Source organism: Lampetra fluviatilis, chromosome 25, assembly GCF_964198595.1.
Source record: "Lampetra fluviatilis chromosome 25, kcLamFluv1.1, whole genome shotgun sequence".
Classification (NCBI taxonomy): domain Eukaryota; kingdom Metazoa; phylum Chordata; class Hyperoartia; order Petromyzontiformes; family Petromyzontidae; genus Lampetra; species Lampetra fluviatilis.
The window spans coordinates 6,663,229-6,776,681 of NC_136299.1; the positions used below are offsets into that span (position 1 = coordinate 6,663,229).

General features: G+C 52.9%; 4 protein-coding genes and 1 long non-coding RNA gene across 11 annotated transcripts; all 5 read right to left on the minus strand.

Moving 5' to 3' along the window:
* Nucleotides 1-976: 976 nt before the first annotated feature.
* LOC144941722 (serine/threonine-protein kinase MARK1-like) lies at nucleotides 977-29,656 on the minus strand. 2 transcript variants are annotated; one of them, XM_078868114.1, is made up of 17 exons: nucleotides 28,794-29,656; nucleotides 19,529-19,726; nucleotides 19,002-19,055; nucleotides 17,560-17,608; nucleotides 16,956-17,021; nucleotides 14,474-14,544; nucleotides 13,760-13,816; nucleotides 13,122-13,358; nucleotides 12,090-12,209; nucleotides 9,679-9,778; nucleotides 9,098-9,210; nucleotides 8,160-8,319; nucleotides 7,401-7,684; nucleotides 6,976-7,079; nucleotides 6,047-6,199; nucleotides 5,474-5,785; nucleotides 977-4,111 (listed from the first exon to the last, which is right to left on the minus strand). In XM_078868114.1, the coding sequence occupies exons 1-17, from the start codon at nucleotides 28,842-28,844 to the stop codon at nucleotides 3,694-3,696; spliced, it is 2,547 nt and encodes an 848-aa protein (XP_078724240.1). In that variant the 5' UTR covers nucleotides 28,845-29,656; the 3' UTR covers nucleotides 977-3,693. The 2 variants fall into 2 exon arrangements, with proteins under 2 accessions (XP_078724240.1, XP_078724241.1); XM_078868115.1 differs by lacking the exon at nucleotides 977-4,111 and adding an exon at nucleotides 4,681-4,733.
* A 5,146-nt stretch (nucleotides 29,657-34,802) lies between these two features.
* LOC144941724 (fibulin-5-like) lies at nucleotides 34,803-47,736 on the minus strand. Its single transcript, XM_078868116.1, has 11 exons — nucleotides 47,343-47,736; nucleotides 46,799-46,920; nucleotides 44,324-44,369; nucleotides 43,029-43,427; nucleotides 41,805-41,927; nucleotides 40,992-41,108; nucleotides 40,348-40,467; nucleotides 39,277-39,399; nucleotides 38,321-38,447; nucleotides 37,230-37,425; nucleotides 34,803-36,967 (listed from the first exon to the last, which is right to left on the minus strand). Exons 2-11 carry the CDS (start codon nucleotides 46,895-46,897, stop codon nucleotides 36,806-36,808), a joined length of 1,512 nt encoding a protein of 503 aa, XP_078724242.1. The 5' UTR covers nucleotides 46,898-46,920; nucleotides 47,343-47,736; the 3' UTR covers nucleotides 34,803-36,805.
* Nucleotides 47,737-68,633: 20,897 nt separating this feature from the next.
* Nucleotides 68,634-73,322, minus strand: LOC144941885 (uncharacterized). Of its 3 annotated transcripts, none has more exons than XR_013639283.1 (4): nucleotides 73,130-73,322; nucleotides 70,448-70,635; nucleotides 70,130-70,252; nucleotides 68,634-69,773 (listed from the first exon to the last, which is right to left on the minus strand). It is a non-coding gene; the product is annotated as an uncharacterized LOC144941885 (long non-coding RNA). The 3 variants fall into 3 exon arrangements; XR_013639284.1 differs by having other exon boundaries at nucleotides 68,634-69,730; nucleotides 70,130-70,263; nucleotides 70,415-70,635; XR_013639282.1 differs by having other exon boundaries at nucleotides 70,130-70,263; nucleotides 70,415-70,635.
* A 2,254-nt stretch (nucleotides 73,323-75,576) lies between these two features.
* FIBP (FGF1 intracellular binding protein) lies at nucleotides 75,577-86,221 on the minus strand. 2 transcript variants are annotated; one of them, XM_078868117.1, is made up of 10 exons: nucleotides 85,823-86,221; nucleotides 82,873-83,074; nucleotides 81,515-81,641; nucleotides 80,522-80,622; nucleotides 79,877-80,010; nucleotides 79,170-79,278; nucleotides 78,596-78,659; nucleotides 77,299-77,385; nucleotides 76,429-76,526; nucleotides 75,577-76,321 (listed from the first exon to the last, which is right to left on the minus strand). In XM_078868117.1, the coding sequence occupies exons 1-10, from the start codon at nucleotides 85,905-85,907 to the stop codon at nucleotides 76,252-76,254; spliced, it is 1,077 nt and encodes a 358-aa protein (XP_078724243.1). In that variant the 5' UTR covers nucleotides 85,908-86,221; the 3' UTR covers nucleotides 75,577-76,251. The 2 variants fall into 2 exon arrangements, with proteins under 2 accessions (XP_078724243.1, XP_078724244.1); XM_078868118.1 differs by having other exon boundaries at nucleotides 85,746-85,843.
* Nucleotides 86,222-87,518: 1,297 nt separating this feature from the next.
* On the minus strand, nucleotides 87,519-99,583 carry CCNK (cyclin K). Of its 3 annotated transcripts, none has more exons than XM_078868120.1 (12): nucleotides 99,525-99,583; nucleotides 98,697-98,779; nucleotides 97,560-97,782; nucleotides 97,039-97,120; nucleotides 96,479-96,610; nucleotides 95,998-96,103; nucleotides 95,210-95,267; nucleotides 94,548-94,717; nucleotides 93,672-94,066; nucleotides 92,338-92,368; nucleotides 89,556-89,624; nucleotides 87,519-88,947 (listed from the first exon to the last, which is right to left on the minus strand). In XM_078868120.1, exons 3-12 carry the CDS (start codon nucleotides 97,718-97,720, stop codon nucleotides 88,112-88,114), a joined length of 2,040 nt encoding a protein of 679 aa, XP_078724246.1. In that variant the 5' UTR covers nucleotides 97,721-97,782; nucleotides 98,697-98,779; nucleotides 99,525-99,583; the 3' UTR covers nucleotides 87,519-88,111. The 3 variants fall into 3 exon arrangements, with proteins under 3 accessions (XP_078724246.1, XP_078724248.1, XP_078724247.1); XM_078868122.1 differs by having other exon boundaries at nucleotides 98,730-98,779; nucleotides 99,525-99,567; XM_078868121.1 differs by lacking the exon at nucleotides 98,697-98,779 and having other exon boundaries at nucleotides 99,525-99,567.
* Between the last annotated feature and the right edge of the window lie 13,870 nt (nucleotides 99,584-113,453).

Here is a 113,453-nt window from a genome sequence, read left to right on the forward strand (position 1 = left end):
TGGTAAAGCGTGGTTACTGCCTTTGTCCGACTGATACACAAATACCAAAAACTCAAGATCAGAGGTCGCAAACGGGTTTTGATTTCTTACCCGTACCCGGCCGCACCAGGGTCGCAAACGGGTACCCGTACCCGGCCGTACCCGTACCCTTACCCGGCTGGGTACAGGTAGGGTAGGGTATCGGGTACCTGATTGCGACCTCTGGGATGAAGCCATGTTGCAGGCGTGGGTGGGTTGATGCTAGGAACTTGAATTGTGAGAAGATACAAGACGTTGGGAAATGAGTGACAAACAGTTACTCACCAGTGACTCACGGCCTACCCGTAGCCGGGTATCGGGTAGGGTACTTGTATCGGGTACCCGGTTGCAACCTCTGCTCAAGATCCCCCACCGCTCCTGTGCCAGGCTAGGTGCACTTTGTGGTCACGCAGTGTCGAAAGGTCGCTGGCATCGGGTCACAGGACAGACCCAAGTTGTTGTACGTTACTTGACTGCGATACCTGGTAGATGTTCCGCCTGCCCTCCCCACTATTGACCACGAAGTGGTGGTGGTGGCGACATCACCAGGGCGCCTGTTCCAGAAATCGGAATTTGTATTTAGACTGGAGGAATCTGAGCTATGAAGCTTATTATCCGAGATGTCCAGTATAGGCGGGTTAGCAAGGTTAGCAAGTGCCATGCTGGGTGCCCTGAGGCCACGCGAAGTGTCGAAGGCTTGCTGGCAGGTCGAGAAACAGACCCAGGTGTCATAGGTTGACTGAGATGCCTGGCAAGATCTACCAACTTTCTGCATTTTAGCCGCCCCGTGCCTCTGCTCGTTGTGACCGCCGTTCCTCCGCCCTCCATTGTTGCTGGAGGGCGGCTGCCTCCAACTCCCCAAGCAGCATTCTTCATGAGCCACCTCCACAGGGGCCGATCTTGACACCGCTAGCACCGTGCAACAAGTACATCCTCGCGGCCACACGCGAGTCCTGTTCTCACTTTATTCAGCGCCACCACTCCACTTCACAAACAAACATTCGTACAAAAACAAGAGGCGTTGGACGCCTTGGGAGAGGGGGGGGGGCTCCACCGGTTGTGGGGGATGGGGTGGGGGATGGGGGGGGGGCACGGAGTGAGTGGTGTCCACCGCTGAGTTGTTGCACCGTGACATGGCAAAGTGGTGGGTGGCTGGGGATGTGCACATGGCTGAAGGTGGTGGTGGTTGTGGGAATGTTGGTGACACATGTGGTGGTGGATGATGGTGATAATGGTCAGGGTGGTGGGAGTGATGATTGCAGTGGTTGGTGGTGATATTTTTTATGGTGGATGACGATGGTAATGATGCTGGCCGCAGTGGTGATGAAGGTGGTTATGGTCACGATTAGTGGTGATGGCGGTTGTGTTGATGGTGACAGTCATCAGCACACTAACATAGATGCCCATTTAACAATCTGTACCCTTCCGCCCTCCAATTTTTAAACATTTACATCCACGGGCAGAGTCGTACAGGGCAAAGGATTTCCATTAATAGGCTGGGACTAGAAACCTAGAGACTTCAGGGCTACGCATGGACAGTTGCTACAGATTAACGCGCTGGGGCCACAGGACGAGAGGGGGTGGCCAGGGTCACGGGTTGGGCTCTGCGCCGGGGGTGGAGGATTTGGCTCCGATTAATGCAGCCAGGGCTAAATTTCAGTCGGGGTCTGACCCAGTAAACATTTCTGCACCCAGGACACCACATCCAGTATACCACTCTTGCTTTGGCTGTGGCTATTTAAGTCGCATGCCACTCACTCCAGTCAACCGGCGACCCGGAACGCACCGAGAAATTAAGCCCCGATCGCCAAAAATCGCCGCTATATTCTCTCTTTGCGCGTCACAGCTCCGACGGACCGCGCGAACGGAGGCACATTCCACGGTAACGCAGCGAGAGCAAACGTAAACAAAGCAGACGGGCATGGCACGTGCCGATCCGGTAATAGTTGTTTGGGGTGGTGGGTGCGGCGTAGTGCTCTCTTGTTCAGGGGAAGGGTGGCACGACGGAGCAGGGGACGGGGAGGGGGCCAGTGGAGATGCCTTGACCTATCGTACATTCACAAGAGGCGACGGGCAGACATGTCAGTTTCTCGACAAATAATAAAGATGGCCGTGGCTAAAGGATGGCAGTGATGGGCACACTAAAGAGGACGGATGGTGGGCACTGCCCCCAGCCTGGCACGAAAGTGGCGGTCCTTAAGCTCGCGTTTTTTGAGTGGCAGGGTCAAATGTGAGGCTGGGCTGCTGCAAAACACCAAATTCAGACCACGCAAGTACTCCCCCGCAGACTGCGCATGTCCCAGAACTTCAACTCCGGATTGCTGCGGGCCACGTCTGATGCTTTCTGAAGCCTCAGCCGCAGAAAGTGAGGGCACTGCGCCCGGGAGGAGGCGAGGACGACTTTGCAGGCTGACGGCCCAGGGTGACAGGAAGTGCCGTGAGGGACTTCAGGAAGCGGAGTGCAGGAGACGTGAACGGAGTGGAGCGCAGCAGCCACAGCCACGAGGTGTGGAGAGTGGCTGGGCTGGAGGGAATGAAGAGGAAGGAGGTGGTGCCCAGAGATGTATAGAAGTCGGCTAAGATAGGGTTTAGAAGGGCTGGGGGTGGTGACGTGGGGGGGGTGTGCCCAGTGATGGAGGCTGCGTGCAGACAGCTGGGCTAAAGTAACGCACACACAGGTTTATCCACACGAATGCTGCGGCGATGACGCCGTGTGGCATCGGAACTCTCCGTACACGCGTCCCCACGCGTTTATTGCATCCCGTGTGCGCGTATATATATACTTATTAATTTTCCAGATTTTTTTTGCTTGTATCCATTTTCCTTCATTTGAAAACTCCCAACGGCTTCGTTCATCGGCCACCACCACAAATACTTGAGAGCCCGAGGACGAATGTGCAAAGAGGGGGGGACTCTGGGGCCCCGTGTGTGCTACACAGCTGCTTGCTTGATTCTCGTGTTTCTTCACAAAAACTTAAAACGCGTAACAAATAAAACTTCCCAATTCGCCGCCAAGAAATAAAACTAGAACGATCGCGAAATCAAACGCGGCGCCAAGTGTTCCAACTTCGGCGTCGAGTCTCGAGTTTACGGCGACCGCGCGCCACCAGAGACTCTAACAGCGCCAGCAGAATAGCAGCAGGAGCAGCAGCAGCAGCAGCACCGAGTGGCGGCAGGCAGGCAGGCAGGCAGGCAGACGAGCACGGTGGTTGAGTGGGCGGCTGTTGAAGGACGACGGCGCAGCGCTCCCTGTACTGGAAGTTGGCAGAGCTGGGGCATTCTGAAGCTTGGTGGCCACCAGGCGGAGGGGCTGGTACCGAAGGGGGCTGGGACGGCCCCACCGTCGCGAGAGAAGCCGGAGGAGGAGGCGAGGCCGCCACTGGCAGAGGGAGTTTGGATGCGCAAGGGATGGCCGCTTCTGGGAGGCGGTGCGGGGAATCCCCAATGTGCTTTGAGTCGACGCGAGACGGCACCGCCCCCCAGGACCCCCGCGACGACGGAGCCGCAGGGTGGCTCTTCCCAAGCCGACGACGATTAAGGCGGCCGGCGAGACTGCGGGAGGGCGAGACGGCGGGCTCACGCCAGGGCTGGCTGGTGAGCGGACGGACGAGCGGACGGGCGAGCGGGCGGGCGAGCGAGCTGGGAGCGGTGCTAACGAGGCGGCCGGCCGGACCATCACAGCTTGAGCTGGTTGGCAATGCGCGAGGCGGCATTCTTGAAGGCAATGGAGGTGCCCGAGATCCTCTTGAAGCGCACGCCGTTGAGCGAGAGGCGCGGGAGCTTGCACACCTCCATCTCCCACTGCACCAGGTCGTCGCCGTGCCCGTCGCCGTGCACGCAGTAGAGCAGGAAGGGCTCGCGCTGTTCGTAGTCGCAGCCGTTGGCGTCCAACACCTTGCGGATCTCACGCATCATCTCGTCGGGCTCCATGGAGCTCGTGGTCTTCATGCTCCACGTGAAGCGCAGCGAACGCGGCTTCACCTCCTTGCCGTCGTCGCGAGCCTCGGATGGCCCCCCGGCCCCCACGATCCCCCCGGAAGTGGCGGACATCGACAGCGTGCCTCCACCTCCGATCGCCGTCGAGTGTCGGGTGCTGCGCACGCCGGTTCCGCGGCACGGCAGAGGGAAGGAGTGTGGGTGAGTTGGGTATGTGGACCGGTGTGGGTGTGCTTGTGTGGGTGAGTGTAAGGGTGAATGTATGCATGAGTTTGTGTTTGGGCGAGTTTAAAAGTGAGCATTCACGATTTGAAAAAGCTTTATGGGTGTCAATTGTGGGTATGATTTTATAGATGTGAGGCGAGTTAGTGCACGTGAGTTTGTTTTTAACAAGGGAGAGCATGCGTGTGTGCGTGTGCGTAAGGGAGAACACCACGTGATTAAACTTGGCGCACAAACCAGCCGCCGCTCGACCCGACGGCGCCCATGCAAACCCTCGCGACTTACAAACGAAGAACAGTGGCCGCGCGTGGGCGAAGTGACAAGCCGTTAGTGAGCGTGCGCGTAAGTGAGCGTACGTGCGCGGGAAGGTTAGGTGGCGAGCCAAAGTGCACGTGCAAATCACACGGTGGAGTATTCACACGGAGCCATGTCACCGTGCCTCCCCCCCCCCTGTACCCCCCCCACCACTTTCGGTTTAAACGATGGTCCCACCCCACTGGACAGCAGAGAGATGTGCGAGGCACTCCTACCTTTTGGAAAAAATTAACGACACATTTCTACAGAATGGGAAATAAAACAAAAACAGGCAAATGAAGAAAAAAAAATCAAAATTAATTACAGGTTTTAAACGACAACCAGCTCAGTTTTCACAGATGGACAACGAATGGATACAGTATCGGGAGGCAACATTGAATCCAGGCCCATCTGGCCAATGGGCCGTGTTGGGTTTTGCTTAGTTTAGAGTGACCAATTGTAACTGGCAAATTCCATGCCTGGCCTGGGTAGCTTGCAAGACCTACCTTGGCCTCTCAGACAGCTGGATACGGACTAGATATTAATACTTCTGGTCTTGGCAATACGAGCCACGGGTGTAAACTTCAGTTTCAATAGCAGCAGTAAGAACAATGGCAGTGGAGGGATGGTACACAGGTTAGAATAATCCGCTATCAACTCTGCAACCTGAGTTTGATTCCAGCTCAAGGGTAACATTGGCGGCACGTAATATCAAAACCGATCCTGCCTTCACCAACCCGCATTGACCAGCGTGCTTATGAATCAAAAAAAAAATCCCTAATCAACAATTACATTTATTTGCATTCTAATAACAAACGTCAGCGTCTTCACACACGCACAGGACACAACCCTTGCTCATCGCCCCTGGTGATCCAGAACCAGTACCACAAATGCCACATTCATATGGCATGGAGCCAGTCGTACGCACGCCAGAACTACCCCGCAGTCCAGACCACATCAGCAACACGCGAGCATTCATCGAACAGCGCCTGCACCAACCGACCTGCGGCTGAACTTGGAGGTGAGTTTGGAGAAGAGGTTCGGGGTGGTGGGCCCACCGCCGGGTCCTCCCAGGCCGCCGGGGCCCCCGCCGGCCGCGGCGGTTGACCTGCGCGCGTCGTGCGAGAGGCTGGGCGAGGCAGGGGGCCCGTTGTGGGCGGCGTGCCGGCGTTCGCGCAGCTGCACGCCGTGGAACGTGCTGCGGCTGGTGCTGCCGCGGGGAAAGCGCGTGCGCTCCGGGGTGCTGCCCCCGATGGTGTGTGCCGAGGGGGACGAGGCGGGGGCTGCGGCTCGCTGCGGCCCGCCGGGTGGGGTCCTGCGCATAAGGTCGGGGACAGAGATTCGCCGTGCGGCCTTAAGTGGGCTGTTGGGGCGCGCACGGATCTTACGCAGCCTGACAAACTGCACAACAGGGTGGGAAACCGTGCATGCCAGCCTGCCTTCGCACGGGATTCTCCTCCAGTGCTGCAAGTGGATGGTCTCAGCTCGGTCACCGACGACCGCACACGCAAAACCGTCGCGGTGTGGACGCTGCTGATGAAGCAAGCGCCGAGTGTCATGGCAGGCGGTGACTCACACAGGCCGCCCGGGTCCCTCGCTGTCCTCGATGGGGGGCAGGCCCCCCTTGCCCGGATGTCCCGACGCCGACATGGACTTCTGGTGTCGGGGCCGTACAGAGCCCGCCGACAGGGCCCCGCCCACGCCGGTGCCCCCAGACACCTCTGTCAGGCTGCGTGCGACGCAGCAGAACCGGCAGCACCAGAAACAAAGGACGGTTAGGAAGGATCGAAGCAGTGTGGCTCAGGTCTCAGGGCACAGAGCTGGCCCTGCTATCATCTTGGGTTCCAATACGAGTCTCAGCAGGCGAGTTGACGATGGTCTCAGCCTGGTCTCCCGTGACTGCACAACAGACCCATTATGTTGAGTTTGGCATATAATACGAAAGGTAGAGGAGCAGCGGACAGTGCACTACTATGAACCCCCCTAACAATGTCTAACAGTGGAAAATAGTTGGACCTCCACTCGGTCAACTCGGACATAAATGGGTACCTCGGTGTATAAAACATTAGCACTGGGCATCTCACACCCTCACGCACAGTACCAACTTTCATAAGGTGCTTGATAATGGCACTTTCCCCAAGAGCCTATGCAGCCTACATGGGGAACTGTCTTTGTGCGATGGTTGTCAATGTGTGGATGTATTATTCTGTTATAACTACACTCGTTCATGCAGGAAAGCCTGTCGGAGCTTCAAGTTTTCACAATAGAGGGTGACGTTACTGCAGTGTGTGTGAACCCAATTTAGTAATTTACAGATAATTACTTGCCATTGGGCTGGCCCAATACCAGTTCCACTGTGTGTGTGGGTTAGGCTATGGGAGTAAAGCGGTGAACCCTGTCGAAACTCGCTCAGAACAGGGGCAGAACATAAACTGAAGCAGGGAGATGCCCGAGACAGGAGTCGAAGCCGGGATGGAGAGTGTGGGTGCGGCGAGGGGGCGGCACCTGCTGTCCTTGCCGTTCTGTACGGCCGCCTGCCGGTCCCCTCCAGCCTTCTCCCCGTACACGTACGTGTTCCTCCGGCTGATGCCGCCCGGCAGCAGCATGCCCTGCGCGTGGTAACATGGACGCGCGACGCTTCACAGTCGGGTCGACTCCCGCACACGCCACACCGCGTCCAGCAAGCCCCCTCTAGCCACGGCCTGCAGCCACTGCCAGTCGCGGCGTGCCACCTACTCTCCAGTCTACCGGAGAATGTGCGGCGAGGATTTAAATCGTGGATGCACCAACCGGCAACGCGTGTTACAGAAAGACGCAATGGCTGCTGCACGGACGCGTCAACGTGTACGGTGGCGACGGGGCGGCGCTATACTGGCACACCGAACTGACTTTTCACGAACTAACATTTCGACGCCGGACATCACGCTCACCCCAGGAGGGCCGGCCTTCTTGCGGCCCATCACGTCCAACTTGTGCACGTTGGCGGCGGGGCTGGCGGGCACCAGGTCGGGCCTCCCCGGTATGCCCACCGGCCCCATGCTGCCACCACCCGGCAGCACCGTGACCCCGGCACCACCGCCCCCAGATCCGGCCTTGCGGATCCCGTGCACGGCCATCTCGTGGCCTCCCATGCCGCCACCCTCCCCGCCGGCCACCGGTGACATGCCGCCCCCCCGCTTGCCGTACACGGCCGACGGCACCATCAGCGGCCCAACTGCAACACAAAGCGGTGAAGGTGGAGCCCTGCGATTGCTCGCTCATGCCGCCATGGTGAGCACTAGAGAAAGCCCACCTGGCCTACTTTTCCACGTTGGCGAGGCGTCTTCGAAAAAGGGGAGCATAATGACGCTCTACGGCCACCACAAGCGGCCTGAAAAATCAACGATCCAAGTTTGACCCAAGTTATATAATTCTATACACAGCTACTGCTGAGCAAAGGTCCCACGATCCAAAATGTCAAGCGCCCAGCAACAAACGGCACCGTTTATACCGCTGGGTGCGCTCGGTCGAGGGCGTGGAGCGGGATTTCTAAAACAATTGTTGCAACTGGCATACCAGGAGTTTCAACTGGCAACCTTTAGATTTTTCCAGCACACAATATTTTTATATTATAACGGAAAGAGGGCATTGTTTTTTGGGGGGTTCTGAGAGTTGGGAAGGGTGGGGGTAGGGGGTAGCGGGCAGCGTACCGTGGTCGCTGTAGCGCCGCTGCTTCTGGTTGGCCGACACGCTGCGTTGGACCTTGCCGTGCGAGGGCGACGGCACGGAGCTGTTGTTAAGATCGCTGCTGGGGCGCGCTGGCCGAGCTAGCGACAGGCTGCTTGCCGAGCGCGAGTCGCCGCCCTCCAGCTGCAGCGCACAGACACGCGCGCCACCCGTAAGCATGTCTGCCTGCGTGCTGCGAATTGCTCTTTCTCTTTTGCTTTCTGACAATTTTATTCCGACTGCGCTATCGGCGGCGGACTATATGGCAGATTGTTACGTCGCAGGACAGCAAGGGATGGCTACAGCTTGTTGGGGAAGCATTCGTCCAGCAGTGAATTAATCGTCGCCGACGATGATGATCTTGATGATGATCGTGATGATGATGGAGTGCCATCAGCGATATGTCTCGTGTGTGCGGGAATGGCCCGTGGAAACAGATTTGTTGCAGGACTTCCTGCAAGTGGCATTTTTCGCAATGACCATAGCAAAAGTTTAAGATTAAAACAAGCCGGGCTATATCGTCCCAGGACTAGTCCCAAAAGCTCAGTTTCTGGTGGCCTGTTCATCTTGTATGCCACAGGGGCACACTGTGTCTCTCGCACTGGCGCTGAGATTGAATTTCGCGTGGGGTAAAGCCGATTAATTTTTAATCCACCAGGTGGAATTTGGCCAAATTGAGTGCGTACCCAGATTTAACGTGATCGTGTGTGTGCACTCATTGGGGCAGAGACCATTAACTCCTTAAACTTGAGAATACGTTATGTTTGAGTTTTGTTTTTTTACACAGTTGGTGAGCAGAGGCCCAACATAAAATGCTGAGCATCCAGCAACAAACAACACACGATCAAGGTCATAGTAGACAAGAGTGAGCTCGCCCATCGCGTTGAGCAGGGGGCGGCTGACCGCTCGCGAACTCACTCACCTCAGAGGGCTTGCACCCCAGCAGCAGATAGGTGGCCGTGATCTCGTTGTACTTGGTGTTGGTCAGCGAGTCGTTGATCTCCTCCCGAGTGTAGCCCATGCCAACCATCACCTCTGTGGGGGGACGCGCAAAGACAAAGATCCCTCCGTATAGCCTCAGAACTTTTTTGGGGCAAGTGCTGCGAGCGAGAATCTTCTATTAAAGACGGCACGGCTGGGTGTGGCCAGCACTGCGCCCTGCTGCCTTCGTCTCCCCAGTGCTGATGTTTACTATACGCCCCACAAGGTACTCGTTTGAGGTTGAGTCGACCTAGGGGAAGCCCAGCACTGGTTCAGATATTCGTCGTCGATGTTGGCCGTGATCTAGAACTCGGAGTCACTCGAGGTTCTAAGTGAACCACAAGGGCAGCAACACGTGACTGGTGAATCTCATTGTGGGGCAGCGGGGTGGAGGCAAGAGTTAAACCTCAGGGTCCCATCATCATCATCATCGCTTCAAATGCTGTCGCGGCTCAGTCCTGTACTCAAAATTCATACTGGTCCCCGCCATACGAATGTGAAATTTCCGCCGTGGGTTCGTACCGATCCTCTTGAGGTCGGTGATGTCGGGCTCGGGCTGCACGTACGGCTTCAGCTCATCCGCCTCATAGCCCACGTTCATCCAGCGCTCGCGCATTATTTGCTGCATACGCAAAGAGACAAAGATATCCCTTGTAGCCCACACAGGCTGTTGGAGCAAGTGCCTGTTGGCCAGCCCGACGCACGAGAGGGGTGGTGGCGTGGCCACACTGCAGAGGCTGAGACGACCCAGAGGAGGCCACGGACCGGTTCGGATGATCGCCACTCATGTTAGCCATGGCGGGGACTTGAACTTGTGCCGCCAGGTTCGTACTAAACGCTATGCTACCCACATACACGAATAGATAAACACCTTGGCGACACAGAAAGGCTTGTCATATAACATTAAATTCTTACTTTTAATTCTCCGAGCTGAAATAACGCTAATAATACCAGACTTGTAACGCACTGCGCGGTATTTGCTCATCACTCTCGGAGAGAGAGAGAACGGACGAGCAGGAAGGCAGCAACTCAGCTCAGCCGGCGCAACCAACAATTGCCTAAACTCTGCGGTCCTCGAAATATTAAGATGTTAATGGCCCGTTAATTAGCATAACATGAACATGACATTTTACATATGAATATGTGCTTTTACTTTCTATGAATATAGAAACAAAAAAGGGGTATTTGCGACCAGGAAGCATTGTGACAATTCATCCGAGTCGCAGGTAACGGCAACAACACAGAACCTCAGAGCGACGGTGTGTGAGAGGCCAGCCAACAGGGGGCGTACACAACCCACAGTGCAAACCCAACAAAGCTTAACCGAAAACCGACGTCATCCTCTACAATTATAGATTACTTTACAGCCTGGGCATGGTATTCCAGAATACACCCTGGGCAGCGAATTCCAGATTACACCCTGGGCATTGTGTCCCAGATTATATCCTGGGCATCGTATTCCAGATTAAACCCGGGACTCAAGTTCAGCCGCGTCTGTGCTGGTCGGTGGTGACCAGAACACATTTTGGCACCTGGCACAGCACGTCCTGTATACTCCTCGCGACTAGTCACATGCCACCTACTCCAATCAGCGAGAAATCAAGGCCCGATTAGCCACCAATCCACGTAGGGTCAAGGGAGTGAGCGGCATTGGGTTACCGCTGGCTCTCCGAATCAACAAGCGATTGGACTCATCCATAACGACATTACTAATCGGCGCGTCGATGCTCTGTGTGTTTTTTACACTCCGCTAGCGCGCCCATCGACTCACACTTAATGGGAACCGCGCTCGATGCGCTAACCAAGAACACGTGTTCCATTCTCACGGGGACCAGGAGAGTTCAGCCCCCCCCCCCTCATCCCCCCACGGGCGGCACAATCGGCACCAGCGAGGGCTTCGTTTCAGCTGGGTATGTCCGGGTCAGTGACCCGAAATAAGATTTCGCCCGGCACACCACACTCAGTATATCTCTTCTCGCTGTGGCTAATAGTCACGTGCCACCTACTCCAGTCTACCAGAAACCCAGAACGCGCCCGGCGAAAAAATAAATTAAGCCCTGGGCGCCAGCATCAACACGTGTGTGCATGCGCACGCGTTTGGCGACACGCATCTGGCCACGGCGGCTGCCCCCCCAACCACCATGGCCACCTCCCGCCCGCCCCCCCAACGCGGGGCAAACCACACGGTTCCTGTTTACGCCAAATGCGTGGAGCTACGGTGACCGCCAGAGAGTCCGTGCGGGTGGCTGCCCCGCGCCACCGTCGCACGGCTCTCGCCAGAGCCATCGCGACGGGTGCCACGAGCGCACCCGAGCCATTAGCTCCCCGCGCACCTCTCCAACATTTGGCACTCGTTTGCCGTGCACGCGAGAAGTTCTCGCAGGCTGCGAGCGGAACGGCCAGCAGCGCGGCATTCATTGTTGGGCTCACGATGGTCAGAATGTGGAGGGCTCGGTGAGATTTTGATGGCGACACGGGGGTAGCAAACAGCCATCTCAGATGCAGGGAGGGTGCAGGTCATGGGTATTATGATAGTTGGTGGTTTATCAGTGATCTACTAGGATTATATAATAGATAAGCAGACTATAGCTCCTTCCTATACCTGTCTCTCCACGTACATTTCTTTATTTTTTACATCCCATTACCCACACGGCCTTCCGAGAGTCTATAATTTTGGCAAGAATGGTTGCACACAAGCAACACTCGGGACGAGTTTCGACATTCAGTGTCTCAATCAGCAGTCGGGCTTACTGCAACCAATGCTGGTGAACTGCCAGATGTTTATAGGCAACGACACGTCTCTGATAAGACAGGCCGATTACGATCCAGATGGTGACGGTGGCGCCACGACCCCAGGTGCAGTGCTGCCACGACCCCAGGGGAGGTGGCGCCGTGAACCCCGGGGGGAGGTGGCGCTGCGACCCCGTACTGACCTGCAGCGTGCCGCGCTTGAGAGGGTTCAGCACGAGGAACTTCTTGAGCAGGTTCTCGCAGTCCGTGGACATGTAGAAGGGGATGCGGTATTTCCCTCGCAGCACCCGCTCCCGCAGCTCCTAATGAGGCGGTGCACACACAGAGAGGAAACAAATCCAGCCGTGTAGCATTTGACAGACTGTTGGGGAAAGTGCTGTTAGCTAGCGAGCACCTGTTAGGGCCAGCACGGCACACGAGTCTGCGGGTGGCAAGCAGTACGCACACGCAAAGACGCGCCTCTTATTTTAATGTAATTCTAAAAACCTGTGTTTCCTCTGTAAAGAGGTTCCTCATCGTAATGGGCTCTTATTCTGATCTCGTAAACATCTCCTTCTCCCTTCCTAGGCCACTTCCTTCCAGGTCCCGAATCCACTTTCATCCCACCACTCATCTGTCTCGTTCCCTTCTCTACTCTCACGTTCAGCCTCCCGATCCCTGCTTCACGGATCCCAGAAGCCCTTGCGGCGAGTACGGCCATGCCCCCCCATGACTACTGTTGTGACAATGTCGCTCCCCTCAACACTGGTTCGTACCGCTGCCAGAATCATCCTCGACGCACCGGTGTACCCGATTCACTCTTGGGCAAGTCCCTAATAGCAACACCACTTCATCAGAAAACGTCAATACAAGATCATTTTTTGAACAGTTAACACGACCCAAGTGTTACAGACTGATAAGACGGATGGACAGACGGACTGTTTCTGTTCTTACGCGTGATGGCAACCGCAATATGGTCAGACGCCAGTGTTGAGGTCTGCAGGCCACGACAAGAGGGCTTCAGGAGAGAGTTCGTCGAGTTTTGCTCCATCTCCGTTGAATGAGCACAGACTACATTGGTTTACTCTGCAGACCACAGTGTGGATGCATGGCCACAATCGCACCAGTGCGGCTCGTCTTTTATTTTCCCACTGATGGGACTCATCCAATGGATTAACACTTTCAACCCGAGCTGGACAACGTTACAACGCCGACTCCTCTCCTCCACCGCCCACCTTGAGGTTCTGTCCGTCGAAGGGCAGCGACCCGCTGACGAGCGTGTAGAGGATGACCCCGAGGCTCCACACGTCCACCTCGGGCCCGTCGTACTTCTTGCCCTGGAAGAGTTCGGGCGCGGCGTAGGGGGGGCTCCCGCAGAAAGTGTCCAACTTGCCGCCCACCGTGAACTCGTTGCTGAAGCCAAAGTCGGCGATCTTGATGTTCATGTCGGCATCCAGGAGCAGGTTCTCCGCCTGGGGGTGTGGCCCACGGGGGGGAAATGAGGTGAGTGGTGGAGCACCCCAATCCCCCGTGATGTGTTCGACCACACCACACAGCAGACCACACTTGACACCAGACCACACTTCACAGAAGGCCACACTTCACAGCAGGCCACACTTCACAGCAGGCCACATTTCACACCAGACCACGCTACACTTCACGCCACGCTAAACTTCACACCAGACCACACTTCACAGCAGGCCACACTTCACAGCAGGCCACACTTCACAGCAGGCCACACTTCACAGCAGGCCACACTTCAATTGTTCCCAGGTGTCCTCTACAAAGAGATAGCCAGGCCAGAGAGGGGGGCAAGATCGCCAACATCGGTGTCTCCGTATACAATGTCACGACTACAACCCACACACTTCACCTTCAGATCTCTGTGTACGATGAGCTTCTGGTGGCAGTACTGCACCGCGGACACAATCTGAAACACAGACACACAGGCGGGCACGGTGTGTAGCTGTGGCCCGGCCTCCATACCATACGCATATCTTACTTGCCTGTAGGGAGGGTTATGGCTGGAATACTAAAAAGGTAAAGGTACAGCCCTTCCAATTGCTTTATGATGCCAGCTGCCGGTGGAAGGGGCTTCCAGTAGAGGGAGCCCAATAGGCAAGTTTGGCCTACTTTTCCACCCTGACCAGATGTCGTGGAAAAGGGGGGAGTATTCTTACCTAATCCCATCATCACACGCGCCTTGCTCATATACTGACTTTGGCATACCCATTTATAATGGTAATACTGAGTTTTATATCGCAGCATTTACGCAACTGAATCCCACAACACACGGAGGCGCACATTCATAATGCACGGAGGCGCACATGGACAAAGGTGTTTTCAGCATATCAACGAGTGTTTATAATACGTGGGAGGAAACCGGAGCACCCCAACACAACCCACGTGCGTGCGACGGTGCAACACTCTACCCCATAGAGGTGGGACAGATGGAGATTGTTGAACATGGGCAAGAGTGGGTTAAATAAACTTGCCCCAATATTTCAAGCACCGCGCCTGGAGATCGAATCAAACCGGCGTCCTCCCGAGTGCGCTGACCGTCATGACGCCACGGCTAAAGCGGTACCTGTCTGAATTTCGCCCGTGCCTCCTTTTCCTTCATCCGCCCGTGCGCGACCAGGTAATCGAACACCTCCCCTGCGGGGCACGCACAGGGCACAGCGCCGCGAGGACCATTAGCCGGCACGCGGAGGGGGCGGGCGGGCGGGCGGAAGAGAAGAGAGAACAAGCGATATCCACTACCCAACGGCCCTGCGCCAAGTCCCGAGTTAAGAGCCGGGGTATGGGTTTCCGTAAAGACTTCCAAGTTAGAGGTCATCAACCAAAGTTCGACGACTCTCTCACTATGAACGCGGTTCTGCGGCGTCCGCACCGGTGTTGGCAGTGTTTCACAACGGCAAGCGCGCAGCACTGTGTAATCACGGTGAAACGAGATCGCAGAAGGATCTTGTTTTTGGGATGTGAGTGAGAGATCGCTTGCTGGTGCCATGGGGGAAAGAGCGAGTGTGCGAGCGGGTGGGCGGGCAGGTGGATGAGACAAGTGGTCGAGTGGATAAGCGAGTGGACAGGTGGATGGGCGATTGGGTTTGTGTGCGAGTGGGGCGAGCGGGCAGTTGAGCGGGCAATGAAGTGTGCTGGTGGGAGAGTGGGTTCGTGAGTAAGTGAGCAAGCTGGTGAGCAGTTGAGTAACCTGGCAGGTGAGAGTGAGTTGTTGAGTGAGTGAACTGGTGGGTAAAAGCTGGTGAATGAGTGGTCAAATGGGCGAGTATGCGGCATTATGCATGAGCGAGCCGGTGAGCATGCGGGCAAGCGGCTGAGCAAGCAAGGGAATAGGTGAGTGGGCGAGTGAGCGTGTGGGTGAGTGGAAAAGTGGAAAGGCGAGCGGCTCTGTGGGCGAGTGACTGAGCAAGCGGGCGAACGGGCAAGCGAGCAGACGGATGGGCGGGCAGGCAATCGAGTTGACGGGCAAGCGAGCGAGGGAGCGCGCATGCGGGTGGACCGGGACGAGGGGGGGAGGGGGTCGGGTTCGTGTATCGATGTCGCCTCATCGATCGGGCCGGGCGCTCCGTGCTGCCCCCGGGGCCGTGTTCTCAAGGTCACGCCACGCGGACCGTGCGCCGCCCTCGTCGATTCGACGCACAAACTCGGCGCTAATCCCAACCCGAACCCTGATCGCACGTAGAGCGCACCACCCCGGCCCGTCTAACCCCCCCACCCACCACCCCCAACCAATCATCATCATCATTATTATTATTATGTTTACGTGACATGCATTTACAACGGAATTTTGCTAACGGCCGCTTTAAGGATTCCACTCCAGTGGCTCGGAGAGGCAATCAATCTCAATGAGCGCTGCGGATTGCTGGAGCTGGCCCCCCCATACGGCCGGATGCAGCTCCTCCATGGCGAGAGTGCACGACATTAAACGGCGAGAGTGAGAGAGGGTGAGGAAAAAGAAACGTTTGGCGTTGCTCGCGCAAAAGAAACACAAAAAGTGCGTCGAGAAGTGTAGGGGAGGTGCAAGCACGAAAATACACTGAAAGGAAAAATAGGAATACTTGAATTAGAAGACATACGAACGTTAAAAGATGCAATCTTTACTGTTAAGGTAAAGCAAGTGTGGGGTGGGGGTAGGCACACGTCATGGCTAGAAGAGACGATGGCAGGTGGTTGATACCAACTGGGGAGTGGCAGCCAAGCAAGTGCCCGATATTCGTGTCCCCCACAGGGAGATGGAGCGATGAAATCAGTTCGTGTGCAGGTGCTATGCAGATTGCAATAGCGCAAGATTGTGAGCAATGCCTGTGGCTTGGGAAGGCCTCAATCCAGCAGCAAATTGATCGTGGGTGATGATGATGATGAAGTTGTTGGCAGCAGAGAAGGGCGTGTGGCTGTGAGCGCTAAGAGTGAGTGAATGAGCCAGCTGGAGAGAGAGCCTCCGCTCACTCAATGCATTCCAACTCAGACTCTTAAACCATTCAGCCATTTTCTTGGTTCTTTCGGTAAAGTCACATAGAATGGAAATAATAAAATAATAATAAGAAAGCATAAAAAAAATAATTCTTATTATTTTATTATTTCCATTCTACGTGACTTTACCGAAAGAACCAAGAAGATGAATCCCTGCAGTCACGAAAGCTTTAAATCGACATTCAGCCATTCTAAGAGAGAGCCGCCACAACTCAGGGTCTCCATCCGTTTCAGTAAACGACTTACTTTTCGTCTCATTTTCAATGTGAATTTGATTTTGCTTTTAAGTGGTCCCGTCGGGATCTGTTTCAAGTTTCAAGTGTGTTTTGTTGAACCAGGTGAGGACGCCATGCAATCTAACAACGTACAAATACACGGGGCACTACGACGTCACTTGGCTCGTCGGCATGCGATCATTTTATCCCACAGGCCCACGCTGGGGTTAACATACGAGATGAAGAGCTCTGCGCGACGGTTACTGGTGGGGGGGCTGTGACTCGTGATTGGCTGCGGCGCCGCGTTTTGAGAGCGGTGGCGTTGCGCGCTGCGGTACCCTCCGCCGAGGGGCGGCTGCTCACCTCCGCTGGCGTACTCCATCACCAAGTACAACGTCTTCTCTGTCTCGATCACCTCGAATAACTTAACTGCGGAAGAGATGGTGGGGGAGCAGGGGGGGGGTAACATAGGCGGCTCACGCCAGCTTCATTCAAGCGCTGAAGGTGGCAACCACTTTCAACGGACCTCTTCATTGTAAACATTTGTCACCGATAGGCGGCGCCTTTAAATTGAGTCGGGGGTGGGACCCTCCCAACTAAGAGTCTTGAGACTCGGCGACGCTTTCCTGGATAAATGAATGGCATCGCACCTAGGGTATGCGGCCTACAAGTAAAATTCAACATCTCGTGGTGGAGGAGAGCCTCAACCCATTTAGATGTCACAGCGGGCAAACGTCAATTCGCTTTCCGGAAACTGTGCTCATCGTCCAATGTCGTACGAGCTAAGTAACCGAATGAGCTTACAACACCGCACTGCCCGTGAGCCCCTTTTACATCTCCCGTTGATTCCACACCCACCCATACCCCCAATCCGCTGCTGCTGCTGCTAATTAAAGCCACTGTGTGCCGATCGTTTGCGGCGATCACAGGCGCCTGCATCCCCATGCGCCTCTCTTCCCGCACTCACCTATGTTGGGGTGGTTCAACACCTTCATTATCCTCACTTCCCTGAAAAGCTGAAAAGCAACACAGGGTTGGAAGTGAGTCGCGCACATCGCCGCAAGGGCAACTTCTCACCCGGCATGCCGCGTGTGCCATTCACGCCGTTCTCGTAGCGCATGGACGGATATTATCATTGTGCAACGACAGCGCACGCGCACTACGTTTCAAAGGCAAGCAGAGACTGCAGTAGTTTCACAGCAGAGGGACAATGAGGCTATGGTCTTTACCCAATTCGGTAATTTGTAAGTAATTAAATTATTTGGCAAATTTGGACAATGAGTTGGGCACAAATGCCCTTTTTTTAGTAAATTCATGGGATATTTAACGTCCACTGATGCAGATCATGTGTATCTTATGGTTAACAACCGCAGTATTAACCAGGGCAGCCAGTGGCTTGAGCCGCACACATCTACAACGAGCGGTATACGCGCTAGCGCTCGGCCACGTCACCGCACTCACTGTCAATTCTCTAAGCTCAATAACCCACGATCCGCTCGGCGTGTGGAGGGGCTCATCCAGCAGTGGATTGATGAAGGAGCCCGCATACGTACGTATGCAAAGCTGACGAGGGTGTCAGTGGTCACCCAATGGCACTCGGGCACAACAAACTCTCCATCTCCCCGCCCCCCCCACCACTGTCACCTAAAACACCAGAAATAGCAGGTCCGATTCAAGACAAGTGAAAGCCATTAAATGGACATTAGGGGCATCTGCGCACTTTAGCTAAGAGCACATGAGGGCACCGATTGCTCCTGGCATACGCAGAGCCCTGGGTGCTGGCGCGAGAGTGCGGGCCAGACTGCTGGGCACGTGGCTGCAAGGGAAACGCCACAACTTCCTGTCGCGGTTTCGCCACGGTTCTGAGGCTCAACACGCTCTCGAGGATTGGCACCAGCACAGGCAAGCGGGTCCACACGCTCGTGCAACAGAGCCGCAACGATTCGTCTCCTCGCTGATTTCAATCAGTTGTCACGAATCAGGCTTCTGTGGCTGCATGGGTCACATGAACCAATTCTTTGCTCCGCATATCAAGCGAAACACCATTGCAACTTAACAAGCAACATTCGATGCACGTTTCGCGAGACTAAGGATCTTGGATGCTTGTTCGGGTTGTACCGTGCGTCGTTCAGCACGATATCCGATGTTGCAGCCCCACCGCACGGAGCCTGGACAGGGCCTGTGCGCGGCAATCGGACATCGTGCCAAACGACACACAGTACAACGGGAGCGCACGTTAAAGGACTGCCAGAGCCGCACAAACAGCGAGAACCCACGCGGCGGTGGTGTTAAGGATCGATGTTAATCGATGGATCGGTGAATCGCTGCAGCGCTAACGCGCGAGCACTGTCAGGCTACCGCACACCAGCCACTCTTGCGTCGACAGAGAAGAAAACCCGAGGCTCTCACCTTTTGTAAACTCGACGGGTTCAGCTGCGTTTTGTCAATAATCTTAATGGCAACCTGCGCGTTCACAACAGAAAACAACCAAACAAACACGACCACAGTTTATTTCGTTGGCGCAATGCATGGCCCACATGGTGGAATGAGTGTGCGAGTGAAGTGAAGCACAAATGATCGTGCGTACGTTGGCTAAAGCGCGATCTGGAAAGCGAGTGAGTGACCAGTGAGCGAGTGAATGGCCTAGCTTATGAGTGAACAAGTCTGTGAGTATACCAGCATGCGACCTAGTGAGTGAACGAGCTAACGTGTTTGAGTGTGTACGAGACATCAAGCAAGCCGACGAGCGATTGTGTGTGCGAGCGAGCGACTGCACGGTTGAGTGAGCGAGCGCGTGTGTGAGTGAGCGAGCGAGTGACTGAGCGAATGTGAGTGAACGAGTTTGAGTAAGAGAGAGCGACTGCACGAGTGAGTAAACGAGTGAGCGAGTGCGTCAGTGCGTGTGTGCGAGCGAGTGAGAGAGCGAGCGTGCCCACCTCGCGGCCTGTCAGCACATGGCGTGCCAGCTTGACCTTGGCGAAGTTGCCCTTGCCAATGGTCTTGAGGAGGCGGTAGTTCCCCACGTGCGGGATCTCGTCGGCCACGGAGGAGCGGCACCGTGGCATGCCGGCCCGCACGCTCGGCTTGGCTGCGCCGACGGGCTCCAACCGCACATCGCCCGTGCCGCCACAGTTCTGTCCAGGGGCGGGGGGAACATGGCAACAGTGCGGTCATGGCGGCATTATTTAAACCACGACACGGCTCAATATGCCACGGGAACAGTAGTAAAAAAAGAAATCAAGATGCCATCTTGGCCAAACCCATAGATGTGACGACCACCACCACCACCCCTTGCCAATGCTTTTCACTCTGCCAGACCCCGCAGCTGCTGCACTATAAACGTAGGAATGCTACAATCTGCCCAGACACATTCATTTTCATTGGCAGTATTGTTAGCGCAGCTTCCAAAAACATCGAGAGCTTCCTTCACATGCTGGCGGAAAGGTGTGCTTCGGCCAATATTCAGTTAAAAATAAAACTGTGCAGGATAATTACCTATCGCCTACCCGCACACCAGGCATCGCGGATCATGCGCGGCAGAGCGAACGGTTTGCTTAATCTCTTTACAATCACGGCAGCAAGTGAGATGACGGTCAGCACAATGCGCCACTCTGACAGCTTCAATGTTCCCCCATCAGATGGTCGTGGAGATCACAATGGAACGATCTGGAGATCACGCGATGAAAAGTTGGGGATGACGATGAGATGGTTTGAAAGTCAAATCAAGGAGACCTTGAAACTGAAGTGCTATATTTTGAAAGTAACCCTGAGGTCATCTGGAGGCCATACGAAGATGGTAAGGAAGTTGAAATGAGCTGGTTTCAAGATCAAAAATCTTTGAGTCACACACCAAGTTGTTCCAGAGGCTATACCGAGGTCAAAGTGATATTGTCTGGAGGCCACATCGATACTGTCTGAATGCCAAGAAGATCTGGAGGTTAAACTGAGAAGGTCTGGAGGTCACATTGAGGTGGTTTGGAGATCAATCAAAAATCATCTGGGGGCGGCCATAACGATATCGACTAGAGGTCATACTATGAAGAACTGCAGGCCACACAGAGAGTCATCACACAATGACTTCCATCAGACCTTCAGGAGATGGTTGCGAGGGGACTATTTTTACTGGGTCTTGGGAACTTTATTAACCCCCACGCATACATTTACCTGATAGCTCTGTGACCATTCAGAACAGACAAGGGCACAAACCGGGCTCCCAAATACAAAATTCCAAACACACAAGAATAACACTGGCCAGTGAAAATAGAACTCGTGGACACCCGGCTGCCAGATTGATGTCCAGCACCCAGCGGACGCAGCCCGTTGCATCACGCGGGCGTATACTGCGCTCTTCCCTTTGTGAGGCTGCTTTTGTTTGGCTCCGCAAGCCACAAGTGCTGCTATTTATTCCCAAGAATCCGGAGAACGCCACTCGCCTGGACACAGGATGCCCGCTTGCCGCTAAAAAGCCACTCGAAGGCGTAGACGCTCCGGCGGTACAGCACGCTGCACAGTGTCCAGCACGATCATTACGCGCTCTTCACTACCGAGCATTTCCAAGGGCTGCAGGCAACGTCGACAACAACCGCAGCGTTGTCCCCCTCTCTCTCGTACACACGACACCGCGCTCCACACGAATTTACTTTCCACAAGTGGACTCCTCTTTCCATTTTTCAGCAGGCCTTGGAATAAAACACTGCAACGGGAATTGTTCAATGGCGGTATCTTTTTAAAACCCCTCTCCTGCGCGGAGTATTTCTTGCCGTGATCGTCATGACTGGAAAGGACGGAACGTTTTTTTACTAATTTAGTTTTTCCCCCGTGGAGTAGCGCTTACTGTACCGTAGTCACTAGAAACTCTGTGCAAATGTTGAATGATTCACCAACGCTCCAACAGCGATTCGATATAGCTGAAGTGATTCCAGTTTGCAATTTGATTCTAGAATTGATACATTTCCATATTTTTTTCCATACTGTTTGCATCGTTGCAAACAAACATTTAAGTTTTTTTGGTTTTAGTTTTGTGCCAATAGACAACAATAATATCAGATTTTAATCTGCAAATAATCTGCAAGATTTGGAAACAATCAAATAGTTACACGCAAAAGTCAATGTATGCATCATGAGCATACAAATTCGTTTTGATCGATGGATCATGACATCGACGCATCACGACGTGCCTAGCAACAAACTCAAAACTTGACCTCAACAGGAGCACCAACATCGGACCCCCCCCCCCGGCACACCTCTCGTTCTTTTGAACTCCGCTGCAGACGCAAAGTTCGCTCCGGTCATCCCAGCAGCCGCATCAGAAAATAGCGACGCGCGCGGCACAACACCGGCAAGCGCCGCTCACAACAACTTTCCGGCCCGACCCCTCGCCACCAACCCTGACCGCTTCCTGTGCCCAATCCTTATCAATCGCCGGCCACGTGTGAACGAGTGGCTGGGCCTACCTCCCGAGCGAACCGCACAGCCCCAGCCATGGGCGGTGCCGGGAGAATGGCCGAAAAAATCGGCGAGGGCCACCTTAAGGCGCGTCGAGTGCCAATGCGCGCGGGCCTCTCGAGCTCCTCCTCGACTTGTGTCACCACGTTCCCTGACCACGCACTCGCGTTCAACGGTTCAACTTCTTTGTTGTTGTCGTCGTCTTTAGGCCCAACATTGTATTATATATTCCAACCACGCCAGCGGTCGCGCGTCACGCGACGTAGAATCCATGGGGAAATCGTGCAGAGCAGAATGGTAGCGCGGGGGATTCTTCACAGTGCTTCCTCGTTTCATCCCAAGCGTTGAGATCCCAGCGCACCGTGCAAGTCTCCGGTGCGAGGGCGATTCTGATGTTCATCGTTGTCGTCAGCCATGTACAGTCCACTGCTAGACGAAGGCCTCGCCCCAAGCCACTGCGCGCCAACTCTCACCACCCTAAATTTCGATTTAAAGCTTTCGTGACTGCAGGGATTCATCTTCTTGGTTCTTTCGGTAAAGTCACGTAGAATGGAAATAATAAAATTAAAAAAATTTAACGTAATAAAATGTAATGTTTTATTTTTATTATTTTATTCTTTCCATTCTACGTGACTTTACCGAAAGAACCAAGAAGATCTCACCACCCTGTCAATGTGATAATCCACCTAGCACCCAGGTGGGCCTGCAACATTGGCACGTTTGGCGAGTGTTTTTCACGAGTGGGAGAAAACCAGCGTAGCCTGAGGAAAGCCACAGGGAGATGTTGCTACGAGGTCCACACAGGTGCGTTCATGCACCCACTTGCTGTGATGACACCTGGGTGCTCGTGAACCCATCCGTGCGGTGCTTTGAGCGATACCCTCTTGTATGCGTGCTGGGTTTTCTCCGTGGACTCCCATTTCCTCCCCACATGAAGCTGAACACTCATTCCTGGAATTGACATCTCAAAGAAGCAGGACCTTCCTGTAGACGAGGTTATGCCGTCTAGATAATTGGTATTAATATCCAGAATGATGCTGTCGCCGACAATGAATATAATAGCATTGACCATGGCAATGCATACCACAGCAGAAATAATGGTGGTAGGACCTTCCTGAAATGGATCGGAGACTATGTGGCTTTGTTGGGTAGATTAATGGCATCAGCATCGCTCCGACTGTGAACATCCCAGATAAGCTCCTGGTTTCTTCAGCGAATGTCGGACATCGCGCCGCACAACGCACGGTACAGCGTTTGTCTTGACGTCCACATCCCAGCATCCATTCCCGTGCGCCACCGGCGAAGGCCGCCCACCGGTACTGGCAGGCGTCGGCAGGCAGCTACAAAGCCCGCAATCTGCGTGTTCTATTAATACGGTACACGTCGTTCTAAATGTGGCACTTCCTGTGGGGGCGCCGGGCGCCTGCCATTACCCATGATTAACCCGAGGTTACCAAGCAGTGTCGCCTACGCGGTCAGGGTGGGTGGGGCTTTGGTGGAGGTTCTGGTGGCACCATGCACACGCCAGAGACTCTGCGACCGAAACCAATTATCGGCACGACCGCCGCTCTGCCCGTCACGAGCACCCCCCCCCACTCCGTGTGTCCCCGCCTGGCCCCCCACCTCCGGCAGCGGAAAGTGACGAGGCAGTTCCATCCGCGATGGTTATTTCCCATCCCTGGATACTCGGCGTGCGGTGATTCACCCCAATAGAGAAACGCGATTGATTAAATCCTTGTGATTCAAAGTCGCAATTCGATTTGATTCAAGAATCGGTCGTTATTTCTGCGTTGTTTCTACGTCTCATTTGTACAGCGTTTGTCAAGCCAGGACAGATCCGCAATTTCGGACGTACATTTCAGACATATTACAGATGGGGTAAAGTATGTCAATCAATTAGAACTGTAATTCACAGGTAGTTCTAGCCTGTTCCAGCTAGTTAAGGTTAGGGGAAGGATTAGTACCAGTTTGGGTAGGTAGTTGGTTAGGGTTAGCGGTAAGTGTACGCTTTGATCAAGTCGTGTATTCTACCACTTGACAAATTTCCACTCCGCCCCCCCACCCCCATTACAAAATAACAGCCTCTTCACTTATTGATTACCGTACAGTTCTGGTGTTTACGATGCCAGTGAACGCTGCCCACCGTTCTGCCACAACCATTCTCACTGCTGCCACTGCCCAACGCCACCCCAAGCTCTCCGTCATCGCCGCCTCTCCTACCTCCTCAGCACCATCATCAGCATCGCCACCGTCCTACACCAGATGCCTCCGGCACACTCTCCTGCCCGCTCACACCCCTCTCGCACGCTAAGCGACCATCATGCGCACAGATAGAAATTTTATTTTATTAAAACAGCTCCTCTGAGTAGCTCGGCCATAATCATCCTGCCGAGTACAGTTACGCTCATAGACTCGGGGATTCTCATCGTCGAGCTCCTAGAAAGCGTAAAGGGTTTTCCTGCAGGCTCAGCGCTGTGGTCTGTGGACGCCATACATATCCTTCGGGATAGGGGGTTAAATTCAGCTGGGCTCCTCTCCGGGACGGCGGTCCAGAAAATATTGTTTCGCAAGTGGCACAACACCTCCAGTATACGTCTCGCTCTGGCTGCTTGTCACCTGTCACCCCGATCGATCAGCAATCCAGAATACATTTTCTGTGCCCGGCACACCACATCAAAAATCCCTCCAGCTATGCTTGCGGCTACTAGTCACACGCTACCTACTCTGTTCCAGCAACGACCCAGAAAATATTCAGTGAGGAACCGAACCCCGCGTCTGAATGAATGAACTTTGCTGTGCGACGATCCCACCGCCAAGAATCCCGAGAATGCCCAGCTGTTGCTGAATCAGCGCTCATAATAAATAAAAAAGGAAAAGGAGCTCCGATTGCATGCCAACTCGTGCCCCCGCATTGAAATTGTCGTTAAATTCACGCTATCGGAATAATCGCAGCGCGGAACACAACGTGTACCGCGAGGCTTCATGCCGGAACGGCAAATGCCCGGGGCAGTGTTTAATTAGTGACTGACACTCAACCCTGCTGCTCATCAACTACCACCCCCCCACCGCCTCCCCTGCCGCCCTCCCCTGCGCTCCCCCCCGCCGCCCCCCCGCTTCAGTGAGTTACCACTCGAGGGATTTGTGTCGCATGGGACTCATCACTCAAAACCACACCCCACAAGGAGTGACGAGATCTGTTTTCGGCTTGCAGATGGAGCCACACACACACACGGGCCAGGTCCAGTGCGGTGCGCTAACCAAAAGTCCCATCACTGCAGGGATGTTGGCCGATTGCAAATAAAATTCAAAGTCAATTGTAGCTGCTCAAATGAGCATTGAGGCAGTACTCATCTCCTGTTTACAGCCCTGGGCCTGTCGTGGAAATTTCACATTCCAATGTTGGGGGGGGCAGTTTGTCCATAGGAAAACCGCCGTTGACTTCCCCGCAAAGCAATACTCGTTTTAATAACCCTGAAGGGATGATAGGCCGAGTCAACCATCAACCAGGATTTGAATTCGCAACCCTCCGATTACGAGCCGCTCGCTGTACCACTCAGCCATCTGGGCAATTGCATGCATACCTTGCAACGTATACGCGTACGCCAATGTAGTGCAGCTGAAAGCAATGCACCGATTCATTGATTAACATCGATTTTAAGCTCACGAAGCACCCATGAAATCGTGGATGCTGCTGCTGCATTTATGCCCAGGCATGTACCTGTCTCACGTCGGCGTGTGCTCCGCTTTGCCGATTTACTGCGGAAGGGAAGTTAATCTAGCGTCCAGACGTCGCCATAAACAAGCCACCACTGCCTATTCATTACAGAGTAAACGCGTTTAGCATTGACGGCGGCAAAGAAATGATCAACGGTCAAGGTGACGCTAATGACGCCTCAACTGACAGCGCCGCTCCTCCCTACAGCGGCGTCATCCGCGGATTCTACTTTTAGAGCCCAACTCGCGCGTCAGGGAACGAACCTTTGAGTGGGATTTCGGGTGAAATTGTGCTAATGCCTGTGTCACCGACGATGGGGTGACTTGCTTACTTCGTGCGCTATTTAGTCGATGCGATGACAAGCCGTGGATCTGACCCTTAATGCTGATGGCCACCACGGCAGTAATGAGTGGGGCGGCACAGATGGCGAAACCCATGTTTAATTCCGACAACTGGCCAGGTCTACTCTGCAGGTGAGGTGCAGCCTTCGTGTGCCATGGCTTGGATGTGGTGATCAAAGAGGCTGAGTGGCCTGTCTGTCTGCGTATCTGTCGGTCTGCCTGTGCATCTACCTATCTCCACGGTTGCCCGTTTGTCTTTGTTTGCTTTTCCTGTGTCTATCTATCTACCTGTGTGCCTGTTTCTGCCTGCCAGTCTATCTACCCTTCTAACTATACATCTGTCTTCCAGTGTCTGCCTTCGTAGTTGTGTCTGTCTGCCTGTCTGTGCACATAGCCTGGCACAAGCGCCGTGGTGACGTTACCGTCACTTAGTGGCGAATGGCGGTTGTTGTCGTCTCTATGTATGTGTGCCTTTTTGTCTGTCTGTGCCCGTTTGTCTGTAACTGCTTGTCTGCCTTGGTGTCGACCCGTGTGTGTCGGTCTGTTTGTCCGAGTCTCTCTGTGTGTCTGCCTGTGTGTCTGGCTGTCATATCACTGTGTGTCTCTGCATGTTTGCGCCCCTCCATGTGCCTTTGGCTCATTTACACGGCACACCAAACGACCTAGAAATTAGCGGGCATGCACACACAGCAGGGTACACGGTGCCATTATATAACAGGTATCGGGAAAAATATCGGGACTCAAAAACACACCGGTGACTGTGTCAACACGACCTCCAGCACCATCTGCAGACATCAGCACCATCAAATGCCCTGCCGGCGGCTACGGTGCTGACTGCGCTTAAAGTGGTTGTGACCACGGGGGTGGCAGTGGTATTGCCGATCCCCGTGATGCAAGGTATTTACCGCTGGTGATGATGGTGATGATGGTGATGATGGTGATGATGGTGATGATGGTGATGATGATGGTGATGATGGTGGTGATGATGCCGATGGTGCGACAGATGCTGCTGCTGTTGTTGCTGGTGGTATAGCCGATTGTGTAACAGCTGAACTGATGGTAGTGGTACAGCTGATAATACTGATGCTAAAGTATTACAGCTGGTGTTGCTGCCTGGTTATAATCGATAGTTGAAGCTGTTCATGTTGGTACTGCTGCTACTACAGCTGCCGATGCAACAGCTGCTGATGCTAATTCGGGTGTTATAGCTCCTTTCACAGCCAGTGCTGCTGTTGTTAGGGGATCTCAGCATGCAGTGGATTTGCCAAAGGCCCAAATAGCCAAAGTCAGGCACCCTGACAAGACAGATACATGACACAAAGCAAACAGCTGCTAGTGCTAATGTTGGTGCTGGTTGTGATAATGCTGGTGGTGTTAATGCGCGCGTTGCTGGTGTAGCAGCTGACAACGGTGATGTGGACAGCACAGCCCTTAGTGTTGCAGCTGATACTGCTGCTGCTGCTGTCAATGTTGTTGCTAAATCTGCTGATGTCAATGCAGCTGCTACAACACTTGAGTAATTGCGCCCGTCACCGCTGGTGCTGCATCCACTTGTGTCGATGTTGGGGTCACTTACGGTGCCAAATGTACCGTGTCCATGCTGGTATCAATGCTGCAGATGTTCATGTTGGTGCTGCAATTCGCCGCACTGGTTTTTCCTGCTGGTCTCAATGCTCGTGCCAATGCATTGTGGTGCTACATCTACGGGTGACAATCCTGGCATCGACGCACGTTGGCGCTAATCCAATCGAGTCAATACTGGATGTAAGTGATGGTGCCACATCTGGCGTCAACGATGGCATCACTGCTGACGTAAATGCAGGCGTCGGAGCCAGTGCTGCCCCTAATGATGCCGATAACTCCCTTCCACGATGTGACAATGCGTCTGTGAATGACCGTGTCGTAGCACGCAGGCACAATATCTTCTCGCGTCAATGCTAAAGCTGTCAAATGCCGGCACCAATGCTGATGGCAACATTGGTGTCAATGATGGTGCTGTATCAACTTGTGTCGATGCCGGTGCCGATGCTCTTGCCAACTCATGGTTGTGCCACATCTTCTAGCTTCAATGCTGACGCAACGTTGGCGTCAGCGTTCGTGCAATAGCCCCCCCATTGCTACTGGTGCCAATCCTCCAATGTGGAGGTAGGTGGCAATGCCGGTGCTGCACCTACCGGCGTCATACCTGTGCCAATTTTGGTCACAATGCACGCTGGTGCTACTGCATCTGCTAGAGCGAATGCCGGTGTTAATCCTGCCGGCATCAACGCCGATATCGGTGTCAAAACAAACGTTGCAACCGGTGTCAATGAGGACGGTGCCACATAACGTCGTGTCAACGTCGTGGTGCAAACAGCAACCGAACAAGGTTCGGCGTCAGTGTCGGAGGGGGGGGGGGTCAGAGACTACCGGTGCCACAACCACCGGTGTGTAAATGCATGCCGGGGAAGCGACTACACCACGCGCCATCCAGCTTTTGTGTGAACCCATACGTTGGGTGTCAAATGTTGGCGCAAGAAAAAAACATCATCAATCACCAGGAGCATCATCAGCACCAGGAGCATCAGCAGCAGCATCAGCACCAGCACCAGCATCGTCAGCAGCAGCATCGTCAGCAACAGCAACAGCATCATCATCATCAGCACCATCATCATCAGCAGCAGTAGCCGGGTCCCCCCCCTCACCCCACACTGTACGTACGTGCTCGCTGTCCCGCTCGCTGACGGTCGGCAGTGGCGTCCGGGCGGACATGACGCCGGCAAGAGGCCCGGCAGGGCCAGCCTCGCAGCCTCGCCCGCAGCAGCAGCCTCAGCAGCCTCAGCAGCAGCAAAGGCCTCCTCCTGCTCCTCCTCTTCCTCCACCCCGTTTACGCATTCACGTTGTAGTCGCGGTGATTAGACATCTCCTCCAACCCACGACTCGAATCGATATCGCCCGCTGACTGCGACTCCCAGACTCCCAGTCAATCGCAGGCAAACCCGCCTCTCGGCCTTCAGCAAGCGCCGCCGGCGGCGGCGGCAATGCACGCGTGTCCCTGTCTACACAATCTCTCTCTCTACGTCTCTCTACGTCTCTACACGCGCACGTTACGACCAAACATAATGCAACAATTGCGACGCGTTTCGATCGAACGAACGCGGCAGGAGAACCGCGGTCTCCGCAAGGGGAGGAGGAGAGAGAGGCCGAGGTGGAGGGAGACACGGGGGGGGGGGTGGACGGGTTGACGGTGGACGGGCAGGCGGGCGGGCGAAACCACAGCCCACCCACCCCCCCGGCGGCCTCGGGCCTTTGCTTGCTAATCTCTCGCCCCCCACACCACCACCACCGCCGCGATTGCAGACAGAAGACCGCGGACTGCACCGCCGGGGGGGGGGGGTGGAAGGGTGAGAAAAAAAACCCGAGCAGGCGAACGCGTTTACTCTGCACGCCGAGCGAAATTTGCCGAGGCCGCCTGTGGTGGTGGTGGTGTCGGGGTGAAGTTGACGAGGCTACCGCGGGCCCGGCCGCCCCGCCGGGGTTCCAAACAGCAGAAGGACACGGGGCCGCTCCTCCCGAAATGGCTGTAGAAGGTGGGGGGTAGGGGGAGGTAGTCGGGGCTTAGGGGGGGGGGCTGATAAACCGGGGACGTCCCCTCGACAGAAACGCGAACACAAAACGCCCCCGGCGCAGAGTTGGGCGGAGGGGAGCAGCGGGAACTCGCCCCCTCGCACTCTGCGCGAGGGAATCCGGACGCCCCCGGGGCGTTTTGCGATTCTATCTCTGCTGTCGCCGCCGTCGCTTTCAATTGCTCGGCTCCGCCCCCTCGCCCTCGTGGCCAATGGGAGCCGCGTGGGGGTGGAGCTACGGCGTGGTCACGTGCTGCGTGACGTAACGTGGGAAAAGCGGCGCGCGCGAGCTTGCGGGGGGGGGTTCGAGGTGGGGATTGGAGGTGGACCTTGGCATCTGTAATCTGTGATCAAGGTCTTTTTGGGGGGGGGGGGGGGTTAGATCGCGTAAAAATAAATGTGTCGTTAAACCCGCCACCACCCGACACAGGTTTTTCACGTAAACAAAACGTGCCAATTCGTTAGGGGCCGTCCATAAATGACGTCACGCGATTTTGGACGATTTTTGACCCCCCCCTTCGTCACAAAAAGTCAAACCCCCCCTCAAATATGACGTCACAAAGCACTGCCCCCCCCCCCAGAAAAAATAAAACATGCTTCAAATCGCTTTAAACTATTGTCATTGTTATTAAATGTGGCGCTGCACTCTGATGTTGTAGGAGAAAATATTTATTTAAAAGTCAATTTAATTACGTGGAACGTGTTGTCTATATTTTTTAAAGTTGCGCATTTTGATGTGACGTCACGTTTCTCAACCCCCCCCCCCCTCTCGTCACACATCGTCAAAGATGTCTGACCCCCCCCCCCAGGTGCGTGACGTCATTTATGGACGGCCCCTTACTAGTACAGCACACCGGTGTGTTGGAGAGCAAACCCACAACATGTACAGTAAACCCGGTCTAACCCAAATACCTCTGTTGTTAATATTGGTCGCGAAAGCCGGCGTGTTAAACTGTATCTGTGAGTTGTGGAGCACTGTCTTGCAGGCGGAGACAGAGGGTTGCGTGCGATCATCATCAGCTCTGTCTGCTACTGTGGAAGTGTTATTGATCAAGGGGATCAAGGCTGCAAGGTGGCTTCTGTGACTCCCCGCAGACAGAGCGAATAACCCGGCACACAACCTCTGTCAGCTGTGGTATTGCAATGAGCAAGAATGGAGGTGTACCACAGCTTCGGTGTGAGTGACTGTGTTTGAAGATAGCGCGTCAAAAGGTTGTGTGCGGTTATCGGCTCTGTCTGCTATTGTGACGTGTTGCTGTCCGTAATCTATGAATGTTTGACATGGCGTCTTCTCCTCGCACGAGGTCAACGATATGGATAAATATAGGAAATGGTCACACATTTCCAGCGGCTAACTCTCCTGGTTACATGAGTCATGCACGAGGTTCCGAGAAACTGTTCTCAGCAAATGATAACCACGTAAAAGTTTATTCGCCAGGAGAGCCTCGATGAGTCTCAGTCCTTATTTTCAGGAGGGTCCTGCTATGGACGAGCACTGCCAGCGCATTTGCGAGGAATCTAACTCAGTCAACAACATCAACAACAACAGCATGACATATCAACAACACCCACATTTTCTTTCACGTAGAAAGGAAATAATAAAATAATAAAAATAAAACAATAAAATAATTCTCACAACGTTTCGGCCACAACGCAAGCAGCCGCCCTCAGGTGAAAACCAGGTCTGTCGAGGCGACAGCGTCTGAATGAAACAGCACATGCTTGGAGCATATATTTAAGCTGGGTTGGAAGGGGGGGAAAGGGCGCCTTGACTTTACCGAAAGAACCAAGAAGATGAACGCGGTTTAAATTTATTGTATTCGTAATGCTTTAATTTGGTAATGGCTGCATTTTGCGAAGACGGAGCGCCCCTTACAGCATTCCATGTTCGAAACCGTGAGCGTAACGATGTGATTAGGCCAGAGGAGCCGCGTGCGAGACAAATTAAACATTGGGGCCCCACCTCACCGATTGCCGCACCCTCTGAGCTGATAACGTCGTCACTACGCCACTGTGTCCGACGCTTCGCAACGTTGCCCTCCGCGTGCTACCCCCGGCACGCGGAGGGGAACGTTGCAACATCGTGCCCAGCGTGGTTCCCACCTTTTCCACCAGCGACCAAACCCGGACAAATCTCTCAGACAGCACTGGGTCTAAATTTAGACTTAAAATTTTAGTGACTGCAGGAATTCATATTCTTGGTTATTTCGGTAAAGTCACGTAGATAGAAAAAAGTCCAAAAATGAAATAAAATAACAAATCATCATAATAAAAATATAATAAAAAATAATACATTGAAAGTAATAAAAGCAAAAAAACCCACGACGTTTCGATCGCAACACAAGCGGTCTTCATCAGGCGGAGAGGAAAAAAAACCCACGTGCAGTCTAGCGCGATAAAGTTCAACACAGCAACGTCGGTGCCAGATCTCGGTACAAACCAACTTCCACCGCCATCCCAACACAGACGACGATTCCCGGGGACTGTTCGTGCAAAAAAAGACCCCCGGTGAAACCCGGGCAGGTGGCAACGGGCACGCCGAACCACACAGCACAACCAGGACATCACTGCGCGATCCACCAAACCTTAGCACGCATTGCCACGACGCCCGGCTCATATTCCAGGCGATGCGTCTCACAGCGGTTAAGAAAATGAATGTGTTGCGGTGCAAGGGGGAGCAGAGACCCCACTTCGAGGATCATCCCCGATGCAGGAGACCCCTTCTGTCCCCGAGTCTCTCCAACCCGTGGGGGGGGGGGGGAGTCCGTGATCACACCCCCCTCACCCCCCCCGTGTGAGCCTCAAAGCCTTGAGCTCCAGCAACAGCGACATCTGGCGGTTGAGATCGGGCAGTGAAATAAATTGACAAAACGCATCTTCCCAATAACTCCCAACACGTTGTGTGTCAATAGGACGCTGTGTGGCGTTAAATATATATACGTAACGGGCGACGTTTCGGGCAACGTCCCTTCTTCATAGCACGTAATTAGAAAGGTCAAAGAGTCTGGGCGGATTATAATATTTGTATACTGCACTTTATAATAGACGTTATTGGGTTAGATCGCGTAAATATAAATGTGTCGTTAAACCCGTCACCACCCGACACAGCCAATTAGTAAGGTTTGTGACGTAAGCAAAGCATACCAACTCGTTACTAGTGCAGCACACCGGTGTGTTGGAGAAGAAATCCGCAACATGACAAACCTTAGTAATTGGCTGTGTCGGGTGGTGGCAAGTTTAACGACACATTTATATTTACGCGATCGAACCCAGAAACCTCTATTATGGATATTGGTCGCGAAAGTCTTCATGTTAAACAGACTGCACTTGTCAACACGATGGGGCAATGTGCCGTAGATTGTCCCTCCACATGAACACATAGTTAAATGATTTTTTACACATTCCATCAGCCACGCGGTCTTCTGTGAGCGCATCATTTGAGAACGATTGGTTAAATACAAGCAACACTCTGGCCCGGTAGTGGACGGGTGTCTCGGAGGTCAGAGACGGCGATCCTGCACATCTTTAGTTTAAATATGATAATTGTTTTTTTTACCCTTCTATCTGGCAACAAAACTGACACCTTTATTACAAGGAGTCATGTTTGCATAGACCACAATACCTGCAGCCATAATGCAAACAAAAAACATAACTCTGATAAAAACTCAGATTAATTTTTTTGCATTATGGCTGCAGGTATTGTGGTCTATGCAAACATGACTCCTTGTAAAAAAAAGGTGTCAGTTTTGTTGCCAGATAGAAGGGTAAAAAAACCAATTATCATATTTTTTACTGGCAAATGAGGTTCCAATGGTGGTTTAGTTTAAAGAGTTAATCGTTTTAGTCGAGAATCCTGGGTTTGCGTCCCGGTTTCAGCCACGAGTGGTGAAACCTGTGTTCTCTCGTCTGGCCAATTGGTGTTCTCAACCCGGTCACCGATTACTGCACACAAATGTGTGTATGTTGAACTTCTTCCGCACCGTACATATCCAACCGTGCTCATCGGAGGTGCGAAATCGTTATATAAAGTGAGGGTTTTACTGAATTTTGCAAAACTCCAGGCATGAGATGTGAGATCGCATAGTTATCCCTGCAACATTATCTGGCGATGCTGCTGTTGCGTTGGTGGTGGTGCACTCGCACCATTAACAACAACATTCAGCACATTTGTCTATAACAGGGGTGGGGAACGTCCAGCCCGCGGGGCGTATAAGGCCCGCAAAATCATTTGGTGTGGCCCTGCCAAGGCAACCGCAGGCAGGACTCGAAATTCAATCAATCTAGGAGCAAACCTGCAAAAGCAGTTGCGAGTAGCAACATCATCAATACCAGCTAACATCACACGCCTCACCAAAGGGAAGCAGTTCCAGCCATCACATTAGGGGTGAGTTAAATTAAATGTTTGCCCAAATATAACGGGCTAATTTTTAAGTTGATAATTTTGTATGGCCCGCGAATGATGTTATAAATATCCAAATGGACCTTGGTAGAAAAAAGGTTCCCCGCCCCTGGTCTATAACAATACTGTGTGGTCTTAAAATGTGTCTTTACTAGGCGACGTTTCGGGCAATGGTCCTTCTTCACGGCGCACGCTTCTCTCTTGAGCACCGTGTGTGGGAAAGTGTGCCTCTTGGTGTGGCACTCGAAGCGATTTCAGCCACCACTCTGTGATATCCGCTTCCGCGGGTCATCCTGTAGCTCAAGATGATGGCGCTGCTTACCGACAGATTTCCCCGCGTGAACATTTGTCTGATTGGCAAACACGCGGAGAGCACGAGAGGGAATAGCAGGTGCGAAATGACAAGATGAATACAAGCTTTTAACACGTAGGTTTGCGCGACCCAAATATTATCCATAATAAAGGATTTTTGTTGTTGTTAGATCGTGTATTTATAAATGTGTCGTTAAACCCGCCACCACCCGAATTGGCCTGTTCTGTTTACGTGACAAACCTTACTAATTGGCTGCGTTGGGTGGTGGCGAGTTTAACGACACATTTATATTTACGAAATCTAACCCAAAAAAACCCTCTATTATGGATAAATACAAGCTCTCAATCTGGATCGTGAGTCGGTAATTCATCATATCAGACAACTACACGAGCTTAGGGTTTTAATTAGGTTTATTATAAACGTGCACTGGTTATGAACAACACGTGAGAAGTACAGATTTTAAAAAAAAAACTTTAACCGCATTCAGGCGCCGTAGACTATTGTTGTGTTCGTGGTCACGATGGCAGCGATGTGTTGAGACCCATGCCGATATCGAGATCTGCTCGCTGCGACGAGAGGGCTTCAGTGGAGATAACAGAGTGAGTTCGTATAGTGTTGACATTTAAAATCCGGGCTTTTGTCGGTTGCATAACAATAATACTACTCCACCACTCAAGGACACGCATTCCCATGTAGTTCTCCACTATTCCCGTACACAGTAATGGGATATGTTTCATTTTCTTCCCATGATTCGTCCCGAATTTCTTGTTGCTCGGAGGTGGAAACCCCAAGCCAAGGCGACCACGTTGGTGGTCACTGCTCGTGCAACCAGGATGACCGGCGTCTGTGTTTACAATTGTGGAGCTGCCATCATCATCATCAACAACAACAACAACAAGAATGCGCCAATAATAATTACAACCGTTCACACGCTACCACGACGGGGCTAATTGAAACGAGGGCAATACTTAACATTTCACTTTGTGTGTGTGTGTGTTTTAGCGAGTTCCTAATAAATGAAAATCACGCAATGTACAGAGAAGCGAACGGACACAAAACGGTTAACGTTTTAAGTTAGAGGCGGGGATTTGTAACGACGCAGAAAGAGAGCGAGAAGACAAACGACGAATCTGCCGAGAGGGGGCCAGGCGACGCAAGGTGCTGTCCGCTTTACTCGCAGACGGCTCACGCTCAGCACCGCGAGGGGTCTACGCAGCGTCGCGTGGCGGACCGCGTGGCTCGAGACGCTGGCAACGGATCAGCGGGCGTCTGCTTATCTCGCGGAGGAAGAAGAGGCGGTCAGCCACGGGCGCATGAGCAAAGGAAAGCCTTGAGCCGGGGACTTTGAACCGGGGCAAGGGAGTCCACTGCACGGACTACTGGGGGGGGGCTCCAGGCCACGTTGGGCAGCATGAGTGGAATGAGCGACCTCCCACCGAGCGAACGTTGACTGGGGCCTCAAACTGCACTTTTTGTGGTTATTCTGGAGTGGGGGGATTGACGCGAGGGGCTTTCTGGTTTAGTGGTTCTGTCTGCAATTGAATCGTCCACTCACTATTCGATATAAAGACAAAGACCCCCCCCCCCACGCCATTTAGCACGGCGACACGAGGGGGTGGGTGGCCAGCACTGCGCCCGGCCGCCTTTGTCTCCCTCGTGGGCGATATGCTTACACACCGCACCGGGTACTCATTTTAGACTGAGTCGACGTAGGTGAGGCCCAGAACCGGTTCAGATAATCCTCACTGGTGTTGGTGGCTGTGAGCGGGAATCGAACTCGGGTGGATATAAACACACACATGCGCGTGCGTGACGAGTCATCGCGTTGCGCTGGGGACGAAGCATCTCACTCAGACATCACCGTGTCCACAAACACCGCCGAGGGAGAGCATGGGGGAGCAGCAGAGAGAGGGAACGCGAGAGAGAGATTGAGGAGAGAAGGCAGGAAGTGAGGGCTGACGCGACGACTTGGGAAGGGCTTCACCCAGCACTGGATTGATCATGGCTGATGACGACATTGAAGACACAAGGAGGGATTGGAGAGAGGTGGAGAGAGAGCTGATCGTAAAAAAAAAAAGAGAGTGACATTGAGTTTTTAGGTCATAATGGAGCTGTAACGTGAGAGAGAGAGAGGGGTAAGGGAGAGTGAAAGAAAGTCTCCCTTGGGTGCTCGCTGACTTTAACATGAGAGAGCTAAGGAAGAGTTAACGAGAGCGGTCGACACGGAGCAATACGTTCGCGAGAGAGCTGTGTCACGAGAGTTAGAGATAAGGGAGATAGGGAGAGACACAGAGATGGGGATCAGAAGTGGCACTCGGTGACTGTCGAGCGAGAGTGAGAGAGAGGTAAGGGAGAGGGAGAGAAAGAGGGAGGAAGGGAGGTAGGGAGGGGGGGATCAGAATGGGTGCTCGGTGACGAAGATGCTCAGGCGGATGATGGAGCTGCCACGTGTGCCGGCCGCCGGGTTGATGGTCAACATCTCGAGGTCCAGCACGAGGTCGCGGGGCCCCGTCACCGGGCGCGTCAGCACCAGCATCGCGCTCGCAGAGCCGATTTGCTGTGAAGCATCATCATCAACATCATCATCAACATAATCATCCCCGGCGTCATCATCATCCATCCCTTCCCCATCATCGTGTCACATAGCATCGCATCCTTCTGTCACGTCGTTTTGTATCGCGGGCCCGCGCGTCATCACGTCCAGTTGTGTTGCGTTGTCGCATCGTGTCGCAATCGCGTGTCATCCTGTTGTGTCGTCGCTGCAGCGTCGTAGCGTCGTGTCGCGGCGTCACCGCCGTGTCGTCGCGCCGTGTCGCTACCCGCATGAGGAAGTGGCCCGCATCGTCGCCGGCGGCGATGCGGAAGGTGTAGAAGGCGCCCGGGTACTGCGCCGTCGCCTGCATCTGGAAGACGTCGGAGGGAGCGGTGCGGCCGGCCTGCATCTGCATCGCCTTGTGCAGCACGATGTAGGGCTCCTCGCGGCACGCCGGGATCTCGCCGGGGCACACGCAGCGGCTACGGCGACAGACACGTGCAGGCTCGTAGTGCAGGACTATAGTGCATGGTGGTGGTGCACAGTGCAGGGTGGTGGTGCATAGTGCAGGGTGGCGGTGCATAGTGCAGGGTGCAGGACTATAATGCAGGGTGGTGGTGCACAGTGCAGGGTGCAGGACTATAGTGCAGGGTGGTGGTGCACAGTGCAGGGTGCAGGACCATAGTGCATGGCTGTATTGCAGGGTGGCGGTGCATAGTGCAGGGTGCAGAACTATAGTGCATGGCTGTATTGCAGGGTGGCGGTGCATAGTGCAGGGTGCAGGACTATAGTGCATGGCTGTATTGCAGGGTGGCGGTGCATAGTGCAGGGTGCAGGACTATAGTGCATGGCTGTATTGCAGGGTGGCGGTGCATAGTGCAGGGTGCAGGACTATAGTGCATGGCTGTATTGCAGGGTGGCGGTGCATACTGCAGGGTGCAGGACTATAGTGCATGGCTGTATTGCAGGGTGGCGGTGCATAGTGCAGGGTGCAGGACTATAGTGCATGGCTGTATTGCAGGGTGGCCGTGCATAGTGCAGGGTGCAGGACTATAGTGCATGGCTGTATTGCAGGGTGGCGGTGCATAGTGCAGGGTGCAGGACTATAGTGCATGGCTGTATTGCAGGGTGGCGGTGCATAGTGCAGGGTGCAGGACTATAGTGCATGGCTGTATTGCAGGGTGGCGGTGCACAGTGCAGGGTGGCGGTGCACAGTGCAGGGTGCAGGACTATAGTGCATGGCTGTATTGCAGGGTGGCGGTGCACAGTGCAGGGTGGTGGTGCACAGTGCAGGGTGGCGGTGCACAGTGCAGGGTGTCGGTGCACATTGCAGGGTGGCGGTGCACAGTGCAGGGTGGAACACCCCGCCCGCCTCACTTGTCCCCGATGAGCGTGTAGGGCGCGCTGCAGGTGATCCGCGGGAGGCAGCGGTGGCTGCCCTGCACGTTGAAGCAGCTCGCGCCCTCGGGGCACCCGTGGCTGCCCTCCTCGCACTCATCCACGTCTAGCGGGGGAGCAGGGTAGGGGGAGCAGGGTAGGGGGAGCAGGGTAGGGGGAGCAGGGTAGGGGGAGCAGGGTAAGGGGAGCAGGGTAGGGGGAGCAGGGTAGGGGGAGCAGGGTAGGGGGAGCAGGGTAGGGGGAGCAGGGTAGGGGGAGCAGGGTAGAGGGAGCAGGGTAAGGGGAGCAGGGTAGGGGGAGCGGGGCAAGAGAGGGGACGGGGTGAAAGGTCAAAGCAACGCTCTCCCTGCTGGAGTGCGGTCATTGTTACTGCTAAGCGGTCTTTGTGAGTGGTGTGGTGTGCAACGTGTGGTTATTGGTGCGGTGTTCGGTGCGGTGCATGGTGTGATGCATGGTGTGGTGCATGGTGGGGTGCTCGGTCGGCATGGTGTGGTGCTCAGCGTGATGCGTGCTGTGGTTTTCGGTGTGATGCATGGTGTGATGCATGGTGTGGTGCATGGTGTAATGCATGGTGTGGTGCATGGTGTGGTGCATGGTGTGATGCATGGTGTGGTGCATGGTGTGGTGCATGGTGTGATGCATGGTGTGGTGCATGGTGTGGTGCATGGTGCGATGCATGGTGTGATGCACGGTGTGGTGCACGATGTGATGCACGGTGCGATGCATGGTGTGGTGCATTGTGTGGTGCATGGTGTGATGCATGGTGTGATGCACGGTGTGATGCACGGTGTGGTGCACGGTGTGATGCATGGTGTGATGCACGGTGTGGTGCACGGTGTGGTGCATGGTGTGATGCACGGTGTGGTACACGGTGTGATGCATGGTGTGATGCACGGTGTGGTGCACGGTGTGGTGCATGGTGCGGCGCGCATTACCGCGGCAGCTGCGTGTGTCGCTCTGCAGGCGGTAGCCATGCGGGCACGAGCAGGCGTAGCTGCCCGCGTGGTTCTCACAGCGGAACTGGCACAGGTACTGCGAGAACGCACACTCGTCCACGTCTGCCGCGGGGGTACGCGGGGGAGCAGGGGGTCACAAGTGGGGTACGGGGAAGGGCGGTTCAGAGGGGACCCCACGGGGGTATGGAGGAGAGGCATTCACGGGCAGAGCGGGTTCACGTGGGGGTACGGAGGGAAGGGATACAGGCAGAGATCAATGGGGGATGTACGAGTTTTTGGGACACGGTTTTATTGTGGAGAGGGAGCGGGGGCAGGTAGGGAAGGGGATACATAGAACCATGGGGGGTGTAGGGGCTCAGTGGACACAGGGGTATTGGGGAGACAGGAGTTTCACGGAGACACGGGGGATCACTGGGATATAAGTCAAATTGTGGACCCAGATTATTTGGAGGGCTTTGCTCAGATGATCAGACATACCACGTGATGATGATGATCATGGTAGTGATGGTGGTGAACATGAACATCAACGTATTAATTATCGCCATTACTACTATCACCACCACAACATTGAAATCACTCTCGTGTGAGTGTTCAATATTATCTTCTTCAACCATCGAAGAGTCGCAATGCCCACCAATCATCATCTATCACTCATACCACCATCATCGTCATCGCCAACAGTCACAATACAATCATCTTTACTGCTGTCATCATGATCATTGCTATAATCATCAATACTTTTAATCCCATCATCACTGCGATCAGCAACTCCATCGACCCCCTGGATACACTTGCAAACCAGGCGTTGAATCCAGGGAATTTCCAGGTGAAAACAATTAGTAAACATACATTATGACAAATTATTCACCAGGTGAGTGTGAGCCTGAAGACTCGCGTTCAAGAGGGTCCTGCTACACTGGGATTTTTTTTTTTTTACCAACGCCGTTAGTGACGAGAGTTTGGCTTTTTGGGATTAAACAAAAAAAACCCCACCATGCGCACAAAGCTCCACACAGATGGATTCAAGAACTCCACTGCATGACCTCTCACCTCGGCATGACCTTTGGTCCCCGTCCAGCTCGAAGCCGCTGTCACAGCGGCACAGGAAGGAGCCGTAGAGGTTGAGGCAGTTTTGCGAGCAGGGGCGCTCCACCTCGCACTCGTCCAGATCTGCAAGGTCAACCAAGGTGACCAACACACGGCGTGCACCATATGAGGTCAACTATGTTGGGGGGAGGGGGGATGGGGTCACCCAAGGGTGTAAACAATGCAGGGGTCAATCACTTTGTGTCCACGATGGCGTGTGAGGCTGTGGTACCTGCGCAGGTGTGTGGTCGTGGTACCCTGTACAGGTGTATGGTACCCGTGCAGGTGTATGGCACCCTGTACAGATGTATGGTACCTGTGCAGGTGTGTGGTAGCCTGTACAGGTGTATGGTACTTGTCCAGTTGTGTGATACCCTGTATAGGTATATGGCACCTGTACAGGTGTATGGTACCCGTGGAGGTGTGTGACATCCTGTACAGATGTATGGTACCTATGCAGGTGTGTGGTAGCCTGTACAGGTGTATGGTACTTGTCCAGTTGTGTGATACCCTGTATAGGTATATGGCACCTGTACAGGTGTATGGTACCCGTGCAGGTGTGTGGCATCCTGTGCAGGTGTGTGGCATCCTGTACATATGTATGGTACCTGTGCAGGTGCGGTTGTCGGCCGCGAGGCTGAACCCGATGCTGCATGCGCAGCGGAACGAGCCGGGCGAGTTGAGGCACTGGTGGGAGCAGAGGCCCAAGCGACACTCATCCACGTCTGTGCGGGCAGGGGTCGGGGGGGGTAGAGATGGGATCAAGCACCCGCTCCTAACCCAGACCCTGGGTCCCAGTCGCATACCCCAGTCTTAGTCTTGGCCCTGCTTGCAATCTGTATCATCGGCAGCAGCAGCCATGATCAATCCACTGCTGGATGAAGCCCGTTGCCACCTCTCACCGCGCTCTGAATCCCGGTGCAAAATGCGGGCTCCCAGACCCCCACTGCCAGTCCAGACTCAGACACCAGTCCGAGATGCCAATACCATTGAGCAGTCCTAATCCACACCTAGGCCCCCTTCCTCCACCGGGCATACCCCCCCCCCCCACCCAGTGCCGGATTAAGCTAGTGCAGGGCCTGTAGCATGATGTTATAAAGGGGCCCTAAAAAAAACACATAAATATTAAAACACAATTTTTTGACTTGCATAGTAAAGTTCTTGTATTTTTTAATTTGCTATACAGCCAGATAATACGACAAATCGCTAACCTTAAACACCCAGTCGTTGGTAAAAGTTTAAGGCAGCATAGTACTATAGTAATATAGCAAGTGCAGAATCACTGAACCGGAATTGATAGCTTGAAAGCATTTAGCGCGGGGCCCTTGAAAGTGCGGGGCCCGTAGCATCACGTGCAGCTACTTCTACTACTACTACGATAATCCGGCACTGCCCCAACCCCGGCCCCACGTGGTACTCACCCACGCACTGCGCGCCCAGCAGCGTGAAGCCATCCGGGCAGCGGCAGCTGTGGCTGCCCGCCTCGTTCACGCACCGCTGGCCGGGGCGGCAGCGGTGCGAGCCGCGGGCACACTCGTCCACGTCTACACGGGGTGGGGGGGGAGACAACGCGGGCGGAGACACACGCAGGAGTGAGACACACGGAGACACGAGGGAGACACACGTAGGAGACACACGTAGGAGACACGGGGGAGACGCGCGGAGAACACGAGACACGGGACACACACAGGTGTGAGACACACGGAGACACAAGGGAGACACACGTAGGAGACACGGGGGAGACGCGCGGAGAACACGGGACACACACAGGCGTGAGACACACTGAGACACGGGACACACACGGGCGTGAGACACACAGAGACACGGTACACACACAGGCGTGAGACACACGGAGACGCAAGGGAGACAACAATGGGGAAACACAACGGAGGTACACGGGGAGACACAGTCTTGCCAACTTCTTAAAGCGGAAAATCGCTAAACAACACAAGCGTTCTCGTGTAATCAAACATGATTATTTATTTATATTATGTTAGTTTTCCCAGGAACGCCTCGCCGAGTTGCAGGAGGGTCCCGCCAAGCGATCGCAGTCAGGGAGGTGATGCTGCTGCTGCTGCTGAGCGTGAGATCCCAAATGAGTCATTTGCAGGTAATTTTTCTAAATTGGGATGTTTCGGTTGATACCGATTACGTTGTGCGTGCGTGTTTAACTTTGGGAGGAGGCTAGAGAACCCGGAGGAAATGCATGCAGAACAGGGGAGGGGTAGAGCATGCACACTCCTCCACACGAAGAGGCGTCCGAGTTGAGACTTGAACCCAGGGGCGTGTTGCCTTGAGGCACGACGCACGGAGCCGCTAACACCCCTGGGGGCCCTGGCACCAGTCACGTGACAACCACCACGACGCATCACGCGCAGGGAAAACGAAAACCGAGATCTATGACCCGCGTAGGACGAGTGAGCAGGGCGCAGCGGGGAGGGAGGAGGAGGGGTAAGGTGGAGGAGGGGGATGGAGAGGAGGGGTAAGGTGGAGGAGGGGTAAGGTGGAGGAGGGGTAAGGTGGAAGAGGGGTAAGGTGGAGGAGGGGGATGGAAAAGAGGGAACCGGGTGGAGGGAAGGAGTTGAGTCCGTGAGGGAGGAGAGAAGAAAGCTGCTCGAGGTGGTGGTGGTGGTGGGGTGCCTCACCCACACAGCGCCCGGCAGAGTCTCCCTCGTACCCCGGCGAGCAGACCACGTGGGGCGCCCTCACCGGGGGGTCCGCGTAGGGGCCCTGGGCTCGGGGGGCCGGGGGGCCGGGGGGCGGCTCGACTAGCTCCCCCGCGCTGAACGCCAAGCGCTCCAGCGCGGGCAGCGCCGCGGGGGGACGGAGAACCGAAGGGGGCCCGGTGGAGGTCCCCTGGGTTCGCGGGGGTGCCGCGGGGGGCTGCGTCCCCCTGTGGGCGTCCTGGGCGGCCCCGCCTTCCTCGGTGCCCACCGTGAAGATGAGCGTGGCGGAGTGCGGCAGGCAGAGGTAGCCCCCGAAGTTGTTGACGCAGCGCAGGCCGCCCTTGCACGCGTCGGCGATCGTCAGGCACTCGTCTATGTCTGCGGACGCGGGGTTCGGGGTCAGGGCCGCGGTATCTCGGGGTGAGGGGTCAGGGCCGCGGTATCTCGGGGTGAGGGGTCAGGGCCGCGGTATCTCGGGGTGAGGGGTCAGGGCCGCGGTATCTCGGGGTGAGGGGTCAGGGCCGCGGTATCTCGGGGTGAGGGGTCAGGGCCGCGGTATCTCGGGGTGAGGAGTCAGGGCCGCGGTATCTCGGGGTGAGGGGTCAGGGCCGCGGTGTCTCGGGGTGGGAGGGGGGATGGTGGACGGGCGGCCGCAAGCTGCGGCGGCGTGGATACCGTGCAGGAGAAATGTTGAATGTGCGCCGGCAACTTCGGCGCCACGTTGCGACGGCAAAGCACACTGATGCACACCGTGAATCGCGCGACTTATTATCTACGGGGTGTACACGTGCCGATCTCTTGTGTAACCCACCGGTCCCATCACCAGCCCAGGCCACCGAGTCCGCAATACACAAGACTCGGTGGCCTGGGCTGGTGATGGGACCGGTGGGTCTTTCTTTATTCGGGGGTCGCCATACTAAAAGAGGTTTAAAACCTCTGAGTTAGGGGCGTATCGTTATTATCGTCGTCGTCGTGATTAGCAGCGGCAGCTGCACAACGAATATATTCACCTTCATCGAAACTCACAGCCGTCATCACCAATACTGTAGGTACGAACAGCATCAGCGGCATAACCAGCAGTAACATCATCACGTAATCGTCACCACCATTATCATTATAACTAGCATCGAAGTCACCAACAACATTATCGTCATCGCCAACAGCAACAGCAACATCATCATCAACCATCACCACCATGATCATGGTCAAAACACACATCATCATTTAGCACCACGATCATCATCGGAACCATCATCACCCCTGCCACCTCTCACCTCTGCACTGCTCAATCTCGCTGTCCCAGGTGTATCCTTCGGGGCACTGCGGGAAGAAAGAGGGGGGGCGAGGAAGACGAGGGGGGGGATGAGCGGGAGGGGTCCGGGAAACCGCCGGTCCCCGTATTTTATTTTGCTCTATGCGGGATTGGTGGATCACGCGCAGATCAAATCACCCGCGAACGCGCCCAATCACCTCCGGATCTCGGGCGCTCAGCGGGGTTTCGCCTGATTCGTGCTCGCATAGGAGTTTGCCTGGGAATACCTTGTGTTGGAGGCGAGGTGGTCAGGAGATGGCAGTAAAGCAAAACAGATTATTGATTCTATATGTGCGGAGCTTTGAGTTTAATTGAATCGGCCAAACATCCCAATGTAGCAGGACCCTCCTGAAGAGAGTTTTGGGTTTTCGCGGATACATAAAAGATGAAGGCGCAGTCCTGCAAGTGCTCGCTGAGGCCACTGCTGGCGGAAAGGACTCCACTGGAGAGCACTCTAGAGGGAACCACTCGTGGCTAATTTTGGCCTACTCTTCCACGCTGGCCAGACGGCGTGGAAGAGGTGGAAATACCCACACTTTACCCCACCGCTCGCGTCCTGCCCATCATAGACACAGCGTGGTGGGCCCATGTTGGGTGGACGGGGGCCCAGCGAGCAAGCGGGGGGGGAGGGGGAAGGATTTGGGAAACTCGCCCCATTGGTTGAACTCCCGCGTCGAGCGATCGAATGGAGCCGGCGCCTTAGGGATTTACATTCCGGTGCGATAATAATTATACACAACGTGGCATGCGCACAGTTATTATTTACTTATCATCAGCAGCATCGTCAGCATCCTCATGCCAGAGCTATCAAAAAGTTCCATCGGCGAGTTTGTGAAAACAACAGCACGCGTGGAGGCACACGGGGTTCCCGGGGGGACGGGGTCACGGTCCAGGGTCACGGCGGCGTCAAGGCTTTGTGTGTGAAGCTTGGGAGGGCCGCGACAATAGTTAATACATGTAAATAATCACGTATGTATTCACGTGTGGATGTATGTTTAACGTATTTCACACCGTACGTAGCCAACCGCGCTAATCGGAGGTGCGGGCCAGGGAGAACAAACTAAACACACAAAGCAGTTCTCACGAAATGAGTGAAATTATGATGATCATATGGTGATGATGATGATGATGAATTATCATCATCATCTCAAATCGTTCCACGTCGCCACACTGTGCTCGTTCTCTCGGACAGAGAGGGAGGGAGGAAGACTCAGAGGCGCCAGGAGGAGGAACCACGCGGTGGTTAGCCGGTGCTTCCAAACAATTGCCCAAGCTCTGCTGTCCTCTATAAATGAACATGTTTTCTGCCAACTAAGCGAGCGTTTATACAAGTGGGAGGGCGGGTGCTCCGGTTTCCCCCACCCACGTGTACAGCACAATAAACACAACTCACCATTCATTGCCTGGAAACATGTGAAAATAAAAACACAATGCAGCCGCAGCAGCAGCAGCAGCGACAGAACCCTCCTGAACACGAGTCATGCGACTCAGCGTGGCTCTCCTTGATAAATAGTCAAATTAATTAAATATTAATAACGATTATTGATTAGTATTATGATTCCTAGCCGTGACGTTTCTTGGCCAATCTTAATTACTTTTTTCTCTTAACGGTGTCTTTACCCTGCGCGTGTTCTCTAATCCACGTGATCTTAAAAACGCAAATTAAGTAAATAGGAAAAACGATTTGTATTTTTTTTGTCTTATTACAATTATGATTCCTAGCCGTGCCGTGTCTTGCCCAATCTCAATAACTTTTTTTTGTTAGCGGTATCTCTACTCTATGCCTGCTCTCGAATCCACGTGCTCCTCCTCCTCTCTCTGTCTCTCATGTTCACCTTCTGAGGAGCTCGCTCGTCGCCGTGGCGTGCGCGATGACCACCACCACCACGTGACTTTTCTTTTTGTGTTGTGCGCGCTGCATTTAGCGCCACAGCGCGTGGATTTATAGTGTTTATTTGTTTGCTGGTGACTGTATTTCATATCGGAATCGCCTCCAGTGCTGTTGCTGCTGGCGGCTATAAAAGTTGTTTAAAAGTCAAGTCTGTCTCAGTGGAACCCCGCGGGCACGCCCCGCGATTAGCGAGTGATGCCCGCGTCTCAGCTCCGCGTCGCAGGGAGCGGTTCGCGCTCAGGGAACATTCCCTCTCGCCCGAGGACAAGTTGCACAGATGTAATCGATTGGTAGCGTTTGACGCGAGCCTAAACGTCCATTCGAATCGATGATTCTTGACGCGCGCGGTCAACGCTCAACTCGAAGTGTCTCGAACATCTACTTTCACGGCGCAAAGCTAGTGCGAGGAAATTCCACAGCCCCGTGGCGGGAGCCAGTACATTCATCGGCTGGCTACTCAGTACCTCCCCAGAAAGTGGTACGAATTTTACCGACCCCGGAAGGATGATTGTATAGCGGTTGGGCGAGCGGCGAGGCGCGACTTACCGGTGAACCCAGTGGGTCCTGGGCTCGAACCCGGACCCCAGACGCCATGAGCAGCAGCAGCAGCAGCGGACACCACGAGGCGAGCAGCGGATGGAACATGACTTCAAGAGGGAGACGACGGCCTGGGAGGTAAGGGGAGATGAAGATGTGAGTGAGTGGGCGTGTGGTGAGGTCAGTTTCCCCGACAGTCTGTTAAGGCTACATGGGGGATCTTTGTCTTTCGGGTTCGATTCCCGCTCATGGCAAACACCAGTGATGATTATCTGAACCGGTCCTGAGCCTCCCCTGGGTAGAGTCATCCTCAAATGAGTACCTGGTGCGATGTGTAAACATCGCCACCAGGGAGACAAAGGCGGCCGGGCGTGGTGTTGTCCACCCACCCCGTCGTGTGCCGTGCGGCCTTTATAGGTGCTCGCTAACAGCACTTGCTCCTACAGTCTGTTAAGGCTACACGGGGGATCATTGTGAGGTCAGTGGGTGTGTGGGGAGAAATAATTGAGAGATAATGGGTGAGGTGCTTGGGAGATGAGGAAGAGGCACTTACCTGGGATATGACGAGGTGAGATGACGAGGTGAGATTACGATCTCCTGCTGATGCCGCTCTTCGAGTTTAATTCGATCTCTGCGTCTCCCCTCCCTGCTCTCCTCCAACTCTCCCCTGCCTCTCCCCTGCCTCTCGTCTCTGTCACTCTCTCCACTGCCTCTCCCCTGCCTCTCGTCTCTGTCTCTCTCCTGCCTCTCGTCTCTGTCAATATCTCCCCTCCCTGCCTCTCGTCTCTGCCTCTCTCCCCTGCCTCTCTCTCCACTGCCTCTCGTCTCTGTCTCTCTCTCCACTGCCCGCGCTTTCCGCTTGGCGCTCACTCCGCGTTGTGCCGTGCGAGCGAGGGGAGTCGCGAATTAGAGTCCAGGAGAGGAGGGAGGGGAGGGAGAGAGGAAGAGGGGAGGGGACGGGGTGGAGGGGAGGGGGGAGGAAGAGAGGGGAGGGAGGAAGATGAGAGAAGGCAGCAGAGGGGAGGGAGACGGTGGGGGGGGGGGGTGTTTGGGGGGGGGGCAGTTGATGGTGAAGTGGTGCGGGGTGGAGGCGGGCAGGGGTTTCGGGGTGTTTGAGTACGGGGGGGAGAGGGGGGGTCTCTGTGAGTCTCTGTGTGCGTGTGTGCTGCTGAGTGTGAGTGAGTGCACGAGTGAGTGTGAGTGAGCGAGCTACAGAACTTGCTAATCTCTGTGCCACCCGGGGAGCGGTGGCGCAGAGGTTAGCGCGCTGCGCTACGAGCCCGGCGACCCGAGTTCGATTCCTGCTCATGACGACCATTTTAACCGGTCCTGGGCCTCCCCTAGGTCGACTCAGCCTAATAAAATAGTACCTGATACGGTGTGTCAACATCGCCACTGGGAAGACAAAGGCGGCCGGGCGTGTGCCGTGCCGGCCTTCATAGGTGCTCGCTAACAGCACTTGCCCCAACAGTATGTATGTGAAGGCTAGACGGGGGATCTTTATCTTTGTGTGTAGGTATGTGTGTTAACTCCCCCCCCTCCTCGACTATAATCAACTCATTCTACACCCAGCCCCGCTCCCTAGCGCTGGGCACGCGGCAATTAAAGCGTGAGCTCATTAAGCAGACTGCGCAATGAATGCCCGGAGGACAAGGGGGGGAGAAGGAGGGAGGGGAGGGGTGATGGGGGGTCTCCACCCGTGAGCAACACGTGCGTTGTGCAGCCCCCCACCCCCCACCTTCTTTAGAGTCCCCCACCCCACAATGATATCTCTGTGTCTCTGTGTCTGCATTCCTCGTGTGGACGTGTCCCCCCCCCACGTCTTCGTGTCCTCGTGGTCACCCCGTGTCGATCTCCCTGTCTCCATGTCGATCTCCCTGTCTATATGTCTATGCGCATCTCTCTCTCTTTGGTCACGTCTCCCTGTGGCCGTCTCCGCGTCTCTTCTGGGGGGCCCCTCTTGCTATTGAGACGACTCTGCGGGGGGGGGGGGGGGTGGGGGAGCGAGGAGCGGGGGAGCGGGGGGGCGGGGGGGGCGGACCCGCGCACAATCGCCTCTTTGTGGCCGCGTTGTGCCCCCCACGGCGCAAGCGGAACAATCAAAGTGGTCACCCCCCCCCCCTGCCCCAAACCCTGGACAACAAAAAACACAAAATCGAGACAAAACGAACCCCCCCCCCCTCGCCTGTACCCCGCCCCCCTGCTCCCCCTGCTCCCCCGCACCCCCCGCTCCCCCCGCTCCCCGCCCCCCATCCTCACAACCATCACCACCACGACCACCACTGCTACCATCAGTAGCATCACTCCAAAAGGCAGAGATCCCCTCGTATAGCCTGAACAGACTGTTGGGACTCACTATTAGCGAGCACCGATGAAGGGCGGTCGACGAGAGGGTGCGGGTGGCCAGTACCAACGGCCGCCTTTGTCTCCCCAGTGGCGATGTTTGCACACTGCACGAGGTATTAATTTAAGGCTGATTCGACCTAGGTGAAGGCCCAGGACCTGTTCAGATAATCGCTACTCGTATTGGTCGTGAGCAGGAGTCGAACTCGGGTCGCCGGGTTCGTAACGCAGCGCTGTAACCAGTGCGCCACCGCTCGCCACCACCACCACGCGTCGCACTGCGCACACTCCACATGCCGCAGCTACAGCAGCTGCAGCAGCAGCTATAGCAATGACAGCAGCTACAGCAGTTGCAGCTACAGCTATAGAAGTGACAGCTACAGATACTGAAGCTACAGCTGTAGCACTGACAGCTACAGCAGCTACAGCAGCAGCAGTGACAACAACTGCAGCAGTTACAGCAGTGACATCAGCTACAGCAGTGACAGCAGCTACAGCAGCTACAACAGCAGCAGCTACAACAGCAGCAGCTACAGATGCAGCTACAGCTACAGCAGCTACAGCAGCTTCAGCTGCAGCAAAGACAACAGCTACAGCTGCAACAGCTACAGCAGTGACAGCAGCTACAGCTATAGCAGCTACAGCAGCAAGCGCGCGCTCGGGCCGAGTGGGTGACGAAGGCGGTGTTGATGTTCCACACGAGGGAGGAGAATTACCGCTTTGAGCCCCGAGCCGCCGGGAACGATTACCGGTGGGGGGGTGGACGGTGAGGTTGGTGGGGGGGGGGGGCACGGAGCAGGAAGAGTTCAATCGCAGCGAATTAGCGCGCCCATCACCGTCATCCCCATCATCATCCTCCTCCTCGTCATCGTGACTCGGGCAGGGATGATGACGCACGCGACCCGCGGTCTCCTCTGATCCCCCCCCCCCGCGTGTCCGTGTTTGTTCACCGACAATCGCTTACAGATGGAGGGGGGGGGCACGAGAGGAGGGGGGGGGGTGCGTGGCACGAGACGCGATCGCGACGAGATCAGCGACGAAGAGGTGGAGGAGGAGGTTGTGTAGGTGGAGGAGCTGATGGAGGTGGTGATGGAGTAGGTGGTGAAGGAGGTGAGGGAGATGGGTGTTATTGATGTGGAGGAGGTGATGGAGGGTGTAAATGTTGAGGTTGTAAAGGGTATTGAGTAGGTAGATGAGGTTGTGGAGGTAGATGCTGAGTAGGCGGGTGGTGAGGAGGTAAATGTTGAGACGGCGAGGAAGGAGCTGTGTGTTGTGCAGGTGGAGGTGAGGGATGTGGAGGAGGTGATGGAGGTGGGTGTTGTGCAAGTGGACAGGGTGATGGAAGAGGTGGGTGTTGATCAAGTGGACAAGGTGATGGAGGAGGTGATGGAGGAGGTGGGTGTTGGGTAGGTGGACAGGGTGATGAAGTGACGGCTGAGTAAGCGGATGTTGAGGAGGTGAAGGAAGTGGACGAGGAGGCGGAGGAGGATGATAAAGGTTCTTGTTGGGGTGCGATGACGAATGAAGAGGTGACGGACGAGGCGATGAACGACGCTCGCTATGCATCACGCCGGGGTCTGGAATTGAACCCTTCCTTCTCCTGCGCGGCAGGAGAGGCGCCTCTTTGTGAGCTGCAGGACCTTGAGCTAACGCCCTGCGCCCCTAATTGGTCATTGACGCGGTCCTTATGTAACGGGCAACGAGGTGTGTGTAACGTTAGTCGAGGTGTGTGTAAGGTGAGATTGTGTGTAAACACACTCTCATACCTTACACATACCACACACACACACACACACCCCCATCACACCACCCACACACACACACAACCTACATACCTCATACACACACACACCCCACCCTCAAACAAAGATCACCCGTATCGACTTTAACAGACTGTTGGGGCAAGCGCTGTTGACAAGCATAGGGACACGAGGGGGTGGGTGGTCAGCACCACGCCCGGCCGCCTTTGTCTCCAAAGTGGCGATGTTTACACACAAAATACTCATTCAAGGCTGAGTTCACCTAAGACGAAGCCCAGGACCGGTTCAGAGTTAATCGTCGCCGGTTTTGTTGACCGTGAGCGGGAATCGAACTCGGGTCGCCGGATTCGTCGTGCAGGGCGCTAGTCGTTGGGCCACCGCTCCACCCAGACCTCACACGTCCAACGGCCCTGGGTCTCCCCAATGTCCCCCTGGGCGTTTAAACATCAGCAATGGGAAGACAAAGGTGGCCGGGCGTGGTGCTAACGGTACTTTCCCCAAACGCCTGCCAGTACGATGCCGTGTAGGGATGTTTGTTGTTGTATGCACGAGCGGGTATGTATCGGCATGCATGGGCATGTGTATGAGTGTGTGTGTATGGGCGAGTGTGTGTAAGTATGTGTATGTTTTAGTGTTTGTGTGTGTGTACAATGTGTGTGTATGAGTGTACGAGTGTGTGTAGTTGTTGCTCTGCATTTATATCAGTCATACGAAATAAGAAGTTGTGTATGTATATAGGATGTAATACTACACGCACACACCCTCACACCGATGCCAAGTGTCACGTGCTGGCTAAATAATGATCCGACTTGTGAATGGGGACCTGGAAACACATTCCTGCGAACGCAACACACACAAACACACACACATACATACACACACATACACACACTTATATACACAAAGATCCCCCGTGTAGCCACACCGGCTCTTGGGGCAAGTGTTGTTAGCGAGCGCCTATGCAGGCCGGTCACGCAATGCATGACTGGGTGTACACACACACACACACACGTTGTGAACACACACGTAACACACACACACACGTCGTGTACACACACGCATGAACACACACGTGTACACCCCACGCACCGACGGACACGCGTGTCCACTCACCCAGGCGTGGCCACACACGAGGGCACACGTGTACATCCACACATGAACCCACACACAAATGTTCACATACACACATGAACACATACGGCCACGCACGCACACACATGTACATCCACGCATGAACACGCGTGTGAACGAACACACTCGTCTGCGCGCACACAGAGTAAAAAATACGCGTATTGTTTATTAATCAAATGCACGCGACTCGTGCTCACCCAAGGAACAAAACAACAGTCGTCATTGTCAGCGCTCGTGCCAGGCTAGGTGCACCTCGAGGCCGTCACGTGAAGTGATGGAAGGCTCCCTGCGGGCAGGAGTTCACGACAAAGACCCAGGCGCTATTGGGTAACTGTGCTCAGCCAGCGAAAAAATGCACACCCGTGGCTTAGTGGAGGGTTGCCTGCCTCAGCCCATCATCCCCGCAAGGTCGATATCATAGGTACCACATTTCGTGGGGAAATCGACAGTGGCCGTCCAATGGATCGACTCGCCTCCGCCATGTCAATGTGGAATCTCCACCACGAGGGCTGTACACAGGCGATGAGCACCGCGTCGACGCAGACGAGGGGATGGTGTGCCGGTCACCGCGCGTGGCTTTCTTTGTCTCCCCAATGCTCATGTTTGCACACCGCACCAAGTAGTCATTTAAGGCTGAGCCCACATAGGGGAGGCCCAGCTATTCGGTTCAGATATTCGTCACGGATGTTGTCCACGAGCGGGAATCCAACTTGGGTGGTCACCGGAGATCGTGGTGCGGCGCGCGCGAACCACTGCGCCACCGCTCCCCACGTGAAAGACTCGTGAACGACTGGAGAACGACTCGTGAACGATTCGTGAACGACTGGAGAACGACTCGTGAACGACTCGTGAACGATCCGTGAACGACTCGTGAACGACTGGGGAACGACTGTGGAACGACTCGTGAACGACTGGTGAACGATCCGTGAACGACACGTGAACGACTGGTGAACGACTGGGGAACGACTGTGGAACGACCGGTGAACGACCCGTGAACGACTGGGGAACGACTGTGGAACGACCCGTGAACGACCCGTGAACGACCCGTGAACGACTGGGGAACGACTGGGGAACGACTGTGGAACGACCCGTGAACGAACGGTGAACGACTCATGAACGACTCGTGAACGAGCCGTGTGCACTCGCGTCCCCTGCGTGCAATCTCCGAGCGCGCGCCGCGCGTGGGACCCTCCTCGGTGTCTGCGTTCGCGGCGCTGCTGCTGCTGCTGTTTGGAATCACGACCCGCACGGCACACGCGAGGGAGTGCTGCCGCTGCTCAATCCACATCCACACGACAGGAGATCATCTCCCACACACACGACCACACGTGTGTACACATAAGTACACATATGGACATCTCCCCCCCATTCCCCATCTTCTCGCTGGGGGGGGGGGGATGTAGGCGTGTCGCTCCGTAATGGATGGTGCTGGAGGCATTGCATCAGGAACTGATGGCGAGCTCACAGTACCCAATCAGTTCCGAATGCAGTATCTTCAACACCAGTACTAGGGCCTCCTCCTCCTTCCCCCCCCACCTCCTTGACCCCCCACCCCACCCCCGAGGGAATCTTCCGCGAAGGGGCGGGGCTTGGGGTAGGGTGGGGGTGTGGATGCGGGTGGGATCCGTGACAGATCCGTGACAGATTCGTGACATGCTCGGTGACAGCTGATGCAACTTCATTCATTCGCCCGGGTGGTCTCCACGTGCCATTCTCGACAGAGCCCTGGTGCCCGATGGCCGTTATAGGTGACAATGCATTCATTCGCCACCGCCATGTATTGCTGTGATGGTGTTTGGGCGTTGCTGATTAATGGGTGAATGAAGCGGTAGATGGGAGAGTGGTTGAGAAAGTGGTGTGAGTGGAGGCGTGAGAGAGCGGGTGAGGGGCGAGTGCGTGTGTGAGTAGATGTGTGAGTGGGTGGGTGAGTAGATGTGTGAGTGGATTAGTGGGCGAGTGAGTTCGTGGGCGAATGATCAGTAACATGGGCCCAGGTGAGCGATTAATAGGGAGCGGTATGTGTACTGAGGGGGAGCGGGGTGTGTGTGTACTAAGGGGGAGCGGGGTGTGTGTGTACTCAGGGGGGAGCGGGGTGTGTGTGTACTCAGGGGGGGGCGGTGTGTGTGTACTCAGGGGGGAGCGGTGTGTGTGTACTCAGGGGGAGCGGGGTGTGTGTGTACTCAGGGGGGGGCGGTGTGTGTGTGTGTACTCAGGGGGAGCGGTGTGTGTGTACTCAGGGGGGAGCGGTGTGTGTGTACTCAGGGGGAGCGGGGTGTGTGTGTACTAAGGGGGGGCGGTGTGTGTGTGTACTCAGGGGGAGCGGTGTGTGTGTACTCAGGGGGGGGCGGTGTGTGTGTACTCAGGGGGAGCGGTGTGTGTGTACTCAGGGGGAGCGGTGTGTGTGTGTACTCAGGGGGGAGCGGTGTGTGTGTACTCAGGGGAGCGGTGTGTGTGTACTCAGGGGGAGCGGTGTGTGTGTGTACTCAGGGGGGAGCGGTGTGTGTACTGAGAGGGAGCGATGTGTGTGTGTACTCAGGGGGAGCGGTGTGTGTGTACTGAGAGGGAGCGATGTGTGTGTGTACTCAGGGGGAGCGGTGTGTGTGTACTCAGGGGGAGCGGTGTGTGTGTGTACTCAGGGGGAGCGGTGTGTGTGTGTACTCAGTAGGAGCGGTGTGTGTGTGTACTCAGGGGGAGCGGTGTGTGTGTGTACTCAGGGGGGAGCGGTGTGTGTGTGTGTACTCAGGGGGAGCGGTGTGTGTGTACTCAGTAGGAGCGGTGTGTGTGTGTACTCAGTAGGAGCGGTGTGTGTGTACTCAGGGGGAGCGGTGTGTGTGTGTGTACTCAGGGGGAGCGGTGTGTGTGTACTCAGTAGGAGCGGTGTGTGTGTGTACTCAGTAGGAGCGGTGTGTGTGTGTACTCAGGGGGAGCGGTGTGTGTGTGTACTCAGGGGGGAGCGGTGTGTGTGTGTGTACTCAGGGGGAGCGGTGTGTGTGTGTGTACTCAGGGGGAGCGGTGTGTGTGTACTCAGGGGGGAGCGGTGTGTGTGTGTGTACTCAGTAGGAGCGGTGTGTGTGTGTGTACTCAGTAGGAGCGGTGTGTGTGTGTACTGAGGGGGAGCGGTGTGTGTGTGTGTACTGAGGGGGGGCGGTGTGTGTGTGTACTGAGGGGGGGCGGTGTGTGTGTGTACTGAGGGGGGGCGGTGTGTGTGTGTGCTCAGGGGGAGCGGTGTGTGTGTGTGTACTGAGGGGGGGCGGTGTGTGTGTGTGTACTGAGGGGGGGCGGTGTGTGTGTGTGTACTGAGGGGGGGGGGCGGTGTGTGTGTGTACTGAGGGGGGCGGTGTGTGTGTGTACTGAGGGGGGGCGGTGTGTGTGTGTACTCAGGGGGAGCGGTGTGTGTGTACTAAGACGGCCGGGCGGGGTGCTGGCTCCTGACACCCCTCGTGTACCACAGTTGCCGGTCTTCATCGGTGCTCCCTAACAGCACGCACTTGCCCCAACAGTCTGTCAAGACTATATTGGGGGGGGGGGGGACCTTTGTCTTTGTGATCGTTGCGTGTGTGTAATTGTGTCCACGTGCAAGTATTGCACGCGTGTGCGATCGTGTGGCTGTGTCCGTATGTCAGCTTCGTTCTCCTCCACGTGCTGTGGAGGATGAGGAGGGGGGGGGGGCGCTGTGGTTTTGCTGTACGGGGCGGAATCCCAGCGGCCGCCGTGGGGACCGAGTCCCGCCCACAGTTGCCAGCTGAGATTGGGCTCAATTACAGCTCCATCGCTCCCCTCACGTCCCCCTCGAAACGGAGCCATCTCCATCCCCCCCCCCCATCATCACTCACCCTCGATCACCGCAATCGCTCCTTTTTCTCCGCACGCTCTCCATCGCCTCGCTCAACCCACCGCCACTTCCACGAATTTAACCCCTCGCCCATTCGCCACGTTCCCCCTCTCCTCATCGGCACTGGTCTATCTCTGTCCACGAACGCGAAATCATCCCTCCTCGTCTCACCCACAACCAGCCACACTCCTCCACCGCACCCTCACCCAAACCACAACCTCCCTCCCCTCACCACCACCACCATCACTCACCAGCACCGCTTACTCACCTGGGCGCCTCCCCTGCACGTGATGGTGAGGGAGGCAGGGAGCGAGACGAGGAGGAGGAGCGCAGTGGGAATGTGGAGTTGACGGTGTTGGAGGAGTCCAGAACTCCTCAGCGCGCGGTTGAGCATGAGACCGAATGTGTAGGCGCTTGTGTGTACACGTGCGCGCGCGTGTGTTTTACACGTAGCTGATAGCATCATCATCATCATCATCGCGATCAGAATAATCAGTACAGTTATCATCAGCGGCAGCATAATCACCACCATTCGCACCATCATCCTCATCATCAACGGTAACATCAGCCATCACCGTCATGATCATGATTCAGTAGCAGGATCACCACCATCGTGATTAGAATCATCAGGAGTTTCATCATCATCAGGATAATCAGTAGCATCAGCATCAATTGGCATCATTATCACTATCGGCAGTGTCATCACAAGTCAAATGATCATCAGGGTCCTCATTAGCATCCCAATTATCAGTTGCATCCCCACCATCGCCGCGGGGGGTCGCGTGCCGTGACGAGGAGAGGAACGAGGTGCCTCGCCAATGGTGACACTCATCGTCGTTTTTCTTCGGTGTCTTCACTCGGGGTTAGATGTGAAAGGGTTCGGGATCAGGGGTTAATAGGTTTGGCCTAGAGGTTAAGGGGCAGGGTTAAGGGGGCTATGATTTAGGTTTAGAGGTGAGGATTATGGGTTCGGGATTAGGAATCGAGTCAGGGGTTGAAGGCCAGAGGTTATGGTCAGGGGTTATAAGGTTAGATCAGGGAATAAGATCCTATCTAGAGGGTTGGGGTCAGAGGTCACTTTTAAAATGATGAGTTAATGTTATGATTGAGGATTAGGGTCAGGGGTCAGGGGTTAGGGTTCGACAAGTGACAGTTGTCGCCGTGTCAGGGTGGAGGGTGGGGGTGGAATGAGGAGAGGTGGGGAAAGGGCGACACGGGGGGGGGGGGGTCAACAGCAGTGGGGGGCGCGTGGGGGAGGGGGAGTGAGGGAATCCCGGTTGCCATGGCGACAGTGCTGCTGCCTGTGGAACCTCTCCAGGCCAACGTGTGTCCGAGTCTGCATCACAGTTGCCTGCAGAGATTTCCCAGGAGGCAGCGGACGGCGAGGTCGAAGGGGGGGGGGAAGTGGTTGGAGATGGCGAAGGAGGTGGATGAACCCTTGAACCCCCCTGATCTTCACATGAACCCCCTTTCCTCCTTCACATGAACCCACCTACCTCCCCAGTCGTGCCCCCCCCCCCTCGTCATCTCGCCAGCTGTCCCCCCACCCCGCCCCCACCTCGTGCCTGTCACCGTCACTCACGGACGGCGGGGGGTGATGCTCGTACACGCACGTGCACACGCGCGCACAGCCTTGTTCCACTCCACTGCTGGATGTGCGCATCCCCATGTCGTGCTGAATGGTCGTGACGAATCTGGGGGAAAGGGGAGAGCGAAGGGGAGAAGTTGGAGAGAGAAGGGGAGAGAGAAGGGGAGAGGGGAGAATTATTGAATGGGGGGGGGGGGGGGTGAGATATGAGATTGGGGAGAAGATGAAAAGAGACAAGGAGAAGATGGAAGAGCGTTGGTTATGGGAATGGACAAGAGGGTGGAATAGAGATGAGAGGGAGAGAGAGGCAATGAGAGGGGCAGGTGAGAGGGAGTGAGGGCCGGGAGATGAGAGTGAGAAAAGGTGGTGGACGTGAGTGGGGAGAAACGAGAGCGGTGTGAAATGGGAGAGGAGAGGGGAGAGAGAGAGATAAGAGATGGGCAGTGAGTGGGAGTGATGGAAGGAAGAAGGGAGATGGGTGGGGGAGAGTGAAGGGGGAGAATTAAGGAGCCAAGATACGAGTCGCGTGCAGCTGCGTAAACACAAGCAAAACTCCCACGGTCCCAGCTCAACACCCCCTCCAACCCCCCCCTCTACCTCCCACTACCACCACCCCCCTAACTAATACGACTACCCTTAACGCTACCCTTAACCCCACACTCCTACCTCTAAGCCCTAACGTATACCCTTAACCCTAAATCCACATCTCACACGACTACCCTACCCCTGACCCCGCACCCCGACTGGAGGGTTTCGTGTAGACCCCCCTTCACGATCACGGTGAGCGGGCTCTCTGGATCGCCTGTGTCCCCCCCGCTCCCCTCCACCACGCGAGCGCTTGTCCCAACCTCCGAAACCCTGAACCCAGATCGAAGCTGGGTCGGCGAGGGTGCGTGGATCGTCCTCCCGTGGGGCGGGGAACCCACGCCCGGTGGTCCCCGGGTCCCAACGCCACTGGGGTCATGGGGAGCACCCGCGTGACCCCCCCCCACCATCACCACCCCACTCACCGGTTACGTGGTCCACAAAGACAAAGATTCCCCAATGTAGCCGACACAGGCTGTTCGGGCAAGTGCTGTTGGCACACATTCCTACCCACTCTCATCCAGAACCCACACTCTGTACACTGTACTGATCATAATTTACCACACCCTTGTCATGCGGACTGTTTGCCAATACTTCACCATACTGAGTCAGTGCGCATTGGTGAAGGGGATGAGGGGTGGGCAGGACCAACAGGAGCCTTAGCCGGGACTCGAACTCTGGTTGCCAGGTTCACAGCGCAGCGCGCTAACCGCTGCGCCACCGCTACAACAACAACACTTTACGCCCTTCGTCCAAGCAAACATCGGAGGGTCCCTGCTGGAGTGGGAGTTGATGGGAGTTGATGGAAGGCACACCGCGGCGAGTGCTCGCCAGTGCACTGCGCTCTCAACGCGCGCTTCGACCTTTTTAGGGCTCGTCGGCGAGGTTGCAACTGCAGGACGCGCGATCAAAGGGAAGGACCAGGAGGTGCCGACGCGCGGCCTCAGCGCTTGGCCACACACAGAGAGACAAAGATCCCCCGTGTCGCCTTGACGCACAGTTGGGATGCAGGCGATGGGGGAGGCGGTGGGGGTGGAAGGGGGTGGGGATGGCTGTTTTCTGGAGGAACGATTCCTTCTTAATGAGCGAAACCATTTCCGGCCTTAATGAGTCGCGCACGTGCGCTCATAACGAGCATCCCCGAGGCTCCCCACGAACCACCCCCTCGGACCCCCCCCCCGCAGCCCCTCCCCTCAAGACCCCCCAGGGGTAGAGAGAGAAAATCAACTCCAGATGTCTCTGCCCCCTAATCGAACCCCTCACCCCCCACCAGTGCTCACCCCTCGCTCTCTCTCTCTGCCCAGACCGCCCCCTCCAAAACCCACCCCGCGCCCACCCGCCGCTCTCCTCTCCCGGGCTAAACATGGACCCCCCCGGGAGTTCAGCCTCCACCCGCACTGGCCCTCACCGCCCCCCGCTCGACTAACCCCCCTCCCCAACCCACCCATGATCTCCACCGCTCCCCCCTCCGGCATTCCGTGTTACCATATTTGTATGGAAATTGCACGCAAATAATGTGCATGCTGTGTACGTCTACCGCGGAGATGGAGCGATGAAATAATCTCCAAAACGAGATGGACTGTTGAATTGCGGGCCCGTGAGCGATTGGGGGCCTTCACCCAGCATTGGATAGACCATGGGCTGATGATGGTGGTAATGAACACGCGGTTATACGGAGCCTCTTAGAGGGAATAATCGATTAGAAAAGTGGGAGAGACGAGGCAGATTTAAAGAATCGATTACTTCGATCGCCTTGCGAAGCGAATTGTGACAATACAGTCAGTGACAGCCAGTGCGATTCGTCGATTAATAATCGATTATTACAAATTCGATCAATTAAGACTCGGACCCCTTTGAAAACATCGACACGTGCCTTCCGAATGCAGGAAACCCCCACAAGCCACGCCCAGCGCGACTGATTATTCAGGTGACGTCACCCAGCCCCGCCCATCACCTCCCGTCCAGCGGCACACGTGGGAACGGAGGAAAAGGGGAAGCTTTTGAAGTCTAGAAATTGCACCGATAATCACTCGAGCAATCGGTCACTAACCGGATGGAATGCTGGACTACTGCGAAAAAGAGCTTCATTACCTCATCGGATTCCTCCAGTCTAAATAAATAAATAAAGATAAATAAATATTCTGAACCCCGGCCTCCTACAGGCAACTCGTGACACGAGTGCACCTCTTCAGAGCTCTCACCGAGATTCGTCACCCACGGCGTAAACCCTGCGCGTATGTAAGTCGAAATTTATTTCGCGCCCTACGTAGCCAACCGTGCTAATCGGATGTGACGGGGGAAGGAAAACAAACAGCCACAATCTAGATTTGATCGAGATTTGATCTTGATTTGAAGCTTTCGTGACTGCAGGAATCCATACTCGTTGGTTCTTTCGGTAAAGTCACGTCGGTATAAAATAAAATAAATCACGACGTTTCGATTGCAACACAAGCAATCATCATCAGGTGGGAAAACCACAGTAATAATTTGTGTGTGTGTGGGCTCACCTGCAGGGGAGTGAGGAAGGTGGGGGGAGGGGGGTCCCTGGGGGGGACGTGGGGGGGGGCGTGGGGTGGTAGCGACCTCTTGTGGCTGCAGCAGGAACTTCACCCGGCGGCGACGGGGGTGAGGCATGCCAGAGTCTGAAATACGAACAACAACCAACATCAAGTACGGGACGTGTGGACTAGCGGTGGACAATGCGGGTGGACACTGCGGATGGACACTGCGGATGGACACTGCGGGTGGACACTGCGGGTGGACACTGCGGGTGAACGGGGCAGACGGAAGAGGTAATCGAGGCAGGTCAACAACTGCGGCAAAGCCACGTGGTTGTGCAAAGATAAACCAAAACAAAGTGAACACGAGATTGTCGATATTGCTGTATCAGGTGGACAGAACAACAGGAGGTAAGCGGATACTTTCAGCGTACAATTTAAAACGAGAACTGGCGCATTCATGGCATTTCAAACACCATCGAACACACACACACAGAGGATTCTCAGTGGCTGGCATCCATTCTCGCGAAGCTCCACTGAGGTTCAAGAGCTGACATTTGGGCACGGATTTAGCCGAGGGTGTCTCACACTCATGGACCAGAAACATCGGACAACCAAATCGTTCGAAATTCGACCCTCCCCCGAACAATGTGGAGCCCAGGGTCTGATTGGTTTGACTCACCCCAGCGTTCCACATTGTTGAACACTGACAAAGACACATATCCCCCGTATAGCCTTAACGGACTGTTGGGGCAAGTGCTGTTAGCGAGGACCTATGAAGGCCTGGACAGCACACGAGGGGGTGAGTGGTCAGCACAACGCCCGGCCGCCTTTGTCTCCCGAGTGGCGATGTTTACACACGGCACCAGGTACGCATTTTGAGGCTGAGTAGACGTAGGGGAGGCCCAGCACCGGTTTTAAATAACCATCACTGGTGTTGGCCGTGAGTGGACTCGAACTGGGGTCGCCGGGTTCAGAGCGTTGTGCGCTAATCGCTGCACCACCGCTCCCCGCACACAGTCGAACCACGACATAAGTAGTGAACCGAGTAATTCGCCTCCCCTCTCGGGACGTTGGTTCTGAAGCAGAGGTCGCAACCGGGTACCCGATACCCGTACCCTACCCGATACCCGGCTACCCGGCCGGGTACGGGTAATCGTTTGCGACCCTGGTGCGGCCGGGTACGGGTAAGGAATCAAAACCCGTTTGCGACCTCTGTTCTGAAGCAGCGAGAAAGCCCACAGAGCCCTCTGGCGGCTACGAGTGACATTGACTCTCAGAGTCACCGACTTGCCTGCGAGAACGCTAACTAAACTTAACTATTGTTTTATTTTACCAGATAAGGCACGCTGAGCTATACAGCTGCGAATGATAGCTCAACGTAGTGGCTTATCATGTGGACATGTTTATCAGCCAAAGACTATAAACGCACGTTGACGCTTGAGTGCACATTATGCATCACTCACGAACTCACTCTCCTATCTACCTAGTCCAGTACGTCACGAACTCTCTCTCTCTCCTATTCAGCCCGCTGCATCATCTGCACATACACACCTCTGATTAGCACGGTTGGCTACTGATTTATTTATTTATTAGGTAAAGCCCTGTGAGCCATTCGTATCTTGAATCGGGTGCAACCGCAAGAAACAAAAAACATGAACAAGAAAACATCTTAAAGTGAATATGTGACTATGTGCAAACAGAATATCCAGGAAAAGACAGCAACATATTCCACATACATCCACCGGCTCTAATCTCCGCACCGAGGCGACATTGGCAGACGAGCGAATGACCCATGAGTGGGTAACAAGACATTGTTGTACTCTACGTCTGTGCTCCCACCAACCCGCGATGGTGATGCTGGCGCGAATAAAGCACCGTGCAAATAAGTGTGCCCCAACGCGCAACGGCGTGGGGAGCTCCTCATCCAGTCCAGCAGTGGATCGATCACGGCCGATGATGATGACCTCGTTACTGGCTGCTCACACGCCGACAAGACGCCCGCCACGCGCACCGGGAGACGCGGACAGGTGACGTGGTGGGTGGTGGGGCACGTGGCCGCCTCGACTCACCTGGGAAGCGATGGCAGGGGACGCATCTGTCCTCTCTATTTCACAAACTCCAGCGGAGTACGTGGGGGGGGGGGCAGGTGTGAGATGTGAACAGGTGTGGGAGAGAGGAGGAGGTGGGGGTGTACGTCCCAGGTGCGGCGCTTCACGCGAAACATCGACTCGACTGATATGGCGAGGTCAGCTATTAATAGGTGAGACCCACAGAACAGGTGGCGGAGAGGGGGCGCACAAGGAGGTGGGGGAGGGGGGTGTTGGGTTTGGTCAACTCACCTGCAGCTCACCCGCCCAGTCCCTCACTCTTCCTCTTCCTCACCTGGTCAACCTCTTCCCAGGAGATCCCAGCCCGACCCTAACCCGGACTTGCACCAAGCTCACGCGACCTTCACAGTCGGCGCCTAAACGCAAGACTGAGGGACGTGACGTGGGGGGTGTCGTGGAGACGGGGGCTTTAAGGGGTGCGGAGTTTGAAGAGGGTGGGGGTTTGGGGGGGGGGTGTGGGGTGGGGGGGTAGATCGGCCCGGACACAAGGGTGCGGGGTATGAGTCGTACCCCCTTGTCTACCCCTCCTCCCGCCTCTCCTTCCTAACCTTCTCCCCCCGCACTGCGCTTGCTTGGGACGCGAGTGGAGGAGGAGGAGGAGGTGATGATGATGGTGGTGGTGGTGAAGATGATGGAATCGCTGAGCTCAACATCCTGGTGCCTCAAGGGCTCTTGGTGGCCCGGGCCCCCGGCTCTGAGTGGGCCCCGAGCCTCGCTCTCAACAGCAGCAGCTGCCGACCCCCCGACTCTCAAACCACGCGGGGGAGTGGGAGGGGGGAGAGACGGGGGCCAGCCAGGGGGATGGGGTAGGAGCAAGGTGGAGGATTGTTGGGGTTGTGGGGGGCAGTAGAGTTGCTACCGAAGCTGCAGAAAGACCGTGATACACCACGGGGCTGGGTGCGTCTCACAGCACTGGGAGGACGGGCACCGTGAATGTCTCGGGAGAGACTTGAGCGGTTGTCCCGGGACAACCGCTCAAGTCGACGAGAGGACGTCCTGGGAAAGCCAGGACAGGTGGCAACCCTGGGGAAGAGGCAAGGCGAAGCGAAGGGGATGAAGGAACGGGGATAGAGGGGAACAGACGGGAGGGGGGGACCCCTCGACTGTGCAGCAAGAGCCCTCGAGTTGCCTCCGCACGAGTTAAGGACCCCCGTCAAGAAACACATGAGCACGCACACCTCAACTCACACGCGCAACGACAAAGACCCCCCGTATAGCCTTCACAGACTGCTGGGGAAAGTGCTATCGACAAGCACACATGAAGGTCGGCACGCACACATCAGCACCACGCCCGACCGACTTTGTCTCCCCAGTGGCGATGTCTACACATCTAACCAGGTACTCATTTGAGGCTGAAACGACCTAGGGGAGCCCCAAGACCGGTTCAGATAATGGTCACTGATGTTGGTGGCCGTGAGCGGGAATCAAACTCGGGTGGCCGGGTTCGCGGTGACCGCAACGCGCAAAACCACTACGGCTACCGCTCCACACACGCATCCCTTCTTACCACGTACACACCACATGGCTCTTCTCGCACCCACCTGCCTGGCACGTACCCCGCGTGCGAGAGAAAGAGAGGTGGTGGGTGGGGGGGGTTACCCGGACTCGCCACGTTTAAGTCGCTGGGACTGAGCAAACAGCCCCGAGCCGAGCAAACACGAGACACACAAATAATGAATCCCGCCTCCGGCTCCTCGGCCCGTGGCGCGGAACGGTCCCGGAGAGGGCGGGCAGGTAGAGGGCGGACAGGTAGAAGGCCGGGAAGGAGAGGGCAGGCAGGAGAAGGCCGGGAAGGAGAAGGCCGATAGGTAGAGGGCCCCCCGTGCACATCAATGGCGAATTATTCCGGCCCTCCCCTATCTAGGTCGACTTACCGTAACAAATGAGTTCTTGCTGTGGCGTGTCAACGTGAGCACTGGGGATACAAAGGCGGGCGGGGTGTGGTTCTGGCTACGCATGCCTCTGTGTGTGTTGTGTGTACGGGTGGAGGTGGCGTGGTGGTCAGCGCGCTGCGCTACGAACCTGACGACAATTTCTACTCTGTTGAACTTCTTTCGCACCGTACATTACTGACCGTGCTAATTGGAGGTGCTCACGGTCACCGGAGACGAATATCTGAACCGGTCCTGGGCCTGGTGCAGTGCTTAAACATCACTACTTGTGAGACAAAGGCGGCCAGGCGTGATGGCCACCAACCCCATCATGTGCTGTGCCAGCCTTCACAGGTGCTCGCTAACAGCACTTGGCCCAAAAGTATGTTAAGGCTATACGGAGGATCTTTGTCTTTGTTGTGCGTGTCGCTAACTGCACTTGACCCAAGTCTCTAAAGGCTATCTATGTATTGTATATTTGTGCATGTGTCTGCGTCGTTATGTGCATGTGTTTATCCAATGTGGTGAGAGGTAGTGTAAGGGTTAGCGCACTGCGCTACGAACCCGGCCCTCTTCTAGATCGACTCAGCCTCAAACGAGTACCTGGTGCAGTGTAATCATCAGCATTGGGGAGACAAAGGCGGCCGCGGCCATGGTGTTTGCGACACCACGTATTTGTGCGCTAGAGTTGCCACCTTTTCCAATGCAGACCACACCCGGACATATCTCTCGGTCAGCCTCTGTAGTGTCCCGTGTGAAAGTTCAACTCGGTACGAACCAATGGCCACCGCCGCCCCAACACGGACGCCGCCAATTCCAGGGTCGTCCCGGTCTAACCGAGACATGTGGCAAGGCAGCCCTGTTGTGCCGGACCTCATAGGTGCGGCTCGCTAACAGCAACTTGCCCCAACAGTATGTGTGGGCTACACGGGGGATCTTTGTATTTGAGTCGGTGAGAGAACCGGACGCAGTGGCTGGGGGCTCCACAATGACTACAAAGTTGTACTTAAGATAAATCTGAGCAAACAAGAACCAATGTCCAAGCTGAATGGATAAACCCCTTAATATATTTGCCACTCCACAAACAAAAAAAATATCGACATAAATTCTTACACAACCCATCAGCCATTTGCAGGAGCATGAGTTTAACACGTAAAACTGGTCCGGTTTCGACATTCGCCATCTCATCAGCAGTCATGTTCGCTTAAAGCGACAGCTGGTGAACTGGCGGATGATTATAGGCAAGGACTTTCTCTGCGAGATATGGGTAACGAATGTACGGCAATGTTTGCTCAACAAAGTAACCGATCAGGAGGTAGAATCGGAGGTACAATTGGGCACCGCAGCAGAACACGCGGACCTCGGGCGAGTTATTGAAGGCGGCCCGGGATCAAAACGACGATGAACTAGAGGACGAGGGAGCAGAGCGGAGCGTCCCACGGAGGCTCCTGGGAAGTCGAACCTGATGAAAAGGAAGCTTGTTGACACGAAGATGAAAAGTTTTCAATCAATGCACACAGCCAGTATAAGACGTAACAGTACCGAAAACATCTCAAGCCTCCAGTAAATCACGTGACTTGTGTAGCCACCCCCCACTTTGAATCTCTTCCCGCCCACTCTGAGAACAGACGCCGCTGTTCCGTGCAGCGGCAGCTTCTTCCTCCCCATCTATCGTGTTTTTGTATTGTTCGCTGTTGTAACATTCTGACCCGCCCTGACTGGACATTTATGAAAAACATCTTTATAGTTCAGCGGATTCCCCTCTGCTCCCGTTTCTCCATTTTCTCCATTCCTTTCCCGTCGTTTTCCTCTCACTTCCCAGACTGTATCTTTGTCCATGCGTCCAAATCTTGACAATGCTCTCCAAGCCGCGGTGCAACCACGGTTACAATGTTGATCGTGGTTCAGAAACGTGCATCTGTTTCAATATATATATTTGTTATATTTAGATCTATCTTGTACCTGTCAGCTCTTCAAGTCGATGTTTCAGCAGAATGTGCATAACAAGCAAAAACCCTGGATCGGTCTCGACTTCTCTGTCTCATCATCGGCCTGCTGGTAAGAGACCGCATTCTGCTGCTGAGAATCAAAAAGTAAAAAAAAACGGCGCAATGGATTCTTGAATCCATCTGTGCAAGGCTTTACGTTATCTCCTTATGTGTGGTGTGTTTTCTCCGATTTATCCGGTTTTTTTCCACATGGTAACAAAATCCCAATGTGGCAAGACCCTCCTGTACATCTGTGAAAAATAGCTTTATAGCTCATCGGATTCCTCCAGTAAAAATAAAGATTCTGATCAAGTCTCGAGACTCAGTGAAGCGAGCAGGCGTCTGGGTGTAAGCATATGCACAAGCGTGTGTGCGTGTGTGAGTGCGCATGTGTGTCTGTGTGCAATGAGTGCGTGTATGTATGTCCATGTTTCTACGCGTCTTTGTGTGCAGGTGCGTCTGTGTGGTGTTGGTCAGAGTAAGTGCAGCAGCAGCAGCATCAGTAGTGACTGCGGGATCATGACCAGCATTATCATCATCAGCATCAACCGCAGCCTCGCATCAGCATCACCACCATCAGCAGCAGCAGCAGCACGAGCAGCACTGCGCTGCATTAGTGGAGGCTGGGTGTGGCCCTCAGCTCGGACGTCACGTGTCACGCTAAGGGGGGTACCCCCCCCTCCCCGCTGAGGGTCACGGGGTGGCAGGATGGGAGTGGGGGGTGGGGGGTTGCAGTGGGCAATCGACCGAGAGGCAGTGATGACACAGAAGCTAAATTATCGGCCACATGAGTAAAATAAAATAATAAAGTTGGGGCGTGGAAAAGAAGCCCGAGTTTGAATGAATAATGCAGGAGGAATAAAGATTTAGTTTGAGGGCGGCCGACGTGGCAAATGGGGACAGGGCAATGGTGAGATTGATGGGGTAGAACGACGGCAGAGTGAGGGAGAGACAGAATGAGGCTACGTGCCGCTTCTTAGCCTGCGGTGCTTAAGGGTGAGGAGCGTGAGGAGAGCAGGGCTCGGCCACACCAGGCAGCTGACTGCTGCCGACTCCGGCCGCAATCGCGGCGAGTACCGCCAAGGCCATGCGGGTCGCAGCGAGTGTGCTGACAACACCTGGCACAGATTGGGTCGATTGATCAGCTGGTCCGGCGGCGACCGGCATGGTGAGGTATGGTCAAACAACCGCCATGACCGACATGATGTGGCGGAGGCGTTTATCCAGCATTGGAATGACACCGAGATGTGAATGTATATACAATCAGCTGGTCACATGATCACCCAGAAGACACCGATAGGACCAGACACTCGGTCATCTCGACACCCAGACACCCACTCACCCAGACACCCAGTCACTTATGTAGACACCTGGTCACCCAGATACCCAGACACCCGGTCAATTGGTCACCCAAACACGTACGCTACCACCCAGACTCGGAGACAGCCAGTTCATAAAACACCCAGACACCCGGACACCTGATCAGCTGCACAGACCCAGACAACCCTCACCGCCAGGCACCCGGATGCCGCCCGGTTAGCTTTTCGCCCAGACACTTAAAAGTCTTCCAAGCATACGGACTCCCGGTCACCCTGTCACCCAGACACCGACGCGCGACACGGGTGACCCAGACACCCGATTAGCCGGTCACCGGGTCGCGCCGCAGGGCATACGTCAGCCCGCGGGGCGGATCGGGCAGCCCGCGGGTCGACGCCGCTGCGGACGATCGATCGGGGACGGCCCGCCGGAGGAGCCACGAGGGCGCGCGCGGGGCCGTCTTTCGGCGGCCGTGGGCGCCGCAGACGGGAGGCCTACCTGAGCGCGGGGCGTTTGTCGGAGCGACCCCGTGTGTCCGCGCCGCTCGCTCCCCTCTGCTCCCTGAACAGGTCGTGGCTCCCAATGCCTGGCCCTTATATTAACCCCGCCTTCTAAAGCAGCAGCAGCAGCAGCCACCCCCCTGCGCCTCCCCTCCCCTCCCACCTTCCCCCCGCCCCCCCCCACCCTCTTCAAGGCAATCCTCACAACCCGGAAGTGCTCACCACCCTCAATCCCTCCCACCCCCCCACCCCACCACATTTTTTTTATCTCCCCCCCGCATCCTCCTCTTCTACCCCCCCCACCACCACTTAAACCGGTCCTCATGTTACCATGGAGACAGGAGCTCCACCTCTCTCGCTCTCCCATGCCCTCTCTCTCCCTCTCTCCTCTCTCTGCCAGGGGTCGCCCTGTGACCTCCCAGCAGCCACTGCAGGCGAGGCGTGAAGGACGACCACGACGACGAAGACAAAATAAAAATAAAACCTGCGCGACCGGGACTGGTGGCTCATGATGCTGCTGATGATGATGATGAAGCTGCTGATGATGATGATGAAGCTGCTGCTGCTGCTGATGATGCTGCTGCTGCTTCTGGAGAGAGGGGGCAAGGGAGGGTGGGAGACACGATGGGCATGGCACGATGAACGGCGTAACACAGATGCGGGCGGACTGACGGGGCGAGTGGGCGAGCGGTGAGCAGATGGGAGAGCGGGTGAGTGGGCGAGCGAGTCAATGGGCGAGTACGCGAGCCAGTAGGCGAGTGGGTAAGTGGGTGAGCCAATGAGTGAGCGGACGAGTGGGCGGGTGAGTGGACTGGCGGGTGGGTGAGTGGACGGGCGTGTGGGCGGATGAGCAGACGGGCGAGTGGGTGAGTGAGTGGTGTTCACGTGGGCACCTGCGTCGTCTCGTGCGAGCACGTTTCGGGATGATGCACACGCGCGCGTGGCTGCGTCTTGGCGTGCGTATCCATGCGTGGTGTCGTTGAGCATCACGCTTCCGCCACCTCGCTCCGCCACTGCAGAGATTCTCGTGGAACCCGGAAAACAATCGCTGGGCATGCTATTAAACACGTCTTCAAAAGAATTATAAATTGAAAAACGGATTAATTTGTTCAATTCTCATTAGACAGGAGTAATTACATGGGATATAGCGATTTTCTCACTGTAGGTTAGTACAGAAAAGGATCCAGAACTGCGGAACATTTTTTTTCCGGGATGGCACGAGTCCACCCAGACCGCGGGACGTTCAGCGAGTGTGCAAGTAGGAGAGTGCGAAAAACGTTTCGGGATCGTGGGACTTTGTGGGAATGCTGAACGTTACGGGAGTGTGGGATGCTGCCGAGTGTGGAGGCCATGTTGCCGAGTGCGGATCGCTGCCGATGGGAAGCGTGTCCATGTCTGCTCCTCCCTCTTCACCACTCTGTGGCGCAAAGGCAAAGACCCCAGCACCGGGACGATGATGCCTGACACACCAGTGGCACACATGCACATACAAAAATCCCCCGTATCGCCTTAACGGACTGTTGGGGTAAGTACTGATAGTGAAAACCTATGAAGGCCGGCACGGCACACGAGGGGGTGGTGGGTGGCCAGTACCACAGCGGACCGCCTTTGTCTCCCCAATAGCGATGTTTACACCCGCACCAGGTACTCATTTGAGATACATGCACGCGTACACACAGACACAGATACACGCGCGCATTCATACGCGCGCGCTCGTGGACACGCAAGCATGCACACGTACACACTGGCACGTGCGGGTACACTGTGAACACCAGTGGCTAAGAGCAGTCAATGAAAGTGCAAGGGCCGTACGTACATTGGCGATGGGAGGAGGGGTAGACGCGTCTGGGGGTGCAGGACACGAACCAGCCATATAAGAGCTCCAACCGTTTGTTTTTGAAGAGTCACCCTCCTTCAGGCTTGGAAGTCTCAGAGCAACCTGCGTCACATCTCAAAACATAAAGAATTCAAAGGACACCCCCCCCCATTGGCAGCTGGCCCTGTGTGGCAAAAGCTGGCCTGCAAGCGGGCATCATCGCCCTGCAGGGTGTACGACAATCGACACGTCGCGTGTGCTGGGGTAAAGTGTGGGTACACCCACGTGAGATCAGCGTGGAAGAGTAGGCCAACATACGCTGCAGTGGAAGCCCCATCCGCCAGCAGTGGCTGCGTCTTTACCTCTTCCACGAGCGCGACGAGAAAGGGGGTCCCTAGACCGCAGCGTGGCGGTCGTGCCGGAGTCGACAGACGCGCGCGGCTGTCCGTGGCCGCCCAAGGTCACGTGAGTTCCAGGTGAGATGAGGGTCAAAGTGACTGCAACCCCTGGGGGATGGGGATTGGGTGTGGGGGTTGGGGGATTTGACTCCTGAGAGCCCCGCAAGCTGCTCCACGCCACGCGTTATTAATTTACTCGCTCGCCCTATTCCATTCCATTTCGCACACTCATCCGAAATGAATTCGCCTGTGTTTATGCATTCATCACCTTCAATTACACACGCGCCTTAAAGCGCACAACCACACACTTTCATTCAATTACTCGATTTGCTCACCTTTATTCATTCACTCACCAATATTCACCATTCATTCACTCGCCTTCAATCACCCACATCCATCAATTCAGTCTCTCATCTTCACTCCACCTGACCGATTCACCTTCATCCACACTCACGTCATCATCACCATCACTCGCTCATTCTAATTGTGACCCCCCCATTGCATCAATGGTGTGCAGGAATGCAAAACACGATATCCCGTCAAGGACAGAGCTGTTAGGGTCTGGGTTGTAGATGGGGTTAGGAATAAAGTGATTGTTAGAGACAGAGTTAGTACGAAGCATATGTTGTGTGTGTGTGTGTTGGGGGAGCGGTAGTGTAGCGGTGAGCGCGCTGAGTTACGAACCCTGCCACCAACACCAGTGACGATTACACTATGTAACACGATTTTTGTTCCTGGGTACTAAGTGTTCTTTTTAATTGATTATGCCTAAAAAGTATAGAAAATGGCTATTATTCCCCACAAACTTTGCTTTTGTGACCAGGACTTTATGTGAAGGAATGACACAAATGCACACCACGTGCTCTCATTGAAAATAGATACATTTAAAAATATCACTGTCCTGGTCACAAAAGCAAAGTTTGTGGGGAATAATAGCCACTTTCTGTACTTTTGAGGCATAAGCAATTAGGAAATAACACTTACTACCCAGGAACAAAAAAATTAACCCGTAAAAACAAAGTTTTTCACTATAAATCCTTTATATGTGTGGCGGCTAGAGTTCTCTCGTCCTCTGGCTTGAGATGGCTGCCACCTATGGGTCAGATGATTGCCTGCCACCATTAAGCAATTGGTAATTAAATATTAAAAAAAATTCCTAAAAAGTGTAAAATTTTGGGAAAAAAATTTCACGAAAATTAATTGTCACGCACAACGAATCTGTGTGCAAAATATCAGCTCGATTGGATCACGGGAAGTGGGTTAAAAAACGACCGAAAGATTTGCACGGTCGTAAGCGCGCAAGCAAGCAAGTTAACTTAATATAAAGGATTTAAAAAATGTTTTGTTACAGTGCTATCTGAACCGGTCCTGGGCCTCCCCTAGGTCGCCTCAACCCTTAAATGAGTACTGTACCTCGTGTGGTGTGTAAATATCACCACTGGGGAGACACAAGGTGACCGGGATGGGGGGGGGGCTGAACTCCCAGCCAACATCGGTGCTACTCGCCACCAAGCACGTGTCCCCAAAGGTCAGCAAAGGGATCTTTGTCTTTAGCATTGGAGGCAGAGTGGTGGGGGTTAGGGTTGGTGGCGAGGGTTATGATTGGGGTGTAATGATGACGTGTCTAAAACCTCCTGCCTCCGATTAGCATGGCTGGCTACGTACGGTGCGAAAAAAGTCCACCACACAAACACAAATCACCCTCGCTCACTCACTCACTCACTGGGCCCCATGGCAGTGCGGGCAGCAGAGTGGACAAACGCAGCTCTTTCTTTCTTCCACCACTAAACACTGTACAACCACACTGCCGTCTGATACATTATTAATCATGTCGGTTCCCCGCGCCACGGCTGACATGAATGGCAGCTAATAAGCGAACTGCTGCTTGCTGCAGGCATATGGTCAAAGACCCCAAGGGCTCACAACTGCTTGGGGGGGGACGCCTTCATACAGAAGAGAATTTAGAACGTGTAAATGCCGGCCTGGTGTTTGTATACACGGATAGGCTTGTGTAGGGGCTATGCTAAGTGCTATGGCTGGGCTAGTGTTGGGCCGAGGTTAGTGTTGAGACTGTGCCTCTGTCAAGGGCAGCTCCGGTCTCGGGGTTTTGCGTTGCGCACAGGAACGCGTGTACGCGTGGACACGTGCAGTACGCACACAGCACAGCAAGCAGACACACCACACTCAGCATAGCGGCACTTGCCATTGCACAACACAGCAGACACATACAGCACAAACTTTACCGTAGCTCAACACAGCACACCACATTACTGTACAGCACATTTTGCCAAAGGGCAGGGCATGGTGGCATGGCGCAGTGGCACTTTGCAAAGCGTACATTCAAATCACTGCAGAGAACTCTTAATAACATCCTTACATTGTCTCAGACACAGTTCACACGGCGTCTGACGCGTCTCGCGTGCAATGCAGTCGTCTGCGAGAACTCTTCGAGCGGCTTCGGAGTACAGTGGCACGGGTACTGCAAACACGTGCGCGTGGCGCACTGTACTTTTACTGTACCGTGTACACGTGCGTCCATAGTGTTGGACACGTGCGTCCATACAGTGGTGGTGCGCACGTGCGCAACCAACAGCCGTCTCACCTGCACCCACATCCTGGTCTCCGTGCGGCTTGAACCCCAGACCCTCACCACCCCGGGGTTGGCGGTAGGGGGGTGAGGGGGGGTTATTGGTGGTGGTGGTGATAATGATTTAGAGGCATCGACCCGAGGCCCCGGAGACGCAGCAGCTGCTGCCACTCGGCCTCTCACCCGGACCCCGAACTCGCGCGCACCTTCCCACTAAACTCCCAACCCCCCCCCACCCCCATTGTCCACACTTGTGGCCCTCCACGTGTTCAGCCTCTCGGGCCGCCACCAGACTCGGGCAGCTGCCTTCAACATTCACTCACTTCACCACCACCAACACCCTCCACACACACACGGGGCTAGACTCACAAGGGTTCGGCACGCTGGTGTTGAGGATTAACAGCACCAATACCCACCGCCGCAGAGGAGGCACCCACTCTCTCTGCAAGGGTGGTTAGTGAAGGATGATGGAGAGGTGGCCGATTCCTTCATCTGGGGGGGTTCGGCTCTCTACACGAGGGTGGCCCCTTGTCCCCCCCCCCCCCTCCCTCAAAGCCCAGTCTCCTCGACTACTCGAGCCACAGAGGCCAGCTCACTCATCACAGATCCTCAAGTCCCACGAGGTGGAAAACATTTAGCGATGCCAACGTATATGGGACAATACAAGCTGATAATGTGATGCACATGCTTATTGAGGTTACTGAATAAATCACTTTTATTCGCAAGTTGCAACTCAAGTTTAGCCACTGCAGGTGATACCAACAAGTACAATATTTCTGTTGCAACCCGTGGACCAGAGGTCAATGGGTGAATGTGCAGGCGGTGCAACTGCACAGAGGTCCCAAGAGCTGGCGGGCACGTGGGGCGAGACGATCGACAGGGAGGGGACCGCATTTCATTTCTCACACCGGGGGGACCTTGCCCAGGATCCTCCCAACACATCGACGATTCTTCTTATTCTTCTTTCGTACGGCTGATGGAGATGCTGAGCAGCACATTTCACATTCAGCCGATCAAGCCAAGACCACAGCGGAGTGTATCGCCGATTGTTGGAAGAGGAACGAGAGAAGCGCATGTGTGGGTTTATGTTCTCTATTGGGCAAAGCATTCAATTCGTTTGCGTTATATACACGGCGATTTTCAAATGTGTTACAAACTTTTGTGGTATTGCTCACACGGAGGGGGTCCAGGTGGAGTCGCGGTTTCCACCAACATACACACACGGCATTATCCCACCACCATCATTGGCACAGCTCTAAAGCAGTTTGGAGTATTTGGCCGCGATACATTTCCACATAAGGGGCCGTCCATAAATGACGTCACGCGATTTGGGACGATTTTTGACCCCCCCCCTTCGTCACACGACGTCACAAAAAGTCAGACCCCCCCTCAAATATGACGTCACAAAGCTCTGCCCCCACCCCCCCCAAAAACAAAACGTGCTTCAAATCGCTTTAAACTATTGTCATTGTAGTGCGTATTTAATGTGGCGCTGCACTCTGATATTGTTGGAGAAAACATTTATTAAAAAGTCTATTTAATTAAGTAGAACGTGTTGTCTATATTTATTTAAAGTTGCGCATTTTGATGTGACGTCACATTTCTCAAACCCCCCCCCCCTCGTCACACATCGTCACAAATGTCTGACTCCCCCCCAGGTACGTGACGTCATTTATGGACGGCCCCTAAGCTACTTCATTGAGCTATCATGTGGCCAGCTCGCTTGTGAAACACAGCTGTACATCTCAATGGGCCTTACCTGGTAAAATATAGTAAGTTAATAGTTGACACGCAAAGACAAAGATTCCCTGCGTATCCAAGACAGGCTGTTGGGCAAGTGCTGTGAGAGCACCATGAAGACCGGCAAAGGCCGTTTTTGTCTCCCCGATACGATTGTTCACACACCACATCGGGTACTCATTTAAAAGCGAGCCGACCTAGTGGAGTCCCCGATATTCGTCACCGATGTTGTCCGGGTCGCCGGTTTCACGGCGAAAAGCGCTAACCACTGCGCCACCACTCCTCGTACAACCTCACCCTCTCGCACACACACAACACACACACACGTTCACACCTCAACGTGCAGATCCCAATTCTACCAAGCGCTCAGCGGTGCCCAGAAAATGGGCAAAGCGTGTCCAATGTGGAGACTTTGTCCCATGGCGCGAGACCGCTGCCTGCGCCGCGTGCCACCTCAACCCCAGACACCCATCGCGCCCAATTTCCAACAGACTCCAAGTACGACTGATTACTTATTCTTCCACTGCTTACCGAGAGTAATCGTTGGAATTGAAGCAGCAGCTAACCGTCCCGCGCATGAAGGGATGGTTGTTGCGAAAAGGTATTACTATTATGTCTAAAGTCATGTCGGTGAGCTTATATAACGAAAAAAAAAGCAATAATCATAAGGTTTAACAGTCACATGTTAAGTCACTTTCAATGACAGGAAAAGACCGTGATAATTAATTAACCTATTATTTATTATAGTCATAACTACTGGTGTTGATTAGACATGCCTCATAGGCACTTAACATAGCCATGGGTACCAAATATACAATCAACTGATAGGAAAGTTAATTTCTCCCAGCAAAAACAAAATACAGTTTTAGTCCCTCGGCTTACGAACCTCTGGGGTAAAGACGTTTCTCATTTCACCTGGCGTAACGCACTTTCTGTCTCTTACCTGTTACCCATGACGCCCCACAAGGGCACACGCCAAGTTGTAACTCAGCCACGTGACGAGGGGGCCTTAGCAGCCAGCGTCGAGAGGCAACCTTCCCGATATTCCCCAATGCAAAGCTATAGCCTCATCCCACCCACACACCGCGAAATCCAACCCCAGTTGTCAACCACTGCTGTCAGCCGTTGTTTGCAACCGCCGTGGCCAATGGCAGCTGTCAACCGCTGTTGTCGCCTATCGCTTAACGCCGTCCGCAACTTGCGAGCGGATACCTGAGGAGCAAGGGGAGGATTTCTACTTCAAAGTTAACTCCTCTCCACAAGCGCCGTGTGAACATTGGCGGTGGGGAGCAACGGCGGGACTGGTGGGCTGTCCCGATGGCTCCTCCTCCGTGCCGGTGGCTCTCAACTCAGGGCAGTGCTCTCGGTTGCGTCAGCGCCTGCGCCGCTGCAGCCGCTCACTCGTGGTACATCTTGAGGACGCAGCTGCGGACGGTGCCCATGTAGCGCTCCCACAGCAGCTGGTGCCTGTGCGCACATATACACGCACGCACATGTACATGCGTGCACTTCACACTCAAGGACGCATGCGCACGCGGTTAAACGAGCACGCAAAGCACGCATTGTATACGCACTTGAAGGCGTCCAGCGCGCTGGCGGAGTTGGCGTACTGCGTCAGGAAGAGCCGCACGTCATTGTGGCTCCATCGATCGGCACGGCAGGGCTCGATAAACTAACGCACACACACACAGCGCACACGGTGGTCAAGACTAACAAGAGAGCGGCAGCTAAAGGACGGCTCGCGCCCGAGAGGACGTCAACCGCGTAACTGGAGCGATGGAATCAGCTCGTGTACAGGCGCTAGGTGGATTGTAACATCCCAAGATCTTGAGTGATGGTGATATCTCGGGGAGGTGTTCATCCAGTAGTGAACAAGGCTGATAATGATGACTTGCACACGCACTTGGAAACTAGTTCTACCTTAGCCAAGTGGGAGCCGCATGGCAGGCACGTGCAGGCAGTAGACGCCAAACCAAGGTGCCTCGTTTGGTGGTATCGAATCTCGGGATAAGGGCTGTTCGTGACCACCCATCAAGGCAAGAACGGCACACGAGGCCTTGGCGTGGTCAAAACCATGACCAGCCGATTTATCACACGAACGTTGTTCTTTACACACCGCATCTCACCCACATCCCCACGCACACACACACATAGAACAGACCCCACACTTACATTTACACACAAACTTCCACACCCACGTATCCACACAAAGATTCCCCATATAGCCATCAACAGACTGTTAGGCCAAGTGCTGCTAGCGAGCACTTATGAAGGCCAGCACGGTGGAGGGGGGGGGGGAGCTAATACCACACCCACCTTTGTCTCCCCAGTGCTGACATTTCCACACCGCACCTGGGGGAGGCCCAGGCCTGGTTCAAACATTCGCAACTATTTTTGGCCGTGAGTCGGAATCAAACGCGGGTCGCGGAGATCACAAGGCTCACCTTCTCGACGAGGTCGATGAAGAAGTCTCGCACGTCCTTGCTGTGCATGAGCTTCACGGCGATGTTCACGATCCCGCGAGACAGCGCCTGCCGTCACAGCTCAATTTAGAAAACCTAGAACGAGCATCGGTGTTTTGTGCGAGAGCGTGCGTGTTCGTACGAAAGTTTCTCTTTTCTTCCAGATGAAGGGGTCCATTTGTATCGCTCGCAGAGCAGCGCGGCCCCCTCATGTTACAACCGGGGCCAGAAATGTAAAGGGACTTTGTGAATAAAACGGAAGAGAGCCCGCAAGAAGGGGAGTCTTTTCGATTTAAAGCTTTCGTGACTGCAGGGATTCATCTTCTTGGTTCTTTCGCTAAAGTCACGTAACTTTACCGAAAGAACCAAGAAGAAGGGGGAGTCTATCAACTTGGAGTGCTCAAGAGCACGAGCGGAGAGGACCCGGGGAACACGGTTTACAGTCATACAACCCATGGCCATGTGAGGCCTTCCACTTCGTTTCTGGTGTTTGTTCCACTCACCTCTGAAGAGGATCTGCTCTGCGTCTTGTTCTGAGTGGCAGATTTATCTCTCTCCCCTTCCTCTCTCCAGAGGCGTCCTCTTAAGTGTTCATAATTGAGAGTGGGTGTCTGTTATTGTTTATACCCTGATACGATAGAAATGACTTTGCTGATGAGTCTTGAGGATTGTGGGTAGCAGGCTGGAGGAAGAGATGTGGCAGGGGCGGGCACAGAGCACCCATCTCAAAACCCTCTTTCTGCACCACGTTTCGTGCCCTGGTGGGAATTGCGCGTTTTAACACCTTTGAACGAGAGGTCCTAAGCTCCGCTAGCCTGACCTGAAATAAACCGACTTCAAAATGGTCAACAAAACGACACTAACCTGCCACTGCAAGCCTCTTTATCTGCTTTGCTACGCAATGCGTTAACGAGCCTGTCAAAGAACTTGAAAGCCCTGTAGTGCTGCACGAGCGTCAAGTCAACACGGAGAACGGGCGCCAGGGCCCAGTGCAGTTTCGACGGCGTTCTCTCTACAGTACGGCGATGCTGCGCGTGCGTACACGACCCCGCCTGATCATGCACATTTGGCGGCCTCCGTAAAACCCGTGCCCCCTAAGGCTCAGGAGAATTTCCCGAGCTGATGGTCGGATAAGGCCGAAACGTGATACGGGGGGCAGCAGGCGAGCCCAACTGCGGTGGGAGATGTTCTGAATTTTCCAACGGCTACTTTGAACCAAACTGTAAATGTTATGTTAAAAAACATGGGGATTTGAGGGTGGGTTCATTAAAATAAGCACCTTGAAGCTCGCCTCCATTTCGCTGAAGACGGTGATCTTGCCTCTAAGTGTGGTGCACACCAAGCTGTGGACACAAACACAAAAGATCCCCTATGTAGCCTTAACAGACTGTTGGGGCAAGGGCTATTAGCGAGCACCTATTAAGGCCGGGACGGCACACAAGGGGGTGGGTAGCCAGCAGCACACGCCCAGTTGTCTTTGTCTTCCGAGTGGCGATATTTACACACCACACCAGGTACTCATTTGAGGCCGAGACGATTTAGGGGAGGCCCAGGATGAGTTCAGATATTCGTCACTGGAGTCGGCCGTGAGCGGGAATCAGTCGCCGGGTTCATAGCGCAGTGCGCTAACCGCTACGCTACACACACACTTACACACAAATGCACACGCACACTCAGCAAGTTTATCTCAAAGCAGAAAATGCAGACACGTGCCTCCCCCATGTTACACATGGCTGCAGTGCAGCTGCGTTGGCTCACAGCACACAGCCATTTTCCCACAGCTAGGAGTGGTGGAGACATGGCAAGGCACGAGATCATCACAAGAGGTCAGAACAAGGTCCAACAAGGGCCACCTCTTGTGCTGGTCCAGCAGATCTTTGTCGGAGATGAGCACCTTCAGGTCCTTGAGATCCTGCAGGAACTCTCGATCGAGATCCACGTCCATGTCGTCCTCCTGTGGGCCTGTAGCCAGGGGGTGGCGGGGGGCAAGGGGGTCAGCTGTTAAGGGTCAGGTGCCGAGTTTAAATCAAATGGCTTCAAGGCGGCAAATATCTCGCTGACCAGATGGCGAATAAAGTTTTTGTTAATATCTTCTTAGGTTCTTTCGGTAAAGCCACGCAGAAAGTAAAATAAAATAAAAACAAAAATCACGACGTTTCGGAGGCAACACAAGTCTCCGTCATCAGGTGGGACCGTCACAGCCAGATTATCAGGTGGGACCGTCACAGCTAATCTGGCTGTGACGGTCCCACCTGATGACGGAGACTTGTGTTGCCTCCGAAACGTCGTGATTTTTGTTTTTATTTTATTTTACTTTCTGCGTGGCTTTACCGAAAGAACCTAAGAAGATGATTCCTTGCAGTCACGAAAGCTTCAAATCTAGAATTTTTGTTAATACTTTTCCCTTATCTTATCAAGACTATACGATCACCGTGTCCATTATTCATCATCACCATCAGGTGATGTTTCGGGCAATGGGTCATTGCCCAAAACTTATCCCATCATTAGTAAACGGCGCCCACTCACTGACAGCCCCCACTCACCGACGGCGCCCACTCACCGACAGCACCCAACGTCCAGTTCTGGATGAGTTGCTCGGCGCAGAACGCAAAGTCCTCGAACGTGAGATACAGGAGCTTCTTCTTGCCGGTCTCGAAGCGGTTGTTGGTGAAAAACACGATTGCCGCATAGTCCCTGCGGATCACACGCGCCTGGTCAGCTAACATCGTAGCCCCCCCGCGCCAGTGCGTGAACACTGCCCAAGGCACCGTGTCGCTGAGTCATGTCCGTTTTGGGTCACCTGGATAGTGGGTGCGCGTGTGTGGGTGGGTGGCTCACCCTGTTCGTCTGTGTCTCTCACCTCCCCAACGTGTTTGTGTCACCTGGGCGGTGTGTGCAGCTATGTGTGGTTCACATGATCAGGTTGTGTATGTGTGTGATTCACCTGCCTAATTTTTATGCAACTATGCATGCTTACTAGTGTGTTTAGCCCACCTAGCTAGTCTGTGCATGTGGAATGATGGGTGTGTGTATTGTTCACCCAGCCTATATGTGTGTGTACGTAACGGCTAGTGTATGCTTACCTGATTAGCGTACATGTGTGGTGTGTGTGTGTGCTGCCCATGTACTGCGGTGTGTGTGTGTGTGGTCCGCCTGGCTAGTTTGTGCAGTTATCTCACCTGGCTAGTGTAGTGTATCACCTCACCTGGACAGCTTCCTCGACAGAAGGAAGTGCTGTTGGATGTTGTCCACCAGTGCACCCTTCATCTCCTCCACCACTTTGAAGACTCGCTTAAAGTTGTCAAACTAAATCATATGCAGAACAAGACACATTCCGGCTCGGTTCATAATACGTGAATTGTTGGTTCACACGGTGTTCAGAGTTTGGCCTAAATTGGACCCAAACAATTCCATGCTACCTCACCATATTCTATTCTAGATGGCAGTGAGGGTGAGTGAGACGGTGGTTTGAGTGATGGAGGTACTGACAAGCAGAGGTGTGGACTCGAGTCATGTGACTTGGACTCGAGTCAGACTCGAGTCATGAATTTGATGACTTGCGACTCGACTTGGACTTGCATAACAATGACTTTGTCCCACCTATGAGATGTGGACTCGAGTCATGTGACTTGGACTCGAGTCAGACTCGAGTCATGAATTTGATGACTTGCGACTCGACTTGGACTTGCATAACAATGACTTTGTCCCACCTCTGCTGACAAGTTTGATGGAGACGATGGTGAGAGTGACGGAGATGGCCATGATGGTGACAGACAATATTGAGATGATGGCGATGATTGCGAGAGTGATGTAGATGATTGCGAGAGTGATGTAGATGATTGCGAGAGTGATGGAGATGGTGGTGACAGTGATGGAGATGAGTGGTGAGGGAAATAGAGATGTTTGTGAGTGATAGAAATGGCACGAATGATGGTGAGGCAAATTATGATCAGAATGATGTAGATGATGGTGGCAGAGATAGCGATACGGGTCAAGGAGATGATGGTGACTGGTCACGATGGCAACAGCGATGAACATGGTGGCAAGGACAACAGAGATGGTGGTAACAGTAGCAAAAGTAATAGCGGCCAGGGTGATGGAGATGGGTGATAAGATGGAGATGATAGTGGCAACGGTGAAGGATGTGGACAAGAATTTGCAGCACGTGGAGCGAAATGTGGGAGAGTGCGGGATGGACCTGGCGGCGGCAGCTGCGGAGCGTGACGCCCGTCTTGGCGCTCACGTCGTCCAAGTCTTTCTTGGTCCCCTTGGAGAGCTTCTTGCCAAGCACCTCGCGCACAAACGCCTCGTCAAACTCGTAGTACCTGGCCATGCGTGGGAGGAGCCCCAGAGTGGGTTACGCGGAGAGGAGGAGGCAGTGGGATGTGGAAATAGGAATGTTTTGCTTACCATTAAAATAGATGGCTTGTGATTTAGCTGCGCACCCCATGGTGTGTTTATGTTATTGGAGTAACGTACTTTACGTGCAGCAGGTTAAAGTAAAGAGATTCAATTAGGCTTTTCTGGGTTAATAAATGGTATTGTAATTCATCATCACCATCTGTCTGACATGGTTCTCTTTTTTTCGTCAGAATTACTGTTTTGTCTAATCTCAACTCTTTCCCTTTTAGATCGGGAGCCGCTGCATCTATCCAGCTGGTTGTCTATGTTCCCCAAAACCATTTTCCTTCCACATTATAATCACTTTCATGAAGACGCGGTCCGCTTTGAACCACATCTGAACACCACAATGCAGCTGCGGCCGCATATTATGCCAGTGGAATATTGCGACTGTGGCTATCACCGCCAAACTATGGAGCACATTATCCAGCAATGAACTCAACACATTTGCCAATAATACTGCCTGATGAGGAAAAACACATAATAGACTTGGCACCACAGCCAATGCAGTATTACCAAATAGTATTATCATCCAGCAATGCCCAAAGCTTCACTCATTCGCTGGCAGCATCTCAAGATATTCACAACATCACTCCTGTAACCCTTAACTGGTTCGCCAACCTCGTATGTATGTATGTTGAACTTCTCTCGCACCTTACGTACCCAACCATGCTAATCAAAGGTGCAGGGAAAGGACAACAAACTAAACACAAAAATCAGCTAATAACTTTTTTATCTATATTTAGAAGTACATAACTCCAGTAGCTTCCTCATATCCACAGGGAGAGCATTCCAGACAGACACAGAAGCACATCTGCAAGCATGCGATGTAGTAACCGTCTATGTTCGATGGTTAGCCAAAAATCGCTAGAAGGATGACCGGCGTTTGCATGATGGTTTATGCTCCTTGACGAGATCAGCAAGGTATTGTGGTTCATTTGTGGCAAGGGCTTTCCGTAATGAGTGCAACCTTATAATGTATTTGTTTGGCAACCGGAAGCCAATGCAGCTCAGCGAGCACTGGACGGACACGGTCCGCATTAACGTAGAACATTGCTCATCACCCTAACCGTACTATTGTAACAAAGGTAAATGTTAATATTGTCTAGTGCTGTCGACTGCACACAAATCGTGCACTGCCGTGAGGGAGATTACTTCTCGATGAGCGTGGCACGCATGAGAGGCGGGATCTGGTAGAGCAGCTGGTTGGCCAGCTTGTGCGGCGTGTGCAGCAGGCGCTCCAGCATCTGGCACGAGCGGAACTGGTCCATGGTGTCGCTGTGCAGCAGTGCCATGGTGGCGCCCGATCGCTGTAGGAGAGTGCCGCTCTGTGTCCGCATCCCCACCGCGTCGGTCACTGCAGCAGAGGAAACGCAACGGTGGCTAAACGAAGCGTTTCAACGCGCTGCCTCAACTCAAGACCCCTATGTCCTTTTTCTGTGGGCAAATGAGCCATGCTGGGGCCGAGCAAGCTTTTCGCAGCTTCGGAGGACCACCAGGGTGTATATCTAATGCAGAAGCTGAGCCATGTCGCAGACGTCACGCATCATAAACGCGCGACCCTAAGGTCACACGCTCAAGAGTACCGAATGATACAATGGGACCCTTTTTTGTCAAAATCCAGATTTTGGCGGTCATACATGGGTTATTAAAATTATTAAACCAGCACCTGACCGTGCGTGGTCAAGCCAGATTCAGGTGGTTTGGTCCTGGCTCGGCACAGTGAATAGCCAGTGGAAAAGCACCTGCACCGTGAGGGCCCCGTGCAGGCTCGGCTCAGATGTGTCAGTGGATAAGGGGTTTTATTTGTGCTCGCCTGGGGCTTCTCGGACCGCAGTGCTTGTTTCTCCCTTAAGTTCCAAGTGTCCACGATTTAAGTTGACCCAATGTTAAATTTCGATTTAAAGCTTTCGTGACCGCAGGGATTCATCTTCTTGGTTCTTTATTTTATTACTTCCCTTCTACGTGACTTTACCGAAAGAACCAAGAAGATTGACCCAATGTGTTTGTCGATGGTGACCTACCAGGGAATTTACTCAAATAGAGTTTCGTGACAACCATGGGTAAACAAAAATATATGCTTTTATAATACAAAGGCTGTACAGCAGTCTTCTTCTTTTGTATGGCTGATGGAGATGCAGAGCAACAACTACAATTTTACATTTAGGTGGTCAAGCCAGATAACTTCGTCAGGATTAGCAAAGTGTATCGTTGTAATGTGTCTTTCCTATTTGTGGATCAGGCATTGCGTCTTTATATGTTGTAGGTCCTTTCTGGATGACCACAGGCGCACACTGGAGAGTTTTTAATTTTCCATTTGTGGATCAGGTATCCGCATATTCCATGGTTTGTGCGGATGCCATTGAGAATGGACCATGTGCTTCGTGGAAGATGTACAGCAGTTCAATATTGTAGGTTGCCAATGAACGAGAAGAATATCATTGGGCCTTGGTGATTTGCAAGGCCTTGGTGATTTGCAAGGACTTGGATTTGAGAATCCCTGGAAAGGACAATTTGGAGACCTCGTCTCCAGCAAGCAGGCGTATAAGTCCAACACTTCAGCGAGTGCACTAGTTGAAAAGTATGCAGCACTAATTGAAAAGTGTGCAGCGAAGCATGGGGAGATGCGTTTTTGCAATTGCTTTGAGTGACAAAAAGTGGAAACGCATGGATTTGAGAACATTTGCAGGTTATGGGTAATTGCAACTAATATTTGAAAATTCCGCACCTTGATTAAAGGTGAATTACAATTCAAACGGTGTGCTTGTTGGACAGGGCACGTCGTGGCTACAAGTCACGATGGCTGGTGGGCGAGACGAATAACAGCGGAGTGACAGCCAGGGTAGTACGAGTGTCCAAGAGTTCAGGAGACGGAGCGGCGAAACTGCGTGCAGGTGCTCGAGAACGTCCGGCCCGTGGGCCGTACGAGGCCCGCGAATTCATTTGGTGTGGCCCTGCCAAGGCAACCGCAGGCGGGACTCGAAATTCAATAAATCTAGGAGCAAACCTGGACAAGCAGTTGCGAGTAGCAACATCATCAATACCAGCTAACATCACACGCCTCGCCAAAGAGAAGCAGTTCCAGCCCATCGCATTAGGGGTGAGTTACTTAAATGTTTGACCAAATATAACAGGCTAATTTTTAAGTTGATAGTTTTGTATGGCCCGCGAATGATGTTATAAATACAGTAATCAAGTGGCCCTTGGCAGAAAAAGTTCCCCCACCCCTTGTCAGCTTGACTCAAATACAATCGCAGGATCGTGAGAAACTTTCGTCCGTAGCTGGCGATGATATAAACGCACACAAATAAAGCGATTATGGCTCTTTGCAACGGGCACACATTCCACCCGCTGTGGCCCTTAACGCACCAGCATCGTCATGTGATGGTCTATCCACTGCTGGACGAAGGCCTCCCTCCCAGAGGTCGCAACCGGGTACCCGATACCCGTTTGCGACCCTGGTGCGGCCGGGTACGGGTACGGGAGGCCGTGAGTCACTGGTGATTCACCGTTTGTCACTCATTTCCCAACGTCTTGTCTCTTCTCACAATTCAAGTTCCTAGAATCAACCCACCCGCGCCTGCAACATGGCTTCATCCCAGAGGTCACAATCAGGTACCCGATACCCGTACCCGGCCGGGTAAGAGTAGGGTACCCGGCCGGGTACGGGTAGGGTACGGCCGGGTACGGGTACCCGTTTGCGACCCTGGTGCGGCTGGGTATCGGGTAAGGAATCAAAACCCGTTTGCGACCTCTGCTCCCTCCCCAAGTCGCCACCAATAATCGTGGTCGTGCTAACAACGATCAGCACCACGGACAGACTTGCATTGGGTCCCAACTCAGCGCATTTCCACGCTTGTTACGACCATTAACCATGCTTGAAAATTATTATTTAAATTAAATAAAAAATATATAGAACGCACTTAAATATGGTGACTGCTCTGACCCCTAGATGGCACGCATTTAAAATAACACGAGGCACACAAACGTGTTAAAAGGCCGGAGCACGGGGTAACCGCGAAACCTACGGTCTGGCCTGATTTCTCCCCCAGCTTGGGTGGCCCCAGGCCCGCGGGGCTGGGTTCGCCGTACGCGGTCGTCTCACCCGAATGTCCGTCAAGCCAGAGCCGATAAACTTCCTCGTCAATGAGCGTCGTGTTCCCCACGAACACGTCGAGTTCTAGCGCCATGGTAGTCGTCCTTGTTTAGCCGTGTTAGTTGCTGGAAGACGCGAGACGAACGAGACGGGAGAAGCGGTGGCGGTAGCGGCCCGGGCAGCCACGGCGCTGACGTAGGCCAAGCGGCTTAATTCTCTAATCACTACAGTATAACATTTATAACAACAACTACTACGAACAATAATATACGTGACAATGCAATGTGTTTATCTAGGAAAGCCTCACTAAGTGTCAAGACTCTGCTTCTAAGCGAGTCCTGCTACATCTGAATGCGTGTAAATGTTCCATGTTTAGCTGCTTTCATCTCGGGCTGTGGAGTGGCCAGCAGATGGCCCACACAGCAATGGATTCTTGTATCGGTCTGTGCGGAGTCGTGAGCGTTCACCTCGCCGCACGTGTGATGGACTGTCGCCAGGTACTCTTGGCTTTATTGGCCTGTCATGTTTCATGCTTTTCGCGCAATGCGCCTTCTCCTGATCCTCTTGTAAAAAAAAAATATCAATACCAGAACCCACTTGCTGTACTGCCATCTGCTGGTCACTTCAAACTTTCAGCGGGTTGAGCTTCAACAAATCTGTACGTGCTCCATCAACCCTTGCATCCAAAGGAATGGATTTCAGGAGTGCGTTGGGGTGAGGCAATGAGTTACATGGCTGTAGAATTTATGTATGTTGAACTTGTTTCACACCGTGCGTAGCCAACCACACTCATCGGTGGTGCAATAATAATAATAATGCGTTACAGTAATCGCATTACCAAAAATCCAGGACGTTTGCTATTTTTTTTTATCAGAGCTGGACTTGAAACAACACAATATCCTGTGGCCATTTACACAAACTGTGAAGACCCATTGCCCAAAACATTTCTATTATAATACCTGTCAACCTAGATGGTTTACCCGTATTATTGTACAGGGAAATTGAGCTTTGAGGTCTATACGGCGTACAGCCGTTTCAATACGGGCCACATTTATGTGTATATTTGTGTTTCTCCCTTGTGATGGGATTTTGTAGGATGAACGTTGAGATTTATAAGGGCACGGGGTAACCATTATGGTCTGAATTGGTTTGTAATAAAGTAGGCATTAATAAGGGATTGACAGGTATGCATTATATATGTATTCCTTTCAGGGCATTGCTATATTGAATGTTTAATTTTTGCAAAAATTCGTGCTTGCCCCCTTGTGATGAAGCGATTTGGGGGTGACTAGTTAGTTAAAAATAAGATTGTTTTGTCGTTGTGTTCACTGCAGCACCTCTAGTATCTGCGGGGTTTTCATTAACCCAGTGGTTCTTAACCTTCACTGCAGCCTTGGGCCCTTTTGGTTCTCATTCGTAAAAAAAAAAATGTTAATACATAGGTTTAATGAAACAAAGTAGTTGTACTTACGTGCCCGTGGTTAATTTGTTTCGATGATTTACCTTCTAAAAAAAAATCTGGCATGTCTCGCACCCCCAGAAAGGGCATCTCGCACCACCAGGTTAAAAACCACTGCTGATTAACCGATCATAAAAAATACGAATGGAAAGTTTATGGATATTGTGAGCATATTAAATTTTAATTGACAAATCGATGTATCACATCTAGTAATGAGATAAGTTTGAGGCATATAAAAAACGAGCCTCATACAGTTTTTCCAAGCATGTTCAATTTTTATTTTCAAATGTCAAAATATAATTGTTATCGCTGCATTGAGGATGACATTCACACCTCCGGATCAAGTCATTTTGCAGTACACAGTAATTTATAAAATAAAAACAGCAAGCTTTAAATAGTGTACTGGGCAGAAGACCATGGGCTCAGGCGATAATAAGGCAATGTTGACGACTGCCCTTCTCATCAACCCAAATTACAAGCAACGCACCATCGCAGCCAGTCAGCATCTGGTTTGTAAAACGCATTACACATGATCGATCTCAAGCATCCTTCACCACGAAGGTGGTGCGATTCCAAACAAATTATTCGCAACACAAGCCACTTATGTTCCCGTACATGCCACCAACCTAGAATTCTATATAGAACTCATGGAAGTTCAAGGACAACGGGCAACTCTGCCAAACAATCACCACTTGACCTCCCGAGCAACCACATACAGGAAGACGCCACCTCTAATCCCCATAAACCTGCTCAGATCTGTTGTTCAACTGTCCAGATGCTACGACGGTTACATTCGCGTTTGCGCATGGTTCTTAATTAACGTACTGACAGCGCTGGATTTAACATAATGTAGTTATTGGTGCAAAAATAAAATCCTTGTCAATGCGCCAAAGCAAAGGCTCTGGCGCCACCATCACCTCTTCCACGCGTTGCGACCTCTCGCCTCTTGCATGCAGGTGATGCGCACCTGGGGCATCGCCGCCGTGGGGGGTTGACCCGGTGGCCCCCCAGGGTGGTGCGGGTGGGGCGGAGGTGGGCCGTGGTGCGGGGGTGGCCCTCCGCCAGGCGAGGGAGGGGGCGGAGGGTGAGGCGGCAGGGGGGGGCGGCGGCTGGTGGTGGTACCCAGCCTGCGGGGGCACGGGGGGCAGGGGAGGCGGGTGGGGGAGCACGTGGTGTGGGGGCGGTGGCGGGGGACCCACGCCGGCACCCCCACCCGAGTTGGGCGGTATATGGTGGTGGTGGGGCAGCGGGGGAGGCAAGGCGTATCCCGCGCTCGTGCCGTACGTGTGCGGGGGGTAGGCGGACGGCGGCGGGGGCGGCAGGCTGGTGGGGGGCGGTGGCGGCGGGTAGGAGGTGGGCGGTGGGGGGTAACTGTGTGGCGGGAGAGGGGGCGGGTAGCTCATGTGACCGGGGGGCGGATAAGAATGCGGGGCGGACGCGTAGCCCCCGGCCCCGCCGGCTTCCGCCGCCATCCCGCTCTGGTAGCCGTCGCTGGCGCTCAAGTAGGAGCCGCTGCCCGGGGGGGCGTAGGGGTGCGGTGGGGGTGGGGGCCGGGCAGGAGGGGGCTGTGGGGGGAAGGGGGGCAGTGCGGGGCCCTTGGCGATGTCGTTGCCGTTCCCCACGCCCGAGTCCAGGTCCATGGACACTACGGACGTGTTGGCCGATGTGCGCCGCTCTGTGGGGAGGGAGGACGACCAGCAAGCAGTTCACCAATGGTGCAATATAATATTTCTTGACAGCTGACGCCCAAGGTCTCTCTTTCAAATGAGGATTTTGTCTTGATGGACGACGTTATTGTCAGCCACAGCTGAATAAAGGCCCCTCCCCCCACCACCCCATTTTATTCCATTCCTTTTTATCCTTCATTATTTTTGTCCAGTCGTGGCCTCCAAATGTTTTGATTAAGCTGGTTACTAGGATCATGTGTGCCGGCTAGGAGTGTAACAATGCACGAATGAACAGATTTCCCACAAGATTCTTAATTAAAGCACATATGTAATATTCCGTGTTTTTTTAATCAGTAAATGTTGTCATGGGTTAACATGACCCTTGCCTGGGGGGATGGTGGTGCAGACGAAGACTGTGTACATAACAGCTTACACACTAAACTCCAGGTCTCCCCTGAACATTAAATTATTGCCTGCTTTGTCTCGGGATGATGGCCGTTTCTACTCTTTTTCATCTTTGTTGCGTCAAGCATCCTGAGTTGCATTTACATTTTTGTTCGCAAAGAGTTGCTACGAATATATTTTTTTATCAGGACAAACAGTAGGTTCCTCTCACCTGTGATCGGAGGACCGGCAGTGTGGACTGGAGAAGGGTCTTGCTTTGGTATTTTTGTATGTGGGGGTTCTGTCATGTTATGTTGGGCAAACAGGACGAATGATCAGCACGAGACTAAAAGAACATTAGATTAATATTACATTCTCCAAAATACAATTGTCAGTAGTAGCAGAACACGCGTGCCAACAAGGACACTCAATTGATTTTGATAATGTTGAAGTTTTGTGCAAAACTAGCTACTAATGGCCAAGACTAATTTGTGAATCTATCGAAATTGAAAGAAATCAAAATAACTTTAACCGTTCGGATAGCTACCGCCTTAGTGCTGCGTGGAAGCGAATCATCAAATAATACATTATTTTAATGCATGCCTACAAAGGGCAGCGTACTTCAATAGGGATTACCGTTGGTAGGGCTATCTTAATAAACACAATAGACAGGAAGGACAAGTTCAAAGGGCTCGCATAATGCACATGCATAATGTACGTTGCCTCAGTAATCCCCCGCCCCCCACATTGTGCAAGAGCGCAGCTGCTTGGTCAACACATCTACGCCTCTATATAAGGAACGAAACAGGTGGACTTCTCCACAAATCTGGCTGTCGCCTGATGAAGCAAGTTGTAATTACTGGCGAAACGTCGTACTCAGATTGTAAATGTTGTGGCTTGGCTCTCCAACACACCGGTTAGTGCTGTACTAGTGACGAATTGGCACGTTCTGTTTACGTGACAACCTTTACTAGTTGGCTGTGTCGGGTGGTGGCGGGTTTTAACGACAAATATTTACGTGATCTAACCCAAAAATCTCTATTACGGACACACACGCTCGTTTCCGCTTCTCTGTCCAATAGAAAGCAACTGCTCCATGTAGTAACACTGCGTTATTCAGACAGAAAAAAATAATGGGATGAGGTTGGCATTGGTGCCTATGACAAAATCATTAGGAATGCACCAGAACTTGACAGATCTCAGAAGACAAGCAAGGTATTGCTTTCACGGGCGACCACCCTGTATGAAAGGTGTTATGAAGATTTGGAAATAAGTGGTGGGCAGTCGACAGCAGTGTAGAAAAATATGTTGCTTTACCACTAACCCGCATTGACCATTGTGGTGAAATGTGGTCAAATAACTTTCACAAACCACATGGCATGGGGAGGCCTTAATCCAGCATTAGACAAAAAAGGAGCTGTGCATATAGCATCTATATCGGTAGTGCTATGCAGGTACAACTATAAACACACGCACCACATTAAAGTTTAACACGGCCGAATAAAAGGTATAGTTGAGAATAGGTTGTCCCATTTTTTTCTGGCAACAAAACAGGTGTCAAATGTTAAAACACCAAACTGAAACCTTTTACAAGGAATCAAGTCTGCATTAACCACAATACTTGTGGTCAGAAGGCAAACAAAAAACGTACTCTGATAACACTGGGCAACAAAAAAAACACATTTTTTTCTGGCCTGGACTTTTGCAGCTGTTTTAGACTAATTTCAGGGTGCCGATTCCAAATCTGATCTCAGATTTGCTCTATCACATCTCATTTTATGCTATCGGCATACCCCATTTTCATTGATTTTACCCGAAATTAACTCTGTCACTTATGATTGCAAGTTGTTGCGAGTCAGTGACTGCTTTCGTGTTAAAATATGGTGCTGTATTTTTAGGATAGTGTGTTTATAATATCATTTTATGTAGCTATCCACATTTATTTAATATTTTTCTTCTGCAGTTTTTATTGAAAATGCAATATTTGATATCTCAAAAACCTGATGTGATAGACAAAAATTTATGCTAGATTTGGAATCAGCACCCCAAAATTACATTCAAACCTTCTTGGTTCTTTCGGTAAAGTCACGTAGAAGGGAAGTAATAAAATAATAAAAATAAAACATAATAAAATAAAATAATTCTCACGACGTTTCGGCTACAACGCAAGCAGTCGTCTTCAGGTGAAGAATGAGACACTACCAAGCTAGGAGCTTATATATAAGCTGGGTTGGAGGTTAAGGCGCTCTTCCACCTCCAACCCAGCTTATATATAAGCTCCTAGCTTGGTAGTGTCTCATTCTTCACCTGAAGACGGCTGCTTGCGTTGTAGCCGAAACGTCATGAGAATTATTTTATTATGTTTTATTTTTATTATTTTATTACTTCCCTTCTACGTGACTTTACCGAAAGAACCAAGAAGATGAATCCCTGCAGTCACGAAAGCTTTAAATCGAAATTTACATTCAAACCGTTGGAATACCTTATGCCAGAAAAAGTGTGCTGACCAGTGTAATATATGCATTGTCTTTGAAATTGATTGGTCTACACCAGATAGCTTTCTTTTTTAGCCTAACATCGTTTTGAGACGAGGCTCAAAAGAAAGCTGTCTCTGGTGTGGACCAATCAGTTTCAGAGACAATGCATATATTATCAAAGTACATTTTTTGTTTGCATTCTGACCACAAGTATTGTGGTTAATGCAGACATGATTCCTTGTAAAAGGTTTCAGTTTGGTGTTTTAACATCTTAACACCTGTTTTGTTGCCAGAAAAAAGGGGAAAACCTATTCTCATATTTTGGTACTGGCAAAGGAGGTCCCTTGAAAAAAGTATAGTTGTATTTAATAATTTTAAAAATGACATTTTCTGCTTCCTTCCCTCGAAACTTTATATTATTTTTTTTCAAAAGGTGAGGCATTTCTTGTAAATCAGCTGCACTTGAATGTTTCTTTCCCACGTAAACAAATAAAATAAATAAATCAACAGACCGTAGCATTAAAAATTAAAACTCACCGACAACTTTTTCCTCTCTTGCTGGAGACGCCTACAAACATCACAAACCCAAACATGTATTAAAATCAGCACCGTGCAATGTTTAAACACAATTGAACGGTTGTGTCACCACGTATTTACAAAGTTTCACCAGAGCCCCACTCCTCGGTGTGAGGAGTTGTATTGGCGGCTAAAGTCTTTTGGGTAAAATCACACTCAGTAGAACAAAACGTGAAAAGCAAACAAAAGGTGAAAAGGGGAGCCAGTCAAAGTGTCACAGTTTAGACTAGGGTAAGATAAGTTTCGGGGCTTGGCCGGCGGGTTTGTTCAGGCTAGGGTAGGGTTAAGATACAGCACCACATAATAAACATGCCCCCCGAGTCCATTCACTGCCAAGTATGCAGTCTGGCCCTCAATTCTACACTACATATTGTGGAGGACTGTCCTCTAACCAGATTGGACAGAGGACTCCGAGCACTGAACTTTGTTCAGTGCCTGTTCCAAGCCAGGAGCAAGGAGCAAGGAGGAGGGTTAGCATCTGGTGGCAACCGGCCGTAAAACCTTAAAACCAAAAAATGGAAATTCCTTGCAAACAAATGTCCCTCAGTCCCCTGCAGCCCTCGAGTTGGCAGAGGGTGCAAAGAATCTCAGGACTTAATGACTCTGCCGCTGCAGGGAGTGCAGAAACCTGGGCGGTGGTAGTTACATTGTCTGCACATATCAAGACGGACAAACAAAATGGAAAGAGCAGAAGGTTGTTCGGGAGAAAGAAAAGGTTGGTTACGTGAAATATTGGAACAATGACAGGAAAATGTCAGAAAGTGGACTGCTTGGGGAGGAGGAAAGTCGACATCGCATGCAACCAGGAAGCAAAATGGAAAGGCAGCAGAGTGAAAGAGATTGGCTGTGCTTTGAAATTGTTATACCATGGAACAACAGCAAGGATAAATGGGGTTGGAGTTTTGCAGAGTAAGAAGACGAAGACAAAGGTGGTTGAAGTCAGAAGAGTGAATGGCAGACTGATGATAGTCAGCTTGGTACTGGACAGTGGCGTTGTAAATGTGGTGTGTGCATATGCCCCGCAGATGGGCTGCAGAGGACAAGAGAAGGATGCATTTTGGGAGAGCTTAGACTTGGAGTTTCAGAGCTTACCTGTAGATAAAGCAGCGATGATGGGTGAAGACTTAAATGGAAGAGTGGGAAGAAGTAAGGACGGATATGAAAGGAACCATGGAGGATGCTGATATGGCAGTAGGAATGAGGGAGGAGAGAACATTCTTCGAATAGATACCGGGTGAGAGGGACACCAGGGAAGAGAGATAGCTGGAGATACAGAAACCGGGTGAGGCTCGTACCTGCAAGGGGCGCTTAAGGGGCCGGGGAGAGCTGGAGGGAGGCGATGGTTTTTTTGGTGTTTGCGGCAGCGACGGTTGCGCCTGCTGCTGTTGCTGCTGCTGTTGCTGCTGCTGTTGCTGCTGCGCCACAAGCTGCTGTGCCGCGACGAGCTGTTGCGCTGCCTGCTGCAACTGCGCAATGGCTTGTCCAGCTTGCATGCTGACGACCGGGGCCTCCCCAGGCAGCTGCTGCTGTTGCTGCTGCTGCTGCATGGACAACTGCTGTACGGCCTGAGCCTGAAATGAGGCCTGCGTGTGTGCCAGCCCGATCGCCTGCGATTGCGACGGGGGCTGCTGCAGCTGCTGCTGCGACTGCGGCGAGTGTGAGTAGAGGTCCAGCACCTGGTGGCAGATGTCTGCGAGAGAAACACAGCCAAGCGCAACGTGTGCCGCATTGATAAACGGCGCTGCTGCAGCCCGTTCGGTTTTAGTGCTGTTCTAGGACAAATCATTGACTCACCAGGTAGCACAGGGGTAGAGCGAGCGGCTCATAATCGGAAGGTTGCGCGTTCAACCCTGCGAGGGTGAATAAATTGAGTACCACTATGTGGGGAAGTCAACAGTGGTTGTGTCCCGTTTAGACTTTTCCCCACCAAAGCAATGTGAAACTTCCACCACTGGCTCGGAGCTCAATAGTGACTTTGACGATCGAATCACTGGAGGGAGTGGGTGAATCATTACACCTCTGCACCCACGCACTGTACCACACAGACATGTGCGCACTTACACACACGCACTCACCGGACCTCGCAGACGTGTGCGCACGCAAACACACACATGCACACACATGTATGCGCAAACAGACACACGCACACACACACACACGAGCCCACTCACCCTCCAGCAGCTCGACGGGCACGTCCTGTACGAACTGCTCCCACCAGCGGCGGTGCGCCGGCCTCGACGTCCACTCCTGGATCTCAAACTTGCAGAGGCGGCCGGCCAGGTACATCACCGCCACACCGATAATCTCGGGCTCCCATTGGAGGCACAGCATCGTGCACAGGCTGTGTGTGCAGAGGGGAAGGAGGACAGGGATTGGAGGGTGGTGGGGGGCGTTAGGGAGGGAGCAGTGATGCATGTGTACATGCGTAGTCACGCATGCACACGTGCAGACACCTGTACAACCCCTTTTAACAATCCGCTGCTGGATGAGGAACTCCCCACACGTCATGCGAGGTTGTGGGAGTTTTTTTTACCATACTTCACCACACTGATCAGTGAGGGTTGGTGAAGGTGGAGAGCATAGACGTATGGGCATAGAATCGATTTTGCTGCACTGCTCTCTGCTGGCACCCTACCGTGGCCTATGACCAAATCAAAAGAAATGCGCAGCAGGGTAAAGTGTCGACAGTACTTTGACAGACAGCCGACTACAAAGCTTAACGGGAGTTACAGACTGCGGGGCCCACAGGTACACGAGGACATGTTAATTAGTGCAGGATGAGCGGTGGACACTTATGCTACATCGAGCTGGGAGAGGCGGTCACCTTGCTCACCTGTCATTGACAAACGTCCAGGCCATCTGCACCAACTTCTGCAGCTTGCTCTTGTCTCCTGCGAAAACACCACAGCGACCCGATGTTCTTAAATTATTTAAGACGACAGGGTTCTCAACCCCCTCGGGGCGCAGGCTGCAGCATCGATACGTGCAGGAAAATGCACGCAGGGAATGTTAGCACCATGTTGTGGCGACAGAACACACTCATACGCAACACGAGACAAATGCTGTACTAACACCGCAATATATAAATGCGTGGATGTGTCTATTGTGGCCTTAATAACCTAGGGAGGGGGAGGGAACAGGGGAGGATGCAGGGACCAGTCGTGTTGACTGTGGGGTTGTCATACCAAAAATAGAGAATCACTGGTTTAACAAATTATGACAAAACCAGTGCTTCTACGAACGTACATCTGTATCTCTCAATCAGCTCTCGCCTCCCGTAAATCACGTGACTTACGTGTTTCCAACTCAACTCTGAATCCCTCCCCTCTCCCTGTGAAAACAATAGCTGCTCCCTCCCGCTTAATCATTCCTTCTCTCTCCCACTCTATTCTCCCCTCTCTCATCGCCAGAATCTTGGCCGGGGTCATTCCACCTCCCCTTCCCCTTTCTATTTGGTGCTCTCTATTTCTTGCTGCTGCTCATCTCGAGCAGTGTCCTGTGTGTGTATCTTTGGGACTTCCCTCCCGGCATCCCTTCCCTTTCCCCCGACAACCGAGACAAGACATATTTTTGAGACTATGAATGCAAGTGTGTAGACGACGTGCAGCGGTGAAAACAAACCCTTGAGCTGCTTGGCGTATTTTAGGAGGAAGTGGTAGGGGTGCTCCAGCTGGAGGTCAAACTTGATGGTCTGCAGCAGAATCCTCTCTAGCACCATCACCTCCTCCTGCTCGCAGAAACACAGTTCAGTTGTTGATTTTGTTTCACTGGGTGAGACACCAATACACCAGGATATCCGTCTTATTTTCAAGAGTGACCTGGGTCACCAAACCCCCGCACCCTGAACCCAAACACCAAACACTCGCCCTAAAACCCTAACTCTAACAATAAACCCAAACCATAACCTCGAATACGGGGTACATAAGCATGTTCAATGCTGGAAATACATATTCATTCCTCAAGAGGAACCAATATTTGTTTATACTGGCAAGATTGTGAGATATAGCGATGGATTGGAAATGACTATGGCTGGTGATGATGAACGACATGTGTTCACGACCACAGAGCATGTGACACACAGCAGAGGGCAGTGGTCGCTCGCCTTGGGGTCGTCTCCAAACTGTGCGAACTGCACATCGTTGAGTAGGCTGCGCGCCGTCTTGATGATGTCCTTGCACTTCTTTGGCGTCTCCTCTACCTTGCCGGCCAGGAAGAGGCAGCAGGCGCCCGTCACCTGCGCAGAGAGCGCATCACAGACCCAACAGCTGGTTAATTCCACACAGGACACACACAGTAGAGGGGCCTGACACAAGGGCAAGGGAGCCTGAACAACTGTTTTCTAACTTTTCACCAAAAAAACACATTTCACCGTAAATATATAACCCCTATGCCTGACACGGTGCTGGGAGCCTTCATCCAGCAGTGGATTGACAAAGGGAGGTTAATTATTATTTTAAATATTCTGCTATAAAACATCAATCTACTAGGTGGACTAAAAACAAATATTGTATTTTTACATGACACCCATGATTCTCCGTACTGGTACGTAGGTTAATGTACTGCTTAAAGCAAAGTAAATGTATGGGCTAAGGTTAGGAATTAGATTTAAAGCTGAAATATGTCGGTTGCATTTGGAGAGAGCTGTCGTCGCAGGAGACTCACGTATCGTGGGAACTGCTTGAACGAGTGGAACATGTAGAAGCGGTGGAAGTAGACCATGCCGGTAGCGAGTGTGTCGTAGTGCCTGTAGTGGAGCTCAGGAAACTCAACGTTGCAGACGACTCAATTAGATTAATTACCCACGAAATTACCAAATGGCTGTGTGAAGACATCCGACGGACCCCTTGTAAACCACTTTGGTGGATATTTTACCGTTTTGGCAACGACCGCCGACTTCACGTAATTAGGCATTTCCTCACCGCAGTGAGTCTCTCGCTTTTTAAAACCATTCGTAGAAAGACAAAGAGAAAAAAACTCATTAAACTTTTTAGTCCTCTGCCCAATGGCAGGGTGCCATAGTGTGGCATGGCATTGTGGACCAGCCTTGCGGGCAATTATAATGACAACTACCGCAGCACGACAGGCATTAATATTACGTTGCGATTCAAATTAATTGCGAAGTGAACACATCATGCAGCGGTCATCAGGGACTGGCGCCACCGGGCGTTAACGACAGAGGATACAGCCCAAGCCTCGTGCCCACGTCGAAGATGAAGCGAGCGCCCTCGCGGCGGTAGCGCGACTCCGTGACAGCGTCCATGCCCTCCTGCATGGATGGTGTCCGCACAAGGTCGCGCTTGTCCCAGTACCAGCATGGCCGCCGGGGCTCGCCCTTCGCCCCCATTCCCCGGGCTGGGCCGAGCACCTCCGGTACGGCTCAATGAGTCCTCAGTAGTCTCCTAGCAGCTGAACACATACACATGTGGGCAACAGGGTTTTAGTCAACAATGACAGTAACAAGTTAGATACTACTGCACAGCTTTTCACGGTTATGCCATATAGCTCTCCAATTCCTTTTTGGGTTGTACCACGTGTAGTATGTAACTCATCCCTCTATATTCCGCTCCTGAAGTAGCTCCCAGTACATTGAGTGAAAACGTCAGACATCACGCGGTACAACCAGAACACACGAGACTGCATTTAGCCGTACGAGTTGGCAAAAACAAACACGGCCTCCTGTGGAATCCGATTTAACGTTAACGAACCCAGTTTCATTCAATCAAACAAATTGTTTGGTGATTCTGCGTTGGCAGTGGTGCGCAAAAAAAACCACTCGATATAATCGCCAATAACGCTGCGGCCTTAAAAGGAAACTATAAGTGATATTGACGGTTCGGACAATGGCCCCGTATCAAAGTACATGGGCCTATTTTTCGCTCAATTTATATTGTACTAATGTATATAGCAAAGTGAGAAGTTCCACTTGGTTTTTAATTTTAGGGGGAAATAATTTACATCGTTTTTAATGCAATTTGGTGGAACGGTGGCTAAGTGGATATTCGTCCGCTGCCCTATGAGCCTAACTGCCTTAAGTTGGAGTCTCATACATATGTTGACCTATACGGTTTACCCGTATTCTTGTACAAGGAAATTGAGTTTTCAGGTCCATACAGCCGTTGAAATACGGGCTTTGTAGGATGAACGTTGAGTTTTATAAGGGCACGGGGTGACCACTAAGGTCTTAATTGGTCTCTAATAAGGTAGGCACTGATAAGGGGTTAACAGGTATGGATTCTCAGCCCACGGCTCGTATCCGTGGTGAGTGATATCTGAGAATCAGTCTTGGGCCCCTCCCCAATCCTTCATCAACCCGCACTGACCAGCGTGGTGAAGTATGGTCAAACAACACCCACACCGTGCCTGTCGCGGTGAGGCCTTCATCCAGCAGTAGATTGGCAAAGTGCTGTGAAAACATACATTTGGGCACATGTTTTAATACACTCAGCCCTTGTCCCGAACACACCAAACATGCAACAACGTTCATCTTAGGAGCACACTCAGTTATGAAATTGTCAAATAGCCCCGTGTAGGCCCCTATCGAGTCCCGAAACTCTGCGAGGCTTTAATCTTGAATGGAAAAGCACATTGTTGTTATTCCGAGCAGATAGAGCGACTAAATTAACTCGTGTACAGGTACGAGGTGGCTTCTTATCATCGAAGGCTCGCGAGGGATGGCAACGGCTTTGGGGAGAAGCCTTCATCCAGCAGTGAATAGACCATTCCCGATGACGACGATGAATAATTATTGCGAGCTACGAGTGCTCATCTCACAACACTAGACCTCACAAACACTGGCTCCGACATCTTTAACTCAAACTCCACGGAGATGAAGAAACCCCCTTCGTCTCATTCCCATTTCCTAAACCACGCACGCGAGCCGAGCGCCGAGTCTCCACCCGCGCGCCAGACCCAGCCCGGCCGGGCGAGGTGCGACCTCGTCGGTAGGGCCGTCTAGTCAAGCGGCGCGCCTCGCCGCGGCCTAGTGGATACGCCGGGGCCAAATCTCTCGAATGGCCTCGAATTTCGCCGCGGATGGTGCGGGAACTCGTCCAGAGCGATGGCTTGAAGCCCTCGGCGACTTAATTTGCGTTAATTGGCGTAGCGTTAATTGTAGTTGTGTGTTTAAATGACTGGAGAAGATGCCTCACCAGACGAGCTGATTTTCCCCGGTATGTACTCGGCGCCGGGGCAGATGAATTGGGACCCCTCCTCCTTCAACGCGAAGTCACTAAAACCTCCTAGGATCGTCGCTAGGTGTCGCTACACAAATCTAGCAAAGCAGTAGCAGCAGCCGCGAAGTCAAACTAAACTGCAGTCTTTAATCTTAACCAGGTAAGGACCCACTTGAGCGATATGGATGAGTCATTGTTTCAGAAGCGACCTGGCCACCAATGATATGTGAACGAATTGGCGTTATCGTGTGGACATTTACAGCAGCCAAAATGTCTAAAACGCGTGTTGACCCTAACGTGCCAAGGGAAAAACCACGACCATGGGGGGGGGGGAGAGAGAGCCACGCAAATATACAACCGGCGTCAGGCAGAGGTCGCAAACGGGTTTTGATTCCTTACCCGTACCCGGCCGCACCAGGGTCGCAAACGGGTACTTGTACCCGGCCGTACCCGTACCCTACCCGTACCGGGCCGGGTGCGGGTAGGGTACGGGTATCGGGTACCTGCTTGCGACCTCTGGGATGAAGCCATGTTGAAGGCGCGGGTGGGTTGATTCTAGGAACTTGAATTGTGAGAAGAGACAAGACGTTGGGAAATGAGTGACAAACGGTTACTCACCAGTGACTCACGGTCTACCCGTACCCGTACCCGGCCGCACCAGGGTATCGGGTAGGGTACGGGTATCGGGTACCCGGTTGCGACCTCTGGCGTCAGGGTCCTTGCATGCCAGGCGAGAGTTCACATCTCGCCAATCGTGGCACCCTCGTCCCAGGTGCTACGTCCCCACTGAGTGATTCGTTGTTTTTGATAATATAGGGTTTTGGGTCAGATTATTTATAAATGTGTCGTAACCCTCCACCACCCGACACGGCCAAACAGTAAAAATGTGTCACGTTTTTCAAAGGACAAAATAATTCACTTCTTTCTTTAGCCCATTTATTAGGTATAACCCTGTGAGCCATGAGGCTCTTGACTCGGGTGCAACCGCAACAAAACTAAAACATGAACAAGAAAACATTTTAAAGTGACTACACGCAACAGAAAAAAATCCTGGAAAAAAACAGCAAAAGTCTTCCAGAAAAAAACACCGCATTTCAACGCTGTGTGCAACAATCCCAATGGGATGCAAGTCAAACGATAGCATAAATCCGAGCCACACGCGTTTGACACGAAGCGATTGTGGGAAAATCCACATTTCCGTGACGGCACCAAGTCCGTCCGTAGCGGCGTATATCACTCGAGAAAGTGACGTGCATCCACACACACACACAGCAAGCATCATCATCAACCACGATCATTTCACTGTTGGATGACGATGCCCGCAGTGAGGTGTTGGTTCGGTGTTGCCGCGAAGATCGCGAAAGTTCCACGGCGTCTGAGAAGCACTCCTCTACAGTCAAGAGATGTTGCTTGCTAACTAGTAAACAAAATATAGCTGTCAGCTCTGAAGCATAGCTGAGTAAGAAGATCATTACCACACACCTCGAATCATCCCCACATCGCATCATTGCCCAACCGGGATGACACATAGCAAACATAACACTCATGTCAGTAGCACCGCCTTCAAAATAAATACAAATATAATTAGCGACGTTTCGGCCAATGGCCCTATTCACAGTTCAATGGTGAAGCCAGAGAGATGGAGCAATCGTCTTCTGCAACTGGCAGACTGATGCCCCATCATGCCACTCTTGCAAATGAGACTCCTATTCTGATGTCTTGAGTCCTTACCTGGTTAAACAAAGTCTACTTGAACATCTGACCATGTTTTCGACCCAAAAAACCGCTAGATTTGTCGCTCATGGGCATAGTGGTGCCAAATCTCTGAAACAGAAAGTCGCCAAATGAACCACAGACATAAGAAGTTTTTTTGGGGGGTTAGATCATGTAAATACAGTATAAATGTGTCGTTAAACCCGCCACCACCCGACACAGCCAATTAGTAAGGTTTGTCACGTAAACAGAACATGCCCATTCGTTACTCGTAGCGCACACCGGTGTGTTGGAGAGTAAATCCACAACATTTACAATTTTAGTACGACGTTCTGCCAGTAATTACAACTAGCATCATCAGGCGACAGCCAGATTTGTGGAGAAAAAAAACCCACCTCTATTATAGATATTGGTCCCGAAAGCCCACGTGTTAAACGACCCACAAACAGTCGCTAAAGTTGACAGGCGGACCTTCTAACGTCATCATAAATCACCAACAGACAATTTACCGAGTATTGTAAGTAGTAATCTTATCATCATCGAGAGGCAGACAGAGGAACACATGGATTAATGAAGGTACGCATTCATAAGATTTAATATTTATTTGTATGTTCTTTTAGTCCCAGGCGTGGTTCGTCCACTAAGGGCGTTGGGGCGTCGCCCCACCAAGCAGCTGGAGATAATATTAAAAACAACTTAAAAAAAAAACCACGCTTTTATGAAATGTGCTAGTAATGGAAGAACTCCACGACTCCAGGAAGTGGCCCCGAAGCTTGCCACAACGTAAGGGACCGTGGGCAATTACAGCCAACGTGAGTTGACCGTCGACAATTAGACCCAAGCCGTAGCATAACATAAAAAAGAATGTTTAAAAAATTTGTTTATGATAGAATATAGTACAGTATTGTCATCAGTATGACATAAGTATACCAAGTTTGCAGTCGATACCACATTGGGAAGTGGGTTAAAATTGAGTTACAAAATTTGAGGATACAACAACGACAACAACGATAATGACAACAACAACAACAGACAGAGTGAGTTAAATGAAAGCGAGTAATAAAAAGGGGCCCATGGGCTTTACTGACGATGTCACAACGCGAGGTTCCACGGTGCAAATGAAGCAGCTCACAGACTACACGATGGCAGCAAGTGCAGCAAACGAAGAATTAGCAACGAACACTGTAGAGTCACTCCTAAATATTCCATTTGAAAGGATTTGTTGAGTCGTATCAGCTGATCTTTCATTGTTCTTTAGGCTTTTGGCAGTGTCAAAAAGGGTTGAGGGTCATGGGGAAAGCATTTGGCTGCTTTGTTGTTTTATCTCGTATCACTTGCGTGGGCTGCAGCTGTCGTGAAGTGTTCTTCTACGACGAGTTCTCGAGTCGTTACCGACGTTTCGCTCCACGCGCCTGGAGCTTTCTCCAGGGACCGAACCTTGTTCAGCTCCCCGGCACGTAAAGCAAAACGTCGGACATCGTGCCGAACAACACGCGGCGCAATCCCTAATGATAAAATCTCACTGAGCGATGGCATCGATTTATTTCCAGGTTTGTCCACTAGAGGGCAGCGAAATCTCACCGCCTAGGGCGTAGGGCAGGGGGTGGGTGGGTGGAGGGCACCTCGGGGTTGGGTTCCTTCGGGATGAAGTGTCGGCGTGGTTGCGGTGGGGTGGTTTACTTTCGGAAAGTTACTTACTTTCGGAAAGTTACGGACTTTCCCATTTTTGCTTTCGTTGTGAACCAAGCACCAGCCAATTCGGTTTCAATTAGAGGCAGAGTCTGTGTGTGGGTTGACCTTTCAATAGATTGTGTGGGTAGCGGTTAGCGTGCTGCACTCCGACCCTGGTTACCCGAGTGCGATTCCCGTTCATGGCCAACACCGGTGACGATTTTCTCAACCAGTCCTGGGCATCCGCTAGGCCGACTCAGCCTCGATTGACGACCTGGTGTGGTGTGTAAACATCGCCGCTAGGTAGACAAAGGAGGCCGGACGTGGTGCTGGCCACCCACCCCCTCGTGTGCCGTGCCCACGCCCACAGGTGCTCGCTAACAGCACTTGCCTCAAAAGTGTGTTAAGGCTATACGGAGATCTTTGTCTCTGGTTTACTTTTTTATAGCTTTTGTAATACTCAACGACTACGATGGGAAAACCCAACACATTCGTCAATGACATTGTGTGTGTGTGTGCCCTTACAATGGGGTGCCGCGGTGGGGAGATGCTAACTCCCTCGCCTGGTATGGAGGAGGTGGTGGGTTCGAACTTGACCCTGGCGCCTGTATATGTGGAGTTCGCATGTTATCCCTGTGGTCGCGTTCATTCTTCTAAGGGACCTCCGTTTTTTTCCTTTCACATTTAGAATGAACGTGCGTTTAGAGTATTTTGGCTGCTATACATTCCACACGATAAACCACTTTGTTGAGCAATGAATTGTGGCTAGGTCGTTTCTGAAAAAGAGCTATATAACTCAGTGGGCCTTTCCTGGGAATTAAAAAAAAACGTTTTTACAAGGAAAACAATGGACGACGTTTCGGGTAATTGCACCTTCATCAGCAGTGTTATCGACGAACGTGTTTAGTTTTAGTTTTTTGTTACTTGTGTAGTGAGCGACCTTCGAGTAGAAGGCTTCTTATTTATTAAGAGCACACTGGGCGATTCACTGTGTCACACAGCTACACATAGGCGATCCTAACACATAGCCCCATCTCCGGCGTCGCTACGCCAGCTGTTCGACCGGCGCAGCGACAGCGACGGAGAGAGTCTTCCAGAAGATCAGCCACGTGGTCGGAGACGAAGAGATGACGACGAGCAGCGACGCAGCCAGGACCCGCAACAGCCACGAACCTCTGGTTCGGTCCCCCTTTTTATCTGCGGCCAAGCTCCACCCCTGGCCACGCCCCCTTTCCAGAACCTTCGAGCTGGTTCCCGGAGCTTCTCGACTGACTCCGCCTTTCACCTTTACCCCAGATACACCCCCTTATAATAAAGCATTATGTAATGCAGCCATAACCATAATCACCACTCCTGGCCGACAGGTGTCACCCTGATCACCCCCCCCCCCCCCCCATGGTTAAAAGATAGCCGTCCCGGCTAATAATAATAACCAAAATACATGGGAGGCAGAAAAAGTTCCGCCATAACTGGAACAATTTAACAAAATTAGTTTATGAATAGGGCAGAACGATCTGCAATTAAAAGGAAGGATTCAACCAGCAACTGAGTGAGGTAAGAGAACAACAATAGGAACATAGAGAGGGGAAGAAGAAAAAACAAATTCCTTCTATAAAACACGCGAGCGCAACCCCCACAATCCCCACACACACACGCAACCAACGGTGTCATCGAAATGTGAAACATTTTGACCGAGTCCTCGATGCCGGTCCGTCCATGGGGACAATCTTCGCATCCTTGACAGAAGACGTGGGCTCCGCCTGGAACCCCAAAGAAGGTAATGACACCCCACTTCTGACACCAGTTGTAATTACGACTTGACACACTTCTCTTGAGACGGCACTTTAATGAAGACACATTTACTTGATATTGGCGGAGACCCCACTGCAACAGCCTCCCGCGCATCTCCCCTTTATATTCTGACCGAGGCCACGCCCCCTTTCCCAAACCTTCTTGCTGACTCTCACTGCTCGCTCCACCGGCAGACTCTACTGCACTCTTCTGTCATCTGACCACGCTCCCTTCTCAACCATTCCCGTAGCCACCAGTCCCTTCGTACTCACAACTGATTCCCCTGTCATTACCTCCCGTGGCCACATTCGTACTGCAGGCTGACTCCCCTGTCATTACCTCCCGTGGCCACTAGTCCACTCATGCAGCATGTCGGCTCAACTGTCATTACATCACCCCCCCCCCCCTTCTTAAAAATATAGCCGTCCCGGATAATACAAAGACTTAAAAAAGACAAAAATTCAACAATTATTGCATAATGACAACCCACAACCGCATGGAAAAGAACCCGTCGCTCGATAAAAAAAAACAATACAATATGACGAATCAGTGGTGCAAGCCACCTCACGCAAACAATAGCAACCGCACCGGGGTACACACACAAAAAAAAGTTTGGCTTTCGGAATCGACAGTCCACTTCCGTGGTTTGGAGAGCCACAATCGCCACCGTAAAGCTCTCGACCGGGTCGTTGATGCCGGTCAATCGCACGTGGCGGAGTTTTGTGGGTCTCTGAGGATCAGAGGGTCACATTATGTTGGTGGCATAACACATCTCTCGGGTTGCACAACCATCCCGGACAACTACCCTGGCGCATCCGACACACCAGACCCCGGACTTGTTTTTCTTTGCTGCAGGGATATCGTTTCACATTGCGAGCTTACTTGGCATTACCCTCGCTTTTTCGTATCGGCTAAGATTGGCACAGCGCCCATCGATAGCAGGGTGCGGGGGTCTGCTTGGACACTCCGCGTGGGTGGAGGCAGCTATGGGTACATTTGGCTCTGCAATTCGACTCTAGAAGCAACGCATTCCTGACGCCAGTCTGCAGACTACAGACACGAATGATCATTTTCAAGACTCATGCGTTGGGTGGGGGGGAGGTTATCTCAGGACAGCCAGTGGTTTTACAGGGTTCGCAGTTATTGTTTGGACACACACTGTGAGTGCACACCGTGGAACAGAAGTCACGGACGCACCAAGGCCGATTTCCTGAGCACACATCGCAGTCTGTAGAGACACTTGAAGTGCACGCACTCTCATTTTACAATTATAATCATAATTCGTAGACAGGCGGAATGAGGACTTGGACGCACTTGTCTTGAGATGGCCACGTGCTCAATGGCGGAGTCAGGATTTTCAGGTGGGGGGGGCAACCCCTCCAGCAATGAAAAACGATAGAGGAGTTGTTAGTAAGTGAGGACTTGTCCCTAGCGTTTTAATCGATGCGTGTGCGGCGATGGCGCAGCCATCGATCGAGGGTCGAATTCGAACCGCGTTGTGTGATCGGCATCGCGCTCGCTGAAGGTGATTGCTTTCAGGGAAGTCGTGGACTGTATACGCAACTGCGCACCATTCTGTGAGTCACTTATAACTGCTTTGCCGTTACTTATTGCCAATTATGGATTCAGACTATTGCCCTGTCATCTCATAGAGTCCCTGGCACGCAATAATATGCTACACAGTGGCAGTGGCGGTCGCAAAATGACGATTTATCTCCATATATATAAAAGGCAAAGTTGTGTATGTGTTCAAAATGTTTAGCGTACTTCCCGACATGCAACAAACTGGAAATTTGCCATGTGGGTACTTTCCAGATTATACACCATGCAACAATTAGAAAAATACACTTGTGTTTATTTATTTTTTTTTGGGGGGGGGAGCTCAATAATGCATTTATTTTTTGCACAGCAAGTGAGCTGTGACGTCAAATCTGTCACGTGACCCGCGCATGTGGAAGCGTAGCGCATTGTAGTGTAGTGGTCCGCGCGCTGCGCTATGAACTCGGCGACCCGAGTTCGGCCACCGCCGGTGACGATTATTTAAACCGGTCCTGGGCCTCCCCTAGGTCGACTCAGCCTCAAACGAGTAACTGGTGTGATGTGTGAACATCGCCACTGGGGAGACAAAGGCGGCCGGGCGTGGTTAATCCAAGTCCTGGGCGAAGCCGGGTAGTATAAAGCTAGTTACTAATAAACCCCAATGATCCGATCGTAATTAGGGATTTCGATCCGATCATTGGGGGGGGCACATGCCACTTAACAGACTGTTGGGGAAAGTGCTGTTAGCGACCACCTATTAAGGCCGGCACAGCATAGGAGGGGGTGGGCGGACAGCACCATGCCCGGCCACCTTTGTCTCCCCAGTGGCGATGTTTTTACACAACCCACCAGGTACTCATTTGAGGTTGATTCGACCTAGGGGGAGGCCCAGGACCAGGTTCAGATAATCGTCACCGGTGTTAGTGGCCGTGATCGGGAATCGAACTCGGGTGGCCGTCCCCATGACCACCACCGCTACCCGCGGAGTTACCGGGGAGGGAAACCTTTGGAGAATTTTGGACTTCTTCTCTTTCATAGTGAAGGGAATATGGGTTTGCGGAGCCACGATTGGGCTGCTGTTGTTTTGTTGTTGTCGTGGGATCTGTGACCGCGGGTTGTGATTGTTCGTGATCGTTACCGAGTGTGGCCCACGAACGGCAAGTCACTGTGCTTAGCCAAATGAGGCGACTGGAGGCAATCAGCAGGTGGAGTATGAATACATGTTCAGAATAAATAGTCGAGTATCAATGCATATTCAGATTTTCTGATCGTGTGGCGGTTGGCAGGTGTAAGCGGGCTCGATTAGCCGGTGGTCGAGACTATATGGAGAAAGCAAACCAGCTCGCGTGCGGGTAATAATACGAATATATATTTTATATATGTAGCGTCGTTCATGCAATAACTGCATCTCACAACGCCGTAGACGACAACATATATACAGTATTGTCCCTCGCAAGACATATCACATCAACAGCAATGGCTCATGCGATTGCATGCCGCAGTAAACGAAAATGTGTTTTCATGGGACCTAAATAGTGGAAGGGACTTAATTTGACGAATGTGGAGCGGGAATGCGTTCCAAGCAGTGGGAGCTGCATATTTGTAGGCACTCACACCCACTGTCTTTGCATTTAATTACATTTTAGTCTGAATGAGGAAGTAACCAGATCATTGCATCGTGGGGTTGATGGTGACGACAATGCAAGGCCAAAGGACCACGGTGCAGTTCTTCTGGAACTGTTGATGATAATTGCACAACGCACGAGACTGGGTGCGCTCTGTGCACGCGTGTCTCTGTTAGGGGCCGTCCATAAATGACGTCACGCACCTAGGGGGGAGGGGGGGGTTTGAGAAATCTGACGTCACATCAAAATGCGCAACTTTAAATAAATATAGACAACACGTTCTACTTAATTAAATATACTTGTTAATAAATGTTTTCTCCTACAACATCAGAGTGCAGCGCCACATTAAATACGCACTACATTACTACAATGGCAATAGTTTAAAGCGATTTGAAGCATGTTTTCTATTTTTTTGGGGGCGGGGGGGCAGAGCTTTGTGACATCATATTTTAGGGGGGTTCTGACTTTTTGTGACGCCGTGTGACGAAGGGGGGGGGGGGTCAAAAATCGTCAAAAATCGCGTGACGTCATTTATGGACGGCCCCTTATATGAAACGCACGGTGTTGCGGTTCCTGCACTGTTGTAACGGATTTAATTATCGCAGGCCCGTGAGGGATGGCCACGACTTGGGGAGGCCTCCATCCAGCAGCGGAATCCTCTTCTTGCGCATGACAAGGCGCAACGGTGGCGAGATGTTAACTACCTCGCCTGGTATACAGGAGGTCGTGGGTTTGATCCCGACCCTGAGGCTTGTGTATTTGGAGCTTGCGTCTTCTCGCCGTGGTCGTGTGGATTTGTCTGCAGGTCCTCCAGTTCTTCCATCAACGTTTACAAACACGCGTTTAGAATATTTGGCTGATATGAATTTCCACATGATAAGCCACTTCGTTGAGCTATCATTTGTGGCCAGGTCGCTTCTGAGAAAAGAACTATACAGCTCAGCGGTGATGCTGATACTGCGGCTGCAGCGTTGGCAGTGGCGCACAAGCACAGTTCACAACAAACTCAACACAGTCGTCGATACCACTGTGGCCTAAACAGAGAAAAACGACGTAACGGGTAACGTTTCGGGGAATGGTGCTTCTTCATAGCACATAGAGAGATAGAGAGTGCACTTAATAGTACTTGTTGATTTGTAAAGCGTTTGTCTGCATGGTACTCGACGGCTACTATTACAGGAGACCCTTGCATATCGCGTTTTTATCGTTCGCGGTTTCGACCTATCGCGGGCCAACCTCTCTTTAGCTCTAGATTTGAAGCTTTGGTGACTGCAAGGATTCATACTCTTAGTTTTTTCGGTAAAGTCACGTAGGTAAAAAATGAAATCAAAATTAATTATTATTTTATTTTATTTCTTATTAATTTTAATTAATTTTTTTAACTTCGTGGCTCTCTTTAGCTCTCGCGGGGTTTAGTTTTTGCCTTTCGCCTATTGACCGTAGCTGGCGGTGCCGTTTCATCGGCTGATTCCGTGGTTACGGTGTGAGCGCGGGACGCGAGGCAGTGGCAAGCTCAACCTTTGCCGCGCAAGCATCTCGCTAATTTTCGATTTAAAGCTTTCGTGACTGCAGATATTCATCTTCTTGGTTATTTCGGTAAAGTCACGTAGAAGGGAAATAATAAAATTAAAAAAATATTATTCGAATTTTTTATTATGTTTTATTTTTATTATTTTATTATTTCGCTTCTACGTGACTTTACCGAAAGAACCAAGAACATCTCGCTAATGCCAACACCGGCGTTGGCCGTGAGTGGGAATCGAACTCGGGTGGCCGGGTTCGTCGTGCGGCGCGCTAGCCGCGAAACTGCGGCTTCTCACGACACACCCAGATGCATAAACAAAGACAACAAAAATATAGCCCGTATAGACATTAGACACTTTTGGGGCAAGTCCTGTTGGCGAGCAACATACACAGTGACAAAGACACCGACACACACGGAGGTGCCCTTAAGCTATACCTGTAAATCAAAGGCTAGACAAGACATGAAAAGAGCCAGAGTGTTTGCTTCTGTCTGCTGCTGATTCATGATAATGCCGCAGCTGCCCCGATTATTATTGATGCTGCTGAGTATAATGATGCTCATAAAGCTGCTGCCTCTGCTGCAAATGATGCGACTACTGCCGCTGATGATTTTGAATGACGCTGTTCCTGTTGCTGCCTCCTCTTGTTGCTTTCGCTGCTGTTGATGATAATGTTGCTGATTCTTTCGCACCTGCAAAGAGCACGGTTGGCTACGTACGGCGTAGAAGAAGTTAAACATGCGCAATGTTATTCCTGTCAATGTAGATGCTGATTCGGCGATTGCTGCTGTTGATACCGATGCCAAATACTCCTGATGCAGTTGCTGCCACTGCTACTGCCGAAATGTACCAATCAAGCTCACACCATCCCAATCGCCCATTATACGAATCCCTGTAACCACGTCCCCACTCCCTCCACCCTCCCGCCGCCTCCCTCCTCCCACAACGCCCCCCCTCCCTCCCCGCTCTCGCTCCCCGATTTGTGGTGACGTTGCAACGAGGTGGGGGGGGGGTATTTCCCAGGAATTCCCCGACATTATCCCAACCGTGACCTCCTGTGACCCCCAGGAGGCAGCGGGCGGGCAGCCGTGGTTGCGTCCGGCGCTGTCTAAAGCTCCGCCTCGAATCTATATAAACAGGATATACGCAGCGCCTGATTATCCTCGAAGCAAAAGTAGCTACATATGCTATGGGTCCCGCACTTTCAAGGCCCCCCGCGCTAAATGCTTTCAAGCTATCAATTCCGGTTCAGTGATTCTGCACTTGCTCTATTACTACTTTTATTAATGACTGGGTGTTTAAGGTTAGCGATTCGTCGTATTATCTGGCTGTATAGCATATGAAACATACTATTACTTTACTATGCAAGTGAAAAATGCGTGTTTTAATATTTATGTATTTTTTTTTATTTAGAGCCCCATTATAACATATGCTACAGGCCCCGTACTAGCTTAACCCGGCACTGGATATACGTATTTGTCCTATGTCTTTGTCTGTGTCTCTCACTGTGTCGGTGTGAGTCTCTCTGTGCCCGTGTGTGTCTCTGTGTGTATGTGTGTCTGTCTGACTCAGTGTTTGCCTCGGTGACTTTCTTTCCGAGTCTGACTTTTTTTCCGTGCGGGTCACACCACACACGAGGCATCGCACACCACCACGCACCACACCACACTGTACAACACCCACCGTGCATCGACCACATTACAGCCAACCCACCAGACCACACACATTACACCCAACCCACCACACCACCCATCACACACCACCCATTACAGCCAACACCCCACACACATTAAACCCAACGCACAACCACCACCATCACACTCCACACCCACCCACCTACCGCCCACCTCTTGCTTATTAAAGCCGGGGAAGTTGGTGGCATAAATGTCAAAGTCATTGTGAGTTTAGCGGTGGCACGCGCTCACGTCGCAGATGTCTGAATGCCTGCCGTGTCTTCATTCCAAGAATAGCCACGTGGCATGTGTGAAACCACAGCACGAGTTGTACAATCACAACAGTAATGTCACCGAGCGTCAAGAATGTGCCTTTCATGCGGATCCTGCAGTAATTGGCATGATTGTGACTTCCGCCTGTGTAGCGCTTTCCAAAAACAAGCGCATTCGGTCCGTGCGCCCGTGCGTCCGTAATGAGGGGTGGGTGTGAGTGTGCGCTGCACGGTCACTCTCGTACAGGTGACCGCCGAGAGCTCAACACCACTCGCAAAGCTGCGCACAGACGGGTTCACGAGCCCCTTGCTTGCGGGCACTGCAATTCCCTGGTCGACACACGCGGCGGGCGGTCCAGCGATTCAGAATCAGACTCAGAAAGGGTTTTATTCGCCAATGAAAGTTTGCACAAACAAGGAATTTACTATGGCAGGAAGGTGCATACATTCAACATGTAGGAATCTTAAAACTTAAATAAGTGGTATACAGTCTAACTATACTAAAATTACAAAGTCGAACTAATACTCAGGGGCGATCCACCGACACGTAGCCTCCGCTGCAGGTTCAAGCGCCGCAGGGTAACGCGTTACAAGTAACTGCATTTCCAGAGTAATCGGATTACTGATAGAAGGGAAATAATAAAATAATAAAAATAAAACATAATAAAATCATTCTCACGACGTTTCGGCCACAACGCAAGCAGCCGTCCTCAGGTGAAGAACAGGTCTGTCGGAAAGACAGCGTCTGAAGACGCTGTTGCCGAAACGTAATAATTATTTTGTATTATGTTTTATTTTTATTATTTTATTATTTCCCTTCTACGTGACTTTACCGAAAGAAGCAAGAAGATATACGGGTGCTCTTTGACTTTGGTGTGCAGAACAAATCGTATGTTTGATGCGTTGAGGAAGTCGACGCTGCCCACAGTGTCTACTTCCTCCTGTGTTTAGAGAGCAGCGGTCACCCCATCCAGGCGCTATCTAGGCTCAACGCCTGCTTAGCTTTCCGCAAAGCTGGTGGAATGTGGCGCATTCCGGATAATTCAGTCATATCGACCGCAAATCTATTTCGAGATGAAACACAGCAAGGTGTGCTTGTCATAGACGACACTCCCACTCTGTCAATATCGTGACACGCGTCATTGTGGTGAGTAACAGCAGCAATGAACACAGTAACGCTGCACTCACGTCGCAAGTAATAACAAACAAACCGCGGAGTTTGCATGACATAAAATAGGTAACGAGCAACGGTTCCCCTACGGTCACTTCAGGTCATGACGTGACATCATCACCACCGGCCATCAAACGGGTCCCCCCCGCAGGCCACCCTGTTGCTCGCACGCGCCGTCAAGTGTCACCTTCGGCCTTGTCCTTCCTTGGCTACCCCGTGGCTCACTCACTCCAAGCCACCGCGTGTGACTTCAAGTTATCCAGTGGCACCTCGTGCCATCCCCGTGCCATCGTGTCCAAGACACAAGCCAGAACCTGGCCACTTGCGGTCGGTTCACGTTGGTTTCATGGGCCACCCGTGGGTCATCCCAGGCCAACGTGTGGAATGTCATTATAAGATCATGCCAATATGTGTCAATCCTGGGTCACTTAGTGATCCACACCCGTGCCGCCACGGGTCACCTTGCCGTCCTGGGCCACGAGTAGGACACCCCGGCCACCACGAACCACCCTGAGCCACCCGAATTCACCCCGTGTTGCCACTCCCATACGGTGCCAGTGTCGAGAGTAACTTCCTCATTTTTATTTGTCGATCGAATCAAAACGGTGACATTTGTTTGCCCAGTAAAAGCCTCAATGCGGAGTGTCAGAGCACCTTGTCAGAAGGGTCATGCTACACAGCGATCTTTTTCAGATTCCATGAATGAGTGTTTGGCTTTCATGGGAGAAAACCGTAGAAAGTTCCGCACAGATAGATTCAAGAAGCCATTTCTGCACTGCCACAAACTGGCCACCTATCATCCCAAGCCAACATCTTAGCTTTCGAGATCTGACGAGAGGGTGTGAGTCATCTGACATTTGATAAATAACAAAATTGACATTCATTCCATTCAGGCGCACACACAAAGCCACACATACGTCCACAGAA

Coding starts and splice junctions, on each gene's coding strand:
- LOC144941722 (XM_078868114.1), bottom strand. CDS start 28,844: ATGTCCGCCCGGACGCCACTGCCGACCGTCAGCGAGCGGGACAGCGAG. Junction 17,609..19,001: donor ACCCGTCGAGTTTACAAAAG/GTGAGAGCCTCG, acceptor GTTGCTTTTCAG/CTTTTCAGGGAAGTGAGGAT. Junction 4,112..5,473: donor ACCTCCAAGTTCAGCCGCAG/GTCGGTTGGTGC, acceptor CGGCGTGCGCAG/CACCCGACACTCGACGGCGA.
- LOC144941724 (XM_078868116.1), bottom strand. CDS start 46,897: ATGTTCCATCCGCTGCTCGCCTCGTGGTGTCCGCTGCTGCTGCTGCTG. Junction 43,428..44,323: donor CGAGATTGAGCAGTGCAGAG/GTGAGAGGTGGC, acceptor CCGCGTCCGCAG/ACATAGACGAGTGCCTGACG. Junction 40,468..40,991: donor CGACAACCGCACCTGCACAG/GTACCATACATA, acceptor TTGACCTTGCAG/ATCTGGACGAGTGCGAGGTG.
- FIBP (XM_078868117.1), bottom strand. CDS start 85,907: ATGGCGCTAGAACTCGACGTGTTCGTGGGGAACACGACGCTCATTGAC. Junction 78,660..79,169: donor CTGCTGGACCAGCACAAGAG/GTGGCCCTTGTT, acceptor TTGTGTCCACAG/CTTGGTGTGCACCACACTTA. Junction 77,386..78,595: donor AAATGGAGGCGAGCTTCAAG/GTGCTTATTTTA, acceptor CTGTGACGGCAG/GCGCTGTCTCGCGGGATCGT.
- CCNK (XM_078868120.1), bottom strand. CDS start 97,720: ATGGGGGCGAAGGGCGAGCCCCGGCGGCCATGCTGGTACTGGGACAAG. Junction 96,104..96,478: donor AGTTTGGAGACGACCCCAAG/GCGAGCGACCAC, acceptor TTCTGCGAGCAG/GAGGAGGTGATGGTGCTAGA. Junction 94,067..94,547: donor GCCCGTCGAGCTGCTGGAGG/GTGAGTGGGCTC, acceptor TTTCTCTCGCAG/ACATCTGCCACCAGGTGCTG.